This window comes from Squalius cephalus (genome assembly GCF_949319135.1).
Source record: "Squalius cephalus genome assembly, chromosome: 12".
NCBI lineage: Eukaryota > Metazoa > Chordata > Actinopteri > Cypriniformes > Leuciscidae > Squalius > Squalius cephalus.
Genome location: NC_137133.1, coordinates 29,037,289 through 29,181,467, shown reverse-complemented (window position 1 = coordinate 29,181,467; position 144,179 = coordinate 29,037,289). Strand labels below are relative to the sequence as shown.

Here is a 144,179-nt window from a genome sequence, read left to right as displayed (position 1 = left end):
GGGGTCATTACATGTACTAAGTGTAAAAAGCACTGCAGAAACAATACACTACTTGTCGTACTTCCTTGCAGCAAAGATTTTCAGCCTCGCTTGGCATTTTGTTCCCACATGTGCACCTAAATAAATTAGGTAATTAATTTGTCTGTGACGCGTTACACTGAACTAACAAATGGCGACAGACAGCAAGATTAATCAGATTACAGCACGTCACTTATCAGACATTCTTACTCCGATTCTGCATGTTCCATCGGCCTGAAGTGCCATTGACACTTGAGAAAGGTCCTGCTTCAGTCGTGTTTGCGATTGACTTTCTGGTTCATCAGCAACTCTTTTCCTCATCGGACTCTGGCTCGAATTGGTAAGGCAAAATTGATGCCATGTCTGTTCATACACTGTATAAAATTTTCAACACTCGACAAGCCGTAATCCAGTAATGGTGATGGGCATTCCGTTTTTGACAATCTCTGCACGCAGTTTTCCAATCACAACTGACTGGGTCATCTGACCAATCACCGCAGATTAGCATCACGCAAAGGAGGGGTTTGGAAAAATGAATCGTTGAGTGAATCCTTTGGGAGTCGTTGAGCAAATAAGCTAAACAATAAATGCATATTATAAGACAATGAAAGTGTTTTTTTGTCCTTGCATGCATGTAAACCTGTTGTTGGGGACTCCCAAAACAAAAATAGGAACCTTTCAAATGCCATAATAGGGGCACTTTAAGGGCATCATCCGGGTATATAAAGTGTACTTTTTCTATTTGGAATTTTCAATGTGAACACACTACTTACACTACAAAACAGCATAGAATAGTGTGATGAATTGGTATGCATAATTTGACTAATCTCTAATATGTTGGTGGGAGGCAAATAGCTCACTGCAATTTGGAAACTAAAACAGCAAATTCCTCATGTAACCTTCAGTACCTTGTTCTATTCAGTGGATGCCTCCAATGTGCTTTTAAGAAGCAATCTTCAGCATGCACTTGCTGCCACAATGAGCTGCATTATTAGGAATAACAAGGAGCTTAAATTAGCATTTTTTTCCTACAAAATTTCAGTTCAGATAACACTTCAGAGACTACATGGAATATGTGTCCTTTAAAAATGAATTTGTCAGACTGCAGGACGTTTTCACATGAATTAGTGAAGGCAAAAATAGTGACAGTTACATGACCCAAGATGTACACTTTCCCTTCTTCATACCAGAATTTAATTTCCATTAAAATTAGGTATGTGTTGTATACCTTCTACCTGTATCTTCCAGTATATAATGCTGTACATTTATACTCTTACTCCTTTAACATCATAGCTACAACAAGGTCACTTTCCTGTAGCTCAAACAGTAGAGCATTGGTGCTTGCAACGCCAAGGTCATGTTCAATTCCCAGGGAAAGCAAGAACTGATAAGAATGTAAAATATAAGTTGCTTTGGATAAAAGCGTCTGCTAAATGTAAAGGTCAAGGTTTGATTTCTATGAAGGACTAAAAATGACAGAACGAAAAATAAATAAATAAAATAATAAAACAAAGTAGAAATAAATAAATAAATGCAGAAATAATAGTGAAAATAAATACATTTTGGTAATATAAATGGCTATTTCTGTATTTTTACATGTATTTATTTATTTATTTATGCATTTCTATATGTATTTATTTATGTATTTATACATTTATTTATATATTTATGTATTTATATATTTATTTATTTCAATATTTATATATGTATTTATTTCTACATTTATTTATTCCTACATTTATTTATTTCTGTATTTCCACATTTCTACATTTATTTATTTCTGTATTTCCACATTTCTACATTTATTTATTTCTGTATTTCCACATTTCTACATTTATTTTTCCTTGCGCATGTATGCTAATTGACCTAGGGCTAAGCCAGGCCCCCGAACGCGATGAGCCAATCACAGCTAACCCAATACACTCTGCATTCTCTGCTTCCACGTCCATTGCAATGCATTGCAGTTAGTCAGTTTTCATTCGTTTTTATGTTTTTTCTTGTCATTTTGGCTTTTAAACAGCGTGTGTGTGTGATTTTGGTTGGGTGACAGTTGTAGGTTACAGTTTGACAAGAGTTTACAGTTTGACAAAAGCACAATGTTGTGTTTTAATATAAGTAGGCTAAACACTTTGCAGTTTTAATTATGTCCTGTATGAACAAAATGGAGTATGTTTTTATGTTTCCACTGTTCGATCGCGCCTGCTTTCTGACACACACACATTCCAGCAATTGCAATCTTGACATCGCAGCCTGTTCATTATTCTGCGCTCACACCAAACGCGAATAGAGCGTCAAATTCGCGCGTATCGCGTCTAGTTCGACGCTTGAACATTTTGATTCCAAAGCGAATAGGACGTGTATAAAGCGAGCGTTTGAAGCGAAATAGCATCAAACTATAACGTTTACACTGTGAACTGTAAATCTTTGTCTGGAGCTGAAGCTTATCGACCTTTTCAACAATAAAATTATTAATATAACCCTCCAATGCATATTTAAGGCCCTTTTGGTGACATCGAGATGATATATAATCTTTCTGTCTCCAAAAAATCATCAATTGCCTCCTGTGAAATGTCTCCTACTGTGACAGCTGCCAAAGCGCCTGTTACCGAATGTTGACTGAGTGAGTGGAGGGGGCGTGGTTAGCCATTGGTCAATTAGCATACATGCGCAGGGAAAAATAAATCGTTAGCCTCATAGCATAATTGCCTAAGTCATATTTCAATGTCTTTGGAAAAGCAGAAGAAACAAAAAAATGTAGAAATGTGGAAATACAGAAATAAATAAATGTAGAAATAAATACATATATAAATATATAAATAAATAAATATATAAATACATAAATATATAAATAAATGTATAAATACATAAATAAATACATATAGAAATGCATAAATAAATAAATAAATACATGTAAAAATACAGAAATAGCCATTTATATTACCAAAAATGTATTTATTTTCACTATTATTTCTGCATTTATTTATTTATTTATACTTTTATTTATTTATTTATTTATTTTTCGTTCTGTCATTTTTAGTCCTTCATAGATTTCCAGTGAACACATATACTGATATAAAACTTAATAAAAATGCCTGCCGAATGAATATATGTAAAGGTACTATTGCTATCAAGCATTAAAAAAAAAAAAAAAAAAAAAAAACAGAAAAGAAAAAGATCATGTTTCAAATGTGACCCATTAAATGCGATGCAATTAGTGTCATAGGAGGCCTAGTGCTCTCAAATATAAATTATCATAATCTTTTGAATAATAAAGAGCTATATCTATTTTTATTCATATTATGAATGTATCTCTATGATGAATTTCCTTTTAAAATTTGACATTTTTGACAACTTCACAATTATCATAATTTTCCCATCAGAGGCGCATTTAAAAGAACTTCCTGTAACACTTTATTTTGATGGTCCCTTTTGAACATTCTTTTGACTATAAGTAACTTTGCAACTACATGTCAACTTATTCTAACCTTAACCCTACTAATCCTCTACTAACACTCTGATGAGAGTTAGTAGACATGTAGGTGCAATGTGGCCCTCCAAGAGGACCACTGGTACTGTATGTAAATCAGTTTTTATGATCTAAATTACTGAGTTTGCACCCAATGTAAGCAGGAAACCTATAAACATTTAGAAGAAGCAAAAGGGACAGTAACAGTCACTGTCTGGAAGATCAAACCACCAGACTTATTGAAGTCAAGAAAAGTGCACCAAGATGATGTCAGATTTTAGAGAAAACCCTGGAGACACTACAGACAACAGTGTAGTGGTGCCACTGGTGGGCTCTTTTGAGAAACATGCGTCCTAGTTTCCAAACACATCCTCTGTTCTACTGATCTGACAGCGCACTCTTTCCACTCGCACAGCTGGGGGTCGCATGAGATTTCCCGCAAACCCATGGGAGCGACATCAGATGAGGTGCTCCACACCGAGAATGGCTCTCAAATCTTTTCGGATTCTGTACGTGGCTCACATCCTTTCATGCATTACTTTAAGCGCAAGCTATTAAAAGATCACAGGTGAGTACTGACTTAGAAATTCAGGTCACAAAATCTCAGTGGAGGCGCTTAAAGCTAAAAGAATTCATAATGGAATCACAACATCATCATTAAAATCTGAAGCTGTGAATACCATGTTGAATAAACAAGTAGCAAGTACCAAGTATATATATACACTCACCTAAAGGATTATTAGGAACACCATACTAATACTGTGTTTGACCCCCTTTCGCCTTCAGAACTGCCTTAATTCTACGTGGCATTGATTCAACAAGGTGCTGAAAGCATTCTTTAGAAATGTTGGCCCATATTGATAGGATAGCATCTTGCAGTTGATGGAGATTTGTGGGATGCACATCCAGGGCATGAAACTCCCGTTCCACCACATCCCAAAGATGCTCTATTGGGTTGAGATCTGGTGACTGTGGGGGCCATTTTAGTACAGTGAACTCATTGTCATGTTCAAGAAACCAATTTGAAATGATTCGAGCTTTGTGACATGGTGCATTATCCTGCTGGAAGTAGCCATCAGAGGATGGGTACATGGTGGTCATAAAGGGATGGACATGGTCAGAAACAATGCTCAGGTAGGCTGTGGCATTTAAACGATGCCCAATTGGCACTAAGGGGCCTAAAGTGTGCCAAGAAAACATCCCCCACACCATTACACCACCACCACCAGCCTGCACAGTGGTAACAAGGCATGATGGATCCATGTTCTCATTCTGTTCACACCAAATTCTGACTCTACCATCTGAATGTCTCAACAGAAATCGAGACTCATCAGACCAGGCAACATTTTCCTGTCTTCAACTGTCCAATTTTGGTGAGCTTGTGCAAATTGTAGCCTCTTTTTCCTATTTGTAGTGGAGATGAGTGGTACCCGGTGGGGTCTTCTGCTGTTGTAGCCCATCCGCCTCAAGGTTGTGCGTGTTGTGGCTTCACAAATGCTTTGCTGCATACCTCGGTTGTAACGAGTGGTTATTTCAGTCAAAGTTGCTCTTCTATCAGCTTGAATCAGTCGGCCCACTCTCCTCTGACCTCTAGCATCAACAAGGCATTTTCGCCCACAGGACTGCCGCATACTGGATGTTTTTCCCTTTTCACACCATTCTTTGTAAACCCTAGAAATGGTTGTGCGTGAAAATCCCAGTAACTGAGCAGATTGTGAAATACTCAGACCGGCCCGTCTGGCACCAACAACCATGCCACGCTCAAAATTGCTTAAATCACCTTTCTTTCCCATTCTGACATTCAGTTTGGAGTTCAGGAGATTGTCTTGACCAGGACCACACCCCTAAATGCATTGAAGCAACTGCCATGTGATTGGTTGATTAGATAATTGCATTAATGTGAAATTGAACAGGTGTTCCTAATAATCCTTTAGGTGAGTATATATATATATATATATATATATATATATACTCACATATAGAGAGACCAAATTGCCAGTCAGCCCTCAAAGCAAATCTAAATAATGCAAGAGTGGAGCAGTGGTTGATGTGATGGACCTGACAGACTGGCGTAAATGACAGTACAGTCTTCAGTGTCAAGCAGACAGTGGTTTGGCAGACAGTATTTATTCACCCATTGTGCCTCTGCACATTGAGTGCCGTGAGATGTGACAAACGTTATTAAGATTGCCTAGTTTAATTTGAACCCAACTCAGGTCTTATTGTTAGTGGGATTTTAAAGGAAGAGGCAGTGTATAGATTTCAAATACGAGATTTTAAAACAACCGTACAGGGCATTTGGATGTCATTAAATGGATGAGTTATAATAGCCTAATTAAATCGCAGGGCATTTTTACCAACAATGCAACAGTAGAGGACAGAATCAGCATTCATGAAGAAGGTGAAGACCTGCGGTAAATTATGCTTACCGTTTTAAACAGCTTGCATAACAATAGAAAGACTGATTTAGAAGTATGCATTTATAGATAGAGTTTATCTAATATTCTTCCATTCTTTCCCTGACAGGTCCTGTTCATCAGGTCATGTGAGATGTGCAGCAGCCGCCACACAGAATAGAAGGTGGACGTGTAGTTTGACACATCTGTAGGTGCTTGTACATGTCGCATGTTTGTTCTGAAAACAGAGAAGAAGAAAGAAAGAAGAAAAAAGCTTTCATGTCTGACACGCCGGTGTCTTGTTTTCTGGCAGGCATACTGAGGTTCACACTGTACATGCTCATATTGTCTACCGGTGGTATTAGGAAAGAGCAGTTCCTGTTACAGAACATTCTTGTGCGGATTATTCTGGAGTCTCTTTTGTCGGAATTGTCCATTTTTTCCAGTACTGAAAAAATGGTTCATGTAATCAGTTGGCAAAGGCTTCTGCTAGATCTTTAAAGGGATTGTTCACCCAAAAATTTGAATTATCTCATAATTTACTCACTGACATGTTGTTCCGATGATTTCTTTTCTTTTGCAGAACAAAAAAGAAGATATCTGGTCTGGAAGATTGTTGGTAACCAAAGATTCTCAAAATATGTACAGAAGAAAGAATATATTATTATTATTATTGCCCTGTGTTCCAACTGGACTTCTATTGAGACAGAATTTCATCTGTCCTCATTTAAATTAAATAAAATTAACACCCTTTGTATTTGTGTTATATTAAAAGGCCTCTACTGAGCAATGTGTAGGTGTATGATAAATTAACTTATCATCCAATGCAATTATGAAATGATTTCTTTGTTTGACTTGGTTCCTAAGCAGTTAAACATCGGGCCGCGTGAAAACCGCATTAGTCGGAGGGACCCAGGAGGCATCAAAGCGCAATCAACTCATTTAGTGCCCTTGTGCTTGCTGTGTAATTACTAAACCACAGCAGCCAAATGGAGATCGATGGCTGACCGAGAGGTAGAGCGATGAAAACACAGAGCGAGAGAGAAAAGGCTTACGCTCAGCTGCACATCTGAAATACCATGTCTGCGCAATAAAATGTCACAACACAGCGTGTCTGCCGCAAAACAAGATTACCTGATGTCAAAAGCGCAAGATACATGTATATCCAGCCATGCAAGGGAAAAAGCTTCAAGCATGGAAGATTCACTGCGGCTCAGACATCAAGCAAAGTCAAATTTGGTGGTGAGAGCTACAAAAGAGGCAAACGAGAGAGAGAGAGAGAGGTAATGCAAGGGTGAATCAAGACAGTATTAATTTCACTCTAGAAGGAGCACTGAATGAAGAGGGTTTTTTCCCCCCAGAGTTTGGAGTCTTGCGCAGTTACAGTTACTAATTTAATTTGGGCAGCTACAGAAAAAGAAGCTGGTGCTAATGCACCTTTTTCGTTCTAATTATGTTAACTTGTATAGGACTAAATGCATTGCAGAACATCCTTTATCATCTCTAATTTTGTTAAAACATGAAATAGAACCTCTGCAGAGGTCACTGTGTAACAAGAACACCTGCACAAACAAATTAAAAGGAATGGTTCACCCCAAACTGGAAACTAACTCTCATATACCGTATGTATGTATGTATGAAGAAGTATGTACAGTATATATACAATATATATTTCTGTCAGGACCACTATCATCAAATACGATTGACAATTAGCATGCAGTTTGGATTGGCGGTATGGTTCTGTTCTGGGCGAGAACTCCCTGCGCATCCGTTTATAAGAGCATGGAGAGCTGCAATAACCCCCCTAGGGTTACAGGGTAACATAATGTATAGAAGATATCATTAATGTCAACATTTTAATGTCCAACATAATTAGAGAATTTAGTCTGATTCAAAGTTGAATCAGAATGCCAATCCTGCCTGATGAGAGGAGGAGCTGGGGATGGAGGAGGGTAATTAGCTCCTGAGAAACACGTTAGCTGTTGGTATTAATGAAGGAGCTTATATATGAATACAGTGATAGGCGTCGTATTCCTATAGGTAGACGTGGATCAGCTGAGAGTCAGCTGATGCGAGCTTGACTAACGTGACCTGCCAGAAATGACGCTACGCTTGATACAGTATATAAAATTTCTTTAAAATATCTCATTTTAGTTCTAATGCGTCATATGGGTTTGGGAATGTGGGTGAAACAATAATGGCAGAATGTAATTTTTTTTTGTTGAACTATCTCTTTAAAGAAGGTAATTGTCAACCTCTCCAGAGTGACAGACAGTTTGAGGCAAAGTCAATGAGGGGAAATGGCCGAATATGATTTTTTTTGTTGAACTATCTCTTTAAAGAAGGTAATTGTCAACCTCTCCGGAGTGACAGACAGTTTGAGGCAAAATCAATGAGGGGAAAACGTACGCACTTACAAGTAGAGTGATCAGCAAGAAGGGGCGAAGAACAAAGGCAGAGAAATTACTGCCAAATCCTCAATTCTTCATTTCCTGACAGCAATTCATCCCCGCTCATCTTAGCCTTTTTTGGCAGGATCGCACATTTTCTTGCAGCAGTAATTTCCTTGACCTTTGTCTCTGACAGAGCAATTTCATCATCCTCCCTCCAATATCAGAGAGAAATATCAGCGGGGTTATGCAGTTGACAAAGGAGCCAGAACATAACAAGCACTGCCAAACTCCTAGACATGAACTCAGCAATAACAGAGAAAATCAATAATGGCCCCACTGTTCCTGATCTTTTAAACGATGTGGACTGATGGGAGATGTGGGTGCTGGCAATGCTGAGCAGAGCACAAGCAAAAGTGGAACCGTGGATCTTCCATTGTTGACCTCTTGAGCGACTAGCATTTTGGAGTCAGTGGGGTTATGCTAACACACAAACCCCGTGGAGAATCTGTTGTGTCCTCCCCCTCAAGTGCATGCAGCCCTGCGTTGATGGTATTGGCAGGGGAAACTTCATAATAGAAACTGTTCACTGGCTAAAACAAAGAACTCTATGATCCTGCTGAGGATTCTGGAAAGACAAATCCAGCGTTTAACCCTTTAAAACCTAGCATATTTTATCCGCAAAAAAATAAAAGGCTTTCGGCCCCAAACTTTGCTGAAAAAAGTGTTGTACGCAGTCTTATTTTTAGTTTATCATTTTTATCAAGTAACTATCTAGTAACTCTAAACATGTCCACCTTCAGATCGTGGTACAGACTAGCGCATGTGGCTTTTTGCTGTGAAACCTTTACTGACTTTTATAAAGTAAACATGAGAATAACTTTTATATTGTTAATAATATTTCAAGACGAACAATTACTGGATGGAAGCAACTCAGGTTGACCTGATTATTATCCATTCATCTCTTTTTAGAAATTGTGTTAAAATGAGAGTATCAGGCTTTTGACGAAGGTTTATTTGTACATCTCTCGATCATTGTTGTATTGCATTGCATTATATGTTTTCCCCCCACAATAAAACCTACAGAGCTTTGATCTTAAAACTAGCCAATATCATACTAAGACACATTATTGAGAGACATAAAGTGACAACTGATATTTATATACATTTTATAGAAGTATTTGCTATACAGTTATAAAGATCTCATTAATTTACATTACAAGCTATGATAAGTTCATCTTACATTCTGGCTATATACATATCAACAACTGCACCACATTGTATACTATACAGTTTGAGCCTCTGAATAAAATTGAGGTGTTTTTTCCTCCTTGAGTATGAGCTCCATGTTCTCCTATATCATAAATGAGTGCTTGATTCTGATTGGTTAATCGTGGCATAGTCATCCTAAGCAATGCTGTATATCAGAACCCCTCAAACTGGCTCTACTTTTATAGTATCTTGTATCACGCCGCCAATTCGCTTCCTTGTATTATGACCTCTGAGGACCTTAGTATTAATAATATTACTGTAATCAATGTTTCAGTGTTGCTTTGTCTTGTTGCAATTTTTTTTTTTTTTTTTTTGTGGAGGCACATAATACACAGATAAAATAAGAAAATAATCTTCTCTCAATCATTATTTAATATAGCTGCCCCTTATATGGAGAAGCCATTTCAAATCATGTAAATGGTATTCAAATTGTATTTACTTAAGAAACACAGTTGTGATGATGTTGCAAATAGCCAACAATTACTTTAGTGGAATTTAAATGGCAATGTGGCCACAGGCTGTAGACTTTTCAGTGGAGTGTTTAAGTGCACTATTGCTGGGGATCCTTTCACTCGCTCTTTCTCCCTATGACTGAGGGAGGGCATGCAGACCGTAGGGGTCTCGGCTCGGCTTCCATTTGTGAGCGACAAGCTATTTTTTTCTCTTTACACTCTGCCAAAAGATCATTCCAGTGTTTACTCCTAAATACAGTGACTTTGGAAATTATTTTCCTTTTATCAGCATTGAACTAGTCCCTGAACATCTACATATGGCATACCTCATTTATTTGTGTTATTTTGAAATGCAAGCATGAATCTGAAAATGTCTGAAGTCGGCATGACAGGATTTACAGCCCATTTTACTTCCTTCAATGCAACTAAGTGAAACAGGATATTCATGCATTAAAAAAAGAGAGAAAAAAAAACAACATCTTAATTTTATCCATCACAAACTGATTGGATCATGAGAAGTGGGTGTTATACAGTATAGGTCAAGTATAGGTTAAGATGGCTTGGTGATGTCAGCCAAAAACAAAGGTTGCTTAGGAGCCAGAACAAGTTTCCTATGCTATCATGAAATATTACAAAGATTACAAATGCTATAGACATACTATGTTATGTATATGTATATATTATGTTGACCCAGGAATCATACATTTTAATTAGAAGCACTAACTGTTTTATGTAGCTTATCTGATACGAGAAAATACATTTTTATGGCCTGATTTATGGTTGCCAGAGCTACAAAAAGAAAACCAAAAAGAAACAAACTAAAATGAATTCAAATCACTTCAAAAAGGTGTCATGGCAGCCACTAAAGAGTAAAAAAGAGAAACAAAATAAACTCAAAAGCAGATAAAAGAGTAGGAATTATACTGCAGAGTTTACTGCATGGAGGAAAAAGAAATAGCAAATAATTAAGAAATCACACTGTGAGAAAAGTGTAGCCTACGCATCATTTTCTCTATTCACAAATCCGGAAAAGAATCACGTCCAAAATCGCATACTCTCTTAGTAGTTACTTTTTTAGTGAACATTAAAAAAGTATGTTCTACATACTGTAGTATGTGTATGAATGTATTCTGAACATACTGTAAGGGTGATGTTTTTCCTTTGCGTTTTTCGCGTACAGACGACAGTGTTGTCAAAACGATCCCTGTTCACACGGATCTGCGAAAACGATTAAAAATGCTGTATTCTGCTGCCAGGCCAGTAGTTAGCAAAGTTGTCACTTTGTAAAGAAAAGCTGCACACCTATAGACTGAATACGTAATACGTATACGCATGACGTCACCATTTTCATAAATCCGTGTTTTCTGTTTTGAGACAATAACGATATCATTTTCAAAAACTTGCACTTTGACCGAAAACACAATTTTCATGTAAACGAACGGCCACAATGTGTTAAAAAAAATCAGTTTTTAGTTGAAAATGGCATTGTGTAAACTGCCCCCTAGTTTAATTTTGTTTGTGTTCCCAGTGATTGTGTTTCTATGGTTACCAATGAGTTTATTGATTAGTCTCACCTGTCTCTTGTTCAGTTGCTTGTTACCCCTTAGTATTTCTAGGCCTCAGTTGGTTCAGTTCTTGGTCTTGCATTGTACCTCTGTTACATGTTCTCCAGAGTACTCCTCCTGGATTATCCGCATTGTTTCGTGTTTATTAAAAGAGGCACTGCAATAGATTCCTCTTCTCTTCATTTGTTAACTGTGACACACACTACATTTGTCACGTTTTCATTGGCATGTGACTTACAGCTTCAGTTGCGTTGCTTCACTGCCATTCAAAATAACTCCTCTCCTGTAGCCTCATGGGATAATAAAGTGTCTACTGGATGCGCAATTCAAAATCACGCCGGTAGTAGTTTTTGCCTACTGTTTTATGAATACTTTGAATTTGGACATACAGTACTACTCTTTTTTTCCACATACTATATTGTAGGGAAGAATGCATATTCAAATGCAGCCTGAGCTTTATGCTCTTCCTCTACACCAATACATCTGCTTACAATAATTATTAGATTGATCTGATTGGTGCAGAGCGAGAGGTATGTTTAACCCTGTCAAGCCTGACATTTGAAAAATCTTTTTCTTTTTTTTTTAAATGGAACCATTTATTGAACCTTTAGACAAAATAAAAAAAATACCAAAAGAATGTTTACTTGGTAAAAAGTATAAACAATCATTGTTTTAAACTTATTTAATTCTTCTATTCCTTTCTATTTTGATCATTCACAATGCTCTTTCATTATTCCTCATGGTCGTATGTTCTTTATATTGTGAATTTTGAAGCACTCAGCAGTGTTAGAGCAGTAGGTCTGAGTTATTTGGTCAGTGTCTGTGATAACCCACTGTGGCAGCTTGCTAGTTGCCTCCTGATAACCACTCTGAGAGCTGGATAATGATGACCCCACAACACCATGTGTCTAGACAGGAAAATCTCTCTGAGACAGAGAGACAGAGGGATTCACATGGAGACAAAAGTCTTTCTGTTGATTGCAAGAACTTACAAGAGGAATGAAACACCTGGTGCTGTTATTCAGTGATTACATTTCATTTTCATGCGATGCCAAGGCTGGAGTAATTGTTGTCCACTGAGACACAATAAAGCTGGTTAATATGTTTCTCTATCTGGACTCAAGCCCCTTTCCTTCGATACAGTGGAAGTTAATCCACCTTGGTTGAATGATGTTCAAGGTTGTGGCAGGGGCTGCTCTCTCTATTTAGCATCACTGAATTTGTCTTTATCAGGCTAATGCAGAGTTGCAGTTTCCAGCCCTCCGGTGAGGCAGTGTTTTCTCTCTCTATCATTAAAAGTTTACAATCTTTTAAACTCAACACACTGGATATTTTGAGACATTACAATTATCTTAAAACTTCCGCTAAGAAAAATAGTCCACTATAATGTACAAAATAATTGATTATTGGCAACAAGGTGTACAATGCAACTATATTATTACATTAATATTAAATTGATTAAATGTCTTTTGAGGTTATTTTCACTACAGTCAATAACTGGGATGTAAGGTGGCTTTGTGTTAAAGGAGGGAGAGCGAGTCCGTAGAGTGTTATGAGAGGCATGAAGTAGTCCCAGCAAATTCTAATGTGTGGCCATTTAACTTTGGCAAAATTTTGCGGGTAAAATCCAGTCCTCTCAATTGGAATCTATGTGATCTTTAATTTAGTGTGAGGGCGAAAGAATTCCCCGTGCAAATTTCATAACAATTTGAAGTTGGCCATGCGGAATCAACCATTCCATTTAATAAACAATTTCCTGAACACGTCTTCCATTAGACGAAAAATAGAGAGCCCTGCTCCCCAACTCACACCCTTAGAGTGAAACACACTTTTTCTGCGCTCTTGGTTCTGGAAGTATTTTTACTTCTGGAAACCAGAAATCTTGCTGTACTAGGCTGTTTGTGCCAAGACAAACACTTTGATATCGCCACCATAGAGCCACAGCGATTACACATTGCATATTTCAGAGAAATCAACTTATAAAAGGCTCATATTTGTTTCTGCACATTAAGCTATGATAAAAAGTATTATAAAACTGAGAAAATTACACACTTCTGACGCACACTGCTGACGCAATTTGTAGTTGAAAGAAAGAAACCTCTGATATAACGATTTACATCATAACGAAGCTCTTCTGTTGTGATGCATCATTCTTAACCGCCAGGATTCCAAGATTCTTTAAAAATAGACAATTGACTAGAGTAATCTCTCTGCTCTCACCCCTCTCATCTCGATCTTCCCTTATAATGACTCATTCTTACTGAAATAAAGTAGGCATGTGGAGACTTGTACATACAATTCAGTGCACACTTTCTGCATGTCAGGAATCGCATAATTCTTTAAAGCTTTTAGGTTCAAACTCTGCAAAGCTGGTGGTGAAAAACCTGTGGTGAAACCAGGAGGCATCTTAAGCATCAGGAAGTTGTATGTAAGGAAACAGCAGAACCTAATTGGATGTAATTGCCGGGTTAGACTAGACTACAGCAAGCGATGAGGGCATTTGAGCTGTGCCACGTCTGAGTCTCAGTATTCTCCCGGCTCCTGCAGAGCTCAGCCTTCTAATGAGAAGAGGAGGACAGACTGAGGAAGTGGTAATTGGATCCTCCCCGTCATGTCGCCTGGGCATGTGTGGCGATGGGGCTGTGCTTTATTTAGATCCTCCAGGCAAACAGTCTCAGTTCTCCACTTACTAGCAGCAAACACAGAGCTTGTGAGAACAAACCTCTCCTGACCATCTTGAGCTCATTTGCTTGCAGAACAGAAGTTTGCTCTCTGCAACTGCATGCAGCAGCTATGCCATTACATTATGGACTAATGAGGCTGTGCTGACATGCTAAGTGAAGCAGATGGCCTCTGCAATCCGTTTGGGATTTGTCTATTTTTGATGATCATGTCAGCAACTACCTTAAATACACTTGGATCAGTCTTTACTTATGACCAGGAATAAATGCAAGCAGCAGGCCATTAATAAAAAATAGGGTATTTATTGTATATCGATGTGCTAGAAGATGTATCTCACAAGTGCTTCGTATTGGGGTAAATTCAAGCGAAACAGAAATAAAAAGGTTGTGCGTTGTTCTCCAGTGTGAGCGTGTATCACACTCGGTGAGTGCCCCACAAGTTTGTGTGTCCAGCTGCCAAACTCTGTTCTGGAGAGCATCAGTATGATTGACACTCTGGGGAACCTTGAAAGAAAGACAGAAGAGAAGATCAGCCAAGGTACAGTCCCGAGAGACTGGGTAGGCTAGACTGGTTACTATGTACAGTATGTATGTCAAACTTTAATATGAGGTTCATCTTTTTTTTTTTTCAATTGAGGCTGTCCAAAACATTATACTGTCTGATTAGGTAGTATCCGAAAGTAGAAAAGCATCAAGTTGCATTTTTGAAGGCAACCTTAATGTATCTTGTGCAGCCTTAATTTAAATTCTAAATTAACTTAAAAATTAAATACATTTTAATTCCTAAACTACACATTTTATACATTTTTTTTTTTTTTTTACAACCTAAGATTGTATTTGTACCAAAAACTAATTCGGAATAATCAGGGGTACTACAAACACGTTACATATCAAGATTATGTTTTGGATGTAATGAGTAAAGTTACGTGATACTTCTTGAATGTATAATATAACAACACCAAAACTACTTTTTAACTGTCTCCCCATAATGCAGTCAAGTAGGCTTGCCCATTGCATGAGAAAAAATGTCTACACTGCAAGCGAGTGACACAACGCAAAGCAACAAAACTAGGCCACCCCCATTATAATCAACAAAGCTGTCTACACTGCAAGTTGTCAGGAAGATAAAAACAGCAAAAAACACCACACACACACAAAAAAAAAAACAACACACACACAATAAAAAACCCTGCAAGCCAGAAAAACCCTGCAACGTTGTCGTTTTGGAAGAGGAGGAGTCTCAGCCAACTGATTGTTAGAGCTCAAAGCTAGATAGATAGTAACCAATACATTATTTCCATAAAAAATAAATAAATGTAACAATTACTTTCTAATGGAAGTATATTTTTGGAAGTGTACTTCTAAAAGTATTGTTGCCCCAGCATAGAATACAGTGATTAAAGGTGAGATGTGTAATTTCTTTGCCACTAAACATAATTATGACATTAAAGAAATTCTTGTACTTCAGCTTAAACTTATTTCAGTTGCGTGTTCTTGTCTTGTTTTGCTTTAAACACATGGCTTGTGATTGTGTTTGCTGGCCATGTGCTCGTGTTTTTGTCATGTTTGATGTGAGCACAAGGCTTGTCATGCATGTTTCCTTGTGCCATGTACTCTCCTGTCTATTGTCTAACCCTGCCCATCTTGTTACCTAGGGCACGTTCAAGCTCAAACCGGTGAGCAACGTTTTGCTACGGTTTCCGGGTTGAACAAACATGTTTCCTGAAAACAGTGTGCAACGGGGTTTGAGATACATTTTCTCTTGTTTGGTGGGTGTGTCAAAAATGTCAGCCCAATCAGCAGAAACATGTATATAAACCAAGCGGTATTAAAGAGACAGCTCGCACAATGGGTCCAAGTAAAGTCGTTTACAAATGCGTCCGCTGCAGCTCGATATACGCAACAATTGCAGATATTAGAAGACATGTTTGTCGTAAGAGTTTTATAGTAAAAATATAGCATATCAACAGTGATCAGCAATAATGATAAGCCTAATACTCACAATAAAAATAAGGTCGTATAGATCATAACACAGTCTCGGAGGTAATCCGTGGATTATCCTTCACCTGAAATGCGATGAAAATGTTGGATCACAATAATTAGGAACCACAGTTCCACAAATCCATTCACTCGATTGGGATGTCCTCTTTTATTCTGGACGGCAAGGGCAGTGACTCTAACATTGAGCGTATTTTGCAGTATTAAACACGTATTTATACCGATTTCATCAGGCTCTGAAAATTCTTCAAAAAGAACACAAAGAATGGCCTTCTCAGCTGCCATAGTTGCAACTCTTGCGTCATCAGAACAGGGTGTTCAACGCCCCACCATTTACGTTTAAAAAACGTTTTGCAACTTTTTGTCGGGGCTGAACGCAGCCCTGATTATTGGTTCAGTTGCCCTACCAGTCCTCCCTCATTACCTGCCTTGTTTGTTCCATATTTAGAGTACATTTACACAACAAAGATATGCTTAAAACAGAGAAGTTTTCCATGTCCAGACGACACCATTGTCAAAACGATCCCCATTCACACGGATCTGCGAAAACGACTAAAAAAACTGTATTCTGCTGCCAGGCCACTAAATGGCGATGAATCACTATTGACTCAACACATAATACCCATGTGCATGACCTTTTTGTTGTTTACATGGAGACAATTTTCAAAAATTTGCACTTTGAACCGTTGAACATTCCCTCATGCGTTGTTTCCCTGCGTTGAGTCGGTCCTGTTTTCCTCCTTGGGATAGATTTTGTTTTATTTTTATAACAAATAAATGCCCATTTTTGCATTATTGAGTCTTCGAATCATCCCTTACCACAACCCTGGCAGATCATATAGAACATTAATACCAACAATTTCTAAAGTCCACTTAGGTTAACAATGCTTTTGGGAAACACAGTCCTGGTAGGGATACTCAAACAAACAAGCAACGTTTTGATATTTACGGTGTTTTCAGGGGAATCAACCAACAAGCACCTAACTTATAGTTGACTTTGCATATTAAGCTGGGATAGAAGAAAATATTTTGCCATTAGAAAATGACATACTTCACCATTAAGTATTTGCATGATTATCTCTAAAGCTGACTCAAATTTGTTTTGCTAAAGAGTTAACATTTAAACAATAACATTGTCAGACAAGCCCTTAATGTAGAGTATAGCATTAATATAGCGACAGTAATGAGGTAATTTCATTAAGTCAGGATGTTCTGCAATCCCACCATACCTGGGGTGTGCCGAAGAGACAAAGGGAGTGAACATAGCAGAACAGCAGGACACAGATGTAGCCCCTCCTGGAGGTACACACTCGCTCTCTCTGCCTCTCTATCCATCTTTGACTCCAGCTGAGCTCTGAAAGGTGAGGAGAGGCCAAGGATGAAGGATCACGAGAAAGGCATCTCCCATCTCTGAGTGTGCGCTGACAGTTCGCATGGGCTGATCACCAGCATTTTACTGCTCTCGATGCCATCCAGAGCCATCTCGCTGTCCACGCAGAAACGAGACGCCAGGTGCTCCAGGTGAGTGCCAGATTTCTGCCAACGCTGCAGTAACACAGGAGACATAAACTCATGGATAAGTACACATTTGCTGCAGACAGTATAAAATATCATGCATATAATGTTTAGTGTACATTCATACTTCACACATATCTATACGTACGTCTCCCTGCACAACAAACAAAATGTTTTCTGATGCTACAGTATGCTGCATGTCCCTGACACTGACATGACAAATGTGACGTGTGGAAACGCTGACATCGTCCTGAGAGTAAAGCCTCTCCTGAGGGGCTGTCTAACACAGGGACTGATACTCATAGAGCTGATGTCAGTAGGTTCCTCTGGGAGATTTCTAAGTGCGGCCTGATTTATGGTCTGTCACAGATGTCTCCCGTGCTCTCGTCTGAAATTACTGCAGTGGGGGTACCTGCTTGCCATCGCTGATGTTGCACGGCACGAGCAGGATCTGGGAGGCAGGGAAAGTGGTGGAGACGGACAGACAGTGCTGTTGCTGGCGGATTTGCTGTCCGTGGGTGTAGATCCACTCCTGTGCACGAAAGAACACAGGCTTTTCTGATGCTGAACCAACATATAATGAAATGAAAAAGCAATAGCAATTTTCTTTCCAGAATTACACAGATTTCAATAGATTGCATGCCATTACTGACTAGAACAGAAAACAGACAGACTAACAGAAAAGATCTTCCAGGTGTTTTAAATGTTATGTGACAGATTGGACTGGAAGCTCAATAAACCTCAAGTATCCTAATTTTTGATGAATGTAAAAAATTTAAATGAGTGTAATTTTTACTATTCTTAACAGTAATGCCATGGGTTTACTTCATAATCCATCTTTAATAGGTTTGCATTTACATTTACATTCATGCATTTAGCAGACACTCTTATCCAAAGCGATTTAACAATAGAGGAAAATAAGCAATTCGTCACATAGAGCCAACAATATTCATAGTATACAATGCCAGGTTTATTAGAAAACTAGATTAGGAAACAAGCTAGAGCATTCCCAGACTTGTTCATTTAAAAATGTCTGTTCTAATCTGTCACCTCCACTTAAATGGTAAACAGAGAGAGATATCTTGGAAGAAAGCAGATACTTTTGCTTTCCTCTGAGAAGGTGGTCTCATTTGCTGTTCTGAGACATGTAGAGAGAATGACGCATGAGGGCAGTGTGAAAATGTGCTTTTGTGAGCCATGCTGATGAACCGCTTCCCATCTGGTGAGTCTTACAGACGCTTAACAAGGTCACACGCAGCAGGCAGCAGGGAAACATGCTCTTGTGGTGTTATGAACACACTTAAGAGCGCTGAAATCACTTTTGGTGCCTGAACACCACATCTACTGTCTCTCATCGTCTCTGGGCTTTATAATTTAGAGAATAAACATTTTAGAAAAAAAAAAAAAAACCTTTTTTACAATGCGGAAGAGACTGATGAATGATATTCTAAGGCTTTATGGCTATTAGTTCAAGGCTTTGGTTTAACCAAATTATAAATTTAATAAAATATAAAATGATAAATTATTAAACATTGATTACTATTAAAAAAATGTATTGTTCATTTTAAAATACCCTACATATAGTTTATGATTAATGAATATGGAATTTTATTGCACTTTAATACTATTTCCTTAGATTCAAAATTCAGTTCTCTATCCTGTTTGCTGACTCAATTAAAATTCAGGAGCTGAATAGACTTTAATAGCCATTCATGGATTCAATTCTGAATGACGCACAACGCTGTTTTTTTTCCAGGCTCATGTGCAGGTGAGGGAGCCATGAAGGGTGACAGTAGGGCAGATTAGCTGCTCAGAGACCAGAGGGCACCTCTTTGTTTAATATAATTACACAGCAGTGCATAAATGTGACCTGAATTAAATCCCATTACCCCGCTGTAAAAGCTGCCCTTTCAACATGCCCCTGGTTGCATAGCAGTTAATGTAATCTAGCATCTCAGAGTAGCAGCCTAACTGTGTGAGATGTCACCGATTCCTGGCGTGAGAGTAAAAATACACACTACCTTTGCTCCTTTTCTGATCTTAATAGAATAGAATTCCTCCAGCAATGGCAGTACCAACATTGATTGATAAGGAAAAATAAATCTGCTCATTTAATGCTTCAAGCATGCTTTTTTTAATATTATGCCAGAGTCTTGTACCTGGTTGGCTGCTGGTACGTCTTTGGTGATGGTGCAGGGTGCGAGTGTGAGCACTGGGACATCCTGTCCCTCAACTATTCGAGACTCTAGACAGTTCTGTCTCTGCCGAATTACACCAGACTTGGCATCAGAATCATCAGGAACTCTGGATTTGGAGATAGAAACACAATAGTGTAATGATAATAAATACCCCATATAGAGAAAAAAAAAACTAATAATATTCTTTAAATATATTACATGTTTCTCCTAGAAAGCAATGGGTATCAAATGAAAAAGACAGCATGAAATAAATATTCACCCCATCAATTTTGCATGCATGTGGTAGATCTGCATGTGGTTCATCCATGTATATGTATAACTTTATTTTTTGATCTTGTTATGTTTAGACTAATTAAAATATTATAACTCGATCTTTCAGTGAAAGCAACAGACTTCTCTCTGGTGATGTATCCTGGACTTTTGTCAACTTTTATATGCCAAATTATTAAATATAACATAAATAACAATAGTCTTTTAAGAAAAAAACAACAACCTAAAACTAAGTAAAATCTGCCATAGTGGGTGGAAAATCTTTCCCTCGAGACAGATGAGAGCAGATGGTCAGCAGCTAGTCTACAACAAACCAGCTTTAGACACAGAGAGGCCATACACTGCCATGCTAAATAATAACATGGCACTTCACAATCATCCATCACCACCCGCAGACACTCAAATACACACATCACACTGACTCACTTGAGCTCTGGGTAGACATTGTCCAGATACCACTTGAAGGATTTGCACCTGAGACTCTTGCGGAGCTCCTGCCTGCCGTGAATGCTGATAAGAGAGGAAGAGAATGAGCGGAATAAGAGATTAATCTTTTCCCTAATGCCTCCCCATTATAGATACACGCATAAACACACACATGCTATCAGTCACTCACTCTCCATAGGACTTCCCCCGAGCAGCCGGTCGAGCTGAGTAGTAGAACAGTTTGAACTCATCCATCCAAACCTCAGCTGTCCTTCTGGTGTTCCTGAAACAAAGAGCATTGAATGTGAACACAAAAGTGTGCTAAACACTTTCCTCTAAAATACGCACTTCAACCTCAAGAAGATCATTAGGATGACTTGCCAATTCATCAGTACATTTACTAAAAATATTGTCTGTACAGCCAGGTATTAAACAGACAGATTCTGAAGAAAATCTGAGTGGAAAACTCAGTCACATGCTAGGGTATTGTGGATGTTTGTCAGGTAATTGCTATGCAGTTGCTAAGGTATTCAGACTTCTTTTTTTTTTTGCACATTGCTATGCAGCTGCAAGGGTTTTCTGGGTGGTTCATACTGGCAAAAGTCACAAGATTGTACCTCTCTCAATATTCTGATCCCTAAATATCGCTCATGTCTCTCCACGTATGTGAGATTTTTTGCTTAAAAAACTCGCACAAGTTGCACAAATTGAGCTCTCATTCATGTCTATGGCACAAGCAGAGCAGGATGAATTCCACGGTTAAGTGTAATATTAAGGGCTTTACTGAGAGGAACTTTAAGAAAGCACCTACTGTAATACAGTTACTGTGAAATTAATATCAAGATACTTTAAATTTTATTTACTTTTATGTAGTTGATCGTTTTATTTAATCAATTTATTTATTTACTTTATAATACTTTATTTATTTAATTAAAGTGTGGCATGATTGATGCCAACAGCTGTATAAATGATATTCAAAGGGAATGGAGGTGTTATATAAATATCAATGATTTGTTTCTGTATGAAAACTGACAATATTTTGCACGTCTCAGTTCGTCAAGACATTTTATTGCAGGCTATGAACTAAATCTACATATAAACAAACCATAGCTGATTGTTACATATCTAACAAATAACTTTGCTAACAGATGTAAAAGGACATGGTTTTAAAGAGTATCTAGGAAAGCCAGCTGATGCCTTCAGCAATTATTCATTAGAGCCTCTGAACTATATGAGGAAACAGATTTTGTTGACTGAGCACACTGCATAGTAATTCAGATTCAGAAAGAATGTTGTGCTATGCTCTTAATATTTCATTCGGTTTCATGTTGGGGTTTTTCCCCGGAGGCAAAACGTGATAAAATAAAACAAATTTTACACAGCAGATTTTCTTCCAGGCAGAAGTTGGAGTATTATCTCTATCTTTGGCAAGAAAAATCCAACAAATAACACAGGAAAACATTCAACAGAGATAAAAATAAAAATGATTAACATATTCAAATTTACAGGTTAAAACCCCCCAAGGACAAAACAAAGTCTTCTAATGTAAATAAAAATGTTACATCCTTTATCAGCCGGATTATTTTATTAAAAACTCAGATGGATAGGAATTAATATTCTACAGGGTTTGTACAGATACTGTAAAATGAAATTCCAGGACTTTCAAGGACTTTTCAGGCTCTACTTTTTTGGTTTTCAAGGACTTCAATCATAGATATCACTTATAGATATCAAAACAATATCTTTATTATCTTTCAAATTCTAAACAAGGTAAACAGATAAATAAACATATACCAATAAAACAAAGTGCAGCACATGCAAAGTATGCAATGACTGTGGCAACATTAACCATTTAATGGTTAACCATACTATGACAAAGATATCACTTTCCTTTATTCAAACTGATTTTTTCCCGATTGACCTGATGAATGAAAGCTGTATCATATACTTGGATATTTATGAGCAATATCACATTCGTAGTCATGCAAAATATCTTTATATCTTAATCAGATGGGCTGCAGCATTCATTTTAAACACAAATTAAACACTAATTTCATAAATATTGTCTTTCAATAATTCAAGCACTTTTCAAGTACCTCTTCATAAATAAGTACCTATTCAAAAAGTCAAATTCAAGTACTTCAAGCACTTTAAACCTTGTACGAACCCTGATTATAAATATGTGCACTGCTCAGGACTCTTACTTAATGTATGTGTTGGCGTTGCCCTCTGGGAAGATGTAGGGATGTTTCTTGCGGAATACGTGGCCGACCCTGCTACAGGGAATTATTTCCAAGCTTCCTCCACACATCCATACTCTGAAAGAAATCTCTACAAACACAATACAATAAACACAAATCACAGTGTGTTTTATTTAAAAAAAACAAACACATTATGCATTAGAGCATAAGGCTCACCATTATGCTCACCAAGATTGTATTTATTTAATCAAAAATACAGTAAAACAGTAAAAAACAAATTATAAAAATGTCTTTACTGCCACTTTTGATCAATTTAATGCATCTTTGCTGAATAAAATTATGAATTTCTTTTAAAAAACATTAGTGTGCATTCATAGGTGGCTCTCCTGACACCGTATTTTGCAGAAATGCACAGTATAAAATGTATGTGCATATTATGTCATGTAGAGAAAAATAACTTGCTGACATGTGTATAGGTGATTTACAGTAGCCCTCCAGGAAACTCCCTTGTCTTACTCTCATGGCAAGAATTAGATCATACGGCTGAAATCTCCTGTCTAAATATAACACTGCCCAACACTCATTTGCAATTATGAGCACATACTTGAGTCTGAAAAAAAAAAAAACAGCGCTGCAACAGCTCCAGTATAATTCTGTCATACATGCATGGTTAATGATGGGTTAACTCAGCTCAGAGGACCATCCAATTCCCCACAGTACATTGCTCTTAAGGATATTACAAAGTCAAGAAAAGAAAACCCTTAGCAGTTAAATAAAAGCACCAAAATACTGTAGATACGGTTTGACAAAATTGATCCCAGAGATCAAGAGAAGCTATTTCTACGTTCAAATGTCATTGCGAGCCATTTCCTCTCTGTGATAAGACAACAACACCAAGGACCCTTTCACACATATCTTGTTTGGTCCAGATTTTCGGACTTTTCTAGCCTGACTTCGTCATACTCATATTCTAGTCAGAATGTGAGTCTGAGACTGCTCCATAGAGATTTGATTATGGGGCGTGTCTCAACCGAACCAGGAAAAAAAACAACTCTGCACTCAATTGGATAGACCTACAAGCAATCAGAGCAACGGAGTAAATGACGCATGTTCTTCATTCATATTTTCAACCAACAAACCAACAAAATGTCGCGGCTCTCTGTTCCTCTTTTAAAATGAATGCGCTGTGGATATCTTCTATAACAGACGCGATGGCGGAATCTACACATGATGTTTCATAAACAAAGTTCGGGAGAAGCACGTACAAATAATCAATCCAATATCAACTTGTCATCAAACAATACCATGTCTAACGTTACCCTATATCAGCATGAGGAAGCATATTCACTCTGTCAACTTACCTAACACTCCTTGACAGTTTTTCAGCATCCCTCCACCACCCCGAATCCTCACTCTTGTCTTGTTCTCTCACAACCAGGAACACGGGGGAGTATGGCTACCGAGCCCACAGCCCTCGGACAGCACGTCATATACGCATTTAGTCTATCTGACTTATTTGTGTGAACTCGTGAAATCTTATATGCATTTATTCTATCTGACTTATTTGTAAATGTGAACTCGTGAAATCTCAATTCTCCAGCTGCACTCGTCTTTGTTGTAAACTAATTCAAATCAAGCACTCTTTGGTGACGTAGGTGATTACGTTACCGTTGCTCATCTGTCCATCATCGTATAAAGCCCGCCCTGACAATTTGATTGGTCCGAACAATTTTTGTTCGGGCATAATAGCTCCTCAACGGAGCGAGTCCAGACCGAACTTCCCGACCAAAAAATATTGTGGGCGGGGTTCGGGCTGGCACCCAGGCTAGGACTTTTCAGTTTGATCTGAATAAAAATTACAGGTGTGAAACCTCCCCCGGACCACGGTCCGGACCAAACAGATGAAATTTGGTCTGATGAAAAGAGGTAGTCTCGGTCCGGATCAAACTGAACAAAGGTTTGGTTCGTTTCTAGTGTGAAAGCATTTTCTGTATGGTTCGGACTTTCAGACCATTTACATAATTGCAATGTGAAACCAAACCAAAACTTACCGAATGTAAAAAATGTATCAAAACATGAACTTTGGTTCAGACCTTGGTGCGGACTTTCAGGTGTGAAAACTCCCTAAGTTTCCTCCGTCAGAGCTCGATCACGGAAGGAAAGTGATTGAAGGTTTATGTGCCATCAGACAGGTGCTCTCATGCATTGTAATAACTCACCAAAGTTCTCCCCTCCCCAGATGTCCATGGCTGTGTCATATTTTCCCAAGCGATTAAACCAGGATCTGTCAATCACAAAAAGTCCGCCTGCGATGATGGGTGTTCTGAGGGTTGAAAGAGTGAAAAAAGAGTGAAACATTAAGTCTCTCTTGACATTAAACACTTCAATCCAGGTGACTGCTTAAAATACTGCTGTCACTCAGGATTGATGTCAGAAAGCATTTCTTTTTGAATGTGGTTTGGGTGAAAAGTCTTGGAACGAGAAAAGAGGATAAAAGGTCACTGAAGTGGGGGTGTATGGCCCATTCTCATTCTCCTCATGAAGCTCAGCTTGCCCTTCAAAATCACTGTACCCAGAGAGCTGCTTCAAGTGCTAAGGAAGGACACTAGAGGAAGTGGCTCCGGTATTATCGGAAGCATTTGAATTGCATCAGCCATAATCTCTCATTGTGAAGTGATAGGACACATCGTTTCCTCTGCCTCTCCTCGGGGCTACTCACGTACTTTCATTTCAGATTCATTTACTTTTCACAAAGCTATTCTCATCTTATTTTAGTAGGCAGAAACAAAGCCCAAAAGCTTCAACAATTGGGCTCAGTGTATGAGTGTTAAACCTGTCAAGGGTTGTAAAGATGAGAGAGTGTGAATGAATTTTAAATAATGCAACACAAATTATTTCTAGAATAAAGGTATGCAAATAAATGAAATGCATACGTCACTGCCAGACTTGAAAAGATGTAATAATCCTAAGTCGGATCACTTAGAAAAGTAACAATGCACACCTCCTTAACAAGTGGCATGATTGGAGGTATCCATAGCACAAACATGTGGGGCCATTTATGAGTTTAAACAGACATTGATCCCAAGTATACCTTAGCAAATACCTCTAATAATAACTGTTATGAGAACGTCATAGAAGAACATAACCTTTAAATCTACTTTAAGTGTCACCAAACCCACTCTGGATGCTAACTGCACACCACTGCTGTGTTTGGATTAATTTCCTTTACATACATTAGCATTCAAATGTTTGGAGTCAATACGTTTTTTTTTTTGTTTGTTTTTTTAAGAAATGAATACCGGTACATTAATTCAGCAGGGACACCTTAAATTAATGAAAAGTGACAGTAAAGATATTTATAATGTTACAAAAGTTTTTTAGAACTTTTCTATTCATAAAGGAATCCTGAAAACAATATTTCCACAAAAACATTAAGTCAACTGTCAACATAATAATTAGAAATGTTTCTTGAGCACCAAATCAGCATATAAGAATAATTTCTGAAGGATCATGTGACACTGAAGACTGGGATAATGATGTTGAAAATTCAGCTTTGCCATCACAGAAATAAAAATATTATTATTATTAATAATAATAATAATATTTATATATTAAATAGAAAACAGTAATTTTATACTGTAATATTTCATAATATTACTGTATTTTTTATTAAATAAATGCAGCCCCAGTGAGCATAAGACAATTCTCTCAAAAACATTTTTAAAAAATCGTACCGACCACAAACTTTTAAATGACACTGTATGTAACACATACACAAACTCTTGCTAGTCAAGAAAACAACTGGCTGTCAGTCAGGGTCATGGTTGTGCGTTCCCTCTCACATATCATCCTGATATACACACCACTACTTCCCATCAGTGTCCACACACACACACACACACACACACACACACACACACACACACACACACACACACACACACACACACACACACACACACACACACACACACACACACACACACACAGCTCTCAGTCACTCAGTTATCACCGATCTCTTCTGCATCTGTTGGCGGATGGGCTGTGAGAAACCCAGGTCGGTTCACAACACACGCAGGAGCAGACGGGATCTGAGCCTCTCTCAGCCTGACTGCCTGCTTATCTGAGCTATTAACAGCCTTCATTACAACAGCCTCTGAGAGAGCTAGGAACAATGTGGATTACACCACAACAAGAGGAGAGAGAGACAATTGAGAAGGAAAAACAACCAGGATTTAAAGGTTGATATTGCTTTGTTTAAACAATCAAAAATGATGAATTACATCATTTTATAGCAACTCAATACTTTAATTATGATATAATTCCTCAGTTCTTAATGATCAACCAGACTGAACTTCTCAGTGGAAATCAATGCTTCAAACGCCCTTTTCTCCCTTCAAAGACATGAAATTAAAATACTACATACGTTCCTAATAAATGCCCCTGCTCTAACTAGGGATGATTTTCAGCATGTTATTTTGAAGAATCTTTGATTGTTTGTTCTATTTAAAATGTAGTACATTTTTCCACATCTGAAATAACTTTGTTTTTTTGCTACCAAGGCCACACAAGGGAGGAAAATAATATTAACCAACTTTTTTTTATATTTTCTGAAGAAAATGATGCTTTCCCGTGTAAAACTCGCCCCCACGATGTAAGTGTAAAAGAGGCTCCATTCTTCTTGTGCATTTGAGACCATGCCAATTCTCACCAATCACAAAACAACGAATCGTCAATTATAATCAAAATGAAACTAATCCGTACATCAAACTGAGATTGAAATTATTCACTTCATAAAGTTTTGATATAATACAAAATAATTCTAATCAAACATACAGTAAATCTCAAAATAGATGAGATCCAATCCAATAGATTTTTTTTTTTTGTTGTTGTTGTTTTGTCAGGGCATTGCGATACAGTTTCTAAGGTGTCGTGAGTGATTTAAGCATGTTGCTTAGGGCACTTAAGGTTTAAAGGGCACTTACAGGTGATTGTTTGTTGGCCCAAGTGAAAAAAATCTCTATGACATTCTGGACCCTAGATGTGAGATATGGGTTCCATCCTTCTTTTAACGTTTAAGGTAATTTTTTTGATTAAAGTTAGATTATTTTAATATAAAATGATAATGTATTAATTTAAATACTTTTAAGTCATCCTGTGGCCCTCTTGGAAGCTTGCTGAGGACCCCTAGTGTCCCCTGGCCTCCTAGTTGAGAACCATTGTGCTAGTTTAATACTTAGAAACCGCTAACCCTAAGTCCAAATACAAACAATAGTTACAGTGATGCTAACAAATGCCATTCATGATTCAATCAAACCCTGATGGATATTTCCAACTGAAAATTCTGTTTCACTTACTGTAATTTTACAGAAATTAAATGTGAATGCCATTTCAAGTTGTTTTTAAACCTTTTAAATGCTTTTTCGGAAAGTAATTTGAACTTACAGCAAACAAATAAAAAAACAAGAAGCTAAACATGAAGCCCAATAGATGTTAGACCAAACCTCTGTTCTCATTTAGAGGAAGGTATTTTTTTTTTTTTTAAATCCCCTTTGCTTCTCTTCACCTACTTAATGGGCTCTGTAGGGTCAGCTCTCTTGGCTCGCTTTTCAGCTGATAGTTGCTCCCATTTAAAATGCAAACTCCAGTCGAAGCCTGCGGCAGAGATGGAGGGAGAGACAGGAGAAAGACAGAGATCAATAAAGATCTTTTTGCTCTAATTTCTTGTAACTTACATTTTTATGAGTCATAATTATACAGTACACCGTAGTGGCGGTGATGATTAAAGTGTACTGCTGATGATAGGCCAGGGCTTTCATCATGGATAATTGTTAGATTTGTTTCTGGGTGACACCGCTGATTGGGGAGTAAGACCGACGCCCCTTGAGTCAGGGCTGGGACACTGAATGGAGGATTATAATTGCAGTTTTTACCTCCTCGCAAGTCTGAGGAAGCGGCGACATAGGCAAACGTGTCCATATTAATGATGTCAATCACAGGACTTGCGACACAGGTCGGGTCCTGAAAAATGAAAATATTACAAATTGAGACAAAAGAGCACAAGAGACTTGAAAGGGTATGTGGATGGCTCGACTCTCTGTCTGTTCAGCTTGATTTCACAACAAAGGAGGTGGAAAATCAGCGAGAGCTGGGATTATCTGTGTTACTAAGAGTGAGTGAATGTGCACACACACATCCAACATCATTACACCAGACGCTCTGACCTCATAGCTCAACCCTCTCACGCCTCACAAAATAGTCCAGCTGAAAGAAAAGAATACTTGAGATTTGTCAGCACTAAAGGCTTTCAAACTACTTCAAACTGCTAATGAAATGCATTTTGAAAAATGTGATTTTATTGTTGTAGGTAAGAAAATCTTGTCACTTCTGAGTTAACATATGAGTTCTGAGTTCACACTTGAATTACAGGTTAAAGGGTATTTTTCACACCACACAATAGACGGCAAGCTTTGGCTGTGATCAAACATAACTAAACGACATTTATTTCTCCATAAATTGTGTCATAGTGCTCAGAGAAATTAACAATTATCCTCCGTGTTGTTTTTTTGTGCCAATAAAAGCTAAATGCTGATTGGTTGTGAATAAAATCACCATTTTATTGTCATGAAAAGAATTGTATTGATGTGAGAAAAAAAAAACTCACAAAACTGTGTGCCGTTTAATGTTGTGCACTACTAAGATATTTCAAATAAAAGTTTATATATAGATTTTCTTCAAAATATTTTTAATTTTTGCTGCTGAAATATGCCAAATGACATATGTCAGATGAGAGTGCTGCTAACAGTCAGACAGAACAAAGCGGCAGGATTTCTGTGCATGTGCTTGGCAAGCAGTGCTGCATTCAGTGCCTCCTCCATTCTGCCTGCTGACTCTCTCCCATTGAAAATGAACTGAAAAAGGAGACAATACCACAGAAGCCAGGCAAAAATACTCAAAAGATCACGGCCACAATAAGAATGAGTGTAAAATTGTACCTCTTTGACCCTCTGCAGCAGTGGAGGCAGCCAATCTTTGTTGACCTCACAATGACTGTCCAAAAAGGTCAGGATCCCAGCTCCCGCAGCATCCGCCCCTCGAACCCTGGACCGGATCAGTCCTGTGAAACAAACACACACACACACACAGAGAGAGAGAGAGAGAGAGAGAGAGAGAGAGAGAGGGTGATCAGGGGCAATGGAGAATTCGAGCAACACATTACATCTGTTGAGAAGCCGGTTAAACTGACAAATACTCTCATCTCAACAATCTCATTCACAGAAAAAGATATGAGAAGAGCCATTTAAATCTGATTAGTTGAAGGGACAATTAAAGCCTTATGGTTATTATCGAATCAGAGCAAGAAGCTTTTCCATGAAGGCAAGGCTGTTAAATCGATAGAGCCTGACTGAGGATGCATAATAACTGTAAACGTGCAAGACTCGTGCAAAGTTTCACGCTGCATGGCAACTTCAGCCAATTAAAAATCCCATTTCATCCTCAATAAGGCTGTATTTTCCAGATGGGTGAGCGCACCCTCTACAGAGTTGTTGAGAGCAGGCTGTGTTTGTGTGTGCATGCATATTGGGCCAGTGTGCCCCCTCTGTGTATGCGCTGGGCAGATGGAGAAGGAAAGAAAGAGTGAGAAAGACAGACAATGAAAGAGAGAGAGAAAGTGAGTGAACGGCAGTGATTACATTCACCTACAGCTAATAGAGTTAACATAGCAGAACCGCACACCCTGTTTGTAGCTCCGGGACGACAATGGGGTTTAAATGCCTTAAACCTTTTAACAATTTTCTCTTGTACAGAGTTGGCTGCACAGGGGTTTTATGCATTAATCAATGCTGTCTAAGCGACAATGTGTGACAGTGTGTAATGGAACCTCGGAGCGCTGGAATAAACAGGGAGGGGGCAGCAAGTGGATTATCATTACTAATAAGAACTTTGCAATGTTTCTTTCTTCAAGTTTTAGGTGACAGTGATGGGTGAATGTTACATTATTATTCTTAGTAATATTATCATTACTCTTACTCTTAGCTCTTACTTTGGTTTAGGGAACTTCAAAGCCCTGGTATTAGACTTTTGTGCATAACTAGCTAGGGACGCGACTGATTAGCTTATTTGCATCTTATTTAGAAGAGCTGCACTATTACTTTTCTTAGGGATTGGACTATGCCTGGCAGAAGATGAAATTAGAAAATAATCCGATTTAAAATGAAGGAGGGAATCAAGCCTTATCTATGGAGAAGAATATCATAGCAACTTGGGGGACCTTTGACCGCTTAGCAACCATTCAGAACCAGAGTTGTTATTGTTAACTAAAACTAGCCTTGGCCACTAACTGAAATAAACAAGTTTAAGTTAAAGCATGAAAAATATTAAAGCTAAAACTGAAATAAATTAGAGCTACATAGAAAAAATGACAAAAGCAAATAATAAAACAATTCAAATTTAAAACTGAAATTAAAATGTAAACTGAAAATAAAAATAATGAAAAAACGAATTAAAAATATGAATAAATACAATAATAGTATATAAATAATACTAAAATAACACCTTATCAACCACATATCAGCACCCTGCAATCATCCATAACACCTTTGCATTGTGGCAGCGAGTTTTGCCCAAGGAGGCCCTACTCATATTACTGTCAGAGAGTATGAAAATCCAGTTATTAACGTCTGAATGCATTTTAACCCAGTGACATTAAAAGCATAGTGCTAATAAACTAAATGAGAAATTTAAATCCAAATTGGACATGGACATTTATGTAAAGCTCGACCTGCTTAATTTACCAAAAAGGTAACCAGCCATAAAGATGACTTAACCTTTCAACATCCATAATGTTGTTAAACCATGCTAATAGGATTTCATTAAACATTAAGTTGGCATTTTAACCAAAGTCAATCTCTAAGGGCTTGGACAGCCATTCCGAACAACGGTCGACATAAAATCTGCCACAGGCTGAACAGCAGTGGCAAAATCAATATTTGCTATAACGGTTTAAGACCAATGTTTTCAGTTAGATGCACATCGAAATGCTCTGCTTACAAATGGACTTTTAAATGTTTATTTTTTTTAATCAAGAGTTTAAATCTATGTTTATGCGAGCTGCTTGCCAGCTAATCCATGTTCCATCACCCTCTAGACTCAATATATCTTTTCATCTGAATGGAAAGATACGGATGACAGCACGAGTGCGTGGCGGGGGAACTGTATGCTCTGTTTTCCACCTGTGCAACCGGTACATGTAAGGAAGTGTGAAACACAGACCAGAGCTTCAGTCAATGTGCAGTAATCTTCTTCACAGTCTGTTCACAGTCACCCTCCTAGTAACGCACCACCTGCTGTTAAAACACTCGCCAGCACACAGGCGAAAATCAAACAGCTGCTTTTAGAATCTGGATGGTATTATAAACAGGCATGTTGCCAGCCCAAAATGAAATATTTAATTTGTTGTGTTCGTGCGTAGAATTATATTGGGACTATTTTGAAAAGGAAGTCTAAACTGTTGTGTAATGACGTAAGTTGGGGGAGAACGGAAGTGAATGAGTAAACAAGATTGATGAAGTTCAGTTGAACTCCTGTCTCATGTGCCTCATTACTTATTAACTCCTGAAAGACACCACAAATTGGCGACAAGGTTTAGGCACTTTTTTCACCATCATTGGTCACGTAAATGGCAGTTGCTAACGTGCCTTTCGCAAGTTTTTTCCTGCCTTGCCACAGTGAGCCTGCTAGCCTATGCCATTCAGCACATGGCTGAGGATTTTTGAAAAATATCTGTGGGTTATTGATGCCACAGGGGATGCCTAGCTGGGCAAACAACGGAGAGCTGTACTATGAACAGGATGGATACTTATTAATTCCTGACAGACACAACATAATTCATAGGGAAAGGGAGAGTGACAGAGACGTCATCAGAGGCTTACCTTCTCTGCGTTTATTGCGAAAACACTTTACTTTGGGCAACTTGGTGAGAAGAAGGCAGTCATTTGCTGAAAAGAACAGATAGATTTACAGTCAAACCAAAATGTATTCAGACACCTTCAACATTTCTCACATTATCACAGTTTATTCGCTATAGTTTAGAAAATGATAATAAAATATGACAAGAACTTAGAGTTATCAAATCAGTTGATATTTCACTGGTTTTGGCCATCCTTCTGTTAGACTGTCTCACAAATGAATTAGGTTGAATAGCTGTCAAGTGTTAAATTTAAGTACACAGTTAGATAGCACCAATTTAGGACAACCAATTACCAAGCAATGCTTAATTTTGTTCAGACTGTGGTTTAAAAAGGTCACATTAGCAATTAAAGAAAAAACACTTAAGCAAAACATGGTCAGATCAAAGTGTCTGAATAATTTTTGGTCCCAAATTTTTATAAATGTTACTGGTAGTCCACTGTATGGAGAATTTTGGGGTATACTATGTCACAGTTTACTTTATTTTGCTATCCTCACTTACATCAATTAACTATAGTGTCCTGCAACCACTAGTAAAAAAATATCAAAAATTATATCTGGTGTCTGAATAATTTTTGGTTTGACTGTAAATGTATTTATTTATTTAAAATATTAATCAAATATATGAATGTAACTAAAGAGTGCAGTCATGACATTAGAATATGAATTTTGTACTATTTCTAACATATATAATTAGAAAAATGCTGTAATACACAGTGCTGGTACTCACGATCTTCGCTAAAGTCGTCCACCAGTATGATCTCATGAATCAGATGCACAGGAGTCCGATTCAACACACTGAAGAGAAACAGAATTAAAACAGTCTGAATTGCTGTCCAGCAGAAAACTGTAATACAAATCTCTTTAGGCTGTAGGCTATCAAATGAATCTTTCTTGAGGTCTATATCAGTGCTGTTATTGTTAACTAAAACATTTTTTTTTTAATTCAGCAATTGAAATATAGCTGAAATAAAATAAAATATAAATATTAGATGAACAACTTAAACGACTATAGGAAATGTTGCCATGCCTACTATTGTAACTGAAATCAAGTTTAAAGTAAAGTACTAAAATTGCTAAAAACAGAAATAATAATACATTTAAGCTAAATGGAAATATTTTATTAATAAAAAGTCTAATTAATAAAAATTTAAAAAAGACAAGAAGCATATAACAAAATATAAAATAAAAGCTGATTCAAAATATCAATAAATACTATAATAGTATGTAAATAATACAAAAAAATAGGTCTATATACATATTTATAGATTTGTATTTAAAATACTGTAGTAATACTGTAAGAAACTGTAATAACAATGGCAAGTTTATTCACATACAGAAAGTTCTAAAAAAAATCTCAAATGACTATTTGCAAGGTAAAAAAGAATATATACAGCAGAAGTACTTTCATTTCATTTCAAAACATACACCATAACTTACTGCTGAGTTCTTTATGGCTGACACTTCATATCCAGTTTAACATATGAGATCCATTTCTGAAGAGAAAGCCTTATTAGGTATACCAAAATTGAATTATAAATAAGTAATTTGTTTTACTATTAGATTTACTATATATCTTCAGAAATAATGTTATATAATACTACAAAAAATGTGCATTTGTTTCAGACCAGTTGTAGCCATTTCGCCAGAAATAGATAAACAGTTCTGTTGCCAGGTATGGAGGAGATGCTAGGGTGATGTGTATATGCAGTGCTGTGCAGTTGAAGAGCAAAGACCTCTTCTAAACCTCTTTTCTTTGTCCTCACGCTAGGTGACTGATTGCATTGCTCTCACGCTCACCTCACGGGTATGTTTCCACATGTCTGAGTCAGTGAGACACATTCATCTCAGCACTCCCTGTACTGAACATGCGCACAGATACAAACGCTAACATACACAAGTAAACACATGCACAATTCAAATTCACTTGGAATCTCTACAGAGCTTTAAGATCGTCACATTTTAGTCGCACCCCCCCCCCCCCCCCATTTTGCCAATACATATGGATTTAACTGTTTTTCATTGAGTTATTTTTACTTTCAAGTGGCAGTAACTTTGCTCGCTGATTTGTTTTGATTGAAGTGGAATACTGTCCCTCCTATCATTTTACACCTGCTTAAAGACTAATTAAAAATCAAAGCACTTTCAACACCAATTTCTGCTGCTGTTTCCTATCACTGCTGTACTGACTGTGGGAGTGAATGTCAGTCTATTGATTTTTAGTTTCGTAGGTGGCTTTGTAGGAGCAGGGTATAGCGCATTGGCTATGATGCCCAACCGAGGCTTTGAAGCCAATCCGAACTATAAAAAAGGGTCAGACAACTGGACCAGTCAATGTGGCTCTAAATTGTGCCGCATTTGGTAAAACATTGACAAAAAAGTTACTGCAGCTAATTTTCTACTTTAAAGCAGTTATGAGGATTCACATTTTTCTTGAACTTACTAATATAAAAGACTTTTCTAAATGTATGCAAAAAACATTATTTACTGCCATAAAAATAAAAACATGATATGATATGACCAATGTAATGTATTGCCATATTGAAAGATAGAGTGTATCCTGCTACTGTATGTATAACTGAATGATTTTAAAAGAAGTAACTATATGATACTTTTTTTTTTTTTGAATAATCTGAATAAATAATTATTCCACCAATTTATATATGGTTTTGGTTATCTGGTTAGACTTTGGGTAGACTCCCTTTGGTTAGACTGTCTCACAAATGAATTAGGTTGAATAGCTGTCAGCTGTTAAATTTAAGTACACAATTAGATAACACCAATTTAGACAACCAATTACCAAGCAATGCTTAATTTTGTTCAGACTGTGGTGTAAAAAGGTCGCATTAGCAATTAAAGAAAAAACATGGCAAGGTCAAAGTGTCTGAATAATTTTTGGTCCCAAATTTTTTAAGTTAGCATAAACTCTATGCTGCTTTCAGATGCAAATAATGCAACATAGCTGCTTGTCATCCATCACACTAATAGGAATGTTAAATGTTTTTAAGGACATTCAGGCAAATAAATTCATGTCCCTTCTTATTTATTTCCTGAACTGCTTTTTTTAGTCTACAGTACGAATTGCTCATCTTGAGACAGGAGGAAATAGCGCCTGTGTTCTGTAGATGTCGCCAAGGTTTGTTCTGACCTCACTATACCTGAGGGGTGAAGAAAAACAAACAGCCTCTCCGCATACCTCCTCTCACATCTCTCTCGCTCTCTCTCCTTTGCCTGATAAGTAGCCGCAAGGACAGTCAGAGGAAACCAAGAAATGCTCCAGAAAGTTCTCTTCCACCTCTTAGGACTCCCCTGTAGTAATAACCTCTGTCATCAACAACACCCATCAAAAATTGCCTGGGGTCTAAACTTCAAACCCACTCTGTGTGAATGTTTAGTTTATGAGAGCATTCATGTGAAGGGATGTTTGAGTGTTCATGTGCATGAGAGAGAGAGATTCCACACATAGGGAATAGATCATTAAAAGATAAGGTTTAAAACAGCTTTGACAACAAGGTGTCTAGCAAATTGAGTCAGTCAAAAGCATATTTTGACATTATTGTCAAATATATTGTTGAATGGTTGGTAACTTTAACAAAGGTTGAGGGTTAAAGCAGGGCGAAAGTCATTTCTGTTGTGTACAAGAGCTGCCATGACTAATGTGTGATAAGAGTAGTTCAGATTCCACACACTCGAGGGCAAAACACCTCAAATCACATCGCTTCACCGCAGCCTCAAGAGCCAAACTGCACCTGGATACTGCTAATGCAGTCATATTTCAACCCAAATAAAAAACTATATAAATTGGTAACACTTTACAATAAGGTTTCATTACTTAGCATTAGTTAACTACATTAGTAAACATGAACTAATGATGAACTGCACTTCTACAGCATTTATTAATCTTTGTTAATGTTAATTTCAACATTTACTAATAGGCTACTTTATTAAAATCAAAAGTTGTTTTTGTTAATATTAGTTAATGCACAGTAATGAACTAAATTAACGACCTTATTGTAAAGTCTTACCGATAAATTATATATTCATTTTCATATTATAGTTAGCATACAGAAAATGCATCTATTGCACTGATACTGCAGGTGCTTGAATCAATATTTTTTATTCATGTTAAATCATATCCTAGGTATTTGACAATACTCAACCCTAATTTTTCTAGGACCATTAAGAAAACGAAACCTATCCGTTGACGTGTTTGCATTGTGACATTATTTTCATGAAAATTCATTATTTTCTCATAAGTGAAATTTTTTTTTTTTTTCCTTTTTTATTTAACTCAACATAAATTTAAGACAGTCCAACAAATACTTACAAACCTAAAAGTATAAATTTAAAGTAAAATTTAAGGTATAAATACTACAAAGTAGATATCAGTATTAATACGTCTGCTTTATGGTAATTAGAAGATTTGGAAAATAATGTCTTAATATATTCTTAAGTACATGCACAAAGCTTTACTTCAATAAAATAACTGCTTAGGGAATTGATGATTAAAATGGACTTGTCTCTTGTGGCCTACTCTAAGCTAGACTGAAGCTATATTGACATGTGCCCTGACCTGCAGCTACAGTAAGACTTGCTCAGTGCTCCATCAACCTACAGTAGGTCAAAGGTCAGGATTGGAAGTGAAGTGAAGAAATACTTTTAGTGGTAAATAACATACAAAGATGTCCTTTGAGGGTACTTCCCCAGTGAAAAGCTGTTGTCAGTGTTGCCAAGTCCGCGGTTCTGCAACTGGATACTATTGGAGAAATTGGGCTACTTTTACACTGTTGCCACGGGTTGTTTGTGTACTGCACGGGTTAAAGCGATTTTTTTTTACCCACCGGAAAGTCAGTTTTATCGGGGAACTACCCCGATAAACGCGATTTGGCAAATTTTGGCCGTGATTGGGTTAGTTTTGATTAGTAATTGGGCTGGTTTTGTTGTGCAGACCTGGCAACCCTGGCTGTTGTACCCCTAAAGATACACTTTTTGCATATTTTGTCTGAACAAGGGGAAAGGAAATAATAGTGCCTACTTTTATGTAGCACAACTGGGGATAAAAGGTACATTTTCTTTCACAAGAAAAAAAAGAACAAATACGCATGAGAATGGAACAGATGGATTAATGTCCAAGCCTTACCTCATAACTGTGCGCAGTAGGGTAGATCGTGCCTCATTGTGGAACGTGATCACTATGGTGGTGGATGGCAGATCGGGGTCATAGTGCAGTGTTGTACACCTGGGAGAGACAGGAGGGAGTCAAAATAATGAGACTCTGTGGTACTAATTAAGCATCAGTTTAACGTGTGGCAAAACCTTTGCTAAATTTACACATATTTAATAATCAAACTTAAAGGAGGTCAAGGCAGCCCTAAAGCACATGGCGAACAACAGAAACTGCTGAGATGCGTAAAGCAACTGTTTTTAAGGTGGTTTAGTAACCAGTGAGCATTTAAGGATAGACAATATAAAACAGGGGCCATGGTCAAGAGAGATGTTGCCTGTGTTAACAGGCCAACAGCATCCCATTGTGTGGAGGAAGAGGGAGCATGTGGTTAGAATGGTAAGGACAGCAGGCAGAACCCAGAGGAGCAGGAGCATCAATAATGGAGGATCTGATTAAAAATAAATAGCATTTTCGCTTCACCCCCAACAGCAGGAGGAGTGGGCCAGCAAAAAGCACTTTGTTTTGAGGATGAACGTTCTGACTTGCGGTAAACACCAACCATTACCCTGTAGACTTTATGTTTTGGTTGTAAAAAGTGTCAAGAAAAAAACTAAAGATCAAAATGACCAGCTAAGTATATATAGGCCTAACGCATATGGCCAGATTTACTAACAGCTTACTCCAGCGCAAAAGCTCTTCTGGCATTAAAAAAATACTGTCAGGGACACACAGTGAAAAAAATTGCACTGAAAAGGCGTGGAGAGGGTTATTTTTGCGGCTGAACTTTTTGCATATGCATTTGTAGGAGTTTCCCTTTCAGATGCAACATTTATGGGAGGAGAGTATTTAAATGAATCATGCAAGGTGATTTACTAAGGTTTACGCTAGTCAATTTACTGGTATTTACACCATTATTTAACACCCAAAAAAGCATGTCTTTTGGTTTGATTTATGAAGATTTTGAATGAAGATTTCTTTAATCTCCTTATGAAAAATGTAATGGCAAAATCATTTCCAGAACCTGGAAACCTGGAACCCGGAATCATTTCTGTCTGGAAAGCCTGCTATTGAAAGTGACTGAAATTGACTGTTTAGCAGAGCGTAATTTAGGCTTTTTTATATTCTTTTCACTCTAATTCGATCATTTAAATATTGAGTCAAACTGTGAAATAACGTGATATAGATTTCACCATTCATTAGACAAGCCATAGTGATTAAAATGGTTTAATCAGAGCATCAGTGTTCTGTTGGAGCAACACATACTGTAAAGTGCAGATGTATTTACATTTAATGTCAAAACTTTTGGGGGTTAAACAGTCATGATAAATTTGCTTTGGAATAAGGAATATATCCTGCTTTTGCTTATTCATTCATCAATACAGTAAGATGAGCCTTAAACACACTTTATGAGCTAAGGGCTGCGTTCACAGCTTTATATGCTGTTTGAAGCCAGCCTGGGAGCGGGATCCATCGCTCAATGCAGCTATAGCCCAAGGTCTTTTGAGATAGGGGGATGCTTTAAACAGCAAAAACACAGAACATCATTAGGGTTTCTGTCAGAAAACAACATCTGGGAGAGGGGAAGCATTTTGCTGTGTACTTGATATTTCGTTAAAATGATGGATGTGTCCCTGAGAAAATTGGGAACTGGGAATTTGGTCTTAGCGTTTCTCATTATGATGTATACAGCTCGTTCTCCTTAAGATTGCTACTGCTGGACAAAATCACAACATATGGCCACACCAATGAAAATAGTGCATATGACAAATAGGAAAAGACAGGAAAAGCTAATTAAATAAGCTGCTCTAGTGAGTAATTGCTCTGCATGCTTTGCATATGCTTTATTGTTTGATATACGAAGAACAATGATAGGAACCGACGAGGAAGTTTATCACGAAAATATGTATTCATGTCTCAGATGCTCTGTGGAGATGCAAACGCCCTTCAGGTGCTCCTTTTGTTAAACACACAATAGGATGTCTAAGAGCTCTAGGGAACTGAGTGACACTGCTCCAACCTTGGCGAGTGAGAAAGGCCCAGGAGGCAATATGCTTTTCATTAAGCTTGAGCTTCAATGAGAAATAAACACTACCAAAATATCCAAAAAGAATGCCTTATTGATAAGGCAGTGGAGACCTAACATGAAGCAAGAGGGAAAACTGGAGATACTGTATCATGGTTCTTCAAGTAATGAGCATGAGATCATCAGTTTAAAGAGCCTGTGCTTGATTTGGATGCTAGTGTGAGGACACTGTCCTTGGTGTCTAATTGGCTATTGCTGATGATCTGAGGCACTTCCTCTCAGGCCTGCCACATGCACATGCCCATCATTACTGAGCAGTGGGAGCAGATACAGAGGGGTTGACTCTAATCAGAGGAAAAAATTACACTACTCTAATATGAAGCCTAAAATGTAAGTCATAAAAGCATCAAAGAAATATGGTCAATTATGTTTCTGGAAGGCAGAAAATAAACACTGCGACTGTTTCATTACATATATCAGAATGTCAGTGTCCTGTCATGTGAGTACATTTTCAGTGACAAGCCATATGACATTCACCTGAATAAATTACATCTATTTAATTTTTCATGACAGCGTCCTTGCAATGTTAAAAATGTCTGGGGTGCTCAGTATAATGGCTTCCTATCATTGCAGAGATCTATTGATTGCAGTTGCTAACACTGTATTGATTTAAAAATTCATAGTTTCACCATTGCCATGTAGGCTATTTGAACGTCATTATACAGCAGCCATAACTCACAATACAACTGAATTACAGTAACATTTCACTCATAAATGGCTATAAAAGGGTCCAGTCCAGTCCAGCATTCATCAAGAAACGAAGGTAGATTTACAACATTAAATGTCGAAACTCTGCCAAATGTGGACATCTTTGCTTTGTTAGAATGAAACAATTTTACAAAATGTAGACAGTCACATATTCAAATGTATTAATCTCACTCACTTATAAAGACTAAAATATTATTTCCTGAAAGAATCAAGATTTTGAATGAATCGGTTAAATAAATTATTCAATAACTTACAAAGACATTCGGAATTGAAAGACTCAGTGTTTTGAACAAATCAACTGAATTAATGATTCAATTACTCACTTATAAAGACCAGCATTTAAGTAGCAGAAAGAGTCACTGCCACTAAAGCCTTGTTCACACTGTCAGTCCAAATCCGATTATATGTGTATCAGATGTGTATCAGATCTACATGACTGACTGTCCAGAATGTGTATTGCAACTGTTCAGACCTGATTTGTGTGTTCCGTGACTCTCTTTCGTTTTGCGGAATATTGAAATGAAGTTGGTTTCCACAGCAATGGCTTTAAGTTGGTAGGACTAAACCAAAAACCACATGGAGGGGTTTGCATTGTTGTCTTAGAATATGACAATGTGTAGCTGCAGTGCTGGAAAACTAATAAAGCAGCGACAGAAACGGAGGCTGGCATCAGCGGCTTGTGCAGTGAACGAAGTGAAGACATCTAATCACTGGACCACAGAGATGTCTCCTCCATTATATTATAATTTTCTGTATGACCTGCACATTGACACCAACACAATGCAACCTTGTTTCTGCAACGACGTCTGATGTGTTTACGTTTTACGTGGCGTGAGAAAGTGCACATTTAAGCTACATGAAATCCGATCAGAGTGGTCAGAAATGAGATTGGAATAGGATTTCAAACCACATATGAATGTAGCTTTAAATGGATCTGTAAAAATCAGATTTCATGCGATTTTTTGCCATTCACAATTGCTAAATATGATCGGATTCCAATCGGATATGCACAGAAATCGGATTTGGACAGAAAGTCTGAACAAGGCTTAAGTTCGGGTGCTGTTGGACTGTTATCAGCACTCTATTTGGCCAGTCATTTGAGAATTCAAGGCCTGAAACTAACTGTTGTATAAAATGTAACAATTTAAAATTGGAAATCCTGATAATATCCTGCAAGAAGGTGCAAAGGATTCAGTAAAAACGTAAGTGTCTTTCAAAGAAATTCATCAGTCAGACTGCTGTGTTTTAGTAATCTTAAAAACTACAGGCCATCTTTGCCATGGTTATATTCCACCCCCTCCCTGCTGTTTAAATCACGGTGACTCGGAAGTCTCTTTTTGAATTGAATAAATGGCAGCTTTGATGAACAACATTTGCAAAGCTCCTGGTGCCTGAGCTTATCTGTTATTAGCCCTTGAGAAATGAAAGTCCTTCTGAATTGAGGTTCATGCTAATTTCCTCTGGTGGTGGCTCTTTTCTCTGAAGCAAAATGAGGTTCAGGCACCAGGCTAAGTGAAAGGACCAGGGTCTTGCCACAGATGGCTGTCAAAGTTTCATTCTGCATTTGATTGAATGCTCTTCCAGTTCAGCCTGAGATGTAGCATTTTGCCTTCCACATACTGATAGGACTAAGCTCGTCTGAAGACACCTGAAGGAATGTGTAAACTGATAGAAAATGTTCAGTGCGGATGGTCCATGTTAGGTTGCTTAATGTACTCTAATCTGATCATGCAGTATGAGAAAATGCACCAAGATTCAATAGAAGCTTGTTAAAAGTGAAATCTAAATCCTGCAAGGTTCTATTTATTGACTTAATATAGTCAACAAAAACCTTGCGTCAATACTGGCGTCCAAAGCCACAATCAAACAGTGGCTTCTGCTGGAACGGTAGAATTATCCTTTGTTTGTCCAATTTCAGCTAAAGTTAATTAAGAGGTAAAAGTTGGCACTTTGATTGCATTTCTCTGGAAATTTCAATATTGCGCTACTGGTCAACAACGGAATGAACAATGAGTGTGGTGTTCCTACTGTAATTACAAAGGCATTTGAGTCATGTAAGAGGAAGGAAGAAACGAGGGCTACATAGAAAATACTTGACACCGTGAAAGAGAGAGAGAGTATCGCATTAGAGCACTGGGTCTGCATAATGAGCCGCCTCCTCACCTTTTATCTGAGATTCTCTCTACTGTCTCCCAGCCCCTGCAAGAATTATTTTATAGAGAATTATACTGCACTGCTATAGAGGTCCCAACAGCTCTCTATATGATTTCCTATAAACCTGACATATACCTGCATATTTTTGGAGACTGTGCAACTGAGAATAACCCATGGTTAGGTTTTAGTTGATAAGGCACATTCATCAATAATTTTATCTGTTGAAAAAACAGTGGATCTATGGTCCACGTTATAAAATATGTCTGCAATTTTCAGAAAACTCAGCGTATAATGTTTTCTAAACCCCAATGAAGTTCTTTTAGTTATTTGTTACTGTTACAAGCTGTAACTTAACTGTAATCAATATAAAGCCTAGTCTGCTACTAAAGTAATAGATAAATAAATAATCAATTAATAAAGTTGCAATAATAATTGGAATATGCATATTTTAATTTTAATCTAATAAAAAAGAGATTCAAACTAAGAACTTGCATTTATTTTGCAGAACGGCAAAAAAAATCTACAGATTTAATCTGGGCTTATGCTAGTTACCCCTTAACGCCTGAATTTATATAGCTGTATATAAAAAAAAAATTATGTGTGTTTTTGCCTTTAAGTAGATGGTAAATAATGTTGAGATTATCAATTTCACTTTTGCACAACAAATAAATAGAAATTTTGGTATGTTGCAAATTTGCGACAACAGGCATTTAGGGTAATTTTTTTTACAAAATGGTAAAATTAATAAAACACATTTTCCCCATCTCAGGTATGTAGATTTTATTCATGGCACAAAGTTGTTAGAACTTATAAACTTTAATTGACAAATTAATGAATCTTGACAACAGCAAGAAACAAAACACTCTCCTACTCCCTAACATTGACAGTAGTTTTTATACATTCCATGTTACATTCTGTTTAACTCTTTCCTTGTTTCTCCAGTGCATACATTATATATTCTTATAGTGTTATATCCTAACATGCTATTTTTTGTGAAAAATAAAAAAATAAAAAATAATAATTTTGGCTGAAACCATCTAAATACAGAATTATTATAATATGTAGCCATTAGTCCAATCCAGCCGTTATTGACCAATGTCGCAAATTTGCTACAAACTCTACAAATCTACGAAATCTACAAAGTACGTAAAAAATATTCGTCACATGAAGCCTATATGAATAACATAGCTATAGAAGCAATCAATAAGCTGGTACATATTTTTATCTTAGCACAACTTAACTCATTTTGGGCAATTTCTCCACATTTGCGCCCTTGATATGCGGATTTTGCAAACCAAAATATTAGCTTCGGTGAACCGGATGTAGTTCCCACTCCGACCGCTCCTACGAGAAACCAGTGCGTGCAAAATGTTCCTAGGTATGTATCGAATGTGCACAAACAGGCATTGGGGGAAAACACACGCTATCTCGCCTGCAGTCTGAATGGAAGGGGTTTGTTGCAAATTCGCGACAGTGGGCGTTAAGGGGTTTTAAGAACAAAAACTTAAATGACTCCATATTTCCCTATTTCTGAACCCAAGCAATGATGTTGAGAATGTTATGATGAAAGTTCTTGTTTATTCCAGGAATGCAAATAAAAATTCTTCAGTTGAGACTTTGACCCTGTTTAGACCTGGATTTAACTGATCTCTCATACACGAGGTAAGTCAGAAACGCATGTGACAGTATCATGTCTGTAGTGTAAATATTTGTATGTGACTGTCCTGATGTGTCTGGGACAACAGTGAAAGACTGCTTACTCATCTATTAATCATCCACTGCAATAAAACAAAGAGATTTAATTTAAACTAGTTGGTTAAGTGTAGCTTTAAAAGAAATACAATACATAACATTTTTTGACAGGGATTCACAAGAATACATCATTTTTTTTTACAAAATTCTTGTGAATCCCTGTAAGCATTACATTTCCAGTGAGCTTAAAAAATTCAAGTATATTTGGAAGCAACAGTGTGTTGGATTTTTCTTTTTCAACATGACAAATTCCTCTCAATGAGTATGAACACAAGTGGTAACATGAGAAAGTCTGTCACAGCTGATCACTTACGATCTGATTACCCGAGATGGATGTTTATACCAGGTGTAAACAGGGTAAACATGAAAAGAATCCAGAAATAGCTGAAAAATGAACTATGGCACTCTGTCTGACTGAAGTGACATGCACTAATGAGTGAGCGACCTCCCGCAGTGCTGCAGAGGGTGAAAATGTACTGTGGCCAAGAGCCGTCCCATTTCATGAGCTACAAATACCATGAGGTCATGTTGCCACCAAGAGCTGCCAAATATCACAAACAGCTGTCTCATTAAGAAGCTTAATCACAAAACCAGTCACAAGTAGCACGGGTATATTTGTGGCAATAGCCAACAATAAATTGTATGGGTCAAAATTATCGATTTTTCTTTTATGCCAAATATCATTAGGTATTAAGTAAAGATCATGTTCCATGAAGATATTTTGTAAATTTCCTAACGTAAATATATAAAACATTTATTTTTGTGAGTGAATGCAGCAGCACAATCACGAACATAAATGGACAACTTTAAAGGCGATTTTCTAAATGTTTCGATTTTTTTGCACCCTCAGATTCCAGATTTTCAAATAGTTGTATCTCGGGCAAATATTGTTCTATCCTAACAAACCATACATCAATGGAAAGCTTATGTATTGAGCTTTCAGGTGGTATATAAATCTGATTAAATCATCAAATAATACTGAAAAAAAAAAAGTTATTTTGAACTGTAATAACATTTCACAATATTACCATTTTACTATAATTTTGATCAAATAAATTCAGCCTGTGTGAGCATAACACCGTTATGCTGGTTAGGACAAAAACTCTGATTAACATGGAAAAGATACCTTTTGTCGCGTGGTTAGGACATGGTGTTAGAGACTTCTTTCAAAAACATTACAAATCTACCCACCCCAACTGTAGTGTAAATGCATCTAGTATAGCATACTGACCTTAAAGAACCCGAGAAGCACTACCCAGCCATGAACCACAAATCTTCACTCTTTTTATCTTAGTACACCTTTCATCACTTTCAAGAACTCACAGATGCACCTTCATTAATTTAATATGAACCGTGTGGGTATTATATATAGATCACACACACGCACGCACGCACACACACACACACACACACACACACACACACACACACACACACACACACACACACACACACACACACACACACACACACACACACACACACATACCTGTAATGCCGGGTGTCTCTAAGTGCTCTGTTGCTGGGGATTCTCTCGCTCTCTCTTTGATTGAAGGCATACAGACTGTAGGGGTCCTGGCCTGGCTTCCATTTGTGAGCATTGAGGTAGCTTTTCTCTTCAAACTCTTCCAGCAGGTCATCCCACTCAGCATCTGAAATCTACAACATAATGGAAACACAGCAGTCAGATTCATTGCAATCATTTAGTCTATCCATTTTTCACTGTCTGTTGTCTTCTTGTTCCACAGAAATACTGGAAGTCAAAGACACTTCAGTTCCATAAGTTAAAGGCACACTATGCAGTTTCCGTTTTTCTCAAACAGCGACCCCTAGAGTCGCTGTGGAGTACTTGTATTTAACATTACTGTCGTAAATACCTCTCGCGCAGAGCCGTCTCTGCACTCTTCCGACCGCACTTTCTTCGTCGACTCTACCATGATTCACATCTGAAATGCGTGCTAGTGTCTTCCATAGAGGCTGCTTCATATGTTGTTGATGTATGTGACGTCGTTCCATAAAGCAAGTCGTGATTCTCGCGAGATTTGTCGGGGCGCCACCTCTCAAACTTGCATTGCTGGTTTTGCCAGCAGCGTCAGCAGCAAATCTTGCATAGTGTGCCTTTAACCCTACAGGTCTGACCAAACAAAAAGCCTAGCATCTCAGAGTTTCAAATCTAAACAAAAACAAACAAACGAATGAATGAAGGAATAAACAATACACTGCAAACTCCAACACTTTAAATTGAGCATGTTCAGTTAGTGAAAAGAAACGTTCAATAAACTATTTAAAAGAGTGGGGAAAGTAAATAAAGTGGCTGTAGGCAATATTCCCAATTATCATAAGAAAGTCATTAATATTTCAGTGTTCTGCAGCACCATCACACCAAAACCCTTGAAATATAAAGCACATGGCAAGCAGTAGTCTCATATTTTGAGGGTTGAACACACTATGTCTTGGAATCCATGAGGCCATATCAATCATAATTTAATAAACCTCCACATTCTGCACCGACAGCAGTATAAGAGTTTCCATGTTTTCTCACTTATTATTTCCTTGAGCTTTTTTGCTGATGTTAGACCATTAAGGGGGCTGGAGGCTGTTGGTTATGTTTGGGGCAAGTGATTACCCATGCCAGCAGGTTGCTAGTTTCTCCCCAGATGCCTGTATCAATGCTGACTGATGATGATGCTTCCTTCTCTCCTGCGTTTTCAAATACAGCTACTACCCTCCATGAAAATAATTTCAACTAGCATTCGTATTTGTGTAGAGATTCTGCTTAAAATAATAGAGAGGGTTGTTACTATGAAAACACACATCATAAATCAATAACCCATGATCATGACCGGTGCAGTTTCAGAGGTATTGCTAATTAGGACTTAGTACAGAGAGTTCTTTTTTTTAAAGCATGGATTTTCTCAAAATATAGGCTAAGCCTTAGTGAAACTTGTGTACAGACATGTATAAAGACATATATATACATACATATATATATATATATATATATATATATATATATATATATATATATATATATATTATATATATATATATATAGAAAAAGTCATCTGTAAAATAAAAAAATATCTGAAAGCACAAACCAGTTCTCACTTGGAATAATATCAAGAAACTTTATAGTCCCTTTTTTACAAGTTACAAGAGTTAAGAATTCAACAGTGAGCTCACATGCCTTTTCACAGTATTGCGTGTGTGGTGGGAATGTCATGGCCCGCTGCTTTACAACAGCCACAACAGCATCTTTACAGCCAGTAATGGAGGTAGGTAATTGCACATGTCTGTTTCTTTAGACTGCTTAGCATGATAATGGCTGGGCTTTTAATTCAGCTCGCCATTTCAGTTTCCCATTCGTATTGGAATCTGATATATTGGCGATTTTTTTCTCTCAAAACTGTTGGTTTCTGTCTGTCTTAAAGTCAGGCTGATATTAAAATGCAGAGATGCATTTTAATAATACAAATAATATGTAAATGCTCTAATTAGGAACATGCAAAATGGCATATTTTTCAAATCAATTCGGAATAATTAGCTTGCCTGAATAAACACCTGTCCTGGAGCACCCCCAGCACTGCACATTTTGTCTACGTTCACACTGTCAGTCCAAATAGTATTATTTGTGTATCCAATTGGAATCTGATTGAAAATTATTGATGTCCACACTGTGTATCGCAACTGTAAAGGTTCGATTTGTGTTTCCATGCAGCTCTTTCGTTTCGGAATACCTGAATTGGTTTCTATGGCAATGATGTTGCGTTGGTAGGAATACGCCAAAAACATCAACAACCGCAACATGGAGGGGTTTGCAATAGAGATGTTGTCTTATCTAAATTTTACAACATGACAATGTCTAGCTGCCGCGCTGGTCTCTCTACTGCGTCTTCTGAGGAAAATGTATATTGACATTTTCTGCTCGTCCGGCACTTTGCAACAACACAGCTTGTTTCGGCAGCGACTTTCAGAATTTTTCCTATAACAACGTCTGACGTTACGTTTTACGTGGGGTGAGAAAGTCACATAAACCACGCGAAATCCAATCAGATATGGATGTAGCTTGAAACATTTCATGTGATCAGCTCATCAGCTCATTAGTAGAGACTGCAAGACCTGAAGTGGGTGTGTCCGATAAGCCCTGGGACACTTTGACGATTTTTCAAATCTTAATCAATTTTAAAACAGAAGGGCAGTTTCAACCGATTTTTAGCATTATAATCCTCTAAATGCACACACTAGAGAAGATTCGTCCGGAAAGCGAGACCACACACCTGTCGATTGTAGTAACATTTTCACAGTGAGAAGAAATCTCACAGAGACTCGCAAGATCAAACGTGACTTGTGAAGAAAAACAGATGGACGACGTTCAAAGTCGTCAGCTGGTTCTCCTGGCGTGTATGGCAAGCCGTTTTAGCTTAAATTGTACCCAGCGTTACTCGTCATAATTGCATTTTTACTAGTAAGAATTCAATTAGAGAGCTCTACAATTCAATTCTTACTGGTAGCAATTACAATTAGAGAGCTCTCTAATTCAGTTATTACTAGTAAAAATTACAATTAGAGAGCTCTCTAATTCAGTTCTTACTAGTAACAATTCCAATTAGAGAGCTCTACAGATGAATTTTTACTAGTCATATGTCTCCATTGACTTCCATTCATTTTTAATTACAGAGCTCTCTAATTGAATTTTTACTAGTAAAAAAATGAATTAAAGATATGTATAATTGCAGAGCTCTGTAATTGAATTAAAGAGCTCTACAATTGCATTCTTACTAGTAACAACTGAATTAGAGAGCTCTCCAATTGGAATTGTTGCTAGTAATAATTGGATTAGAGAGATCTCTATTTAAATTCTTACTAACAATTCAATTGTAGAGCTCTCTAATTGTAATTCTTAGAAGATTCGTCCGGAAAGCGAGACCACACACCTGTCGATTGTAGTAACATTTTCACAGTGAGAAGAAATCTCACAGAGACTCGCAAGATCAAACGTGACTTGTGAAGAAAAACAGATGGACGACGATCAAAGTCATCAGCTGGTTGTCCTGGCGTGAGTTTTGGGAAGAAAAATGTAGTCAGAGGCAGCCCGATCATCAGTCGTTATTATGAAACATGTTTGATATGTACGATTTGGGATTGTGCGGGCTCCGAAGCGATCCGGAGCAGTAAAATAATCGTAATGACAACAATTGATCTTTTGGACATAAAGTCGTTTGCAACAAGCATCGAATCGGGCCACGCCCCCCGATTGCTTGGGGGGTACAAATTGGGCTCAAAATCGGGCTTAGTGCTGGGAATGATCCAGGACAGGTTTGAAAACACCTAGGCTGTGTCCAAAATCTCATAATCTCATCAAATCTCATCAGATTTTAATCTCAAAATCTCTCTTGAGTAGGTACCTATTTTTAATACGTAATTACTTCACAACCACTAAAAAAAAGTATGTTCTGTAGCCTATAGTAGGAACATGTTTGAATGTAATCCAGACGTACCACATTCACCACGCTGTCATTATCACGTGACCTTATCAGTGTCAGTTGCGTCTTGTCAGTCACCACCATTCACAAAATCCTCTCTTGTGGCCTCATGGGATAGTAAAGTGTCCATCGTATGCATACTTAAGAATCTTACCCGGAAGAAGTGGGCCATCCGAGTACTTTTTGCCTACTCTTTTATGAATACTGTGAATTGTACTTCTTTTTGTCACATACTGTTTTTCGTCTACTATATAGTAGGGAAGTACGTGATTTCAGATGCAGCCTTGGTGTAGGAAATCAGCACTGTGATTGATATAGTGATATAGGCCTATAGGCTAAATATCTTTAACCTTTATCGCACAAAACAAATCTTTTAAAGTAGGCGATTTAAAGTTTCACACTCTACTTTTTAAAAAAGGGATGAATTTAAAAGTACTACCACAAAAAAAACAAAAAAAACAAACACGGTAAACCCTTTTTGGGGGGCAAACTAGGCAACCTCAGCAGTGGACGAATCAACTATACAATCCTTAGTTCTTTATTAAAGATTCCAGATTCAATTGCTATTTATTTTCAGATATCATAATTAACACTAAAATAAAAAAGTATGTGTATGCAAACATTTAAACTACACAAGAGATAAACAATTCACATGCACTCCGACCCTGCCGCTTGCTACAGCGATCTGTCACGCCACATTTCATGAGAAAATCAACAAAATTTGAAAGCTTACTGTTAATGTTTAAAGCTAGTTATTGTTATGTTCGAGCTAAAGTTTAAATGACAAAAGGTGAAGGCGCAAGTAAAAATGTAACGTTGTTATTCTAGACACTTTAGGATTAGGGCACAATGACACGCAGCAAAATTAACTCTTATAATGATTGAGCATACACAGTGATAGAAACAGAATCTAATTAGCGCATGAAAAAAAAGATGACAGGTTCTGAATCAATGTGTCAAATTTCCTATCTGCTTAACAATTTTATTCGCCTTCAAAAGGCAGCGTTCGCGCACCCACCCCCACGCTCCCTGCTGAAATTATTAGCTCCTTGATGCTCCACAGTCACTGATCAGGGCATTTCAGCTGTGCCACGTTTGGGGCTCAGTGTTCCCCCAGCTCCCACAGAGCTCAGCCTTCTAATGAGAGGAGGAGGACAGACTGAGGAAGTGGTAATTGGATACTCCCTGTCCTGTCGTCTGTACTCTGTATGTGTGGTTGTGTGGGTCCTTTTTATAGAGCATTCTACACCACCAAAGCCTCTGCCCTCTTGCAATGCACAAAACCACACATCAGAACTCTCCAAAGGCTTCTTTTGAATTCCTGCTCCTTTTTTAAGGGCCTCAGCACACTCTCAGCAGGTACAGAAGTCATGCATGACTGTAAAACTGGTCTGCGGTATACACTGCATTAAAATGATTCATTCTGATGTTCTGTCAGAATTCATGTGCAAGCAAATGATGAGTCCATCAAACTCCATCTGTCCGGTCTAACACCTCAACACCAGTGACACGAAGCCACTGTGAATATACCACACAACAGCACTGTCTACTTGTGTAATCTGTATTGTGGGACATATCTGCCATGAATCACGGTAATAGCAGATGTCATGGGTGATATCTCGGTCCTCCCTTACCATTATAAAGATAATGCATCACTCTGCTGATGGGGGAGTATCTGCCCATCGAATCTGAGTGAGATGTCACCACCATTTGATGAATGGTTTGAACACACCGGCCACCGTGACACACACCGCATTCACCTCAACAGCCGCTGTACCAACCCTGTATTTCATATTCCTCCTCGCCAATAACAGCTATTTCAGGTTCGGCCTTCCCTGTCAGGGTTATTACAGAAAATAGATATTGAAGCAAACCGCAAATGGAAACATGTTGTTCAACACAGAATACTAAAGTAGACATTTCTCTCCCAGCGCACAGTTGTATTTAAAGACGGAGTGTCTGAAAAATCTATCACACTGCGGTTTTCAAGGCCACATTAACTGTTTACTTGTTTTTAGTTTTACATACTCGTCTCACACAAGGGCGTACAATCACATAAAAACTTGAGAATAAAAAAGTCAAATCCATCACTACTCAAGCATTCACCAGCTAAGAATTGTTCTGTTTCTTCTGAAATGAATCCAGTCATTATACCATAAAAAGTCAATCATCGTCTCCATACAGATGTAAGGAACATGTGCTAACTGTTTTCATATTTCCGTTCCTACAGTGTTGTTCAGTGTTGTGATATATCACACCATATATCATGTTTCATACCCCATTACCCTCAGTGATACTTTATTGTCATATACCAGCCGCTGTTTCAGTGAAAAACTGACTTGCAAGATGTACCAGAATTTGCTGCAGATTTATGCATCCTACTGCAACAAGCAACTAGACCTTTTTATTAATGCAACAGATATGAGCATAATCTCACTTTATACTGTTTGTGAATATCATTGACCTTCTGTTCCCATTACTTTCTATCTTAGTCGGGACAGATATATTGAACAAAATAGTGGAATTATTGATTGCCTACTGGTAAAATCCACTACGTATTCAGAACAAGAGAACTATCAATTGCTTATGCACGATCTCACACACATACAAAAATGACTGTTTTTTTTTACAGTATACAGAGTTCATCTTAATAAGAAACATAATCTTGAATAAGTCTTATTGGGAATTAAACATGAAGTATGAGCCGAAATGTTGCTCTTTGATCTTTGAAGTATAAGTTTTGTCTCAGATGTTTCTCCTTCAATACCTTAGGATAAAATGGATTTAAATCAGACAGCTGTTTACAATAATAATAAAAAAAGGATATAGATAAAATGAATGTGGATGGCATATAGCTCACATAATTTGATTTTGTAAGGAATTTGAGATCAAGGAATTTGAGATCAAGTATCAGACTGGTATCTTTTTTTGCAAACCGTTTGAGACTCCTTTAAAACTCCAGAATAGAAGAACCACATGTGAGATCACTATTTGTCAAAATAAAATAGTACACTTATGAAACAAAGCCTAATAAAACTCATTGCTGCATGTCTATGAGAAACAAAAGACAGCAGAGATCTGTTTTGTGGTAGCCTAGGCTATGTCTTTCCTGTGGGGAGTCTGAGAAAGTGGCTGAACACAGTTTCTAGAGCAAATGTCATGGGTACAAATGGTATTGGTTCATTTATAGCCTTAATTACGAACTATTTAAATATTTACTTTCCACTCAGTAATCTAGATTGAATATCTGCTTCCTCATGTACGCACTTATATGAAAGCTGTTCCCATGCGTCCATCCTTCTGACTGATAGGAATTCATGTTTGAATAGGAAAGGAGAAAAAAAATGCTATTATAGAATTAATGTGTCAACAAACAAAATGTGAAAAGGTTATCGCAAAGCATATTATTTCGTCTCCCAAGGGAAAAATAGGTAATAACAATAGGCTAAATTTCTCCTATTTCAGAATAATTTCAAAAAAGGATTATAACGTTAACTTACCTACTCACCAATACAATACATAACGTTACTCACCAAAACAATAAAAAAGATTCTACACATTGGACAGTTTTGTTCTTTAGCCTATTATCGGCTCAGAGATGTAAAAAAAAAAAAAGTGACGCACCTAGGCTATACAAATATTTTCTCTCAGACAAACAAGGGATTAAAGAGTTACTGACAGATCTTAAAAACCAATAAACCAACCAATTCAAGCCATTTCGTCTTTGAGGTTATGATGTATCACTCACCTCTTTTACTTTCGGTTGCTCGTTTCTTTGGTCAGGTAATATTTTCCGGCTATTCAGCAATATGAAATAGAGTAAAGCGGCTATCCAAAACAGCGCTGCGAGAGCTAAAGTCAGCTTTCGAGAAAGCCTCTTCATTTTCAAACGGCCGTTAACGATTCATTTCAGTTTGAAAACCATTCGCGCGCTCCTCTCTCAGCGAACGAAAGGCGAATTGTGTCCGCGCGCTGCGCTCGCGCACTTGCCCGTAGTGCCTAATATCCAGGAATGAGGTTGTTGCTCTCGTGCGCAGCGCGCTGACTTGCTGAGACTGTGAGTGACGCTGGACGCTGTCCAGGGCGATTAAAATCATCCTGTGTAGCCACCGAGGTACTGACAAAATGTATATGAGTTTAGCACCACCTACCGCGGAACGGAGCTTTCACGGACCTGCCTGTTCCTGATGCGCTTCTTATATTGACTCGGTCTGAATTTGTCTCCGTTTGCGAAATGGGCTTACAATAAGCAGCTAGGGGTCCCACTGCCATGGAAAGCCTGAACATATCAGAAGATTTTATCATTAGCGATTTCTAGTGCTGGAAAAGCCATGCAAATGCATAAAAACTTAAATGGAAATCATGAAAACCTATAGGCCTAGTCTTGTAAACATGAATGGCAGGAATATGTAAATTCAACCCAACTTTAGACAGGAAAGGTCTGTTTGATTACAGGCTACATGAAAAGCTACTAACAGTTTGTTTGGGTTACTAAGAGTCTTTAGGAATCACCTAATCTGAATTAAAGGAATATTAAATATTGTGTTATATAAGAATAACCACAAAAATAAACCAGCATTGAAATCCTAGAAGTATCAGTCCACAACAAACAGAGCAGAACAGATCATTTTGCTAGTGAGTAGCCTACATAGTTTACTTGCTACAAAGTGCCTCAAAGAAAATGTATTTAATGCCCCTAAACTGTATAGCTTGTAAACATTTAATTTACACGTGTACATTTTCCCTTGACTCCCGGATGTTGCATAGTGACAGTCAATCAGATTGAAACAAACGATTTCATCTGGCTCTTGACATTTTTTTAGCACAACATGCATCAGACAGCCAGTATAGCGCACAGACTGTGGGCGGTCAGTGGACGTGCCGTCTGAGGCTGAGATTAAGTTGATCCATCACCATTTTATCCTTGAAACAGGGCTCTTAACCTCAGGAGGACTATCCCTGGAATAAGTGCACTGTAAGACAGTGAGGACAAAAGTGCAGCTAAATGACAAATTATTAATTAAGCTGTGCAGTGCAATCAAGGAAATCAATTAAATCATCAGCTATATTGAAATATTAAGCTTGGACACAAGTATTTCCCAAATATATGATGTGGAGAAGTTAAAAGTAAATAATTCACTGAAAGTCACAAATTAAACTGATAAGACCACCTGTAAATAATAAGTTTGAACGATACAGCCCTATTATGCAGGGTCTGTAGTGTCTCAGATTCATCCTTGTTAGTGTCTGCTGAAGCATGACAGATATATCAAAGCACATAGTTGGTTTCCTCTTCAGTCGCTGGGCCTGAGGGAGCACATTAGCATAGTTCTAATTAGCTCTTATGCCATATGCCAAAGGTTGAATATGCAGCTCAGGGAATATTTTCACAGAAACCTGAAAAACTCTTCTAGTTATGCTACCCACTCTCAAATTTTAGCATATTCACTTGTATTGTGGATGTTCGTGACACACTTGTACTGTATGTGCCAAGTCAGTGTTGCTAATGCTATAGCGCAGTTAAAAACCATTAGCTTATTCTTTGTTTGTTTTATTCTGCAATCATCTCTTTTACCTGTTAAAGTCAATGGGAATTGCTTTTCGAAACCCATTTCCCCACCCCCCACAATTTGATGTATTTGAGAGTGCACTGCATTTCAGTTGTGGTATTAGGAATAGGAATGCAATGCAAATACAACAAATTTGCAATACAACACTGTACTTTCAGTGGTTATAACTCTGAAAGGAAAGCTGAATTTACAGATCTGCTCATGAAACTCAATTTGACGTATTTGAGAGTGCAACTGGATATTCAATGAGAAGAATGTAGATTGATTTATCCAATGGAAATTATTTGGAAAGTGGGAGTTACATGAATGGAACCAGAATGAATGCAAGTTTGTTACAACAATGGCCATAATGTGTGATTCTTGATGAAATCGGATTTATGATATGTTGATTATTTCATTTCTGATTCTCTCTGTGGCGTCCTCAGCATCTCTGGAAAAGCACTATGGATAAGATGAGAACAAAAGTGTGTGCTGTGTACAAGCAGTGGTTTCTTCACAACTCAGAAAGTTGTGAAGTTGAATAACTTGCTAGCAAAATTTCTAAATATTAAAATTTGAATCCAGATACCTGGAAAACTTTGGCAAATCAAGTGATTAGCTCTTTGTTACAAGTGTTCATATCAATCATGTACCTTTTTTGTTTCTGAGAAGACAAACCCAAAAGGTTGTCGGACAATCTGATTGGAGCTTGCGGTTTTCACAAGTGCTTTCCCTTTTGTTTATAAAGTATATGTATTAGACGGTCATAAACTACTGTTCAACAATATTGACTCCCACTTTTTAATTTACAGATAATAATAATAATCTTAAATAATAATCAGATAATAAAAATAATCTTTTTTATTAAAAAAGCTCCACTCACTATACAAAAAAGAGCCAAACAGAACATGGCATTTTTGAAGGATGTGGATATGTCAGAGACCCTGGTTATCCTGGCATTTACTAGACAGATAAATTAGAGGTAAAGAGCATAGACCAAGGATAATGTTACATGGACAGGTCTGTTCTACAAGGCAATCAGCCAGCAGTGAAAAGGGAGCGAAACAACGGCCCCTGAAAAACGAATTACCTTAGCGTGACTGAAAGGGAAACAATAGACTAAGAGGGTGCAGATAGCTAGAAATTCCATTTTGCTTTGTCTAATGGGTCGATAACAGTGGATGGCCAAAAAGAAGCCAACAGGACCGTGAAGAGAGAAACAACATCTGAGAGCATAATTTAGGACGGCTAGTCTTTTAAGTATCTGAACTAGCGCACTGTAAAGTAAAAAAAATAAATAACCCAAATACAAGCATACTCTTCTGTATTCCATTTGAAGCAAGCAAATTAAGAGAGAAAAATATCTATCATAGAATTGGATTTAAATAAATAAATATGCATATACACTCACCTAAAGGATTATTAGGAACACCATACTAATACTGTGTTTGACCCCCTTTCGCCTTCAGAACTGCCTTAATTCTACATGGCATTGATTCAACAAGGTGCTGAAAGCATTCTTTAGAAATGTTGGCCCATATTGATAGGATAGCATCTTGCAGTTGATGGAGATTTGTGGGATGCACATCCAGGGCACGAAGCTCCCGTTCCACCACATCCCAAAGATGCTCTATTGGGTTGAGATCTGGTGACTGTGGGGGCCATTTTAGTACAGTGAACTCATTGTCATGTTCAAGAAACCAATTTGAAATGATTCGAGCTTTGTGACGGTGCATTATCCTGCTGGAAGTAGCCATCAGAGGATGGGTACATGGTGGTCATAAAGGGATGGACATGGTCAGAAACAATGCTCAGGTAGGCCGTGGCATTTAAACGATGCCCAATTGGCACTAAGGGGCCTAAAGTGTGCCAAGAAAACATCCCCCACACCATTACACCACCACCACCAGCCTGCACAGTGGTAACAAGGCATGATGGATCCATGTTCTCATTCTGTTTACGCCAAATTCTGACTCTACCATCTGAATGTCTCAACAGAAATCGAGACTCATCAGACCAGGCAACATTTTTCCAGTCTTCAACTGTCCAATTTTGGTGAGCTTGTGCAAATTGTAGCCTCTTTTTCCTATTTGTAGTGGAGATGAGTGGTACCCGGTGGGGTCTTCTGCTGTTGTAGCCCATCCGCCTCAAGGTTGTGCATGTTGTGGCTTCACAAATGCTTTGCTGCATACCTCGGTTGTAACGAGTGGTTATTTCAGTCAAAGTTGCTCTTCTATCAGCTTGAATCAGTCGGCCCATTCTCCTCTGACCTCTAGCATCAACAAGGCATTTTCGCCCACAGGACTGCCGCATACTGGATGTTTTTCCCTTTTCACACCATTCTTTGTAAACCCTAGAAATGGTTGTGGTGAAAATCCCAGTAACTGAGCAGATTGTGAAATACTCAGACCGGCCCGTCTGGCACCAACAACCATGCCACGCTCAAAATTGCTTAAATCACATTTCTTTCCCACTCTGACATTCAGTTTGAAGTTCAGTGCCCGGTTGCATAAAGCACCTTAAGTGTAATTTTCCCTTAAGTTCGCCCTTATGTTTCCCTTAAACCTAAGGGTGTTGCAGAAAAAAAACCTTAAGTGTTACTTAAGGGTTTCTTTAAGTGAAACGTCATAAACACTTAGAATTTCCCTTAAATGCTGTTTTTTCACTTAAATAATCCCTTAAAAAGCGTTAAGTGTTGCATAAAACCCCTTAACGGTCATTTCCCTAAGTATAACTTAAGGTTTGGAAATTGTAACCTTAAGAGTAACGTGGACAAAAATAAGACGACATGGCTGAATTTATGGAACCAGCTGAAGATCATTATGTGCCAAGAAGAATTTTTAGGGATAGGGAGAACCCTTTGGACCATTTTAGCGATGAAAAATTGTTGCAAGAATACCGATTTGATCGACGCGCAATATTTGCGCAATACATCGCTAACAAACTAGAGAGCGACCTTGACCATGTCACACATCGCAACACTCTTTACCTGCGGTGTTACAACTGCTTATAGCACTGCGTTTTTTTGCAACTGGGAGTTTTCAGTAGTGGGATATGTTTTACATGTGCATCGGCTACCATTCAATAAATGTAGGCTACAATTAGTGTGTATCGGATTTTCAGGTGATATTCTCAATTCATTCAGTTAACGGACGCTCTGAGGTAAAGTGTTCAGACTGCAGACTTATAGCAATGATTATATTTAATTGTACAGTACAGTCATAAGATAATATAACGTACAGACATTATCTTAATTCCATAATGTCCTTAAACATAACAATAAACTGAGAAAGTGCGCGTCCAGTTGTCCTAGACGCGACGCGGCGTGTTAGTGTTTTGCGTATCTATGGCAACAACAGACTTTTATAACGTGAATCCAGGATCGCTGTCGTGAAACACTTAAATGTTTCCCTTACCTAAGAGAACCGTTTAAGAGATTATATGCAACACCCTTAAGTTATTCTCTTAGGTAAGGGGAAATCGCCCCTTAAGTATCACACTTAAGGGAAAAACTTAAGGTGCTTTATGCAACCGGGCACAGGAGATTGTCTTGACCAGGACCACACCCCTAAATGCATTGAAGCAACTGCCATGTGATTGGTTGATTAGATAATTGCATTAATGAGAAATTGAACAGGTGTTCCTAATAATCCTTTAGGTGAGTGTAGGTATGTATATCTAGAGTGCTTTACTTAGAGTGGATTACTTACAAATCAGTTACATTTCAGGTAATATAATCTGACTAGTTTTTGATTACTTTTGACCTAACTCATTTATCACATTGATTTGAATATGATAATCCTGAACCATATTGATATAAAAATACAAAGAGAAAGAAAGCTTATTCAATTCTCTATATTGTCAAAGACATAATATAATAATATAATATGAAACTTTTAGTAGAAAACGTGTGAGAACGCCATCCTGCAAAGTTTATTGAAAATGTGGGGAGACTGATTCTGTTGCAGTATTCACAATGCTTTATCTGAGTGGGCACAAAAGAAAAAAATGAGTAAAAGTGCTGCTGTTTTTGGCAGTGAATGTGCCAAATTACCAGCATAGCTAGAAAGTAAACGCAGAATAACAGGTGATGAGGCAGTTCTGCGTGTTTGGATGTTGGAAAGGGAAAGCGGAGGCAGGACTGTGGGAGCAGAGACTTAGTCAGATTCCACAAGTGCAAGATGAATCTTGTCTAGCGAACTGTGAAGATCGGAAAAAAAGCTGACTTTAACAGAATAAATGGTTGAGGGTGAGAAGTCCAAGCATGTTTGTTCAGGCACAGTGAATGTGGAGAGCTTAATAAGGACATACTTTCACACCATCACAATCGCCTGTTAAGCTACCCAGAGTTCCAACAATTAACGCTGATCCCGTGAGGCACAAAACTGCTGACAAACATTCTCTACTTTTCTCTCATAAAGGAGAACATTTATGCTTATCCTCTATATTCTACACACAAAGTATAGTATATCATGCAGGTAATGTATGACATATCACAGTTTGATCATTTCTATTCAGTGCTGTCAGCTATTTTCTGATCCTCAAAGTATTTATTATTACATAATGCTCTTTTGACTATTTAATGTGTTCATATATGCACCGAGGGGCAGTAAGTTGTACCTTAGCGTCAGCTCAGCTATTATTCAAGTCAACCTAATGGATTTGCCTCAAATGCCAGACAAATAAGTTCTTATAATTTTCACTATTATAGTGTCAAATATCACGGCACAATGGTAATACCTCCACACAGGGTGATTGTGCTGGATTATATTGCATGGTGAAATGTATGGTAATAAATTGAGCTGGAATGGCAGAGTCATTAATCAGAAGTAGCACAGTACACCCCAGCCTCAGCGGAGAGAGATGAAGCACTTTGTAGGTAATGGAGGAGCTGCCAGTGGGGAAGATGGGAGGCTTTCAAGCCAGCCTTCCTCACAAAGTCAGCAAAGATCAACAGCAAAGGCAAGGTGCAAATGTAAGAGAAACAATTTCACTGACTTTACACCAGAGAAAAGCATTCATTCACAAATATACTTGGACGTAAAAAAAAATGAACTGATGTTCTATGAAATTCAACAAGATGATGATGCTTTGAGTCAAAGCTTAAAATACATTTTAGATTTCATCCGCTAAATATGATAACATAACCCAAGAGCCATCCGTTCTGAATATATGGCAAATGTAGTTTGTTGGAAGAGTGTTGGTCAGGTTAAAAAAAATTATAAAAAATATCCCACATTAGCATGGGACTTTAAGGTCTTTGGGTTATCACGATTAAGACTGCTGTTCTCTCTGACATGCTTATCAGCAAATATCCTCTTTGAGACACCGTCTCACACACACACCAAATAATCGTGGTTGGTAAAACAACAAAGAAGAGACATTCATCTCTCTGAATGTAATATCGTGAGATGTGTTTCTCAGATGTGTACTCGCTCACACAATCTTGCTCTCTTTGGATGGGTGTTGTCCAAATACCACTTGATGGATGTGAACAGGAGACACTTGCAGAGCTCTTGCCTTCCGCAAATTCAGATAAGAGTGGTGAAGAATGGAGAATCAAAATAACAGAGGTATATTTTTCATTTCTTATCAGTAATGTACACTCTCACACACAAGCATCCAACTGCCCACCAATAAACAAATATGCTTAAAATTCACTGTTGACAACACAGAGAACCACATAAACTGAATAACATCTAGGCCTAGAGTGAATCCCTGTTCCATAATGGAAGTGCAATATAAATAATGAAACAAATATAAACAGTATATTCAGATAATACATAGTTTTTTATAATGGAATATATTAATATATAATTCAAAAATGATCATTCAGAAATCGTTCTAATTTCCTGATTTTGGTCACACTTTAGATTAGAATCCAATTTTTACTATTAAAGGAGAACTCCGGTCAATTTTAACATTGAGCTCATTTTTTTGTAAATTTGGAGTGTCCACAGTAGTCGATTGTCGAGATCACACGCGTGATCATAGGTAACTAAGCAACAGTGGATAACTCCACAATCGACTACTGTGGACTTCGACCGAAAACAGGATGTAAATACAGGTATGTGCGCTGGCTGAATTAACATCACTTTTATTAATATCTTTCACATCTACTGCAGTCAGATTCACCCGTGTTCACTCTGAAGGAATCACTCACATTGGCTGGGCACTTGTAATGACACATCAAGGATGTTAAGAGGCTAAAAGCAGGTTTAAAACTTGCCCCATTGAAGTCAACAGGGTGCAAATTTTAAAAAGAGGATAACACGGTGTAGGCAACACCGATTTTTGTCGTTGTTCTCTGTACTGACAGCACTCCAAATATACAAAAAAATGAGCTCAATGTTAAAATTGACCGGAGTTCTCCTTTAACTGTGACATTTGCCTCAAACTCCTAATTACTGCTTATTAGTTAGGTGGTTGTTAAATGTATCTATTGGGTGGATTAAGGGATATAGAATATGGTCATGCAGAATAAGGCATTAATATGTGCTTTATAAGAACTACAGTAATAAACAGCCAATATCATTCATGCTAATAAGCAAGTTAATAGTGAGATTTAATTGGTCCAACTGAGACTTAAGTAATGAGTTGCCATCAAGGAAAAGTCTGCCCGGTGGTTGTCATTAAGATACAATGCCGAATTGTGATTTTTTTTTTCCCTCTTCCCCAGTGCGTTGCTTTTTTTAAGCATCGCTTTCTGTCAGGCTGAGTAAGTGAACTCGTAAGAATCTGCCTCGAGAGATAAAATCATCCATGGACAAAGCTGTAAAACCAGAGATTAAATGTGTCACCAATTCCCTCCTGATTACTGTTTGTCATTAAACACTACATTTGTCTACCAGAGCTATTATGAATTTGAAGGTAACAGTGAGGTTAGGCAATGGAGATTTGTGATCTGAGCCAATGAAGATGAGTTACAGTCCCTGAGTTGCTTTGGTAAAGTTTTAGTAAATTGTATTCAGGTGGAGGAGGAGAGTAGAGCAGGATGAGAGGTGTAAAGATGAGACAGGAGTGACAGATAAAGGGAGTTAGATGCAGAAAGATGAATGGCTGTCCACAAAGCACTTTTGGAGAGGGATAATATGGTTGAGATGGACTCAGTCTCATTTTTCATGCTTAGGGAAAACAGCAGCAACACTTCTCTCTCTTTCTCTGTCCCTCTGCCTTTTCACACCCATCTGACTTTGCGGTACATGAGTCCCCAGTCACTGCATCAATTAAAGGTGTCATCACTGAAAATAGAGCACAACTTGGTATGAATCCACTGAATGTGTGTCACGCTTTTTGTCAGAGCATCTCTTTATCACATGCTCACGTTGAGTCATCCACCAGCTCATCAAACTGACAAAAATCCACATTAGCTATCGCTGAAACATCACAATCCTGGGTTTGTAAGATAGCATTCAGAATTAAATGAGACTACACAGTATAGTTGCATGGCATTTCATTTCACTTACCAGAAGCTGTCTAGTTTAACCAGGCAGTATCAGTGGTAAAATCTGATGAAGTCACTGTCATTCTTTACAGCACAAATACGCCTCTTTCTATGTAAATTAGGCTTATTATTTATAGATTGCGCCTTATTTACAAAACGCAGTGCTCTTACCACCCACAGAGAGCAGGAGGTAAATAGATTTTTTATTAAAAAGATATGTTTGTTTACATTTTCTGTTGTTCATGGCAGCATTAATTCATCAAATAAAGATAAAATGATGGAGAAGAGTGGAATAACCAGGCATATTTTAAAAAAAACAAGCCTTTAAAAGAGGTCGCAGTGGTGGAACGATGCTACAGTTCCAAAAAAGTATGCCAGATTTTGATAGACTGCTGCATTCTTCACTGGCAATTATTTTTAAAAAATCACATTTTTGGGACCATGTTTGCTGTATTGCCTAGATTTGCATAATTCCTTTAGTGAATTGGGCACTAAAACAATGCAGACAGCATGCAAATAAACAATCAGTGGGCACACTGCATTTTCATTCTCAGTAAATTCGCTCTGTATTTTAAAGCAGATTAATCTGTAAATTTAGACAGGATTCAAAATAGATAAATGAAAGCAGGTTTAGATTTTTCAAGGTTGAATTGAACCTGGATGGACTTAATTGGTTTTGATGTTATCCTGTGCTACTTTCTCATTACTTTTCCAAGACTTCCTGTAGTAATCATCACTTCCTGCAGCTGCTTTCTCTACATTGAGTTTCAACCTTATAATGTACTTAGATCACAGCACAGATAAAGGCCACAAGGGCTTGGGGGTTTTATTGCTTGATGAAATGAAAAACTGAGGCCTTTTCCCACTTGACTGACCAACACCTTTCCATTTTCACCCACCACACCAATCACACACACACACACACACACACACGCTATCTCCTCATGCCAACCAGATTCCACTTTCCTGCTTTTTCTTCCTTTTAGAAACTTTAGCCGTTAAAGGGGTCACTTCTCCCAGCTCATTTCTTGGCAACCATGCGCTTCCAATCGAGTTAAACCTGCAAGAAAGAGAGAAAGAGCGATAGAAGCGGTGTTCCAACTCACAGGGTCCCTACATGCTGTTCAGATATCAGAGATTTCCGGAGACGTTTTATAGATCATAAGTATATAACTGTACCAATAGTTCTGCTCAAACTTTTTCTGTTTGTTCTTGCAGCACCACTTTCTGAGTATGAATTGATGCAAGTTTCCTTGACTTGTTCCCGGTGAACTACTTACGGAACATCATGAAATAACAACGCATTCTCATCCTAGGGCGTCATATACTGACGCTTTTGACATTTCGTCTACATCGAACGCACATGGCACCCTTTAGCGTCAATATGACACGCACAGAGCTTTGTTCGGTTATGGGTAGGTTTAGGTCTGGGGTAGGGTTAGAGTTAGACCGCTAGGAGGTGCCTTCTGGCCCATATCTATCTGCGTCTCATATTGACGCTAAAGGGTGCCATGTGCGTTCGATGTAGACGAAATGTCAAAAGCGTCAGTATATGACGCCTTGGGATGAGAATGGGCTGGAAATAACAGTCATTTGGAGTTTTGGATATGATAAATGGATATGAATATGAACTGTGTATAATATTCAAGTGATGCACTTAAATTTCACTCTCCACTGCAGAAGTATATTATTAGGGGCCAAGCACCGAAGGTGCGGAGGCACCTATTGTATTTGTTCCCGTTCTTATTATTCTTCCGTTTCTTCTTCTTCTTCTTCCGCTCTTGGAGTCTATGGCAGCCCATAGAACCGCTTGCGGGAAAGTTATGAAATTTGGCACACTGATAGAGGACAGTCCAATATGTCACCATAGCAAATTTGGTGTCTTAAAACCAATCCCTCTAGCGCCACCAACTGTCCAAAGTTGCACTCATGTTTATGCTAATAACTTTTGAACCATAAGGGCTAGAAACAAATTCTTTTTTCCTCTGATTCCCTGGCTCGATACGATTCGATTGCATCCGTCATGGAAATTTTTCCGCCATTTTGAAGTTTTCGAAAAACCTACTTTTTCGAACTCCTCCTAGGCCGTTGCTCCGATTTTCACGAAAATTTAACCAGATCATCTCCAGACCATGCTGACAAAAATGTATGGAATTCAAGTTGATTTGTCAAACCGTTTTCGATAAACCCATGAACAAATTTGACGTAGCGCTTGCGAAAACAGACATAAGGCTGTATCTCCGCAACGCTTTATCGGATTCAGACCAAACTTGGTACCGTTCATCACAAGCATGACATGCTGCGTTTCCTGGTCCGGAGATATGAAAAATGGCTATTTTTGCTGATAACTTCTGAACAGTTTGTCCAAAAATCATAAAATTGGTCTCGTTAGATTCAGGGCAACATACGGAGTCGACTGATATTCAATTTTACCATATCGGCCGTTTCGGCTGTCGGCCATTTTGAATTTTGTGCTAAAATGCTGTATTTAAAGAACGCATGAACGGATTGTTACGAAACTTGGTATGGGTCATCAGCATGATGTCCTGAAGGAGCGTGAGAAGTTTCGAACCAGCGCCACCTAGTGGTCAAAAGTTATAACAAAATTTCCAAAAAGGCCTAATAACTTTTGAATAAATCTGGCTATTGAAATTAGAGACCTGCGCGGGACACAATGTTCAGTCCCGCTCCCGCCCGCTCCCGCAGTGTTCAGTCCCGCTCCCGCCCGCTCCCGCAAAGATTTGTCATTTTTAGTCCCGCTCCCGCCCGCATCTGTAATATTATGTCCCGCTCCCGCCCGCAAATGCCCGCAAGACGGCAGGCAGCAGGATGGATGTTCACATTCTGTCTCACGAAAGGTCTTGGAAAAAAAATGCGTGCGCACATAATTCCTTACAGTAACTAACGCCAACAAAGATAAACATTAATCGGCCCAAATTTCAATAGGCTTAATTATCATGTAACATAAAAACAGCCTTAGGCATGGCCTACACACATAGGAACATTTGTTAAACGGATCATTTTTATCCTAGACTACAGGCCATTTAAACATTTAAAATGTGATCACCCAAAACACGAAACGGTCCCATATTAGGCCTACGAACAGCATAATATTCACTAGTAGGCTAACGGTAACCCAAAAAAAAAAAAAAAAAAAAAAAAACATTTATTCGATTAGGTAATATTATTATCTATCTAATATATATATATAATTATATATTAGATAATGTTAGAATGTTATTGCTGTCTATTTTGAGCTTTCGAGTTCGAACACGGAGCAGCGGGAAGGAATTGTCTCTAAACAAGTGTGCGTGAGATTAGGCCCCGCCCGTACTCCAAAGGACAACATCCACAAGTTTAGGCTGCTTAAAACGTTTTTATTGCTGCCAAACAGAATCTCCCTCAAAACTACAAATTATGTACGCTACTTTAATCATTTATATATTTTACTTTACACTCATATTTAATTTGCGGGAGTGCAGCGTATCATCCCTCCCGCCCGCACCCGCAAGTGCACCTCCATCATCCCGCCCGCGCCCGCAATGACCTTTCAAAATTTGTCCCGCGACGCACTGTTTTGCGTCGCAACCCGCGGGTCCCGCGGGACTCCCGCGGGAGTGCAGACCTCTAATTGAAATGCCACTGGTAATAGATTCCTTGGGTCAAGCCGAGAACATAGATACCAAGTTTTCCTTATTTGGCCGAACTTCCTGTCCGCCATCTTGATTTTCATTCAAAACCTACTTTTTCAAACTCCTCCTAGACCGTTTGTCCGATTTTCACCAAAATCGAATCGTATCATCTCCAGACTGTGCCGACTAAAAGTTAAGGATTTCGTGTCGATAGACGAAACCGTTTTCGTATAGCGCAGCAGCAAAGTTGAGGCATGATGCAAAAATTACTATTCAGGCTTTATCTCTGCAATGCCTTGACATATTGACACCAAACTTTGTATGTGTCATTGTCACTTCACTCTGACCACATCACATCAGTTTTGTAACTGCACCACCTATTGGTCAAAAGTGATAATCAATTAAATCATATTTTTAATTACTGTTTATATGATTTTTCAGCCATTTCGCCTAAAATCCTCTTTAAATGTCTTTAATTGCTCCTTGTTGCAGTTGGTCTGACACTTTCAGCCATGTCTTGTCATCTTATTCTGCTTGGCCCCGATAATTGCTGCTTGCAGCTATATTTTTAAATATGTAACTGTGTTTATAAACACTCATGAATGTACTAATAATATGAATGTATTGTGTGCTATTTAGTGTATAATTATATGTATATTGTATTTGTATATTTATATTATCCACAAAAATCATATTCTATATATCAGTCATGTGTATTATATACAGTATGCTTTTATATTATGTATGATCATGATGTCATATATAAAAAAATACACGCACGCACGCACGCACGCACGCACGCACACACACACACACACGCACACACAAATCAAGATTCACATCTGCAAGTTCAGCTGTTATTTCATGACATTGCAGGGCGTTCCAAATGAATATCTCAGTCTGGGAAGTAGAATATCACTTGGTCGCTATGCCATCTGAAGTGGCCTTTGGACTGAACAAATACACTCCCTACGATTTGGAATCTCAATTAATATGCACGGATATAATCAGAATTGCATCTGGAGAGCATTTAGTGTGTTAAGGACCGGCTAACAGGAATCTCTCTCTGCCTTAATTAATTTTTAGTGTAAAAGCTGTCAATAACAGAAGCAATAATTTCTGCTGGCAATGGCTTTAATCAGTATAATGGTTCATTAATGGCTAGATCCCATCTGCCCACTGCTTATGTTGGCAATATCCTTCACATAAACCTTTAAGCATAGCTGCTTTGTACAAGACATCCTTGAATCACACCAAATGTCTAACTTCTCAAATGTATGGTTCTAAAAGTTTGAGTTCAGAAATGACAACTTCTGTTTTCAACAGATTCAATCCCTTTGGTAAAAGAACAGCTTAATAAATTGCCGTGATGCAGTATGAATAGTATGCTTTTCTTTTGCGTCTGCTCTTACACTGGTCGATAAGCAATACATTTAGAAATAAATACACATGCTGAATAAGAAGCTAGCGATGCATGAAGCGCTGGGAGAAATCCACCTTGCACCTTTCAGATATTGATTTCCCAAAAACAACAGGCTTTGGAGCATGATAGGTGAGCCCTGGAGTCCTGCATTAATCATAAATTCAGATGCAAAGTTAATGCAATGCAATGCAAAGCAGAAAAAAAGTATGACAGAACATAATGTACTCCAGAACATCTCGTCTCCAGTGTTTAATAAAAACAAATGAGATATTGATGTGCTAGTAATCTAAACCAGTCTAACATGCAAATACAGTATCGTGAGGGTATAATTTATGAAAGGCCTGAATTCTGCTCCACGAAACACTGTCCCATAATGCCATCATTCCATGTAATGTGAAGAGACACACATTTGTGCTTGGGACAGCCAAATGCCACAGCATTGTATTGTAGGACAGTGTCATTGTGACAAGACCGGACCTGTCGGAGCCCTTCCATGGCACTGTAACCCTAGCCAATTAAAAATCCCATTTCATACTCAATAACGCTTTATTCTGGATGGGTGAACTCAGCCTCCTCTGGTTTACACTGTCTATGGAGTAGGTGCATACTGAAAGTGCAAATTAGGCTTGAGTTCTTCTATCTGAGCTGGCCAGCTGGGTAAAGAGAAAGCAGAAGCGATTATCTTCAGCTAAAGTTAATGGAACCAACATAGCAGAACAGGGAATACTCTGTGAGGGAATTAGGATGACAGTTGAGTTTAAACATAGTTAACCTTTAACAGTTTTGTTAGCCGAGATGTCTCATTCAGTTAGTTACAAAAAAACATTCATCAGTGTAGAACCTAAAATAGTGTTGCCGTAAACAGAAAGTAGCCTTGCAGACAAAAATCAACAAAGTTGACAATCTAAAGTGATTTAGGCCCCCTAAAACTGCTTTATGTTTGCATGTTGTGTCATTGACTAAATAAGAAGACTATATATATATTACATTTAAATAAACGTAAATTTAAATTTACATAACATAAAAATTCACTTCAAATAAATGCTGTTTTTTAAAACTTGCTTTTCATCAAATAATTCTAAAAAAATGGAGCAAGTTATTTTAAGCAGCACAACTGTTTTCAACATTGATGACAAGAAATGTTTCTTGAGCAGCAAATCAGCTTATTAGAATGATTTCTGAAGAATCATAAAGAATAAATACATTTTAAAAAGTATGAAAAAAGAAAAGTTATTTTAAATTGTAAAAATATTTGTGTTTCTTATTTGTATTTTTGATCAAATAAATGCAGCTTGACCATAAGAGACTTCTTTCAAAAATATTTAAAACAAATTCCGACCCAAAACTTTTGAATGGCAGTATGTAGTATTTATAATTGCAATCATTTTTTTTTTTTAGAAGTTACACAAGTTACACAAATTTTGATTTCATAGGTTTTTAAAATAATAAGAAAAAAGTATATGCCATTTTTCTAAATACATTAGGAAATCTAATTCAGTCATACCTGTATTAGTAATTACCTGTATCTCAGAATAGCGGTAAAAGCATAGGTGAACCAAAGAACACAAACCAGGGACATTTCTGACCGCACTTTAACCCTTAGGAGGGGCTTTCAGTCGTGAAAAGAGCGAACCTGCTGAGCAATCACAGCATGGGAAGCATCGCACACGGTTTTCATTAAACGGCACACGCTCGTATATTAAGAGACCTCTGGACCGTCGGCTCTGAAGGCAAAAACCTGCTGAGCACAAAAAACATCTCAATCAATACTCTCCTCACAAATGCCTCTGCTAGATTTTCAGCTGAACGTTTGTTGAAGTGTTTTACCTAACTAATGGATTTTTCCGGTTCCAGCAGTCGCAATCACTGCGCGGATTGGTAACAACATTATTTATATCTCATTATACTGTGTTTCAGATGCTACTCATTAATCACAAACCTATTCAAGTGAGAAGCAAGGATGAACACTACGTGCATCCAAGATTTTGAGCTTAGATTTGTTAAATGGAGCAGAATCACTTTTTTATCTCTTTATTTCACTCTTTCCTTTCACACTATCACCAAGAAGAGAAATTGTATCACTCACAACCGTGCACTCTCAAGTCCACCCTCTCTGGGATCCGCTGCTTGAGATCCGTTAATACCTGAGTCAGGAAAACCCCTACACAGGAACAAAGCATCCCTCTCCGGCCTTCTGTTTCAACACGACATAATCCAAGTGGGTGGATGAATCTTGCTTTGAACGCTTGTCTGTTTTGAGACAGCTCAGTTATATATACAGTATATATATATATATATATATTTTTTTTTTTTGTTCTGTTCGAATCAGAGCCAGAAACATGAAATGATGTGAGGGAAAAGCAGAAATACAGCATTGATTGTACTAGTACAAAGGATGCAGACTACGGCTCCAACAAAAGATTCAGTGCTTTATTAGAGAAATTATGCAAAACGGCAGTGCGCTGAGTTCACACTCTGAAGTGGGAGTTCAAAATCACGAGATCCTTGCAGAGTTTGGCACAGAAAACAGAGAAACACATTCTAGTAAAACAGTTCCTCGAGAGAAAATTACCACAATATAAATAGAAATAATATAATAGATGTATTGTTCCAACCACAGAAAGTGTAAAATGCAATGATCACATTTACAACGGACATTTTGCAGTTTAATAGCTTATACGTGAACAGGTCCAGATAGAATCATCTACTGTTTTCCTGTTCTATTTTGTCCATTTTTACAAATCCTGCTGTGGAGAATAACAAGGGTTTTTGGGAAAGCTAGAAATGCATGGCAGGATGCTGACAGAATGCCATTTGATCCTGGCATATAACGGTATTCCTTAAAGAGAGGAATACAGATGACAGTGTAGTGGAGCCAGAGACAGATGTGTTTTTGAGGGGTCTTGCCTCCAAGTTTCGCATCGGGTAGGGTGAGTTTTGTGAGCACACACACACACACAAACACATACACACACACACACACACACACACACACACACACACACACACACACACACACACACACACACACACACACACACACACACACACACACACACACACACACACACACACACACACGGCTGTCTGTTATTGATCTAATATGATGTTCTTCCCACTCACAACGGGAAGTGGAATTGTACATGTTGGATCACAAATAATAAATAAGCCAAAAAAATGTGTTGGTGTTTGTGCTAATATATTACAGCAATAATAATTTGCATCAAATGAGGCTGGATGACTGTCTGTAATGTGTGATGAAACATTATTATGAATGCACGAGGAGCAGAAGCACAGTCTTAATAATTCACTGTAGTGTGCGTATTAGTAACTAGAAAAACATCTCATTCTTCACAGACACGCTGATTGTATCATCAATCTTTATCTTGGGCTCTGCTTGAAGATCTTAATTAAAATTCACTGCTTTACTGTTGCGTTTTTGGAACAGATTTTGGAACAAGGATTTTAGGATTAAATCAAAATCTAAAATTGAAACATGCGGTTCTCTGCGAGGTGAGTGTGATAATGCTTATCTACAGTCGCTGTCACTTTGGAGCGCAAATTAAACCTCTTTTTCTCTGCTGAGCAAGGGAAAACCTCACCTTTTCCTTGAAACTTGTGCTAGAAAATGCTGATGGTTTTGCACAAAACAGGACGTTCTTTGCCGGTTGTTGTATTTTTTTTTTTTTTTTTTTTTAGAGAGAATCCATAACCTAATGCCTCTCTACCTACAGCTGCTAACAGCATCCTAACTGAAATGGAAGCAATAAGTGACTGATTTGAATCGCTCTGCATAGCATGCATCATTCAAATAGTGCACAATGTGAGCTAAAGATAATCAGTAAAACCAACCTGATCTCACGGGAAAACGTACAAATTCTACGAGGTGGCTAAATCGTACATATTTTACGAATTGCCCAATTCGTATGAATTCATACGAATGACCTACCCCTGACCCCGCCCCTAAACCTACCCATCACGTGGGTTTAGACAAATCGTACAAATTCGTACGAGTGAGGTCGTACGAATTCGTACGAATTAGCCACCTTTTTATCATTCGTACGAATTCGTACGAATTGGTCGTGAGATAGTGTTGGTAAAACCAGTTAATTACTGACAAACATAGGCCTACAATGCACAACTGTAAAGGCCTGTTCACACCAAGAATGATAAATATAACTATAAATACTGTTCTAAGAGAATAGCAGAGTCCTCACACACCGGACGTGAGCGGCACGACACGATGCGATAAAAGGCAATAGAAACCATTATAATCGATGCTTTTTTGCAGAAGTGCCATGGAACCATTTTTGGGTTCCACAAATAACCTTTCAGTGAACAGTTAACTCTTTTCTCTTAGTATCAAACTTATTTTAATAATCTAAAGAACCTTTTTCCACTATAAATAACTTTTTGTACAGTAGAAAGATTCCATGGATGCTAAAGGTTCTTTATGGGACAATCAATGCCAATAAAGAACTATTATTTTTAAGACTGACACTGGATGCGGTGCGACGCAACACAACAACTTTTTTTATATTAAAGGGGTCATATAATGGTACATGCACTTTTACAAGTTGATTGTACTGAAATGTGTGTTGGCAGTGCCTGTACACAACCAGATACAAATCCATCCAGTGTTTTTTTTTAAAATCATCTTATACGTTTCCCCCTCTCCTAAATCAAGCCGTTCGACCGTGTGACGTCACACGGTCGGACGCCCCTCCCACAATGGTGATTGACAGACCCGTTTCAACAGAGACCTCGCCCTTGTGAGCGAGCTGTCAATCATAGCCTGCGCCAATCTGCACGTTCATTGCTGATAGCTGGAGCACTGTCTATGAGCAGAATGGCGTCTAAGCAATTGTGGTGTTCTTGGGTGTAATAACGAACACAGCAGTCATTTTGATGTTCCTAAATCCGAACCGCTGAAGACCCAGCGGCTGAGTTTGTTTTCGAAGGGAATATTCCCCACAACGTCAATGCTTTCATGTTTGCGCGAATCATTTCACCAGACTGCTTCACAAACGAGGGTCAGTATAAAGCTGGTTTTGCTAAGAAGCTGCTCCTGAAAAAAGGACCAGTACCAACTATTCGTGTTCCTGCTGCACCTCCAGAAGAAGTGAGTGAGTGTAACGTTTTATTAACTTTTATATTAATCTTTATATTAATCTTTGCAAATCGCTAGCACGCTTCACGATGAATGCGGCTGTTTACACTCAGGGTACATTACGACATGTTTTCTATGTATGACGACGTTCTCAATATAATTCATAATCCCATGTTTATAATAAACAACGCGTTATGGTTATTGTGTTACAAACGGTGTCCGCACAGAGCAGAGGGGCGGGGTGAGCAAAGCTCATTATCATTTAAAGACACATGCACTCAAACGGCGTGCTGAAAACAGAGCTGTTTTTGACCAGGTAAAATGAGTGTTTTCTTACAATACTAATGAGAATTTTTAATTAAAGTATATTACAAACTTTTAATTTAGACCCTAAAGAATCATATTAGCTTGTACAAAAATGACATTATATGAATTATTGCATTGCATTTATGCTACCTCTAAAAAGACATGAAAAGTCTTCAATCCCAGGATTTGGCATTGGAATATCCATCATTATTAATGGGATCGTTAAGGAACAAGAATCACTAAAAGCAATCAGAATTTTCCTTAACAATAGGCTACCCAAATTTAATAATTTTCTTCAAGGGATAGTCGTTCCAAACCAATACGATTTTCATTCAATTCATCTTCGTCATTTTAAACCATCAAGAGGTTTGAGTGAATAGACTTTCAATAGAGGGACAGAAATCTCACAGATTTTATTAAAAAATATCTTCATTTGTGTTTTAAAGATGAATGAAAGTCTTATGGAACAACACAAGAGTGAATAATCAATGACAAAATCTTCATGTTTGGGTCAACTACCCCTTTAAATTATTCATGATTCCCACACCAAGGTGAGTAAATGAACTATTAAAGACTGAATTAGATGACTTTCCCTTTAAAAGTTCTATGTGAACATGAACTAGTACACTTAAGAGTGCAGTCAATGGGCACCATGCGGCACAGAAAACAAACAAACTGAAATTGTTGGTGTATCAACATGATCACTGCACTCTAAACTGTTCACATCTGCTGGTACACAGAATTTCCATAATGCTTTACACCACTACTTCTATTATCAGTATGCTCCCAGAGAAACTTCTGAAATAGAGAATGAAGTTTCAAAGCTAATGGTTTCGAAATGCCGAGATCCTAGTGCAAATTTAATGAGCATGTGCTCTCTCTGTTCCATAATTGGCTGCTGTTGCAATTTTAAAACCCCACTCGCTCAACATCTCTGGAAGATCGCCATCAGTCACATTCTCTCATAAACCAAATCAGAGGCGCATGAGAGGGAGGAAAACACTCAGTAAAGCATCATCTCTGATTGAGCATAATTGTCCCTCGCCTGAGAAACAGCTTTTGACAGCAAGCTATCTGCACTACACAGCTGCGGTGCTCAAACGCTGGATTTGGCATCGAAGAAGACCCAGGGTAGAGCCAGGCGCTTTTGAGTGGTTGAAAGATATGATGGTGCACAGTCCAAAAAGTCATGATCAGTCTTACGGTCCAATTAGTGACAGACAATCACTTGTTGGTGCATTCAGAATGAAAAGCAATTAAAATCAAATGGACTTTTTGGGTTTGTGGGATATTCAAACGTTTGTTTTAATACATTTACTTTCAGTGGGAGATGGGTTTTGAAAATGCATCATCGCAAAGAAAATAAAACTAGCAATGGTCAGCCTAGTGAACACATTTGACAGTAGTATTGTGTCTATTCATCTTTAAAGGGATAGTTCACCCAAAACTGAAGATTCACTAATTATTACGTCATTCCAAATCCGTATGAGTTTATTTCTTCCATGCGAAAGCAATTTTAACACACTTTTTTATGAGAGAAGTAGCAATGTCTGATTCATGAGTGAATCATTCTTTTGAGTGGGATGTTCTCGGCCGTTCCGGTTCGCAAAACCAGTACAATCAATTCATCCACAAATTAGACTGATCCTGTTCTCAAGTTCAAAATTGACTCAATGATCTTGTTCACTGTGAATAATGGTTTAAAAATGTCTGTTCATGACACAAAGCTATTGTATGACTTCAGAAGACTTGAAATATAGTCATATGAAGCACTATTATGATTTTTTTTTTTTAATGGTGTGTTTGAATCTTTCTTGGAAGATTAAGAACCACTTCCAATTGCATTAAAACATATGACCAAATTTCTCTGTTCATGTTCTATGGAAGAAGGCATCCAACAGGTTTAGAGCAACATGAGGGTGAGTAAATGATGGCAGAACTTTCATTTGTTTGAGTGAACTGTTCCTTGAACACATTTTCAGGTTGCTCAGACACCGGGAAAACATTCTGAAGCAGAAATGAGAATTCATCTATTCTTATGCTGACTTAGCATCTGACAAATGTCGCACATCAAATGGTATTTATACTCAATCACAGCTATTCAACCCTTTCCTTCAACCACAATTCTCTAAATTCTTGTGCTGAATGCATCTTAAAAATAACATTCTATTTTCCAATACCTTTTGCACTGCAGAGGTCATGACAGGTTTCATCATTCTGGTGCACAGGTCGTAATGCAAACTAAAGCTGTTATTTCTCTGCCACTGTACCGCCTTTATTGCAGATACCTAGGTGATCATATTAAAGAGCATCAAATGCATTTAGACTCTGAAAAACAATATGGGAAGAGAAAATAAAAGGAGACTTCTTACCCTTCTGTACTCTGTCTAGGCACACCTGAGTAGAGAGAAATAAGAGGTTATACATTTGAGATTGCAAGCAGGAGACACAAAATAACCAAGAGCCTCATGGGGACAGCAGGGCTTTGATATTCTGATGAGGCTGTGGAGACGAGTCAAGAAATCAGATGTTTGTATCGACTTTGTTTGCATGAGTGAATTGGAAGCGGGAATCAATGATTACCTGTGTGGTGTCTTAATCCCTTTCATTATTAAAAGCGAAATATGAGAGTGAAGGTGGGCTATAGAAATTCAGCATTGTAATATCTGTGGCTACAAAACCACTGATCACATCTTTTTGGTCTTTAATTTTTCAGTCATATCAACTGACTATGCTGTCACATGACTGCAAAAGACTATGATAGAGCATATTAAAAGCTACCAGTGCTCAATGGCATACACTGTTAAAAAAAAATCATATAACCAGTAAGTCATGGCAGCTTATGTTTTTACATTATCATTTACAAATAATTAAAGCAATTTCAACTTTTTTTAATAAAATATTTATATGAGATTCATGAGTTACATGAGACTCAACTTTTTAAGCCAGTTTAATATAATTTAAGTTGAAATGACTTGTACAACCAAGTTGATTCTACTTAAACGTACAATATGTAATTTTTTTCGCCGCTAGGGGTTGCTAACCTCTTACAATAACAAAGGCGTATGATGACGCAACATTTGCTAAGAATTATGGATCTTGTCGTCAACGTCAAGCCGACCGATCTAATAATGTTATGGATGAGTAAATACATCGATGTTTTTATCATGACTGTGATATGAAGCAGGTCGGCATTGCTAAGAGACAGCTATCAGCTCCACACGCGACGCGAGTCCCGCGGATATAAAAGGAATATGGACATTTCATTCTACCGAACTACACGCAAGTGCAGAATTACTACTCACAGGTCGGTTTATTAGACAAATTAAACTTGTGAGGTAACGCAGCGCTGTTTCACTTGGTCTAACATTACACTATCACACTAAACTATATTTGAATGTGTTGAAATTTATGTTATTCTATGTGTTAGTTTGTCTGTATGAGACTAGCAGTAAGCTAGATCAACATTAGACTAACATACAGATCATATTCTAACATTTTATCATTGTTGAACTATATAATATTGATTCGTTTTATGTAAATGTGCTCACCTGTTTAATAAAGTACTGTAGGAGCGGTCGAAGTCTCGGACGTGGAGCTCTCGGCATCTCGAAAACGCTGCGCTAATATTGATTCTCGTTTTAGTTCTCCTTTTTTATCCAAAGTCTGGTTGCCATGGTCCATAATGTTTGAACGAAACAACAACAGCGTGCAGATAGACATTACGAACTACACAGTTGTCCACGTCTGTCGCCTTGGTTACTATCAGAGGGCTCTGGTTACTATGGCAGTACGAGCGGACACCAGGGAGAACGCGGATATGACACCATTGACAGCGACAAAACGGAAATAAAGAAACGGTCCGTGTCTTCGAATTAAATTACAAATTTCTCCTGGTTTGAAAGTTGTTGGAAACAGTCGGGATAATGTAAGCACAACAAAAAAATATATAACATAGATATAGTGATTTTTGCTCTTTTTAAAGCAAAAAAAAACTACATATTGTACCTTTAATATAAAGCAGCAACTGAACTTATGTTTATAAGTTGAAATGGGTGGACATTTTTACAGTGTGCAGTATACTTTGAAGGTAATGAATAAAACAAACACATTTAAAAAAAAAAAAAAAAAAAAAAAAAAAAAAAAAACATAATAGGTTAAAAAAAATAGCTACGGGTGAATAAAATTCCTTTACAGATATGCAGGAAATGGCCTGGACTGTTATTGTGCTCTCAAGGTCATTCAAACCAATCAGACACTGCTCTGGTCTAATGTGGGCCTGAAGCCATAATGCTGATGTTTATTGCTTTATAGACATCAGAAGAAGAAGATGAACCCAAGGCAGGGAACACATTTCTTCAATATTCTGGAGAGTACAATATATTAAATAAACTGGTTTTGTGGAGGACAATATTCCCACCTATTTGTACTGTAATAGGTAGCTGTTTGAGGGAGACATTTTTGCAGAACATTTTTAGTCTTTTCTCTGAAGACATTTTACTTAAAGATGCAGCCTTAAAAGAATGGTTAACCTAAACATGAACATGTTGACATTATTTACTCATCTTCATGTTAAACCTGCATGTTGTATTTATTACACAAAAGGAGAAAAAAAAAAGACATTCCTTTTCCATACACTCAGAAAATACCTTCTTTTTTTACCCCTAAAATGTGCATACTAGTACCTTAGAGTATGTACCTTAAGGTACTACTATGAAGCTTTTAGGGTAAATAAGGTACAAAGAAAGATTTTAAGGGTAATGCCCAAATGACAAGCTGTTGTACTCTTTTTCTGAGAGTGTAACAATAATAAACACATGTAATGTATAACCACAGAAGAAAAAGGTGAACTATTCCTTTAAGATTTTCCAAATCAAGCACCATTTTCATCTAAAACTATTCTGACAATTTCACTCTGCTGGAAGCATTAATTAGCAAAAACACATGGAAAAGAATAACAAAATAAGTCATTATTTCTTACTTCCCCTTTGTGCTTGTTTTTGTCTCTGTGCCTTTTGTTTTCACCCAGAAATCCAGCTTGCATCTGAATACCTCAGGCAGTAATCAACCTTTTTTTCTTACAAAAGCTTAGAAAGTCTGCTGTAGCTGAAATTAAAACTTGTACAAACCGCCAGTAAAGAATAAAGTCATGATTCCCTGGGATCTCTGACTGATTTAAGGAAGGGGAGACAGAGAAATGAGCCGACGTGCACTGATGAGATTTCATTTTTCCTTGATTTAACTTTGATTAAAATGCCTGGTGGTAGGTGGGCAGACTTCTAAATCTGCGACCACTGGAGCGAGTACCCATTGGGCCTTTTTTAATGAAACTTCAATTTAGAGTAGGATAATAAGATATTGCAGGGAACATTACCTGTGCTTCACACACTTGACAAGCTGATAAAGCACACCGCTTGGACTGTGTATGTCTGCAGTTTTCTACAGACAGTCCAATCACAATCCATTTATACTCAGAGAAATATATGCGAGTGATTCTTTAATTAGGACACCTTTTATATTACGTAGGATGAAGAAGAAATATAGTAGCTTCAAATATTTTATTGTGTTTGAAATGTTACAAGTACACACACACTTTATATATATACATATAAACACACACTCATAAAAGCTCAGCTCATCAGTTGATGGATGTTCAAATATTCCCATTCAAGCGGGGCCTCACTTATACAAGACAGCATAAGACAAGAATATATATCAGTATATGCTGATAAAAACAAGGCATTGTAGTGCCACAGAAAAGAAATTGCATTCAAATATGTTTTACAACAAGAGATCACAGTCATATTGGATATGGCAGCGTATTGAATCACTTGAGCGTGTCCAACAGGAGGATGAATGACTACACCACACGTGTCAACAGGAAGAGCAAGGCAGTCTGGGTAAAAGCTATAGTGTTCTGGCAGGATAAGACGCTAATCATCTCTCTCTTTCTGTCTCTGTCTCTTGCATGGAATTGTAGCGTAATTCCTGCCGAGGTGGGATAATATTGAAGGTTTCAGATGAATGGTTAAGGAGGCTGATTAAGCCATTTCATCAGCCTATTGTGTTACTGCGCTGACAGCCCCAAGAGCTTATTCCTGTGAAGCCTTGTTATTAAGTTTCTCCAGATAAGCTTAAGTGTCTGTGACTGGCATTTTGCATTATTTGCAGGGTTCACTGTTCTGATGAGTGGCTGTAACGCTTTGGGTCGCTGTGTCATTACAGTTACCGTCGGTGTATAAATGAGTGAGTGAATGGGTGAATGTGAGGCTATATGTAAAGCGCTTTGGTGGCCATAGGTCTGTGAAAGCGCTATATAAATGCAGTCCATTTACTCGATGTCTGTCCGTCTAAAATTACTTTTATATTTTTAATGCCTCCTCTGATGAAACATTAAAATTAAACTGGTTACTTACAGGTCGATTGCTGGTGGATTCAATATGGTTGCACCTCTCCATCGTGTAATAGCGGTTTCTGCATCATATTATGACCGGCTCATAAAGCAATGCTGAAATAAAACAAACAGTTATATGTATATCACTTTTGTCAGTAGTATTTTAAAATAAATAAATAAATCTAATATATAGTTAATGCCAAACGCAATCCCAACTAGAGGAAACTTTTTTTATAATTTAAATGATCCCATCATTTGTAAACGAAATCGCTTTTTTTCTAAATAATCATATATATATATATATATAGGCTATATATATGATTATTTAGAAAAAAGCTATATTCATTTCAAACAATAATAAGGATGCATTAAATTGATCAAAAGTGACAGTAAAGACATTAATAATGTTACAAGTAAGATGTTCTGTCAAACATATAACAATAGTCCTGAATAATGTATTGGTTATTTTAAGTAGCACATCTGTTTTCAACATTGATAATAATAAGAAAGTTTCTTAGAATGATTTTTGAAGGATCATGTGACACTAAAAACTGGAGTAATGGCTCATTTATTACATTTAAAATGTATTCAAATAGAATTTTATCTATCAAATAAATGCAGCCTTGGTGAGGATAAAAGACTTTCAAAAACATAAAAAAAAAAAATCTTACCATCTCCAAACTTGTGAACAGGAGTGTAAATGATGTTTATTATGATTGATTGACTAACCTTTTCAAATATTAAACAGCCCCACGAATTTGCTGAATACCAAATACTAGGAGCTGATATGTAAACGTAGGCGGTCATATGTAAATCTGCTCATGGGTGTGACATCAATCCCCATTTTTGCTGCATAAATCTCCATAAATAGTTTCTGTGGACTAAGAGAAAGCTTTGCTTTATGAATGTCAGAGCATGTCTACATGGTACATCAAACTTTTTATTTCAAAAGAGCCAGAAAAATCCTGTTTTCCAAGATATGTCTGCTCTATTGGATTGAATCTGCTTATATAAAAGAAATATCTGAACCTGACATTAAAGATGATGATGAAAAAAATGAAGCACCAGGGATCGCTGCTGGTGTCACTTCTTTCGTGAGCAGTGATGCACGTACACACACACACACACACCAATGCCAAAATGTGGCACAGCTTCAAATTGAGGATATGAGACTTTTTTGAGGACAAGCTGGCTTTGATAGGAAACATCCCACAGATGAAATCACAGGGAGAAAGATTGCAGCCTCTGCCAGCATATCTGTGCTTTAGAAGTGAAAATAGAGCAGCACGGATTGATTATTTTAAAAAGAAGGAGAGATAAAGATGTAAATTAACTTTGAACATGTTCGTACACACTAACAGAGAGGAACACAGATCTTTTTGGCTTGCCTCCCCAGTCTCTGGCAAAATATAGGACAAGCACAGAGCATGCTCAGTACTTTACTTAAAAATTTGTTTAGAATTTTGTTATATTTAATGCATTGCCTCAGTTTTGGTTAAGTCCCTAATGCAAGCTGAAAATTAATGCTGCCATTCAAATGTTTTTCTATTCAGGTCAAATTGAAGAACGATTCACTCACAGCCCAAATTCAACCACGAAATATAGATCATTTTTGCTCCTTGCCTTTGTCGCTGTCCAACTCCCATTCGGATCGGACATCAGAATGAATAGTGACAGTCTCATACAGAAAGACACAACCAACACACATAGCAGCTCACATAGACAGAGTGAAGCTTTAAATTCCCAAATCAATACAACATTCAGTGCGCTGAGAAGGAACATATATATTTAATGATAGGAACCCATTATGCTGAAGACTAGAGGCTGTTTTAACTGTGTAAGCACACTGTAATTTGTCAGTTGTTAAATGTAACCCTGGGGGCGGGGGGGTTGCTTACTTACTTACAATGAAGTATCCAGTATCCAAGACAATTTATTTATTTTAGAATCTTACCTGTACAGTATATTATCTTAAAAAATTGGTAAAGATTGTCAAAATAATCCAGTACAATGTACAAAACAATCTGCCTAGCAACAAGACGAACACTGCATTCTATTGATACTAATAATGATGATAATGACATGAAGATTAGAAAATATTGGGGAATACTGGATGATGATTCCAGAGACTTGTTTTATAATAATTAATAAAGAATGATCATGCTAAATGAAATGAAAGCAATTGTGACAATTCATTGGCGTCTAATGAACATGTCCCCTCTTTGATGCACCCCTTGCCTTTAGTGAAAGAGTGTTAATTGATTACAGCACTCAGGTGGGTTTTTGTGTGAATTGTGTTGACTTTCTCTTGTCCAGGGTTCACGAGGCAGAAACTCAATCTAACATCCTGGCCCATAGACATCTGTCTGAGGATACAAGCTGGCAGGAAGCCAAATATAATGCTGATTAGAGCCTGTGGATGTGCAGAAGTGATTTCTAATAGCTGTCAGCATCCATTTTTCAACAGAAGGCAACATGCTGTCAGTCATAGACAGCAGGATAGTTGGCAATGAGCTTGAACAGCTTGATTCTTATGGAAGTAAAATAATGACAAATGTTTTTGAAACAAAAAAGCTTGCTGAATTGCACTACTTGAAAAAATATGCATTGCATTAAAGGGTAACTCTCGCCAAAATGCAACCTAGGGTCTTTTTGTTAATCTACCCGAGGCAAACTTTCGTTTAAAAGCATAATTAGAATGGAAACGCCACTTTTAAGTTTGACCGTATTTTCGTTTTCGGTCAAATTGCCTTTTGAATGGGAGTGCTTGGGGCACTTCTATGATAGCATCAGAAATCGCTATTTTTAAAACACTAAGAAGGCTCGACACAACATGAAACTTTGCTCGAAGTATCACCAGGGGTTCTACACATGAACTCGAGCATTGAGAACATTGTTTGTGTACAAAGAGTTTACTAAAAAAGAAAGATTTTGAACAACTCACTGTAGCATCCGCCGGCACTTTGACAGTCAAAAATAGTCAATCTCCGAATGTGAATGAACTGACTCTGAATTTTAGTATTGCTTCTTATATGAGCATCCTTTTTCAAATACAAGGTCAATATTGATTTTCACTAACGACAAAACAACAAATTATCCGTGAATTTATATGAAACTAAGCTTTGGGGCTTTCTATCTTTACTCTCCTCCCTGTTATGTTCCATTCGGAGATCGACTATTTTTGACTGTCAAAACGGCCAATATCTCCCGTGACCGAGATTATGTTATTCCCCGATGCTGATGTACAGATCAAACGTTAAACCTGAGGTTGTAGATATTTCTCTCGGTTGTTTAGTTTTCTTAACTTTATATTGCGAAGCTGCTGCAGAACTGGGGATTCCCTCAATACTCACTCTCCAGGATTCCCCTGCGGTCAGGACACTTAAAGTAACTCAATGGACAAAATACAGTGATGATATAAAAGCCCAAACTCCCACCTTATTGGGGATGTAGGCTATATTAATACAGGCAAGCAGATGGACCAGAATATGAACGTAACGCGCAAAGTTACTGGCATAAATTGGATCGTGTTGGATATTCGCACATTTAGGGACCGTCTCTAAAGTTACATACGACATTGGTACACACGTTTCTAACTTCAATAGCATTTGAAGAGAATGGCTTGCAGTCATAAAACCAACTATTGAACCATGTTGAATTTCAGCCCATAAAAATGCAAGCCCTAAAAATACAATGCATTAAAATGCAAGCAGGGTTGATGCAATGCATATTTTTTTCAAATAGTGCAATTCAACAAGCTTTTTTTGTTTCAAAAACATTTGTCATTATTACCTCCATAGATTCTTGGCTATTTGTTCAATCTAAAGTAATCAGGGTCATAAATTAACTTTGTGCCACACCTGTTTGTGAACTGAGAAAATGTTCCTGTAAAATGTCTCCAAAAATATGTCAATGTCAATGAGATTTTGTAGTCGCAGTCGCAGCGTCATAGTACAACTTGATGCAGTTTACAGTCTGTGAAACTATATCTCTCACAAAAAATGAAGATGAAGTGATTTCATTCCTCAAATTTTCATTTTGGTTGCTTAATACGAGGAATATTCCTATTGTGTCATCAATTGGACTTCTGGACAGAACAAAGGCTTTGTTGTTAGATGACGCGGGTCACAACATTTAGCAGGCAAATTGTACATCTTTGATTTAAAATGCTCATGTTGAGTCAACAGTTCCAGACAAGTTCTTACTGTTCAATTCTAATTTGATCATGTATTATGCTGCAATTCCTTAAGTTACTGACCAAATGGTTTTATTTAGTTGCTTAAACCAATTTAGCATTTTAACTTAGGGATTGACCTTGAATGTAATTCTGCAAATTGCCATGTCTATGTAAATTCATCTGGCAGTTCTATTCGATTTTTATTTCAGGTTAAAGGTGCACTATTGTTCAAAAGTTTGGGGTTAGAAAGATTTTTTTTTTCCTTGAAAGAAAGGAATATACTTTTATTCAGCAAGGATGCATTAAATTGATCAATAGTGACAGTAAAGACATTTATAATGTAACAAAATATTTCTTCATTATAAGAAATGCTGTTCTTTTGAACTTTCTATTCAAAGAATAAAAAACAAATTAAAAAAAGAATCCACAGAAGTATTAAGCAGCACAAGTGTTTTCAACAATGATAATAATAATAATATTAATAATAATAATAAAAACTTCTTGAGCACCAAGAATGATTTCTGAAGGATCTGATTTCTGAGACACTGAAGACTGGAAATTCAGTTTTGCCATCACATGAATAAATTTCAAAATATATTCAAAGACAAAAAAATTCCATCTGAGATTAAATGCTGAAGAGAAGAAAATGGAAACACTCAACAACAAGAAAATACTACAAAGATACAGTATAAATGTAAGGTGCTGCTATATTGAGAATGCAAGTGCCCTGCAAAACAACTTCCTAGTGCATGTGCAGCTCCCTCAGCATGTTTCTCACCGGGAAGCGGAACAGAGCTGACAGGACCTGCAAGGTACATCTGAGGCGATCAGTGTTTCTCTGGTGAAACAAATGCCGAGACAGCTGTTCCAGCTGGCTGAGTAAAGCTGACCTCAGACACAGCACTCCGGAGGTGAATCTGTGGAAAGGTATCAGAGATTCAATGTGTTTGAAGCTAGAGCCAGCAGCAGAGCGTTTGTGATCCAGCCCTGTCTGTAGACAATTGTGTGATGTGGTAAAGTGGTCCTGACTCAGAGAATAAGCCGACAGCGGATAAACAAAGCAATGTGAGTTAGTCAATGTAACATTCAGATACAAATCCCCACAACAATGTAGCTGCACTTTAAAAGACACACAAAATGAGGCAACAGACTACAGTTGTCCTTGGAAAACCTTTTTTTTTTAAATCACACATTCCTTAAAGGGATAGTTCACCTAATAATGAAAATCCTGTCATCATTTACTCACCCTCATGTTGTTACAAACATGTATGACTTTCTTTCTTCTGTGAGACACAATTTTTTTGTGAGACACAATTTTTTTATTCTTATCAATTTGAAGAATAGGGTCCAAAAAAAAAAAAAAACATGTCTAAGACCATTTCTAAGGGCCATGATGGAGAATTCAATCCTGACAGCTCTAATTTCACACACACATTACAAAGAAAATAAATAAAATAAAATATGTGACAAAGTATTGGATCAGAGCATTAGGTCTTGCAGTGTAAATGCAGCCAATGATCTGTGAGAATAGGGAGAGCTTTATTTAGACATTCTAGACAGTGCAGAAGGCTAAGCGACCATGTAAAAAAATCCAGGTAAACATTTGTTAATGAATTCCTCCTACACTTTTAGGATTGTGCAAGAAGAAATAGAAACAGGTTCGAATGTCAGGAACTGCTTCTATTCGGTTTATATACTCCAGTCTTCAGTCACATGATTCTTCAGAAATCATTCTAATGCTGATTTGCTGCTCAAGAAACATTTCTTATTATTATAAATGTTGAAAACAGTTGTTCTGCTTCATATTTTTGTGGAAGCCATGATATATTTTATTTTTCAGGATTCTTTGATGAATAGAAAGTTCAAATGAACAGCATTTATTTGCATTTATTAAATAGAAATCTTTTGTAACATTATAAATGTCTTCAATGTCAGTTGATCAATTTAATGCATCCTTGATTATTAAAAGTACATTTCTCTCTCTTTTAAATCTTACCACAAATGTTTGAATGGTATAATTTTTCCCACAATACTGTTAAAGGAGAACTCCGGTCAATTTTTTTGTAAATTTGGAGTGCTGTCAGTACAGAGAACAACGACAAAAATCGGTATTGCCTACACCGTGTTATCCTCTTTTTAAAATTTGCACCCTGTTGACTTCAATGACTTTTAGCCTCTTAACATCCTTGATGTGTCATTACAAGTGCCCAGCCATGTGAGTGATTCCTTCAGAGTGAACGCGGTGAATCTGACTGCAGTAGATGTGAAAGATATGAATAAAAATGAAGTTAATTCGGCCAGCGCACATACCTGTATTTATTTCCTGTTTTCGGTAAGTCCATAGAAGTCGATTGTCGAGTTCACGCGCGTGATCATAGGTAGCTAAGCAACAGTGGAGAACTCGACAATCGACTACTGTGGACTTCGACCGAAAACAGGAAATAAATACAGGTATGAGTGCTGGCCGAATTAACTTCATTTTTATTCATATCTTTCACATCTACTGCAGTCAGATTCACCCGTGTTCACTCTGAAGGAAAATATATATTTGCACTACCGTTCAAATGATTAGGGTTGGTAATATTTTAAAAATATTTTAGACAAATTATTATACATTTAAAATAACTGTTTTATATTCTAATATTTTAAGATGTAATTAAATCCTGTGATAGAAAAGCAGAATTTTCAGCAGCCATCATTTCAATATGTTAATTTGGTGTTTAAGAAGCATCTTATTATCAATGTTGAAAACAGTTGTGCTGATTAATATTCATATTTATTTGGAAACCATGATACATCTTATATAGGATTCTTTGATGAATAGAAAGTTTAAAAGATTTTTTTGGAAACATGTAAAATATAAAAGTATTTTGACCAAATGAATGCTTCCTTGCTAAATAAAAAATATTAATTTATTTAAAACAATCTTATGACCCCAAACTTTTAAACAGTATCATATCTTGATTGTTGAGAAACTCACATTAAAAAAAGAATAAAAGTCTTGTTGAGAGCGACAGGACAGACTGTCCTGTTGAGCAAAGAAGAAACTGCCAAATAATTTCCAGTAAGCAGACAAGAGCAGTAATATTTTTGGGGTTAACATCTGTCTGGTACAGCGAGACAACCTATAAAACGTCCTTGTTCTAGTCCTGGGACTATAAGCATTAATGACGACTCCATCTAATGTCAATGAAATAACAAGATGGTTCTATTGGAGTGTGTTTAAAAGAAAACTCTCTCTCAAAAATCTGTGCTTTGGGTCAGGAGCTGACAACATGCCTGGTTGTAATGCCATTGTGGCTCTTAGGAGCAGCTGTTCAATGGTGAGTAATTTGGCAGCAGGTTGGATTTTGTTTCTTGGAGATAACAACAGGCTGTGAAGATGATTACGGGGCACCGACTGAAACCGCCGCTACACGCTGACAGTCCTGTGGGTTTTTACTTGAGGTGCAAACTCTCAGAGCAGAATGGAGTGCTCAGAAAAGCTTCAATACCACTGACGGGAAAATAAAAGCGAGGTAGATTCCTAGAAAATTTTGAGCTGCAGGGAGGTTAGAAATGTTTTACAGTGTGCATTAAAGCAGGAAACAGAGCTTGAGACCAGAATACAGCTATTTTTTTTACTTGAAGAAAGCAAACCCATAGCAATCAGAACGCCCTAGCAACGTCCTAGCAATGTGCTTAAATGACTCGGAAAATCATTGTAACCACATAGCAGCACCGTTGTATACCCACAACAACCTAGACTTGTGGCGATGAGCTTTGAAGGGTAAAATAATGTCACTGAAAGGACAGGAAAGGAATGTGTAACAGTTCATTATTTCAAGTCATTTTAACTTACAAACGATTCAAAACTGTAACAAAAATTGGCAGTGATTAAGACCTCTGCCTGGTGAGGAAGGAAATCAATTTCTTGGAAAAGGATTTCATAGTGCCTTTCCATGAAAATGGCAACAAATAAAATCATGCTCAAACAGAGTTTATTTATTTGTTTTTAATTTATAATAGGTTTCAGAAGTTCAGAATGACTATATATTGGTTTAATATATTTATATGATTATAATGATAATAAAATGGACTTTGGAATATTACTGCAGTGCATTCACATTTCTATGGTTTCATATTTCACTTTTTAATTTAATGAACTTATAATAAGAAAAAAAAATGTATAGGACACATAGTGGATTCAAAAGCTTTAAAGTGTTAGTTCACCCAAAAATGTAAATTCTGTCAGTACTCACCCTCATGTTGTTCCAACCCCGTAAGACCTTCGTTCATCTTCGGAACACAAATTAAGATATTTTTGATGAAATCTGAGAGCTGGCTCACTCCTCCATAGGCTTCTAAGGGATTGAAACTTGCTGGCCCAGAAAAGTTATTAAAGAGATCTGGGCCTCGAGTTAGTTCACGTAGTGTTTTAGCGCAGCGCGTCTGTGTTGTACGTCACAAGCATCACACACATGACCAGCGTCGGCCAATAGTGAGCCTACGTGGTGATGTGCAACACAGACGCGCTGCGCTAAAACAGATCTAACTCGAGGCCCAGAGAGAAGGAAATGAAAAGTGGAATAAAGTCGTTATTTTTGTATTTTTTTGCGCACAAAAAGTATTCTCGTCGCTTGATAAACTTAAGATTGAGCTAGGGATGTTAACCGATGACCGTTTGACCGATGGTTGACCGTATCAACGTTAACCGGTCAAAGTTGTCGGTAGTCGGTTAAAAAAAAAAAAAAAGTGATCTCTAAATTGGGCTATTATAGACAGTGGACTTTACTACAGTTAGCCATCTCATTCCAAGATCTTTTTGTGTGAAGTGAACAAATCCCTCACACTGAATTTTTTCATAACTCACCTGTTTCTATTTAATAAACCAATAAAAACATTTGGCGCGAGGTCACAGCGTTTGGGTTCGCGCGCTCACAAGGTTTGCGAAAAGTAAAGGCTACAGGCTAACACTCGAGGTTAGAGCCAGGGCAGATGACAGGATGAAGCGTGCAAAGAAGTGTGTGGGACCATTTCACCAAAAAGAATGACAGATGTAAGTTGCAACTTGTGTGATACAGTGCTTAAATACAGTAGTAACACATCATCTATGATGTAGGCTATCACCTTAAAACGCGACACCCGCAAGCCTCTTTGGGTGAGAAAAGGTAGCCAAAGCGGGAGGCAGAGCGGCAGAGAGATGCGACAGAGTTGCGAAATTGCAGGCACGATATTGTACAATATTGGGAAAATATTAGATATTGGGAAAAAATTAGCCTACATTTCGATATTTTTTTCCCAACGATATAGCCTATATTGCGAGCCATGATCAATCCACGCTAAAGTCAATAATTACCATTCCATGATATTAATAATTCCACTAATAAGCAAGCTTCATTACAAGTGACAAAAAGGTCACTTAATATTTTATTCCAAAATTAGAACATATTTCTGTCAGAATTCGGTGAACGTTCTACGCAATCCAACGTGGCGGCGCTCTTAACAGATGTTTGTTTGTTCATTCCTCAAAATAAGTAAAAAAAAAAATATGATTCTCTCTCTCTCTCTCTGTTTTCGGTGCTGGTGCAGTGACGCGTTCATAAACGGCACCTAAAAGCTGTCACAAAGAACCAGCAAAAGTAATGATTATGAATATGTAAAATATTGCGATGAGGCATTTTAATTATCTATTAATAGTGTTTTCTGTGTCGGCTGCAAAGATGAAATCTGACTCGATCTTCGCAGTAGTGAACGCGCCGGAGAGAAATACACATTTCACGGATTAAATCGTTTTATTTTGTTTTGAATGGTTCTGTTTAAAAGTAGAGATGACTGTTAGCTCCAGTTCAGGCGCTGACGCCTCCGTGTCGTCGTGATATCTATCTGCTATATTTACTTTTATTTATTAAATCGAGAAAATTGGATAATGAAACGCTGATTAAAATTAAGAAACAATTAATACAAAACGAAATTCGTTTTAAAGAAAGGCTTTGTGCTTTCTGTTTGAGGTCTCTGTGAAAGTTTTAAAGCAGTCTTTTAGAGCCGCTTTGAGCGGTCGCGTCCGTAATGAACTGTCACGTAACAGTGTTTTTTCCTCATAAATGCGAACACGAAAAATAAAAGACAAAAAACTTTTTAAAAAAGACAACCATCCACAACTTTATAACACTCCAGTCAACATCCTCCTTTTTGTAGACGAAATAGTCCCAAATAGCTGATTTTGACTTTCTTTTTAGTACGAAATATCATTCTCTTAATACACCATGGGTGCTACTACCCTTCACATTCCGGCGATGTGACTATTGCTCATGCGCACAGCCCTATATTTTAAACTAATCGGTTAACCAGTTTCAACCGGCTAATGAGGCTTGGTGGTCGGTCAAGAAAATGTTTAGTTTTCGCCATCCCTAGATTGAGCCACTGTAGTCACTTGGACTATATTAACGATGTCTTTAATAACTTTTCTGGGCCAGCAAGTTTCAATCCCTTAGAAGCCTATGGAGGAGTGAGACAGCTCTCAGATTTCATCAAAAATATCTTAATTTGTGTTCCGAAGATGAACGAAGGTCTTACGGGGTTGGAACAACATGAGGGTGAGTAAATACTGACAGAATTTTCATTTTTGGGTGAACTAACCCTTTAAACAAAGCCACACACATTATGTGCTTTTCTACATGATCAACTCTATTATATGTGCTGAAGCCATAGAGACACACAGCACTAATAAAAACCCACTGTCACACATTTAACAACACTGATTTAAACATCTTTACACTTCCTCACATCCTGGCCTCTAATACGTGTCCCGATACACTGAACTCTCTTGAACAAGTGATCAATACCCGAAAGGAAAGAGATTGATTTCTTCCCTGCTCTCATCCATCAGTGTCTCTAAAATGAATACATCCATCTGTAAGCATATTGCTTATCGACCCTGGGTAAACAGAGATACAAAGCAAATGCACAATTATCAAGATGCATTGCGATGCTGTATGAGACCATTTGTCATTTGACAGTTGATCTGTCTGAAGAATTTGGGCTACTTGGCTTGATCAGAATATGAAGGACGTCCCCATGTCCAGCTGATTTAAAAAGATCTTGGTCTAACTAGTGTATGTGTTTCTGTGCAATTCACTAATAATAACTCAATAACACTACAGTTGTTAAAGAAGTCTCTTATGCTCACTAAGGCAGCATTTATCCGAAAAATACAGCAAATATCATATTTGAAAATATATTACAATTCAAAACTGTTTTCTATTTTAATATTTTATCAGCAGCCATTTCTCCAGTCTTCAGTGCCACATTATCCTTCAGAAATAATTTTAATATCCTGATTTGGTGCTCCAAAAAAACTTTTTGTGGAAACAGTGAGTGATATATACAGTGCTGATCAGAATTATTTGCCCCCTTGGTAAATACGATCAAAGATGGCTGTAAAAATCTGCATTGTTAATCCTTTTGATATTTTATTAAAAAAAATATTTTCTCCAAAACACATTGGGAACAATTATTTGCCCTCTTTTATTAAATACTTTTTGCAACCTCCTTTTTTCCAAGATACCAGCTCTGAGTCTTCTCCTATAATGCCTGATGAGTTTGGAAAACACCTCCAATGGAGGGACTGAAAGCTCTTCATCAAAAAGATCTGCATTTGTGCCCCGAAGAAGAACCAAGGCTTAGGGGTTTGGAACGACATAAGGGTGAGTTATTAATGACATAATTGTTATTTTTGGGTGAACTAACCCTTTAAATGTAATGTTTGTAGCATATTTTACCAAAGTCACCTATAAACTAACTGCCTCTTAATTCATCATTATACAGACTACATGCAATTTTTGTCCATCCTCAATGAGCAACAAAGCTGCTTTTTATACCAATTCAGTATTTTTGTCTTTGATGTGAATAAATCTATCAATCAAGTAATCATAGCCTTATTTAGATTTATTTATCTGTTGATCAATATACCATTACATTTATTCATTTAACAGACAGTTTTATCCAATGCAACAAGACAGTTAAAAATCTTATTAAAAGTAATGGCTTCCAAAGCAAGCCTCTTCTTAATTAAATATATTAATATTTAATTTATGCATTATTTCTACAGTCTCTTGTAGGATGTATGACAAATGTTATGCAGGATAAGGTCTTGCAAATGCACTCGGCTCTATTTTAAGTTCCCAGAGCTGTAAATTATGCAGAGACTGGATTGTAGCGGATGTGTTGATATCCTCCTCTCACATCTCTGACACACGGTACAGTCAGGGCTAGCATAACAACGGGATGATAAATGTGAGAAGCTTAGTCACCAAATGAACTTCATACTCTGCTCAAGTTTGGAGGACGATCACAACTTTATTGTGCTTTCAATCGAACATCCCACTCCCACATCTCACAAATTTAGACATTTCAGACTTTTGCTGGACAACATTAATTCATTCATTCATTCATTTTGTGTAGTCACAAAAAGGCTTTTCACACTGCGCTTTACCCCAGGCTGGACAAGGTTATCATGATTCTAAACGCCATTCCGTTTTTATCCCAGGGGTAAAGGAACATTTCACACTTGTAATTTAGAAGCGGGGTTAGCAACACTTTTTCTGGTTATGAAACCTACTCGGAAGCATGCAGGGATAGGACCACTTTCGTATTATTAACCCCATATTGCAGTGCCAAACTTGAACAGTGTGCCGAACACGTCCTGAAAAGTAATACCAAAACATTTCAAATCACTCCCTTGTTGCTGGCTGCAGCATGGGTCATAAACTCCGCCCTCTCCATGTAATCGGATGGAACATGTGCCCAAACTAAAAAAATCCAATTACTAATCCAATCAAAATCATTTTTCCCAAAGATGGTTTCTGTCATATTAGTTAGTTCTTATCATACTGACATATGTTCAAGTGTTTGTTTTTCCAATAAGTTTGGTTTTAGTTAGTTATTTGAGGCTATATAAATTGGGTGTATAACGTTATTGCGATTGAAACTGTGGGAGTGTGGGAGGGATGATACACCTCAGAATCACTACTGCGCACTCAGGCTCCAAATTACGAAATCGGCACGTCAACGACGGCCATTTCTTCTACTACAGTGGCTTCATTTTTCTACAGTGGAATGCACGAGATATATATTTTTTTTTTACGGTCTATGGAACAGTGTGAAATCAAACGATGCAGTGTAAGAATGTTACGACTGGATTCTTAGCAACTGATAACCAATATCGTGCCTCACAGTCACAGCACGTTGTATAAAAAGTAGTTTCAGCATTTGAGGGGAACATTTTTAAAATGGTGACAGAAAACGCAACAATTGAAGTGAAGAAGAGACTGTTTCATAAATTTATAGTGTGAAAAGTCCATTCAGGATAAACTTAGATAGGATATGGGTAGGATAGGATAGGATATAAAATAAATAGGATATGATGATGCCCTATGCTAGAGTCATTATGGAAGCATACATGTGCCATTTGTCCAATCAGTGACACTGGCACTGCAAATAAGAACGTTAAAGTCGACATGAAATCAAAATTGACCCTATTTACTTTGTTAGCGCATATTACTAGTCTTGTGGTGAACAATTAATCCGTGCAAGTTAATACACCGAAAAAAATTGTTTGCCGTGGTAATCTTTAATCAAAATCTGAAAAGTTACTTCCGGTCTGGAATGGCGTTCCTTTTCTGATGACGTCAGTTGGACGGCTTGGGTTGAAATCGCTTAACCAAAAAGTAAAACCTTGCCTTCTGTTCAATATTCCATTTCACTTGGAAATACGTCACAACAATGGTTAAAAGTCGTTTGCAACTTCCGGTTCACAGGGACTTTAACCCAGGTTGACAGTGTGAAACAGCAGCTTATGAATACCCTGGATTAATTGTTAACCTCGGGTAAATTATGAGAAATGTAAAACATGAGGCAAGGTAGCAGGATTCTATTTACCTGGCGTTTAGAATGACCCAGGGTTCACTATTTCAAGTGTTACCTATCACATACCTTCTGGTCTTGCAGAATGACTACAAAAACACTTCCAAGTAGCACCAAGGCAGATTGCCTGTTAAGATTCATGCCTGTTGGAATTGAGGATGTGATAAAAAATGGAAAAGGAAATGAAAACATCCTAAATGCACCCCACATTATTGCTTGTTCCATCGGAAATGCATCTGTCATGAAGTGCATTTTATCAGAAGTATTCATGGAGTTCAAAATGAATATTTCAGAGAACAAGATGCCTGTTTGACACAGCACAAGAAACCTGAGCAGAAATAAACTTGCTGAGAATATGCATTGATGCACTGATGTTTGGTTATGGATCGCTCAGGTCTTTCAAACGCCAGTAAAACACCTTCATAAAAGCCTCGTACCACGGTACAGCTGTCAGATCATGCAAACCCATTTACCTAGCCGCTTGTTCCCGCAAGGAATACTAGCTTTTTTTACACATTTGAATGCCTCAGTAGAAGTGCATGAAATTACACTTCAAATTGGCACGCGTTTTCTCTCCCTACAGGGAAGGATGCATTCCCACTTCTTGGAACATTAATCAACTGGAAATTGAGACAGCGGTTGAACACATTACGGCTGTCAGAGAGCTGAAGACAATGTAGAACTTCCACTGCCTCAAACGAAACCAGAGGGTCTCCGGTATCACGCAGTTCATTAACATTTCATACAGAGAACACAACACAACAGCCCTCTGGAGTGAGACTTTCTTTATTTACACAGACTCTGGCTGCAAGCAGAAGCGGTCAGGAAGGATAATCACACTTTTCTGAACCCGTAACACAGAGGGTTCTATTTCCTAGTGCGTTAACAGAGCCGAAGCAAAACTGCAACAGATGACCTCAAATCTAGTTTGTCTCATAGCATCCTTCAAAGAAACATCTCTTCAAAACAAACCGCCATCATTATCATCAAGAAAGAGCTGTAACAAAACTGTTTGGTTACCAACATTCTTTCAAACATCTTTCTTTATTCCACACAATAAAAAGTCATACAGGTTTGGAACAACATTGCAGGTGACAATGATTTTTGAGTGAACTATTCCTTGGATTATTCCTAACCGGTGCATATTCTTGAAAAGAGATGATGGTTACGTAATCATACATTTAAATCAGAAGCGCCTCAACATAACTAGATAATATGGTCCCCAGGGATTTTTTGTATTCTTGTTTGCATTTTCCCACAATATTCAGACATTTTTATATCAAGGGAAGTAAAATTGAAGGTAAAATTACAAATTGAAGTGGCCTGTTTGCCTGGGAATTAGTTCACAGCTTCACACAAGCATCTAATTCCCATTTATATTCATGTTTCACAGCATTTTCTAAATTAAATATCACACTTTTGTATGGAATACATTTAACTGCACTTACAACTCAACAAAAATCAACAGTAATGAATTCTGATATGTCTCACATACTGTTATTTTAGAGTTCTCTCTAAATTGTGCTTAAGATATGCCACAGAGGGCCACAGAAACAGATTGATTACATGGACAGGGTCACTGAAGTCTGAATCCAAGTTTGCTGGTGCTGTAAATCAACACGATTAGTGCTTTCTTTAACTACTGAAACAACACTTACTTTGAACAGAAACAAGCACAAAGGCATACGCGTTTGATAACAGGCATTCTGCTTCTCTACATACACTGAACAAAATTATAAACGCAACACTTTTGTTTTTGCCCCCATTTTTCATGAGCTGAACTTAAAGATCTAAGACTTTTTCTGTGTACACAAAAGGCCTATTTCTCTCAAATATTGTTCACAAATCTGTCTAAATCTGTGTTAGTGAGCACTTCTCCTTTGCCGAGATAATCTATCCACCTCATAGGTGTATTTAATGTATTGTAATCAGGGTTCGTACAGATACTGTAAAAAGAAATTCCATGACTTTCAAGGACTTTTCAAGCACTACTTTTTTTGGTTTTCAAGGACTACAATACTTCTACATCAAAGGACTACATCTCACTTATCACTTATGGATTTTTAAAACTCAAATTACCGATATAAGGTATCCAAAATACAACGTATTTAATAATATATATTAAATACAAAGTTTATAATGGCTATTATTTTTCAATAAATAATATTTCATATTATAATGTTACCGTACTTTGTATTATCAGACAGGCTGCAGTGTTAATTTTGCGTTTTTTCGAAAAAACATATTGTATTTTAAGTAAGTAAAGCACTTTTTAAGTACCTCTTCATAAATATTGCTGTTTTCAAGGGTTTTCCAGGACTTAAATGTCAAAAAGTCAAATTCAAGTACTTCAAGCACCTTGTGCGAACCCTGTTTAATTCAATTTAATGAATCCTGGCTGAATAGAAGTATTATTTTCTTAAAAAAAAAAAAAAAATCTTACTCACCCAAAACTTTTGAATGGTAGTATGTATTTATATTAGGTGTAATTTTCCTAATTAAAAAATGTCTTGTCTAGAACCCTGTAGCATAACATGAGCCAAAAATCCATTTTCTATTCCTATAATAATATTTACATCTGGGAAAATGCGAACATGATTGAGGATCGGTCCTTTTGGAAAGAAGGAATAAAACAACAGATTAAACAGCGGCTCGATTTCCAACCAGCTGAACATGAAGTCACACTCGATTACTATTAAATCAATACATCTGAGCCGCTGGTGGCTTGTCTTTGCTGTAAGGTAATTATACTTTAATTCAAGTCACATTTTACACTCCAGCTTGATCCTATTAAAGAGTGAGATGGCAATGGCCTTTGCTCGCTAAACTACTAATCTGCATCTACGCCTGCCACCTGATGTTTCGCGTAAAGTCTAAATCGCAATAAACCTCCGGGCCTTCAAGTCCACACAACGACAGAAAGGCAGGTTCAAACGGTGTTCTGTTACGTTACACACATGATAGGCTGAAATTAATTTCATCATAACTGTAATGAGAGCACTGAACATTGAAGCGGAGAATGAGGAGTAATCGCTATTAAATACAGTAGCTGTGTTAATCAAAATATGTGTCTTTATTGGTGGAAAAATTAGCCGACTAGTTTAATGAGTTTTTAAAATATTGCAAAATATTGGATGTGTCATTCCTGTGGCATCCTATACAGTTTTGCAGTGCACTGTTGGTGCTCTAAAAAAAAGAGCATATCTTTATTGAGAATCATTGCTCAGTGACCTTTTCCACATACTGTCCTTGGGGAAGGAAAGAATTGAAAATGCATTCCACACATCATACTAAATTTATGCAAGATCTCCGTCTACTTTGACCCATTTACCGTGGCACTTCTTGAGCCTTCTGCCTCACGGTTATCTGCAGATGTTAATATTTGATGTATGTGTGTGGTCAGAAGGACCAAGGTGAACCTCAAAACTGCTGAGGCTGACAAGTGTTATAAAAGAAGCTGTTAATTTTTCATCCCTGGGTTTTTGCATGGTAATAATGATTGGAGGGGTTTGCATGAAAATGTTAAAGCAGAACTAAAAATAATCAATCCTTTCTGAGACATCGCAATAAGAAAAAAAGAAAAAAAATCAGCTCATTTTAACAAAATGTTGCAGTTTGTCTGTCTCTATAGTCTTTCTCCCAGTATTACCTCCAATTACAGCACAACACCTCCTCTTCTAACGTCTCTTGCTGTGTCAACACGTTTTTTACGCCAAATTACACCTACCACCCAACCAATTTATATTTAGTCAGTGAAGACATTTCAGTGTACTTATTTGTTTATTTACTTGTCGGTTTGACAGCCTCTCCAAATGATTTTAAAGAAATGTTCTCATAAAACTGGTATTTATGCAGCAAATGCACAGAGCAATATGAGCTAATGGAGTGTGTCGGTGGGTAAGGTCATGAATGCCAGATGGCTGGAGAGTGTTGATCAGCAGCCTTATTAAAGGTAACAAAAAGGTCTGGATTTGTGGGACCGTGACTGCATTGTTTTTGGAAAATTCTGATGCTCACATTAACCAGCAATATCGGAAATATGAAACACAAGTTAAACCGTAGGTATACGGGTTTGATTCATCTTTGTGTTCAGCTCTGTTTTTTAGTCATCTGCCTCATCCAGGAGGGTGACGAGTCTGCATACAGACAAGAGATCGAATAACTTGCTGTCTGGGGCAGTCATAATAACAAGCTCAACACACAACAGTGGAGATAGTGGACTTCAAGAGGAAGAGGAACACCCCAGCACTCCCTCCACTCACCATCATGAACAGCACTGTGGAAGCAGTGGAGTCATTCAGGTTTCTGGGCACTGCCATCTCACTGAAGTGGGACAATCATAGTGGGACTCCACAATGAAAATGGCCCAGGCCCAGTTATACTTCCTTCACCAGCTGAGGAAATTCAACCTGCCAAAGGAGCTGCTGATACAGTTCTACTCAGCCATCATTGAGTCTGTCCTGTGTTTATCTAACATCTATAGCTGTCTGATTTGGTTCACGCACCAAATCAGACATCAGGAGACTACAACGGACTGTCTGGAGTGCGGAGAGGACTATTGGTGCCCTCCTTCCCAGCCTCCAGGACCTGTACTCTTCCAGAGTGAGGAAAGGGGCAGGTAAAACCATCACACCCCAGCCACAACCTTGAACTGTTGAAGGCACTAGAACATCTAGACACAGGAACAGTTTCTTCTTAACGGCTATTTCTCTCTTGAACAGTTCAATGCAACTTTGTTGTGCAATATCCTATTTATTCATATTATTATTCACAATACTGTAAATATGTTCATTATCAAATTTTTATTCTGGCTAAACCTATTTATGTGTTTATACTTTTTAAAATTTTCTATTCTTATATGTTATGTGTTATGGGCAAGGTAAATTCCTTGTGTGTACAAGCACACTTAGCAATAAAGCTCTTTCTGATTCTGATAACCCTGGGTTTTAAAGACCTGCTCCAGAGACCTTCTATACGTCTAAAATCCTACAAAGAGTGGTTCTGAATCAGACAACCAATCATAAACCGCCCAAGTTGTTTAACTTATTAAATAATCATATGCATTGTACAGTTGCAAAAACTCTCATGCTTATTCTAAAGGTGATGGATACACATTACACAGGGCAACTTTTTGAGCAATATTGCTGGGCAATGTTGCCGTCAACGGGCAACCAGATGAGACACAGGGCCCACGACCGATCTAAATTATCCAGATAGAAATGTATTGCCCATTTTCAATGGGAAAGTGCCCAAGCAACAATCGCTCGGCAAGATTGCCCAGCAACATTGCACAAAAAGTTGCCCTGTGTGTCATCACCTTTAGACTTACTTAGACTTAGAAAACTTTAATGTCCCCAAGAGGCAATTTGTTGTACAGTACAGGCATATTGATACATAATCCACAACACAAATCTTTTCCACATCCACAATGTCATAAATAAATAAATAAACACATTTCATCACATTTATTCTCCAGTCAACCCCTCCCCACACCTTATTTGATTGGGTTATTGCCATGGGAATGAATGAGTTTTTTGCTCGGTTGGTTGGTTCTAACCTAAGGGTATCTATATCTACGACCAGAAGGGAGCGGCTTGAACTCCACTGAAAGTGGATGGGTTGTATCCATGCAAACCTTGTCTGCCTTCTGTGCCAATCTGGTCAGATATAGTTGGTACAGGTCTACCTGTTATTTACCAATGATTTTTCCACAGGTTTTAACAATTTTCCCCAATTTGTTCCTATGGGTGATTTTTGAATGTCCATACCAGCATACAATTCAGTAGGAGAGAATACTCTCAATAAAGGACTTTAATACTCTCAAGATCCATTAAATTAGTGTTGAGATTAGCTGGAAGTTGTCTCTAAGTCTGTTTGCTCAAATTTGTGGGTGGATTGTACTGAATGCTGATGAAAAATCTGCAAATAAAACGCAAGCACGTGTTTTACAACCCTCAAAAGGTGTGTATAGATCATTTAAAATCACTACAATGGCATTGTTCGTCCCCCTCCCAAATCTGTAGGCAAATTGTAGAGGGTCAAGATCACGAGGGCACATTCATTTAAAAAAGAAAAAAAAAGATGTGCATGGATAAATCATTTATAATAAATAATTCAATATTCCACAAATTATGATTTCATGATGACTTTAATTTAGAATTGGAGTAATAAATACATACTATTATGTTTGCTGTATGTTTCAGGAAACTTACACTAGGGCAGATATACATGGCAACATTTACACATTAATTAAGTTATTAAACAGGATGCGTGTCTTTGGCTAATAACCCCAGGGTTAACCTGACAGCAAATGTACGAAAAGTGTGAAATATGAAACATGATAACCGAGGATTCTGTTTACCCTGGCTTAAGAATAACCAAAGTTAACCATTTCAATTCTGAAAAGGCTATTTGTTTATTGAGTAGCCTAGTAGAGTGAATGGAGTTTAACCCGGGATCTATAAGACAAGAGTGACGTCTAGTGGTTACAACATTTGTTCACACAATACATTTATATAAACCTATTGAACCCAGATGAATTCTTTTGGACCCCCTAATAATAGTTAGGCCTAGCTTACAAATATTTTGTCTTGATAGGAACATATATTATAATTTAACATATACTCTATGAATTGCAAATTACTAGCATAAATAAATAAATATTTAAAAAAGACCAAACGTTCGAGATGTTTTGTAACAACAGCACGAAACCATGCGTTCAGAGAAGACAGACAGGGAGACAAGAGAAGACAGACAGGGAGACGAGAGACGACAAGCTGAGCATTCCACTGGGACACCGACAACAATCATTTAATATCTGGATGGATCGAGAGTTCCGCGGTGTGTTTATCGACACTGCTGCATAGTTTTATCTGTAAAATGCACCGGTAAGTGAAACGCTATTTCCACTGCTACAGTGGACGTTTACTTATATATGCGGCGCAAATCTGAATGAATAGGCCTATTCTAACGATCAAGCCTTGATTTAACGGCAGTTCCATGCCCTGGGTTGTTGTCACACTGCTCAAAAACAATCAGATGTCTACATTTACTGTAACTAACAAATTTGCTTGTGGAGGACCGACCGTTCTTGTGTTTTGTCACATAATGCTTTCCGTCATGACTAGTTCGAGTCTGAATCCTTTCCGCGAATCGATTCTTTCGATCTTTTTTTTTTTTTTTAGCATTCCAAAACATCAACGCATAAAGGCAATACAGATAGACATGGAAACAAACTAAAAATAAAGACAAAAAGATACACAGATACAGAAAAAAAGAGGTTTGGTAAAGAGCCAGAAAAGTTTTGTTTATGGACTTAAAATATATGGCTAGTAGGAAACACAAATTAATATTTCCATATTCTCTTTTTTGAGTAGTCAAACAATCCAAAGAAAACCTCTTTAAAAAAATAAATAAATAAAACTGTTTAAGTTTTACTTAAAACAGTAACTTATCCACTTACAAAATAAGATTGTATACACATTAACAAATCTGACCAAAATTACTGTCTGTCTGTGTGTGTGTCTGTCTGTGTGTGTGTGTGTGTGTGCGCGCGCGCGCGAAGGACTGGGTATTTAGTTTATCTAGCCTACATCTTGTTTGTTGGTCTTTGTTAATTGCAATTTCTAAGTATGTAAGTGGTGTCATCATCAGCCAGCTGGCTAATAATAGTTTGTCTATTGTCAATTGTAATACATTAAACTACTACTGGAAATAAGCAGAGCTAAAAAATGAGAGGAAGCATGTCTAACTCCACGTGACAAAGTTAATATTGGTAAATATAATTTAATAGCACTATTATTTCTATGTCCTGATGGCTCTACAAACTGCTTTATTTACTTACTTTTCGCGCCGTCACTCAAATCATCGGTGCACTCCATTCAAGCGTCGGTCAATTCACTTGTCGGTTCTGGTTCTCGACTGATGGTAATTCATAGAAAAGATCCGACTCAAATGAACGATTCATTCACGAGATTCGGACATGGCTGGTGACGTCATATTCAAACGCCATCATCTGTGTTTTGTTGTGTTAGCATGTTACAACAGCTAGACGTCTTTTCATAATAGTTTTCGGGTTTCAATCATGTTGCTAAAAAGAGTCGTTTTACGATAAGAGGACGTTACATGCCTCGACACACTCATTCTAATTATGTCAGACCAGGAATACCTCCAAAGTAAGTTAATATATGGATTGTGAGTTTTGACTATGTCGATGACTATCAAAAGCAAAACGGCATGATACTATTATCTATTTTAATATATCAACATAATTATGGAGGCCTTTAACAGACTAAATAAAAATAAGTATGTAATGAAATTATTAAATATATCATGGGAAGTTTCGATAGATAAATATATGTATGAAATGTATATCATGTCGTAAATTAGGTCATTTTTATTTATTTGTACATAAAGTTCATTATGCTCATATATTGATTGCAATTGCATAGTTTAACTGTGAATTTTTTTTTACTATTGTAACCACAGGTAAAAGCATGAGTGACTCTTGATTTTCATGCTTAGTTTCTAACTATGATATTAGAAAAAATAGTAGCATAAACACATTTACAATACAAACCATAACTTAGTAAAGTCTTATTTATAATGATTCTACAATATTTCAGGCAAGGTAACTTAAGTTAGTGTAATTGTTTCATAGTAAAACCATGGTAAATATTTCTAAAAGTTTGCTCTGTGGTATAATAAATGAGGTTTTCTTTCCTCTTGCAGTCATCCCATGTTTGCCCGGTACCTGAGCACAGTGGGCTTTCCACCAGCTCAGACCGTTTACAACCACTGGAGACACTGGTATCAGCCTAGTCATTTATGGTGGACACAACCACCTCACTGGCAGCATCCCTCTTCCTCCTTCAGCACTGTCAGACACCTCTCCAACAGGCCCCCGAGACCTCCGGATCCGTACAACTGGAGTTCCTGGAGGCGATCTGAAATATTGCCACAAACTCAACCCAGACGAGGCCTTCACCTTTCTGCATTTCTGATGGACCGCTCTGATCGGGAGCCATCTCCTAAAAGGAGAAAGAGTGCGGATGGAAGGCCGGCAGGGGAAAGATCTCAACGCTCACCTGAACGTATACCTCCAAATGGCAGCAGGAGTCCAAAAGGAAGTCCTGAATGGCTACGCAATGTAACCGGCATTCCAGTGCCTCCTGGAAAATTTCCTTTAAACCCAGAGAGGACTGAAGCCACACCAGGTGAATGATTTGGATGCACATTTTAATTCATATTGATGTATTGGTATGTTGTTGTGCATAAAAAGCCAAATCCATAATCTTTTTTCTTCACAGAGTTGAAGAGACACTGGGAGGATCTTTCTCAACTTTGTAATGCTACATCTGCGGAAGGGGGGAAACAAAAACGGCCATTTGATTTTTCTGTGATGTCCTACAATATCCTCTCGCAAGACCTGCTCTGTGATAACACGTATCTTTACAGGCACTGTAATCCTCCCGTTCTGGATTGGCGCCATAGGTTTTCAAACATCATCAAAGAGCTGGAACAACACAGTGCTGATGTAAGTGAAGGGGCCTTTCTTGAAAGAATCATTTGTTCGAATATTTTCATTATTTCTCATTTCCGCGTAAAACTTATTTAGGTAAAATTGATGGATTCAATTGTTTAATACCGTACGTTGTTACCAGTCACACATCACTACTAAAATGCCATTCAGAACTGTCTGACTAGCTTGACCTCTTTGCCAGCAAATTTCTAACTTTAGAGTGTACAAACATTATACATGTTATTTTTATGTAATGGTAGGGATACACAGATATTAAAATTCCGGCTAATATCAATAAGCCGTTCATGTTATGACTGATAACGGTAAATGTCAGGTGTTAAAATTCTATACTATTTTCTCTAAATAAATTAAAAACACTAAAAACTCAATTATTTTAAATGCAGGAGAAAATTAGGTGCTATAATGTGCAGTATGACACATAGATTTTAAGATTTGTTAAAGATTATATTTAGCAGAGTTATTAAAAAGACTAACTTTAAGTGAGTGTTAGATGCCTAACGATGCTTTGTTTTTATATTCAGTGGACAAGAATGGATGATTTTCTTTAAAATATCTGCAATAACTTTTTTTTCTATAGATAATGTGCCTGCAGGAGGTGCAAGAGGACCACTATAAACAACAAATCAAACCCTCGCTAGAATCTTTAGGTACTTGCTTTACTTCCTTGATATCTCTTTCCTGTGATGGCAAAGCTTAATAGAAAAATCGACTCAAGAAACATTTCTCACTATCAACAAAATGGTAGTGGTGCTTAATATTTTTTGTGGATTTTGATATATTTTTCAGGATTCTTTGATGAACAGAAGGTTCAATAGAACAGCATTTATTTGAAAAAGTTTTTTTTGTAACATTGTAAATGTTTTATGTCACTTATTCAATTTAATGCATCCTTGCTGAATAAAAGCATTAATTTCTTTGATTGATTGGTAGCATGTAAGTAGAGGGTTTCACATTGAAAATCTGGGATTCCAAATCTTGTGTAAAAATGAAAATTTTACACTTTTAACCTTTTTTAACCATACTTTATTCAATAAATAGTGAGAAACAGGGCTTAATTTTTAATGCAGCAATTCTCTTCCCTTAAAACAGGCTACCATTGTGAATACAAACGGAGAACGGGACTTAAGCCTGACGGCTGTGCTGTGGTCTTCAAACGTGAGCGCTTCTCTTTGGTCTCCTGTCATCCTGTGGAGTATTTCCGGCGTGGCATCCCTCTCCTGGACCGTGATAACGTGGGCCTGATTGTTTTGCTGCGGCCCATTGACCCCCATAGCTCTCTCACCGACATCTGTGTGGCCAACACACATTTACTGTACAACCCTAGGCGTGGGGACATTAAACTGGCCCAGCTGGCTATGCTGCTGGCAGAGATAAGCCGGGTGGCCCAGTTACCTGACAGCAGCGTTTGTCCTGTGCTGCTCTGTGGGGATTTTAACTCCATTCCCTGGTCTCCCCTGTATCGCTTTATTAAGGACAGCAGACTGCACTATGATGGCATAACCATTGGCAAGGTAGAGAATCTTGGGGCATTTCCTTGCTTTTTATTTTTTCAGATTATGGCTGCGTCCGAAATCGCTTGAGTAGGTACTTAATTTGAATAAGTAATTACTTCACAACCACTAAAAAGTAAAAGTGTGTGTAGTATGAATGTTATCTGGACGTACTACATTCGCCATGATGTCATTATCATGTGACCTACCAGCGTCAGTTACGTCGCTTTATCTCCATTCATAAATCCCCTCCCATGGCATCATGGGATAGTAAAGTGTCCATCGTATACACACCTCAGAATCTCGCCAGAAGAAGTAGGTCATCAGGGTACTTTTTGCCTACTCTTTTATGAGTACTGTCAATTTGGACGTATTTCTTTTGTCACATACTGTTTTTTGCCTACTATATGGTAGGGAAGTATGCGATTTCGGATGCAGCCACAGTTTTGGCATCTCTTAAATTTTCTGACTTGATTTTGCAGGTGTCAGGACAGGAGGAGAACCCAAGGGGGCAGCGTATTCTGACTGTGCCAATTTGGCCCAAAAGTCTAGGCATCTCTCAGCAGTGCCAGTACGAAAGCCAAACAACAGGTCACCTTTCAGCCCTTATTACATATAATATAATGTAAACAGATATTAAGAATTTCCAAGAACATTTGAAAACTGTAACAACAAATATTATGTTCCACAGTGTATTTTAAATGTTATTTCTAATGAACACTGTAAAAACAGTAATATTTTTAAATATTATTACTGTTTTATAAAGCTGTTTTCTATTAAAAAATAACAGCATTTATTTGGAATAGAAATATTTTATAACAATGTAAAAGGCTTAACTTGCACTTTTGATCAATTTAATGCATCCTTGCTGGATAAGAGTAATAATCTATTTCTAAAAAATAAAATAAAACGTAATGACCCCAAACTTTTGAACGGTAGTGTATGATCTGACATTTTTTTTGCTGCTCTGTTATTAACAGTTACAGCAAATACAGTAACCCCCAAACAGTTATGTCATAAATACAAATGTATGATTGTTATAAGATTAGATTAAAAATATCAAACAAAGTGGCATGTGAAAATAAATGATGCTAGACCTTTTCTAAAAAAAAAAAAACATTTCCATTTTAGTCATTTTTGCAGGGAATTTTAACTAGTTGGTGTCCTTGAAAAAAGATTTTTAATGCATGTATTCTGTAATTTAGGGCAACTGATGTTACTTCTAGTGTCCAAATACATCCAAATATTTCTCCAATATATCTATTGTTTTATCATTTAAACTTTAGGCAAATGCCACTTACTTTATATATATATATATATACTTTATTTGGCTTAACCTAAGTGTCCAAATACTTTTTGAGCCCACTGTATGCACTTTGAAAGCAACTTTTACATTTAGTCTTACTATACATGGTAAACAGTAATATTGATTTAAACAGAGGCAGTTCCAGCTATAATGCATTCTGGAATAGCTTTAAATGTGCAGCTGCTAACATTTAGTTTGAATTATTTTCACAGATTCTGATTTGAAGGATTTGGAACAAACAGAACTGGATTGGTAAATATAAATCCCAATATATCTCTACAGTGCCTTGCTTGATTCACTCATATAAACCCCTAGTTTCTGTAACTCTTTTTGTGTTCCTGCAAATTTGACAGCTCCTGCGATGTCTTTTCTCAGCGTGTCGAACTTAAATGTTTTTAACAGTAATCGTTCTTCTCTCATGTGATCTGTTTTGTAGTTTCACCGAGCCCAGCATAGAGCACGGTTTAAAGCTGACCTCAGCGTACTCCCACTATCTTAAAGAGAGCGGTCAATCTGAGATCACCACATGTCACTCACGTACAGCCATCACTGTCGATTACATCTTCTACTCCGCAGCTCTGGGGGATGAGGTGGCTCAAGCAGGTTTGACCATTACATCACTATTATCTTTCCTAGGAAACACTCAATAGTTGTTGTTTAATGCAACATTTAATAATTCAGATGATTTATTACTACAGCTATTGTGTTTGCTGTCGCCACATGAATATGTATATCATCAAAGTAGAAGCTGATGCCACTAGACTATCAATGTAAATGTTACATCACCACTCCTGTGGTCATGTGACCCGTGATGCTGCAGTTTGCTGCAGTGCAGTACATTCAACAGCAAAATTTCTGCTGCTGCTGGCTACCATAGTGTTTTTCCCCCCATCACTTACCCAGAATGCAGTGTGCCACCAGAGAAGGGTCTGCAGCTGCTGGGCAGGTTAGCCCTGGTGGGGAAAGATGAACTCCTTGAGGTTAATGGCCTTCCCAACCAGCATAACTCCTCTGACCACCTGCCGCTTTTGACACGCTTCCGTCTACACCCTTGAGCTGATGGCTGACAGAACGAAAAGTGTTTGCGATGATCCTACAGCCTTTAAATCCTTTTGTGGCCAGAAGATAAATTGTTTTACAAACTCACAGTACAATGTAAATGTTTTTTTTAACACCAGCAAAGAAATGATTCACAGATTCTCTTAAAGGAATAGTTGACTTAAAAATTGTAATTCTGTCATCATTTACTCACCCTCAAGTTGTTTCAAACGTGTATGAATGTCTATCTTCTGTTGAACACAAAATAAGGGCCAAACAGTTGATGGGCCTCATTAACTTCCATGGTATTTTTTTCCCTCATAATATGGAAGTCAATGGGGTCCATCAACTGTCTGGTTACCAACATTTTTTTAACTATCTTCTTTTGTGTTCAGCAAAAGAAATTCATACAAGTTTGAAACAACTTGAGGGTGAGTGAATGATGACAGAATTTTAATTTTTAATTTTATTCCTTTAAGACTGTCTGTAACAATCTTGAAGCAGAAGTGGAACCTGTCTATAAGTTGTAATCATAGATACCTGATTTTTCCAGTTAATTATGGGGACATTCATACTATACCCAATAAATTAGGGATGTTTTATTGTAAATTATGGCAGCTTTGATACTAAGCGAGTCATTTCATGAAGATGTTAATATTTACAAGGTATCTCTGTTTCAGATCTGCATCGTATTAAAGATTATTTAAAAAAAAAGGAAAAATAAAAAATGATTTTATCTTAAAGCTGTTGAAGTATTAATGTAGTGTTGTATTGCTGTTCATTTTTTGTTATTATATTTGATATATTGTTTTATCGCTTTGCTCTACTTTTTGAGCTACAGGAAGAGAAAATAGAAGCAAAGATTCTGCTTTTTATACATTCTTAAAGTTATTTTATTGTGTTTTGCCATATTTTTCTATTAAAATGTCTATATAGTTCTACATTCTTATTTGTATAGTTATTTACATTAGTTATTTTAGTATACATCAAGTTAAACTAAATGAAAATGATGCTTTGGCAACTAGCTGAAATAAAATAAAGTTTTTGTATTATTTCAGTTCATTTATATTTTATGTTTAGCTAACTATTATAACCCTGCTAATTAGACTTGCAAAAACTCTTGCTTTTAGACTGGCCCTTTTCTCTGATTCTCAGATTAAAAACTAAAACCCAGAGCATCATGAACAAACTTGATCCCAGTTCTTGGAATTTGTAATACATCACTAGTAGTATACTAAGCTTATTGTGCTATATGCACGCAACATGCATATAGCGTGTAATATTTATTTACATATATAGGATGCCACATGTTTTATATCTATTAAGACTCTTTAAGACTGACAATATTAGAAACTAGATGCAGTTTCTGTGATATATTATTCCAAAACTGGAAATTTCCGTAATTATAGTGAGCATCAATAGCCTACTGGTACATGAGAGTAATTTGAAAATGTTTGATTTTGAAATGAGTTACAAAATCAAATCAACTCAGTTACATTAAGATAATTCCTTCCCTCCAAATATAAGATAATATTTGTGTGAGGCAGCTAGCAGCACTTTCCTCATCTTTCCAAAGTGATACTGTTGGCTCTCCTATCAGTGAAATATGCAGAAACTTTGTCTATTCCAAAAATAATTCTTGCATGACTGTGCAAATCAAATTTTCATTACAGCTCAAAAATATATTCTGAAAGCGAAGGGAAAACTATTTCTGCATTATTAAAATCCAGATGATAAGACGCTGAGATTCAGCTGAGTGTTCTTTGGGTCGTTTTCTCTAGGAGTGAGACAATGGTGGGTGTTCTAGGAGTCCTTTTATCCTGGGAGAAGAGATGAGAAATGAAGGATTTTTAGTAAATCCGCCGCGGCTCTATTCCTGTGTGTGACGCTGTCTTAGTAAGAAGATTAATGCAGGCGTATTCCCTCTGTGCAGAAAGACTTCACTCAGGCTGGGTTCTGTAAGTGTGTGGCTGCTGTGAGATTTAGGGCAACTCAAGTTACATCACCTGGTTTAATCTCAAATCTTCTCTTTTGCAAGAGCAGCTCCTTGGCTAACAGAGAGAAAGAGCAACCAAAACCGCTGAATATTCAGACGGCAGTGCAGCGAGAGATTTAACCCTCTGGGCATTGTTCATTTGGGGGTCACAATTGTGTTGTTAGCGGTCAAAAGTGACTGAACACCTGAAATTAAACTTTTTATTTTATTTTAAGTCAAATCAATGTAATATATTTTTGTTCAATAAAATTTTGTATTTTGAGAGATTTTTATGGTACTAATAAATATTTATGCAATATGCAAAATTCTCTATTTTCCTATTTTTGCATATTTCCCATTCATTTTCTATGGAGGTCATTTTTGACCGCGAACAAAAAAAGTGCAAATATATATATATATATATATATTTTTTTTTTTTTTCAATTGAGCTTTTTCTAATCAAGTCCACAATTTGTGTGTGTGTGTGTGTCTAATACATAGAGACTGCCACAAAAGTCACAGAGTTTTGTACCATTCCGATGAAGTAGCGATTTAAAAAAAAAAAATTCGGTCCTAATTGACCGAACAACACCTTAGGGTTAAAACCTTACAAAACCAGACTTCTGTGCTAAGGCATAATGCACATTCAGCCGTTCATTATCACAAAATAAACCAGTTTATTATACGGCTACTCAATAAAATACATGGACATGAAATATTAGATTCAAATAATTTTGGAACCTTACCTGTATATTATCTCAAAGCTTCTGCTAAGGACAAAACAATCCATTACAGCCATGCAAGTAATAAAATGAACACTGCTATATTACAGTATTAATACTTATGCCTGATATTATTTTCAATACAATCAAAAACTGAACATTTTTCAAAATATGGTAAGTCTATTCCTCACAGTCTTGCTTTCATACCTGTCATGGCGCTGCTCTGAATAAGGTCTATTCTAGAGAGCCATAAATAAGCACAGAGAACCGTGAATCCGACTTACAGAAAAACATAGTTTTATTAAAACATGCTACAGAGGGTTAATAAAATTACATGTTTCCTTGTGGGGAAATGGAGGTGACTCAGAAACACAAATTTATGCCAGAAAGAGATTGATGGTGCAAGCTGTGGTAAGACTTAGGAAAAATGTGTTTAAAACAATTGAGGGTCAATTGAATTTTATAAAGTCTTTTTTAGGCTGTAGCCTACATTTAAGCTATATTACAGAAACATGAGGACAAGTTTGAGGTGAGGTCTTCAAAATAGAGTCATTAACATTCTTTGAGAAAATCTTTTGATTAAACTATTTATCAGTCATCAAAATTGATTGTATTTTCAGACAAGACTGCATTTAAGACATGGAAACAAAAATTCCACAAAAGCATTGGTAATCTCATGAATATTAATTTCACCTTTCTTTTTTTGGCAATGCTTACCATAAAACGTATCTTAATTGAGATTAATTCAGTTCATAATCATTGTGCTACAGAAAAGTCACTTTAATGTGCTCTTTACTCATAAAAAACCGTCAATGCTAGAATAATTGAATTTTAAAATATGGGTAAAATGTCTTAGCACCTTTAAGGGGAGACCATTGCATTTCCTTAAAACCAGAAACCCATTTTCAAACAACTAATACTTGTTTTATGTCTGCCATAAAAAGGTTTTCACTCACAATTTCACACGCATCTGATCAATTACCAAACAAGTAATAAATGATTGAAATCTGTAACAATGTAATGTTCTTCACGTTCTTCCAAAAAGCAGCAGACCGCTTCTCTCCCATAAAGGGTCTGAGCAGTTCAACATGATACATTTGATATGTCATTGAAACTCGTGACCTTTCATCGTCATGTGACTGAGAAGAAACCCTCAGCCTTAATGGAATAGTTCACCCAATATCCAGGATAAAAAGAAAGTTCAATTTTTTTTGTCATCACTCACCCTTATGTTGTTCCAAACCTGTATGAGTTTCTTTCTTCTGTTGAACACAGATATTTTGTAAAAAGTTTGTTGGTATTCAGACAGTTGAAGGTAGCCATTGACTTCTATAGTATTTGTTTTCCTACCATTGAAGTCAATGGGTGCCGTCAACAGTCTAGTTACCAACATTCTTCAAAATATCTGTGTTCAACAGAAGAAAGAAACTCATACAGGGTTGGAACAACTTGAGGGCGAGTAAATGATGACAAAATTGTCCTATTTGGGCGAACTATCCCTTTAAGGATGAGTTTGACATACTCAGTGGTCTGGCACTTGTGTGGTTCAATAGCTTTTGATAAAAAGCTGGTACCAATTACAAGGCAGAATGAGCTATAATGTGGTAGTTTGGTCAACAGCACCCAATAACAAGATCAGAGAGGAACGGCTCACACAACCCAAAAATGAGTAACAATGTCACTGCTACAACTTTAAAAACAGGTCTGATGTCAAGAAGGACGGATCCGCAGACCTTTTCCACGTGCATAGCTTATTCTCACGAGGTGGGAAAGTTTGAAGTGATATGCTGTTGATAAAGAGATGATATTTTGCGTATACTTGAATGAACATATAAAAGGTGATTTCTAATACGGTTAGAACCTACAGAGCCCCTAAAGGGACGTGGTGATGGAAAAAATTTGAGATGGGAGGAAAAATGTAATTCAATGTTTTTGCATTCCCTCGCAAAACATTTGTGCTCTCTTGCAAGTTTTGCATTCCCTCAAGAAACTTTGCTAACTTCGCTAGCAAAACTTTGCTAATACTTTGTTGGCAAAAGCATCAAAATAGAGTTTTTCTTCAAACTTCTTCTTATAATAATTCTATTTCAATGCTTTTGTATTCGCCCGAAATGTTGCATTTTCCCAAAAAACTGCCAACTGCGTTAATGCAAGTTTTGCATTCCCTCAAGAAACTTTAAAGGGATAGTTCACCCAAAAATGAAAATTCTGTCATCATTTACTCACCCTCAAGTTGTTTCAAACCTGTAAGAATTTCTTTTTTCTGCTGAACACAAAAGAAGATATTTTGAAAAATGTCTGTAACCAAAACAGTTGATGGACCCCATTGACTTCCATAGTAGGAAAAAAAAAAATACTATGGAAGTCAATGGGGTCCATCAACTGTTTGGTTACAGACATTTTTCAAAATATCTTCTTTTGTGTTCAGCAGAAAAAAGAAATTCTTACAGGTTTGAAACAACTTGAGGGTGAGTAAATGATGACAGAATTTTCATTTTTGGGTGAACTATCCCTTTAAACACAAAACTTTTACAGTCTCTTGCAAGTTTTTTGCATTCCCTAATCAACTTTGCACTTCGCTAACAAAAGCTTTTCGCTAGCAAAAGCATCAAAATATAGTTTTTCTTCCCACTTCATATAATAATAATTCTATTTCAATGCTTTTGCATTTGCCCGAGAAACTTTCCCCTCTCAAAACTTTTGCGTTTGTGGCAAAAGTATTGTGTTCCCCAAGAAACTTTGTGTTCGCTAACAAAAGCATTGAAATGTAGTTGTTTCCTCCCACTTCATTTTATTTCCATCACCAGTTTTGCGTTCGCTCACAGCAAAGTTTCTCAGGGCGATGGCAAAAACCTTCTTATATTTAAAATATATATTTTTTCCCCATCACCATGTTCCTTTAGGGGCTCTGTAATAACCCACTTATCTGCTTAACTTATATTCATTAGCCAAGCTGATAAGGCTTATAACTATGCCGCTGCAAAAAAAGAAATATATTTATTTTTCTAACAAATGTGTGGGAATTTAAGGATTATTTGCAACGGATGGTTGCAACCTTCACACCTCTGAGAGATTTTGTTTAAAAAAAATAAAAATAAAATGAAACATCATACTCCAAAACACTGTACTGGTTAAACAACCAGTAAAAAGTTTTAAATAATACAAAACATTTAAAAACTATTTCTATCATCATGTCCGTTCCATACATATTACCGGAGTGTTTGTGACTGTGTAACAACAACAACAAAAAAAGAAGTAAATTGGATTCTTGTGAGCAGAATGGGAAGCTCTCTGATGCTCTGGTCCCTTGCGTACTTGCGCCTCTGGCAAAAAAAAGCTTCTGTCTTCTCCTACAAAAGGGACAGTCAGTCTCCAAAACTACCACCACTACAGCACGAGGCACCGAGGTTTTCATCTCTCTGCCAAACACAATCCATTCACACTCCAGCTCTCACTGCTAGTGAAGATTCAGTCCGAAAATACAGCTCCCCCTCACATTTTCCATGTATGCTTGAATATTTTTTTTGTCTTCTAAAATGCTTGACGATAATTTGGGTAAAACGTTCTTTAGCAAAGCTGATTTTGGTTCCTACTTAAAATTTCCACTAATAAAAATATGCAAGAAGATTTTTTTTTTTTTAATCTCTTTTAAATTTGAGAAGGGCACCTACCCAGTTTTCCTCTAACACGGAAGTACAACTATAAATATGTTTAATATACTGTACAGTTGACAATGTGCATTAAATAGTGTTTAAAAACATCATGGGTGGAGGGAGGACGTGTGGAGGATAAAGCTGTGGTGTCTCAGATGCGGATCTGGTAGCCATCACTGAGAGTGCTGAGCTCTGCTGGCTTTCTGTCCAGTGCTGCTGGCCTGCAAATAAACATGTTTATGTTAGTTTCATTTTAGAGATTATTGTTGCATAATGACACATATGGCAAATCTTTTGGTTCATGGATTAGTTGTTTTAGAGCAGAATCAACCACCTCTGTAAAAAGAGAGTGTAAAAAGGCTAAAAAAAAAAAAATAATATATATAAAAATAAAAATGTGATACTAATATACACTCACCTAAAGGATTATTAGGAACACCTGTTCAATTTCTCATTAATGCAATTATCTAATCAACCAATCACATGGCAGTTGCTTCAATGCATTTAGGGGTGTGGTCCTGGTCAAGACAATCTCCTGAACTCCAAACTGAATGTCAGAATGGGAAAGAAAGGTGATTTAAGCAATTTTGAGCGTGGCATGGTTGTTGGTGCCAGACGGGCCGGTCTGAGTATTTCACAGTCTGCTCAGTTACTGGGATTTTCACGCACAACCATTTCTAGGGTTTACAAAGAATGGTGTGAAAAGGGAAAAACATCCAGTGTGCGGCAGTCCTGTGGGTGAAAATGCCTTGTTGATGCTAGAGGTCAGAGGAGAATGGGCCGACTGATTCAAGCTGATAGAAGAGCAACTTTGACTGAAATAACCACTCGTTACAACCGAGGTATGCAGCAAAGCATTTGTGAAGCCACAACACGCACAACCTTGAGGCGGATGGGCTACAACAGCAGAAGACCCCACCGGGTACCACTCATCTCCACTACAAATAGGAAAGAGAGGCTACAATTTGCACGAGCTCACCAAAATTGGACAGTTGAAGACTGGAAAAATGTTGCCTGGTCTGATGAGTCTCGATTTCTGTTGAGACATTCAGATGGTAGAGTCAGAATTTGGCGTAAACAGAATGAGAACATGGATCCATCATGCCTTATTACCACTGTGCAGGCTGGTGGTGGTGGTGTAATGGTGTGGGGGATGTTTTCTTGGCACACTTTAGGCCCCTTAGTGCCAATCGGGCATCGTTTAAATGCCACGGCCTACCTGAGCATTGTTTCTGACCATGTCCATCCCTTTGTGACCACCATGTACCCATCCTCTGATGGCTACTTCCAGCAGGATAATGCACCATGTCACAAAGCTCGAATCATTTCAAATTGGTTTCTTGAACATGACAATGAGTTCACTGTCCCACAGTCACCAGATCTCAACCCAATAGAGCATCTTTGGGATGTGGTGGAACGGGAGCTTCGTGCCCTGGATGTGCATCCCACAAATCTCCATCAACTGCAAGATGCTATCCTATCAATATGGGCCAACATTTCTAAAGAATGCTTTCAGCACCTTGTTGAATCAGTGCCACGTAGAATTAAGGCAGTTCTGAAGGCGAAAGGGGGTCAAACACAGTATTAGTATGGTGTTCCTAATAATCCTTCAGGTGAGTGTACTTCTGTTTACACAGTTCTGTCATAACTGATGTGTGCGTTGATGAATGAATAAAATGAATGATGTGAATAAAAGCCTAAATTCAATCTGTTCATCATATAAAGTGATTGTGTCTCTTCAGAAAATATGGACTAAACCGCTCAATTGATATGGATTAGTTTTACAATCTCTTTATGAACCTTTTGAAATGTCAAAGTGGTAGATGCGTAGCTGTCAATGGAGGGAAAGAGAGTCTCAGATTTCATCAAAAAGATCTTCATTTGTGTTCAGAAGATGAATGGAAGTCTTAAGGGTTTGGAACAACATGAGGGTAAGAATTTTCATTTTTGGGTGAACTAACCATTTAATATATTTTAAAATGAAATGTATTCCTGTGATGGCAAATGAAATGTTTCTAATATGCTGATTTGGTGCATTTATTTGAAATAGAAATATTTTTACTTTCATTATAAATGTCTTTACTGTCACTTTTGATCAATTTAACACATCCTTGCTAAATAAATGTATTAATTAAAAGAAAAATCTTACTGACCCCAAACGTTTGAACAGTAGTCTGAAAACACTAAGTAATAAAAAAAAATTAAGGCCACAATCTTACATTAAAATGTTTTTATCATAGTAAATTCATCCTTCCATTTGAAGATATAGTGCCTGACAAATAAACCTACATAGTTTACTTTTACTATTGAGTAACTGACATTAGACATATAATATGACCAGCTAATTACTTTTTTTTCACCAACAACTGTCTTTCTAACACCAAAAAGTGAATTAATACAAGTCGCCACCTTGGAATTATAAAGTTCTATCTGCATTCTGAGCGATTTTGAAATATTGAGCTTTCATTTTTTTTTTGCATTCCATTCGATGCAAAAATGGATTCTATGCATTCCATAGATAGAACCTTTTTCTTTTCAAAATAAAAAGTTACAAAACATACACAACATTAAAATGTTAAGCACGCAGAATAGGAATATGTGAATAGCTCAATTTTGGCAAAGATTTCAGATAGAACCTTATAATTTCAAGATGATGAAATATTGAAAATTTTAAATGCTTTTACATGAATGCAAGCTGTGGACCAGAACTAACTGTTGCATTGGTCTAGTTTCAATCTCACTTGATCTTTCCCACGAGTTTGTTTCCTATAAATCACAATAATGTTCAACCTCCACCTTCAGTCCTGCTGAGAACACAGTGTTGCTGAAGAACCAAGCGCTTCATCACAGACCTCCAGCACAGCAGTAACTGTTGTTGCCTTTAAAGGTCCATCACATTCTCTCTTCCACCATTCACTTTTATGCTACTACTCTTGTGAAATAATCAATAAGCCTCCATGTTCTTTTGACTGATGCTGGTTATTTGAAGCAGGTGCTCCAGCGTCAGGCGATCAATCGCACAGCAGTGACAAGGCAGATCCTCTACGCTCCAGCTCTACCTTTTACAATTCCTTCCTTCATAACAGACTAAGAATGAATGTTTCTTAGGCAACAACAAAAAAAAACATCAGTGTTACCAAACAAATGTAAATTGGTTAGTCACTGTAGTCACCACGACAACAATAGCTGTGACTAGTCAAAAACAAACAAACTTTTATAACTCAACCCTACGGCACAAAGCTATCATTATTTTTTAATCATCAGTCTAGTTATGCCAATGTTCGAAATATATAATTATATAGCTTATTTTTTCACAACGCACTACTTTTTTGACATGAAAACCGAAGAACAACCTTCAGGAAGATAATCACATTCTGAACAGTCCAAACTCTGTGGGTACAAGATGTACAAAGTCGGTATTGAAAGTGTTTGTCCGCATTTTATGTGGACATCTGAGGACGACTGAAAGGGGGAGACGGAGGAGGCGGGGGTGAGCCTGTAGACAAGCAAACATCCTGTGTGTTAGAAATAGCCCTGAGTGGAGATAATGCACTTTGACAGTGAGGGGACTCAGGAAAAGGGCAGGAGCAGATCTGTTGTACCAGAGCTAAATTTCATTTTCCCTGTGGAATTTCCCGTTTACTCAACAGACTTGATGTGGAAAGTCTGGAGAGGATCAGATGCATATTTTCATCTTATCTTCTGGGCATTTCATATCTTTATTAATTAGAGATAGACAGGAATAGTATATTATAGTATAGTATATTATACTGATAATATATTCACTTTATCTATTTTGTAAATGCAAGTTACAGATCTTATTGTGAATGGTTCATCCATGTACTGTATGTTTCTTTTTAATCAATGGCCGAATCGGATTTTCCAGTGAAAACGACTGACTTTTTTCTTATGGCGTATTCCGCCCCTTTCTGATAATCGACTACAAGCTCACATTTAGATCTGCGTCCATCCAATAAACTACTGTTGCAGAGAACCAAGACTTCGCCCTACATATTTTTTTTATCTGTCTCACTTAGATGTACGTCGCAAAATGGAAGAAATCCAATATGGAAGAAATCCTGTCGCTACTTCCATTTAATTGCAACATTAAAGAAATATTAAAATAATACCTAAAATTAAAATTCTCTTATTTACTCACCTTCATGTTGTTGCAAAGCCATACACTGTTATTTCCTCCATAGAACACAAAAATACACAAAAAGTCTCTTGCCAATACAGTACAATAAAAGTTTTACACAAGTTGTTCCACAAACAAACTTATCATATGGTTTCAGTATACTTGTATACATACATACACACACACACACACACACACATACATATATATATACATATATATATATATATATATACATATATATATATATATATATATATATATATATATATATACACACACACACACACACACATATATATATATATATACACACACACACATATATATATATATATATATATATATATATATATATATATATATATATATATATATATATATACATACACACATATACATATTAGGGGTGTAAATCGGAGCCTACATGACGATTCGATACGATACCGATTTCTTAAGCCAACGATTCGATTCTTTTCGATACTTCAGAATTCCCCGCGATACGATTCGATTCGATTCGATACGATTCAATACTAGATTTTTACATGATATCTATTAAGTTTCATATAAATCAACAAAAATAATAAATAATTTGCCTTTTATTGAGAATGCAGAATACAATTGCAATGCATGTCACAAAGAAATTGTTTTTCCACCTCCACGAATGAGACAAGTGTTGTTCATTATGTTTGTTGAGGTAAATTGTAGTTTTCCTTGCTTTACCCCGGTCTTAAAGTAAAAAATATGACTGTGAAAAATAGTACAATTAAATTAAATACATTTATGGTGAGATTACTACAATTTATTTAATTAAACGCATTTATGGTGAAATTGCTACATTTTCATGTCAATCTGTGTTCATTTTGACCACGAACCATGCGCTGTCACTTTACAGCGCGTGCAGCACAGCACAAATAGACTCGGTGCGGAAACGATCTCTGCACTGCTGTATAGCCTATGCACCGCAGCTGGAACGGATAAACGGACCGCAACCGCGTGCAGTGTGAAAGCTCTGACCTGTTAACATGGGTACGGAAAAAAATACGCACTGCAAACGTATGTGTGAAACGGGCGCAATCAGACAAACGGCAACTCTTACCACTGCTCCATCTGTTTTCCTGAAGCCAAAATACTTCCACACCCATGACTTGACGCCGACTGGAGTGTGTAACATTTCACTGTCATTGCCAGCTCGCTCTGACGGTTCCATCGCTCTTGAAAGTCAGACTCAACAATGTGTCTGAACACAGATTGACTATGAAACGTAACGCGTGTGAAGTAGAAGACAATAATGAGGTTAGCGCCACCCGCAGCTTAGTAGGTTGTACGCATATGTCGGAGTGGATGCTGAAAATAGACAGGCGGCAAAATAAACACATTAATCGATTCTCTTGCGGACGCATCGATACATCGAATCGTCGGCTGTATAATCGATGCATCGATACGAATCGATTAATATTTACACCCCTAATACATATATACATATACATATATACATATATACATATATATACACACATATATACACACATATACACACACACACACACACACACACACACACACACACACACACACACACACATACATACATACATACATACATACATACATATATATATATATATATAGTCCCTTTGGAGTTCCGACAGCAGTGGTCACTATAGTTACTTGAAAAGAGTTACATGACGTTACATCTAAATGAGTTACAGAGAAAAGTTAGTAAAGTTAGAGAAAAAGAGTAAATAGAGTAGAGTAAATAAGTAAATAATAAATCTGAGTAGAAAAAAAACATAATAATGTGACTTATTTTCCAAATAATATATAATTTTACAATATAAGTTGGGTCTTAGTACAATAAACTATATATGACTTTTAAATTTTAGGATGGGGTTCCCTTGCATGAGGATGATCATATTTGGAAGTCTGTGTCCTATGGAACAAAATACACAGAATACAGGTTTGGAACAACATGAGGGTGAGTAAATAATGACAGAATATTCAACTATCACTTTAAGAGGTGTATTTGTATAAGAGGTGTTGTATTTGTATAAGATGTTTCCTTTTGAGAGCTTCAGGGACTGTCACATGCCGCAGGTTTTATCACAGTGGCAAAACTTCATAATCATCAACTGCAGAACTGAGGGGGTTCATTGGAGAGCAATTAATTTCTTACCTTCATAATTCTTTCCAATGTAAGTGAATTAACAAACTCATCTGCCAAGAGATATGTGTGCTGTGCAGTTCTTCTGTGTAATTGAGGGTGATGCTGACGTTAAATGGGTGGTGTGTTTCCGCAGCTGAAATGTGTGGGGCTCAGTAATTAACATCTCAGAGCATGTGACAGGAAGGTGCTGGAAGGAAACAGCAAAAATAGCTTCGATCGGGAAGCAGGAGGACCACAGATCTGCAGTCTAACCTTTGGTATCATTTCATGGCATGTCATCTTAGAGGTGCATTAGATTGGCTGAATAATTACAGCATTGTAATACACAACAATCAAGAGTTCTTTTTTAGACATCAATGCATGCGATTAAACAAAACTCATGGGCTCAAGCTAGAACACAGAGGGGACGTTGCTGTGGTATTTTTAAATTGCTTAACACAAACATATGCTAGATGAGCATCTTTGACGATCATTGTCTTGCATCCTTTTAAGACATATCACTTATTTGAGCACTTAAGTAAAAAAGTTTTGATTTAATTCATTTCATTTAGGGTGTCATTTATACCAAATACAACAAAAACACCCAAATCTACATAACTGAAAATAGTACAAAGACTTGAATCAGAAAATCATTTTTCTGAATCTGTTCATTTACATGAACCATCTTAATGAACCGATTCACTTGAATCAACTGGACTTTCCATCACTAAATATGATCATTAGACCATATACAGTGAGGAAAATAAGTATTTGAACACCCTGCTATTTTGCAAGTTCTCCCACTTGGAAATCATGGAGGGGTCTGAAATTGTCATCGTAGGTGCATGTCCACTGTGAGAGACATAATCGAAAAAAAAAAAATCCAGAAATCAATATATATGATTTTTTAACTATTTATTTGTATGATACAGCTGCAAATAAGTATTTGAACACCTGTCTATAAGCTAGAATTCTGACCCTCAAAGACCTGTTAGTCTGCCTTTAAAATGTCCACCTCCACTCCATTTATTATCCTAAATTAGATGCACCTGTTTGAGGTCGTTAGCTGCATAAAGACACCTGTCCACCCCATACAATCAGTAAGAATCCAACTACTAACATGGCCAAGACCAAAGAGCTGTCCAAAGACACTAGAGACAAAATTGTACACCTCCACAAGGCTGGAAAGGGCTACGGGGAAATTGCCAAGCAGCTTGGTGAAAAAAGATCCACTGTTGGAGCAATCATTAGAAAATGGAAGAAGCTAAACATGACTGTCAATCTTCCTCGGACTGGGGCTCCATGCAAGATCTCACCTCGTGGGGTCTCAATGATCCTAAGAAAGGTGAGAAATCAGCCCAGAACTACACGGGAGGAGCTGGTCAATGACCTGAAAAGAGCTGGGACCACCGTTTCCAAGGTTACTGTTGGTAATACACTAAGACGTCATGGTTTGAAATCATGCATGGCACGGAAGGTTCCCCTGCTTAAACCAGCACATGTCAAGGCCCGTCTTAAGTTTGCCAATGACCATTTGGATGATCCAGAGGAGTCATGGGAAAAAGTCATGTGGTCAGATGAGACCAAAATAGAACTTTTTGGTCATAATTCCACTAAACGTGTTTGGAGGAAGAAGAATGATGAGTACCATCCCAAGAACACCATCCCTTCTGTGAAGCATGTAAAATAGCAGGGTGTTCAAATACTTTTCCTCACTGTATATCAAAACGAACTGATTAACTAAAATGGAAAGTCAGATTTTTTCAATATTTTGCGTGGATTCCTATTGAAATTACTGGAATTTGCCTGCGAAAATTCGCTGAAAAATTGTAAATGTGACCACGCCATTAGTTACTCCCCAACACACACAAACTAAAGCACACCGGCTTTAACATAATCCATTGCATCAGAGGATAAAGTTACATCATCAGACGCTGAGCTCTGAAATGCTAAAACACAACAGGACCTGCTGATTATCACTGTATGCTCATATGGAAGGATTATTCATGGATTCATTTGAGCGTGACATGTCAGTGAGGCCCGCATCCACCACAGCTGTTGCATTGGACTCACATCCTATTAGAGTGAGTGCCAACCCAGTGTAATGCCTGAGGGCAGTTGTACTGACAGGAGAGGGCGTTTAAAATGCCACTTTGCTTAAATAACTAGTCCTAACTCCCTGCGCTACATCTTTTTTCCACAGCTTAGGGATCCCTTTGTGTTTATGTCTTGCTAAAACAGCCATTTCTTTTTAGAGAGGAAGCTTTGCTATCTATCACTGTCACTTTTTATGACTCTGCTCCTAGTAGATACAGAGCACTGCCAATATTTCCCAGGGGCTTATTTCCTCAACACCACAAACAAAAGCAGCTCGAGTTCTCCCTTGTAAGGTGATCAGCAGTGCTAAAAGGGGTTTTCTGGTCCACTCAGCTTGATAAAAGAGTTTCTCCGCTAGTACTTGTGCCGTGCTGCTATAGAGACATTAAAGTCAACTGCCTGGACGAGAGGAACAGGGTCGTGCTTTGGTAACTTGAGACCTTGCCAAACCTTATGCCGCTAGAGGAGATTAGTCAACGAATTACCACCAGCTGTTTCGCAGTGTCACCATCACAACTCTAATGAGAATGCACCGGGTTAAGGCCACTGCATGAACATGAAACATGAGCAGACAATGTGTCGTCTTCAGTAACCTTAGTGACTGCTACAAAAGCTTACGAAGTGTCTACAAATGTCAAGGATTTGAAGTGGAAAAGTGTCAAAATTACTTATTTTCAAAGAAGAGTTGGAATTTTGTTGTAAAATATACACTGGGAGGTAGCATGAAGAATCATTTCCACACATGAATAAAGATCTTGACCAAAAAACGATGCACCTCTTGATGGAAATAAATGTTGCGATGTTATTTCCATCAAGAGGTGCATACATTTTTGGTCAAGATCTTGTATTGAGTCAAGCACTCTGTAAAGTCTCCTCCAGCACATCCCAAAGACTTTCAATGAATTTAAGGTCTGGACTCAGTCAGAGGTGCCAATTCATGTGTGAAAATGATTCTTCATGCATGCTAACTCGCAACTATTCTTTCACAATCTGATCCTGATGAATCTTGACACTGCCATCGTAGAATATGGCCATGGTGTGTCTTCCTACATGGTTGTTTAAGAAATGAAAAGCTACACACTCCATCAATTAGGGTTAGAAGAACTGTTGCCAACCATACAATAAGCTAGAAACATAATAATCAATGCAATAATGATCCAATCATAGACTCTTAAGCATTTGCCTATTTAAATCCAAACTGCAAAGTTTTTTTCTTTTCTTTTTTGCCGAGCAGTGTATATTTCTGTCATGACAACTCTTGGAGTGTTTGGCATGGTAATGGATATGACAGTGTTGATATGCTTGGTCTTGGCGGAATAGATATTCTAGGCTGCTGCGTTCAAGGATCACAAACATGTCTGAGATTGGACACAGCGCAAAAACAAATGTTCATACTTCACCGCAACATCTGCTAGCGTGCTTTGCTGTTGATAATATTCGCTAACATTACAATCTGAATTTGCTATAGGCTACATGCTGCTGTTGAACAAACGTACTAAGAATTGCTGTAAGCTTTTGAAATATGCGAATACAAAAACCGAACCGAGAGTTAACATGCCAGCAATGTTTTGTCACTGTATCCTCATTGAAACTAGATTTTTTGCTTGCTGCTGCTGCTGCTGCATACATAAGCATCCAAAAAATGAAGATGACTAAAAATGTGTCAACATTTAATAAATGAACCCCAAAGTAATTACTTCTAAAGCTTCCGTGGCCAGATGCAAGTCATGACGAGTCACTGCCGATGATCCACTAACAGCTTACGACTGCATTTATACTTATTTTCTTGACAGAGACTTTTCTACCAAGCGACTTTCACACAAGTGGATGTATTTCACAACATCAAAGTGTCCATTACTTACGATTTGTCTCTTCTGTGGACATGTTGGCGTCTTTGGGGACTGCTGGCTGATCGGCGGCGCGGTGATAAAGACTTGCCTCGGCTTCGTTCTTTGATTGGAGACTGAGCGCTGGACGACTTGAGGATCTGTAATAAAACCCAGTTGTTTTAAAACTTTCATAGATTTCATACATTTTATATTCATTATTTTTATATTTGCGAATATATTATGCAAGTGAAATTAAAAGGTAAAATTATATATAGCGGCATGAGGTAATACAGATCAATTTATCTTCATGAAATAAAAGATTTCAAGGCAATTAGAATGAAAAAAGGGCTCAAAATCTTCAAGGTGGTAAAAGGCAAGCTGAGAAACTAAGAGATGAGGAATACTGCCTATCATCAGCCCAACAGGGATCCGGTGCAAGAAAATGACAAATCTACAATCTTTTTCACACCACAGGGAGCAAACGCTGAATCGCTCTCACTGTGTTTTCTCATTAGTGAGTGCATCACAAATAAACCTAGCGTTATGAAATACTCCACATTACGTTCATTAACTTGATGACGTTCATTAACTTCATTATGCTACTAGACAACAGTTGTCCCAATCTCTCAGTCACTCGATATATTGTGCTTTCCCCACATGAGCAGCACAAGCGATGAGGGGTAACTTGACATTGCAATGTTCTCAATTGTTGTAGTTGATTTTTAGAATGAGATTCATTATGAGTGACTCTATCGGCTCCATGCTGATGATGCCAGATGCTGGGTTTTCAGTACATCAAGAAACTCTTTCAAGATGGATTGCCAAAGTCAATTTTGATTTCATGTTGTCTTAAATGCACAATCAATTTCTGCAAACAGACATATATTTATGTCCTTGACTCAAAGATGACTAGTTTAATAATTAGTTAGTCAAAAAGACTTTAAAAAAAGAAACAAGAAAGCATTCTGAAAATGCACATTCTATCTTGAAGGGAAAGGTATGTATACACATTCCTATCACATGCTCTAAGATGGTCATATAGCTTAAACATTAAAGACTAATTGCAAAAACATTTAGGTTTTAAAAAAGGTCCCACATTTTTTTTTAAACATCCATAAAAACATACATTCCTTTCAAACATCCAGAGCGCAATTTCCACTCTCTGCTCACGCCATTCATGGAAACTATGTCACAGCTGACTGCGGTCAAGTCAAGGCCGCATCTGAGAAACTGGGAGCACATGACCTACTTTTTACTGTCTACATGATAAACATGTCCCATAGTACACTCATACAGATGATCTCAGGCTAGTCTGCAACTCTTCAAGAGACATCCAAGGACAAATATGAACTCTGCTGATCCAGTCATAACTGAACCAGGGTTAAAAAAACACAGAGTACAGGCAAGCGTGATTTTTTTTTATGTGGCTCCACCTCACACAGGACGTCTGACCTTATTTAGTTCCCACTGAATTAGCTTAGTTTTTGAGATGGACAGCGATGCGACCGAAATCGCGTACTGTCTGAGTAGGTACTACATTTGAATTTGAATTTACTTTGCGACTGTTTAGTATGCTCTATATATAGCATGAATATGGGTAGTATGAATGAAATTCGGACGTATTACATCCGCCATGTTGTTACTGTTACGTGACCTACCAGAGTCAGTTGCGTCGCTTCACTTTCATTCATAAATCCCATCCAATGGCCTGACGGGATAGTAAAGTGTCCATCGAATGCACACTTCTGAATCTTGGTGCAAGTAGTAGGTCATCCAGGGACTTTTCGCCCAATGTTTTTCGAATACTATGTATTCCGACATACTACTCTTTTGGCGTAATATTTTTCGCATACTATATAGTAGGGAAGTATTCAATTTTGGATGCAGTGTAGGTCTCGGTTCCAAAACCTAAGATATATCATTTTGGCAAAATTTAAGGCAGCATAAATATTAATATCAATAATATATTCATAAAATATCTATATCATATAATATCTATAATATGCTTATAGAAAATATCAATAATATATTATAGTTACGATATTTTGATAAAAAAAAATATATATTTTTTTTAAATGAAACATGGGTAAATCTTAGCCATGTTATTAACTATTAACAGAGTAATTTTAGTAACTAAAACTACTGTCAAGCTAAAACCTTAAAAACATTTTCATTACTTCAAATAAAATAAACATTACACATTAAATAAAATATAACTAAACAAATTTTATTTCAGCTAGTTGAAAGGCAACTTTTCTCATTTTCTTTTAGTTCAAGCTGAAGTACTAAAATAACAAACTAAATAAACTATGACAAAAAAAATATTAAAACTATTCATACATATTTAACTATAAACAAACACTATACATACATGTAAAAAAAGGACAAAAACCCAACAAAATGACAAAATTTTAACTAAAATTAAAATGAACACAGATAAGATACAAATTTAAACTAATTTAAAATATTAACAAAAAAATACAATTGTACATCAGTGATACAAAAATAAAAATTGTATTGACTCACCTTCATCCTCATGTCACGGCCGTGCTTCTCCAGCTCTTTGCGCGTGTCTTCATGGCCCTGCTTGCAGGCGTTGATCACCAGATAGTTCCACTCAATAGGCTGGAAAACGTGTGGATTATGGGGCACGTACAGGCCGATCTTGATCTTCTTCATGGTGTGCTGGTAGCGGCGGTAGGAGTCTTCAAAGTCGAACACCAACTCGCTGAGCGTACGAAAGCTCAGAGATCTGTCCATAAGGTCAGCACGGCGACTCATACCCAGGGTGCCGTAGCGGCCGTTACAGTAAACGCCCAGCACCACGTGATGGAAGTGGTGTCCGGAGAACTGGGTCTTAAAGCTGATGGGGAACCGCTCCACAGAGGTCAGACCGTTGGTTAGGTAGCTAACGGCAATAGGGTCAAGGATTTTATTAACAGTACGGTTTCGTTAACGTTCATTTGTGATGGGTTTACTCAAGACAGGTTGGAAACCTTCAGAATCATTTTCAAGCTCAGAAAAAGCAGCTGCTTGAGAATGAGGTGATAATTAAATGCCAAACTGATTTTTATCTCTGTTAAAATTCAGGAGGATACCGAAGTGTTTCATGAAAAATACCAAATCCTCTCAGCTTAATGTGAACTATTGATTTTTCAAATCTGATTTGTCTTTGTGCTTTCAGTAAATTTGGTTACAGTCACACTTCCTGAAAATCAATCAGTGTTGTGAATCAGGCAATTAATAAAAAACTCTTTTCATTTAAAACTCACTTAAGATATGTAACAGCTCCAATTTGTGTGTATATTCTCAGAACCGATACCCTGACTGAAAGCTTAATAGCGTTTATTCTTTTCTTAAAATAACGTAAAGTGTTGCTTCCAAACTCAATTTTGGAAATTCAGAGTGTAACCATGTGTGCTACAGTCATAAATGAGAAACACATCCAAGTATGCGTTTTGTTGAGTGTTGTTACTTTTTTGAACAATCAGGTGAAATATGAGAAATAATCCTATAGTTTACAATGAGGTACTCAAATCATATCTAACCACTCAGAACACTCTAGTAAATACGTAACAACTCACTACCACACTGAGCACCCTAGAAACTGCATAACAATGCCATAGCAACCACTCTAGCATTGTGGTGATGACCACTTTTGCAACAAGAACTGTTGCACTGGCCTAGATACCACTCAGAATTCACTAACAACCACATAATAATCTGAAGGCATTAGAAGTTGCATAGCAACACCCTGGCAACCACTCATAACACTCTAGCATGTTGGGAATGACTTCTGCATGTAAAAGCACCAACAAGAACACCCTAGCAACCATCCAGAACCTCCTAGCAACTACATAAACACACTTAAAAAAAAACCTCATTAGAAGCTACATGGCAACACACTAGCAACCACATAACTCTTTCTAGTATTATGGCAACAACATTTGCATAGGCAAGCATCAACAAGAAAGTCAACTTTATTAATATAGTGCAATTTTTAGAAAGCATAAATCAATAAAACAGTGAAGGAAATTCTAGGTCTAATTGTGGTTGGGAAACTATTTGTAAATAATATTAGAATTAAAATATGCACACATGTACTTTTATTTGTATGCCTAATGTGTCGAAAATGTCAAATGTTTCTTGTCTTGTCACACTCAGTTAGGAGTTACACGAGTCAAGTAAATTTTAAATTTAAAACAGCCATATTTGAGAAAAAGTCAAATCACCTTTATTTAAATAATGCCTTATACAAAACAGAATTTTTTTCAAAGCAGCTTTACAGTGATAACAGGAAAATGATTCAATGATCCAAACAGTTAATTTTGGCTGTCCGGCAGCTCTTAAAAGAAAACAGTGTCATTGTTCAGCTGAAGTCAGTTCAGGTGTTGATTTCAGTTCCTTAGTAAAGACCAATTGTTAAATTACTTCATTTTTTCTATAAAGCAGTTCTGCAAAAGAACGTCGAGTAGTTCGCATCACTGGATTTTACTGTCAGTTGTTTAACATTTCACAAACAAACTCTAACAATAATATAAAAAGCCAAACATCTCAAGTCAAACAAAAACCTTCTGATTCCATGAAGTTGCAGGGACGCGATTGAAGTTGGTCAGCAGACACTCGACTAGACTAGCCTTCCCCTCAGGCTTCTCCTTCTCTCTGCCTGATCTCTTCTGTAGTCTTATGTAAGCGATCAGTGCTCACTGCGGCATGGCAGGAGTCACCAGGCTGTGAGTCAATCTGCAGGGTTCACACCAGGATTCTTCTGCAACTAGGGACAAAAAAAGACTACTTTTTGACCTTACTGACATCAATCACATCAGTAAACTGAGTGGTGTTTGTTTTAGGGTATCCATGATGTAATTTAAGAACTAGAGTACAAACAAACTGGAAAGAGATTGGCATGATTGCTGTTCTCCTTTCTGATGCTAATTTTGAATTCATGTGGCCTTGGCGTTGCTAAAATGAGGAAATGATGCTTTACAACCACCCTTTAAATGAATCATTATCGTCACACTTGTCTGTAAACAGTGCGCCTGTGCCGTTTTGCTGTTGGGTCCGGCACAAGCAGCCAAGAGCACATACCACAGATCTGTTGAACCATGTGTGTCTAACAACACAACGCAGCGTCCTGGAACCGCTTCGTTTTTTGCCATCTGCCTTTCAAAGACAATCACCAGCACAATATGCTTGTAACCTATATAACACAAGCATATTCATCTATTAATCAAAGACTCCAGTGGTCCACAAAAAGAAAATCAGCTTCCTCAGGCTAAAACTACACAATTTTCACAATTCTACACTACAAAATGTCCTTTTTAAAAAAAAACTTGATTTCCATTAAAAATCCTTTAAAAACAATATAAATCAAATACAACAAGATATATTAAAATTGTTACATTTTAATATACTTTTGATTTACTTTTGTTCAAATTTATCTTGTTTCAAATTTTGTTTTTTTAGATATTTTGATATGGTTCCAGTTTGATCATTACATAAAGCAAAAAAGAATTTGCCTTAGGAATACTGTGCACTGATGAATCGTATATAAAAAGTCCAGAGACACTGAGAAAGCAAATAAATTAGATTTTGATCTCTTCAAAAGAAGGATTGTTAACTGTAGCCCTTTATTTCTTTTTGTAGTATTTTTGTCACGGCCCGATTGAAAATGAACTCCAGGGCGGTTCGGTTGAGGTGAGAAAGCAATCCGACTCAACGGACCAACAAACTAAGAGGTATCATAATTCATAATGGAAAATGTGTTATATAAAAAGCAGCACTGTCTGATTCGGTGAGTTTTTGTGGTTGAAAACCAAAGAGCGCCTCTTCATATTAAAATGTTTTGTAAATGCTTTTTGCAAGAATTCTGTCCAGACGAAGCCTTGATTCTTGTACTTACTGCATTATATATATATATATATATATATATATATATATATATATATATATATACACTCACCTAAAGGATTATTAGGAACACCTGTTCAATTTCTCATTAATGCAATTATCTAATCAACCAATCACATGGCAGTTGCTTCAATGCATTTAGGGGTGTGGTCCTGGTCAAGACAATCTCCTGAACTCCAAACTGAATGTCAGAATGGGAAAGAAAGGTGATTTAAGCAATTTTGAGCGTGGCATGGTTGTTGGTGCCAGACGGGCCGGTCTGAGTATTTCACAATCTGCTCAGTTAATGGGATTTTCACGCACAACCATTTCTAGGGTTTACAAAGAATGGTGTGAAAAGGGAAAAACATCCAGTATGCAGCAGTCCTGTGGGCGAAAATGCCTTGTTGATGCTAGAGGTCAGAGGAGAATGGGCCGACTGATTCAAGCTGATAGAAGAGCAACTTTGACTGAAATAACCACTCGTTACAACCGAGGTATGCAGCAAAGCATTTGTGAAGCCACAACACGCACAACCTTGAGGCGGATGGGCTACAACAGAAGAAGACCCCACCGGGTACCACTCATCTCCACTACAAATAGGAAAAAGAGGCTACAATTTGCTCAAGCTCACCAAAATTGGACAGTTGAAGACTGGAAAAATGTTGCCTGGTCTGATGAGTCTCGATTTCTGTTGAGACATTCAGATGGTAGAGTCAGAATTTGGCGTAAACAGAATGAGAACATGGATCCATCATGCCTTGTTACCACTGTGCAGGCTGGTGGTGGTGGTGTAATGGTGTGGGGGATGTTTTCTTGGCACACTTTAGGCCCCTTAGTGCCAATTGGGCATCGTTTGAATGCCACGGCCTACCTGAGCATTGTTTCTGACCATGTCCATCCCTTTATGACCACCATGTACCATCGTCTGATGGCTACTTCCAGCAGGATAATGCACCATGTCACAAAGCTCGAATCATTTCAAATTGGTTTCTTGAACTTGACAATGAGTTCACTGTACTAAAATGGCCCCCACAGTCACCAGATCTCAACCCAATAGAGCATCTTTGGGATGTGGTGGAACGGGAGCTTTGTGCTCTGGATGTGCATCCCACAAATCTCCATCAACTGCAAGATGCTATCCTATCAATATGGGCCAACATTTCTAAAGAATGCTTTCAGCACCTTGTTGAATCAATGCCACGTAGAATTAAGGCAGTTCTGAAGGCGAAAGGGGGTCAAACACAGTATTAGTATGGTGTTCTTAATAATCCTTTAGGTGAGTGTATATATATATGAATGAATGAATTAATGAATGAATTTATCAGTCAGAGCGGGAATAAAGGTGACACAGAGGAACGTAAACAGGTGAACTGACAGGACAGTTTTGCTCACATGTGGCTTGCATAAACACATTTTGGTACGCTTTGAAATGTTGCCTTGTGAAAGTGAACCGAACCAAGAAGAAAACGTTGTAACAAAAAATGTCCCTGTTTCGGAACAAAGCAAACGATCTACATGTCTGAAAAGGCCCTTAAAGAAAATACAGGCCCATTCCATATGTTTTGTTCCTCTGCAGCTCTTTTTGAGTTTCGTTCTCTGTGTGCGTGTGTGTTTACACACACTCACAAAACCCCACACCAGTGTTACAATGAGAAGACACCAGAGGATCACATTACCCATCAGCAGGACCATGTGATCCTCTCAGCAGCGGTGCCGTGAATTTCAACATTCTTATCTGCAAGGCACGCATTCTGAAACCTGCGGGGATTACTTCTGCTATAGGTCCCAAGAACACAGTAAGAAGAATGCACTCATTTTGTCTTCATTTGAATATGCAGACATACTTTTGATGACTTTACAAAACAAGACAACGAAACGGTATTCCAGTGCACTAGTGTTTTCATATCATTATAAAGCAATTAATTTGTTGACTAGATGTTGCACTAATGGAGAACAGCAGTATGTTTGCTGTCGAGGCTGAGAAGACGCTAACATTACTAGAACCTCAAGCGGTTAAAACTACGAGACAAAAACACACACAAGCCCGTCCCAAATGTTTAATGTCACGATTGTTAGCAGCATTAGTTTATTTCCAGCTGGTTGCTTTTATGCATTCGTTATGCAGCGAAGTTGCATTTTTAAAGCTAGTGACTTTAGAAAACAAATTGATATGGTCATGCAGCCGACAGAAATATATAAACAAATCAGAAACGCATTCGATTACAGTTCTTTTTTTTATCGTCACTGTTTTTTTCAGCGCTTAGGGCTGTCACAAAAACAAGTGTTATTTTTAAAGACCCCTATTTCAGTGATATTTTATGTGTGGCATTTAAAAAAAAGAAATAGCTTACAGCAACTTTAACTTTACAACAACAATAGCCTCAGTGTTCTCTGATACTCTAACACCGTGGCCTAACTACACGTGACGCGATGCCGCAACACGCGATAAAAGGTATCTTTTCCATGTTAATCAGAGTTTTTGTCCTAACCAGTCGCGACGGCGACACGCGACAATTCTATTTTAGAAAAGGTTTCTATTTCTGCGACATCACGGCTGGAACAACAAACACAAAATGTGGCAGTGATAAACTCAGGTACTGTTTATGTGCTTTATTTAATGTTAAAAGCGTGTAATGTAAATCGTGTAATATCATTTAGTGCTCCCAGCTTTGTAGCTGTAAAAGCAACAATGGATAATTCACCTCAGATCTTGAAATTAAACAAATGGAAACAAGAACATTCAAACTGAGAACAAACTGTGTATTCTTTGACAAAGATTGTTTTAGTAACTCAGTCTATGTATTTTTAATAAAGTTTAAATGGTGTAATATTTGTGAATTTGATTATGTAGCCGCCTTATCCATTTTCTTGCGAGTGCCATCAAGATTACTCTCTGGTTGCAGTTCGATGAAACGATGTAAAACTTGCCGCGAGACTCCGCCCACACGCTGTTCTAATTGGCTGTGGGTTTTGATTGATTTTGATGCATCTCGCAGTCGCGTCACGTCTAGTGTGGACAGACAAATTATTTGTCGCTGGAATCTTATCGCATCGCGTCTGGTTAGGACACGGTGTAACACTCTTTGTCCGTTGTGATGTTTGAGTCCTTTGCGACTTTATGAGAACTGCATCGAGAGCGCTGTAGATTAAAAGACGGGTTTTGTACACAAAGATACAAATCTCAAAGTGACGTAAACTGGAACCCTTCATCTTCCCGCTCAACACTACAAATCTGCACGGAGAGAAAGCATCTATTTGCAACTAATGAGCCATGAAGTGCTTAACTCAAAGTGAAGTCAACACTGAGGCTCCTGTGAAACATCACAATCTGCAAAGCAGATCTCCAGAATGTTTCTCTGCAACACTTGGCATTTGCGCGGACGATGATGACATGCACCTTGTGTTAACCCCTGGCCTGGGTCTGTTGAGATAACTGGCATTAATAGTTCCTGAAAGAACACACCCTCCCAGTGGCACTGAATGGCACAGCTGCATCCACTATATGGACAGGAAGCTGCGCCTGCCTTCAAGGAGAATCTACTACGACTCCTAGTTTCCTAGCAACAGCTGAAAGTAAAAGCTTCGGGCTGAGTTGAGAGGGTGGGGGATCATGAAGAAAGACAGTGATGTGAAGCACATTGCCTTTGATAGAGCGCTGCTTAGTCTTCCATTACAATTTTAGCAATTGAGACATCAAAAACAACAATAAAAGGGAGAAGGGAGAAATGGGGCTTTCCCCAGACTAATTAACAGTGTTGCAAGTGTTCAATGGCAATAATTATTTTTATGAGTACTAAATTATAGTTTAGGGGTAGGCTGCATTGAAATTTCGACCACTGAAAATATATGCCGCCCCGCTCAGGTTTCGCTCTTGCCATTATCACTGTGCGGTGTGATGCTCTGCTCAATATTCCGCTCTATTTTTTTGGCTTGTATTTCAAAACAATTCATTATCATTAAAATGATTGAATTTAATTAAAAAGACCAATAATAATAGCTACAATTATATAAAGAAGCTCATTTAAAAGAGTACATTTTCAGAATTTTTGGTTTCAGCCCAGAATTTTCATTTTGGTGCATCCCTGGTTTAGGGACTAAAAGACGTTCAAGACTAAAACAAAAAAACAAACTTTTTTACATTTTCGGAGGAAAGTGCGAGTGCAAGCCAGTAGCCACAATGCAAGTATTTATTAATATTTCTATTATTATTAATGTTTTCATTTTTCTGTTTAGCTATAATTTCTTGGTTTTAGTAATTTTATTTCTAATTTTCATTTAAGTTTTTTTTTTCAGTTTAAGTTTTTCATATGAAATTTATTTGATTTTATTTCAGCTTTTTGTCATTTCAACTATTGTCAATAAAGATAAAGGATACATTCCAAGGATAACTGCTTCAAGGCATTTGATGGGAAGTGATTCTCGTATCATCTCTCTGGCAGTCTCCATCAACCTGAAAAGGAAATATATATATATGTAATTATATATTAAATATAAATGATTTCTTATTTAAAATAAATCTAAAAATTGCGTTAATGTCTGGATAAAAGCTCAGTATTTTGTAAAAGAACATGCCAGCACTTTCTAAATTAATATCAAGAGAGTAAAATAAGTGTAAAATAAGAAGGAACAGGAAAAGACTAAAAACAGGAAATACAGGGTAGACAGACAGGATGATGAAAATGCCTGAGCGATGGCATCACTTACCCACTCAGAGGTCTGGTTTTCTTAATCTCAAAAAACTGAGTTCCCGTGTGGTTGTATCTGTCAGAAGTTAAGGAGCAACACAAAGTTTGTATGGCTAATTTAGGAACTTTTAGTTTCCTGTTTTTTTCCATTGTGACTCATACATCTCAAAATGAACAGCTGCGACCATCCTGTTGAACCCAACGTCCTCATTACCCCTCACAGATCTCAATCTATTTGTGGAGGAAAATCAGACACAGAGATATTAAATCACAAACAATGATGAACATAAATATGCGCAAGAGCTAAAGTAAACTAGCAATAGCTGCTCAAACCATAAAGTAGTATAGTACATGTCTAAGTATTAGTGTGCCAGAAGTATGCAGGCCCGTGGCTAATATCACTCTACATTAAAGGGACTGACATTCCAAAAAGGCACTTTGAGTGACTCAAGCCAACTGAATAAATTACACGGAGCGAAAAAGCATAACTGACACTCCAAAGGAACGAGTACCAATGAATTCATAATGCATCCAGACCAGAAAAGCAGAGTTTTAGAATACATCCATCAAACTTTCCCAGAATGAATGGTTTGTGCGGGGAAAAGGATACTGCAGGTTTCTCATGTAGTTCTGGACGGCATAGAGCCAATCAGGCACTGACATTGATGGCTTAAAGTTTGGAACCAATGGCACAGGGTGCTATGAAAACAGAGAGGATTAGCGAATTGTATCCATCATAGACAAAGCAATCCCAGAATGCACTTTTTAAAAAAAAAAGAAATTAACACTTTCATTCAGCGCGGATGCATTAAATTGATCAAAAGCGACTGTATTTTTAGCAGCAGACATTTATAATGTTACAAAAGATTTCTGTTTCAAATTAATGCTGTTCATTTGAACTTTCTATTTATCAAAGAACCCTGAAAAAAAATATCATGGTTTCCACAAGAATATTAAGCACCACAACTGTTTTCAACATTGATAATAAGAAGAAATATTTCCTGAATGGAAAACAAATCAACCTTACTGGTTGTTTCTGTTACACAGACACTACACTTGACAGTAAGGGAAGGAGTGTAGAATAAAGAAATGGAGGGTGTCACTTATTTTTATCCAGCTAAAGTTGGCAAACTAGTCACAAGGTGATTGCCCTTTCTACTCTTGTAACCAAAAGGTTCATCAGATTCTGAAGTCTCTCGATGGCATGAAAAGTCCTTATCATCTGTAGAAACAGTGCCTCATTGATCATTTGCACCCTTACAATGACACTTCTAACTGCAAAAGGGCAGTGAAGAGGATTAGCAAAGAACAAAGATCGTCCTCTCGCACACAAGCCTCCATTCATAAGAAAAGAAGCAATTAATGAAAGCTAGAAAAAAGGCTGTCCTCTATCTGAAACAGGCTCTTTACTGCAACATTGACAGCATTAATCCATGGCTTGTCCTAAAAAGGCAGGCAGAATTAAGCGAAGTGTTGAAGTACAGCTGAGGTCAAAGGAGGAAATGAGAAAGGGAATCATCTCCTGTTTCCTCTTTTTCTCTCTCTGCCCCGTTTGAGAGAATGAGAGACTGTAGAAATGTAGGGTAGTCTTGTCTGTTTGTGCCGACTTTTGAAGCTTTCGAACACATGATAAATGTGTGGTCTAAATATTGAAACATACATAGCCTATATCTTCTTGTTTACGTTCATTATTATTGTAATGTTATGTGCTTTGAGACATTAGGTAATTTAATGCCATCTCTCGTCTTGGGACGCTTTGCAGATGCTGCTGTGTGCTTTACGTTCATGTCTTTTGGAGGAGGCGTGGCTTTGGAGACGCTCTGAAGGGAGGGTTGGATCTTATGCTTTCAAAGCTAGCTCGCTATTGCTAGCTAGTCTGAAATTGCCTACCCTACCTTTAAGGAGAGTCTGTTTCGCAAAGTCACATTTCGATTGGCACCTTACTTTTGACACATGTGCAGCTCTAAGTAAGCTAAAGGTATGATGAATTATTTTTTCATGTTAGAAGGCTAGCTAATAAATCATTGTTATTTGACTATTTCATTTTATTGTTATTGCTCGTCACCGATTGCAGTTCAGGTTGTTCTAAAATTATGCTATTACACGCGTCACAATAGGCGCGTTTCCATTACAGATTTGCGCAAAACTTTTGCGATTTTTTCTAAATGTCGACAAAAAACTATTGCGAAATGACGGCGTTTCCATTAACCGATGTTATGCGACTAAAACTTCATTTTTTCCTCTCGCGATAAGTTACATCATTCCAAAAACCATGGCAACGGACGTTGGTGGGTTTATGTACTATATCTCAGCCACTGCACTAGCCATTATTATTAATCGAAGGAGATGTATGTGTGTTATCCAATCATTAATGGTAAGGAACGACCCTTATTATACTTGTGAGCGGCACATATGAGGAGTTTCTGGGTGTTTCTCCCTCATATCTGCTTCGAGGTCTTGATTGTGGCATTTGAGGTTTAGAATCCATTATTCCTGTAATTCTTTTGTCTTATATGAATTTAATATAGAACTCTGTCTCGTATTTTGTCCAAACACACTGCGTCATCTACGTCAGGTGACCTGTAAATGCGCAAAAACTGTTTCCATTGCAAATTTGCGAAATATTTATTTTTCGAATTGCCTGAAAAAACACCTCATGAGAGCGTAAAAACTTTTTTGCGCTAAATGGGAGTTTTTGCGAAAATTACGTGTTTCCATTAAGCGTATTTTCAATTCGCAATTTCAATTTGCGCAATTTGAAGGGTGTTTTATAGTAATGCAGACACAATTAATTACTTTTGGTGATGGTGGTATCATGGTAACTTGTCTGTTTTCATGGTAAAACCACTTAAAGTGGTTAAGTGTTTAAAATCATTTTTTGACTGTTTTCATGTCAGGGGGTACAACCAAATAGTTGTATGTACTGTAGTTGTACCACATGACATGGAAAGTATACCAACCTACACATACTTGAAATTAGCAGTTTTTACCAGTATTTGAGAGAGAGATCTACAAACCTTTGTACTCTGCCACAAGGATCTGGTGGGCTCCTCTGGATTAAGCATTATCATTCTTACTGTTATTACCTTGTCAATTCATAATGAAAGACCCATGTTTGTATGTATGAATGTATGAAAAAACTAAATAGGCTAGATTTATTAGATTAAAGTAATATATGTCATGAATTTATCAATTTATTTTAAAAGGAAATAATGCACTTGGACACAAAAATATGCACATTGACCCATTTATACACTCTCAGAAATAAAGGCAAAAGCTGTCACTGGGGTGGTACCCTTTGTACCAAAAGAGTGCATATTATTAGTACCTCAAAAGTACATAATGGCCCCAAATTGTACATATAAATGGTACATATTAAAACCTTGACAGCTTTTGTACCATTTTTCTAAGAGTGTATGGTGATTTAAAAGGCGTTTATTTCATTGATATCGATGAGTCAAATTTTCAAATATGTTGCCCTAGGTAATTTTCTTTTTTGTTTTAGGTAGTAATATTATTCAATGCTCTGCAATCTCTGCTTGGTAGCTTTTTGTTTCATAGTTGTAGCGACAGATTTGTTCATGGTCTGACAAATATGTGAATGAGCAACATATGTTTTTATAGCTGGGGATAGGCTACTTTGTTTTATCACCCCCTTTTGTTACTTTAGACATCCCCTCTTCGGTACTCTGCTGGCACCGGCTCTGGTACTAAATCTGCGCCGAAGGATTATGATAGCAGAATAACAATGCTGTTGTTCTGAGCAGAATATCTTTTGAAAGACAGTCGTGCTTCCTGCAAACACACACCTTCTTTCTCAGCATTTAAATATAGAGGTGTTCAGAAACGTGAGGTGTGACAAACATCATAAGAACTTACAGCCTCATTAAAATGGTTCAGCTTGAAGACTCAAATGGCAACTCAACATAGTACATTTTTACACTATAAAAGTCAACAAAATTATCTTTAAAATCAATTGATAAACTTCCTTTAGTTATGTTTAATTAATAATTCGTACCCTCTGCCAAATGAGAGCCGAATTTGCATGAAAATACCAAGTTTAATTGGACTTTTATGTCAACAACGAATGTTACATGAAGCATCCTTGCTTGATTTGACATATTCATTTTGCTTTCCTAACTATGCAAGATCATTATTGGTTGCATTTTATTATTTACACTACCATAGTTATTAGTATGGTATTTTTAAAAGAAATTAATACTTTAATTTTTGATCAAATAAACACAGCCTTAGCGAGCATAAGAGACTTAAAAAACAAAACTTTAAAAAGCAAGTGACCTTGTGCAGAATCTGTATTGTCACACAAAACACCAATAAAAAGTGAAGTAAAAACATTATTTTCCAGTGTTCTCCAGACCAGCAACCCAGCAGTTGAGAACCACTGCTCCAAAAGCTCTTATCACAGTGCTGCCATCAGTTTAATTTACATTCAGTCTTTAAATTCAGTATCGATTTCCAAAAAGTGTATCTAAATGACACTGAATATTGATTCTGACCATCTGAATTCTCAGAGAGAGGTTTCATTTACGTCTACACTCTACTCCACAGACTCAACTGGGTCTCTTCTACCCTGAAAGGAGGTCAGCTGGAATAAATAGGGCACAATCCACACTCACAGGGCCGTTAGCTGACCTCTGCCCACCCATGGGACTGTACAGAAACTTGAAACTCACGAATCAAGCCACCCAGAACATTTGTCCATCGTCTCAGAGAACAGATGTGAACTCTTCAGTTGTTACAGAAACAAAGTCATTGCAGACTGCAGAGTACAAATTCAGTTTGACAAACCAATTTTCATTCAAAAACAGTTGTGTAGTTTCTATGATGACTCGAAGATTTTTTTGTTTTGGATTATACCAATTACCAAATCCAAAAGATGTACAAAAGGTACTATTGCATACAGAAATGTAGGTAATCGTTCGAAAGTTTGGGGTCTGTAAAATGTTTTTATGTTTTTGAAAGAACCCTTATCAAGGATACATTTCTTTTATATTATTACAGTTTGCAATTTATTGTGATTTATTCCAGCAGCCATTACTCCAGTGTCACACGATTATTCAGAAATCACTCTAATAACAATTTCTTATTATTATCAATGTTGAAACAGTAGTGCTTGTGCTAGCTGCGTGCTTAATATTTTTGTGCAAACTGTACAACAAAATAACAGGAATTACACAGATTATCCCTAATAGCACTCCAGCAAATGTATTATGTCAAGAAACAAAGCCGCAAGATGCAAGATGTGCTATGAAAAATAATAGGCTCTCTGAATTTAGCTTTCAAACATTGTTTAACTGCATCAACGTTGACACCGCTGTACACCAGTATGTGCTTTGTATACATAACAACTGCAGTGTCCTCGGATCCAAGGTTATCACTGGGAGACTCTGATTCTTTATCAATACAGTCATTTATGGGTTCACAGCTAGGACTTTCCCATGGACTGTCACTCCATTTAATGGATCTAACAGGAATGTCTGGCTCGTGTTGCAGTCGTTCAAGTGACTCCTGATCTGACGGATTCACTCCACGCACCTGTTCAACACTTGCTGGTGGGGAATGTCCCTTAATAAATCACCTTAACATCTGGGGATCTGACTCAACGCTTTTGACCAATCAGGCGCTTATGTTCTGCACGCATCAGCACATATGAGGGTGTAGGAATGCACAATAGTGTTAACTAAAACAAAAGAGCCACTATAGACACACATCTCGACCCTGCGAATACTGTCCGACTGAGCACTGAGGATTAGGCTAGTCTGTGATTAAGACTCACTTTATCCCCTCTGAGGTCCTTCATTTGCATGCTCTATGAAGCCTGATCAGCCCTGATTGGTTTATGTTTGGAGGTTAGAGCAACATTGTGATAAAGGGACATGACAGCATCTTTAATCCTAATGAAATTCATATGAAGTCACATGGCATCATTCCTCATATCATGTGCATTAACAGAGGAATGTTTCTGCATAGTTGTCATTGGATCTTTGACTGGTTTTTAATTCAGCTATGACCAGGGACAATGTAGCACAGTGTTAGAAAACACAAGGATGAGTAAATCCGCTCACATGTCTCATAGCCTACACTTCCTCTGCTTGAAAACTGGGTCACATGCATGACAGTTTGTAAGAGGCTATTTATATATAAACACTATTCCTGTAAATACGGCTTCATATAGACCAGTTCTGAGCTAAAACTTCAACAGTTTTACCAAAAGATTAAGCTACTGTATGCACACACTACTTTCCAAAAGTACAGTAAAATGTTATGTTTTCTGAAAGAAGCCTCCCATAATATGCTCACCAAGGCTGCATTTATTTGATACGGTAAAAACAGTAATATTATTAAATATTATCCCTGTGATGCAGGAGCCATCCAGTCTTCAGTGTTCAGAAATCATTCTAATATGCTGATTTGGTGCTCAAGAAATATTTATTATTAACATCAATGTTGAGAACAGTTGTGCGGCATTATATTTTTGTGGAAGCTTTTCAGGACTTTTTGATGAATAGAAATTTCAAAACAACAGCATTAAGGCTATTTGAAATAGCAATCTTCTGTAACACTGTAAATGCCATTACTGTCACTTATGATCTATTGAATGCTTACTTGCTGAATAAAACTATTCATTTATTTAAAAAATTAAATATAATAAAAACTCAATGACCCCAAACTTAAAATCCCTTTAAAAAAGGCACTGAGGTAATGAATTAAGACAACTTTGACATATAGCCTATATACCAAGGTAAAAATTTGTGTTATATTCATGTACTATGTAAGCCTACATCAAAGATGTCCAAAAACTGGGTAATACCAAGGTATGACCATTGTCCAGTTGAACATTTTTTAACTGACATCTGTACACACACATAATGTTGCTTGCTGTTACTCAAAACCTAGTAACTTGCCAAAATGCCAACCAAGAAATCATGTATGGGCATTGCATTAAATGAGATGCCTCATATCACATACATATCAGCATTTTTGGGGATCATATTTATTAGGTGCATACCAAGATCACAGAGATGAGCTTCCAAACATGACAACATTTTAGGGTGTTATTAAGACAGCATTTTGGGGAATCTATATGCTATACCAAAAATGCTTAGATAGGCAGCTTGCCAGGTTTTGAGACACAGACACTAGTCCACTACTTTCAACTTACTTTTGGGAGGTGTGTTGCATTTCGTATTCTATCCACCATCTCATGTCCATCGGGATGAACTTTGGTGACGTGCGACCACATTCTCTCCCAGGTGACATTGTCTATGGGAAAGCCCGTCCTGTTCACGAAAAACGGGACCCCGCCGTCTTTCTCGTCTTCCTCACCGGACGACCGACTGGTGTTGTTTGCGGCAGTGGACGAGGAGGATTCCGCAGCGGGACCCGTAGTGTGACAGTAGGTACTGGTGCTTTTGGACCGACCGTGCCTGCTGATCTTGGCAGTTGAGCCGCCGCTGGTGGCGTTTGGTCCGGTCATTGTTCAGAAGTCTTCCGAGGGGGAGTTTCCCCTTGTTGTTCCCCAGATCAGTTATGATTATCCAGCATTCATGCACAAAGACATGTTGCGTCTCGAGCTTGCATATTAATGTGCCAAAACCACACAGTCCTGCTCAAGTATGACAATTCGGGTGGTTTGAAAAAGATACAGATACAGAACAAATGGTCAGCGATACCATTTCTGTATCAAACTATGGGTGAATGTCATTGTAGGACAGATTAAAATCATAAATGAATGGTCATATATTCCCAGTAAGCCGCATACTGTAACGTTAGTTGGCGGTCAGCTAAGGGTGCCACAGAAACTAACGTTACTTCATCCTTTCGCTCAAAAACACAGAGTCCGTCGGAAGGGGTCGCTGGCTGAATAATCCACGGTAGAATAAATCATCTAACATCTGATTGTAAAGTATTAATGAATGATTTGTTTTTCTATGTAGGCGTGTAACCGCTTTCACTCACGGTCTCAACAAATGGTCACTCACTCTAGCGTTTTTTGATACTGTTATTGTATCACCATAAACAACAGCCAATCAAGTTCTGGCGGCTTTTTTATTGGATGAAGCAACAAAGCGAGGCGGGTTCAATTCTATATAAGGGAAACAGATCAGCCTGTGATTGGCCACAATGGCGGAAATAGGCGTGAACCTTCGTTGTGTTTCCAGCAGGGGGTTTTTGTGAGCTTTTAAAATGTGCATTTAAAGTGATAGTGTGTGTCAAACCCATCGACTGGAAAAAGGTCAAACCATTAAAAATATAGCCTATTATAACATTTTCAAACATAAAACATTTATATTAAGGGTACTAAGCCTTTAACTGATGCTATTTTTGCGTCAAATGAAATAATTATTGCACTTTTCATTCTGTATGTTAACAAACTGCCCTCAACACGACAATAAAAAGCACTGTTATCGTTTTTAATATATTTTCATTTAGATTTTCATATTTTCCGTTCTCATTTTAGTTTTAGTTAAAGTTTTAGTAATTTTGTTGTGTTTAAAAAAAAAAACTGATATAGTTTTTTATTAGTCCTAATTTTTATTTCAGATTTTTTAGTTATTTTAGTAGGCCATATGAAGTTAAATGAAAATAAGAAATGTTTCCTTGGCTGAAATAAAAAATTTTTTTTAAATTATATTATTTTATTTCAAGTAGACTAATGACAATGTGTTTTTAAGGTTTTGGTTTTAGTTTTAGTTGACTAATAACTCTGACTCATAGTGTGGCAGCTATATCAATAAAGAAGAGATCCCAATAGTGTCCAAAACATTTTTAAGGGAGTTCATTTATAATTAATTACTATTTCATAAGAACATACAATATTTTATTCCGGTTGTCTTCCGATGAGCAGTATAAAGACAGTTTTACATATGTGCTAATTGCATCGGTTTTAATAATTTTATACATTAAAATATACTGATAGAAAAGATATTTGGTTACACTTTATTTTAAGGTGTCATTCTTACAGTGTAATTATATGTTTAAGTACTGAGTAATAATAATTAACAACATGTACTTATTATAGGGTTAAGGTAGGATTAGGATTTGGTTTAGGGTTAGTGTCATGTAATTATGCATAATTTACTAAGTATTACCAGATATTTTGTATATTTCTAAATCCTGTTGTCATTTTTGTCTTCTTTAGGTAAAATTAGAAATTGTGCAGAAGATATCCCTACCATATCATTTTATTTTATTTTAGCTTCTGCTCTCCTCTCAATGTGATGAAGTTAAAAAGAACCATACTATATAGCTGTTGTAGTAAAACGTCTACATACTGGTTCTAAACTTGCCAAATGATTTTGTGTCTCCATGCTGTTAATCAAGGAAAGCACACTTCCATAGTATATATTTTTTTTTTTTCCCCATACTATGGAAGTCAATGTGGCCCATCAACTGTTTGGCTAACAACAATCTTCAAAATACATTCTTTTGAGTTCAGCAGAAAAAAAAAGTAATTCATACAGGTTTGAAACAACTTGAGGGTGAGTAAATGATGACAGAATTTTCATTTTGAAGTGAACTATTCCTTTAAGGTTAAAACGCA

The 144,179-nt window shown here is 37.3% G+C and overlaps 3 protein-coding genes and 1 long non-coding RNA gene across 7 annotated transcripts; 1 reads left to right on the top strand and 3 right to left on the bottom strand.

Annotated features, from left to right (window-relative positions):
- Positions 1 to 14,673: 14,673 nt before the first annotated feature.
- On the bottom strand, positions 14,674 to 54,268 carry galnt14 (UDP-N-acetyl-alpha-D-galactosamine:polypeptide N-acetylgalactosaminyltransferase 14 (GalNAc-T14)). The gene is made up of 16 exons (XM_079888476.1): positions 53,913 to 54,268; positions 46,171 to 46,340; positions 37,958 to 38,056; positions 33,548 to 33,615; positions 32,781 to 32,846; positions 29,844 to 29,965; positions 28,782 to 28,869; positions 28,419 to 28,503; positions 25,068 to 25,171; positions 22,852 to 22,978; positions 20,838 to 20,930; positions 20,648 to 20,731; positions 19,913 to 20,057; positions 18,166 to 18,285; positions 17,468 to 17,783; positions 14,674 to 14,744 (listed from the first exon to the last, which is right to left on the bottom strand). The coding sequence occupies exons 1-15, from the start codon at positions 54,045 to 54,047 to the stop codon at positions 17,625 to 17,627; spliced, it is 1,665 nt and encodes a 554-aa protein (XP_079744602.1). The 5' UTR covers positions 54,048 to 54,268; the 3' UTR covers positions 14,674 to 14,744; positions 17,468 to 17,624.
- A 21,545-nt stretch (positions 54,269 to 75,813) lies between these two features.
- LOC307168351 lies at positions 75,814 to 102,018 on the bottom strand. Of its 2 annotated transcripts, XR_013822923.1 has the most exons (4): positions 101,946 to 102,018; positions 80,045 to 80,136; positions 76,001 to 76,025; positions 75,814 to 75,916 (listed from the first exon to the last, which is right to left on the bottom strand). It is a non-coding gene; the product is annotated as an uncharacterized lncRNA (long non-coding RNA). The 2 variants fall into 2 exon arrangements; XR_013822924.1 differs by lacking the exons at positions 75,814 to 75,916; positions 76,001 to 76,025 and adding an exon at positions 79,308 to 79,616.
- On the top strand, positions 100,661 to 108,533 carry angel2 (angel homolog 2). Of its 3 annotated transcripts, XR_013822922.1 has the most exons (10): positions 102,062 to 102,276; positions 102,833 to 103,317; positions 103,411 to 103,637; positions 104,221 to 104,290; positions 104,733 to 105,154; positions 105,616 to 105,724; positions 106,652 to 106,691; positions 106,876 to 107,042; positions 107,343 to 107,667; positions 107,927 to 108,416. XR_013822922.1 is itself a non-coding variant. In XM_079888196.1 (9 exons), the coding sequence occupies exons 1-9, from the start codon at positions 100,982 to 100,984 to the stop codon at positions 107,492 to 107,494; spliced, it is 1,680 nt and encodes a 559-aa protein (XP_079744322.1). In that variant the 5' UTR covers positions 100,661 to 100,981; the 3' UTR covers positions 107,495 to 108,533. The 3 variants fall into 3 exon arrangements, 2 of the variants coding, with proteins under 2 accessions (XP_079744322.1, XP_079744321.1); XM_079888196.1 differs by lacking the exon at positions 102,062 to 102,276 and adding an exon at positions 100,661 to 100,989 and having other exon boundaries at positions 107,343 to 108,533; XM_079888195.1 differs by having other exon boundaries at positions 102,085 to 102,276; positions 107,343 to 108,533.
- A 4,725-nt stretch (positions 108,534 to 113,258) lies between these two features.
- vash2 (vasohibin 2) lies at positions 113,259 to 142,620 on the bottom strand. Its single transcript, XM_079888202.1, has 7 exons — positions 141,798 to 142,620; positions 135,225 to 135,313; positions 134,634 to 134,690; positions 134,305 to 134,379; positions 126,564 to 126,945; positions 124,071 to 124,195; positions 113,259 to 114,048 (listed from the first exon to the last, which is right to left on the bottom strand). Exons 1-7 carry the CDS (start codon positions 142,110 to 142,112, stop codon positions 113,979 to 113,981), a joined length of 1,113 nt encoding a protein of 370 aa, XP_079744328.1. The 5' UTR covers positions 142,113 to 142,620; the 3' UTR covers positions 113,259 to 113,978.
- Positions 142,621 to 144,179: the final 1,559 nt, after the last annotated feature.

Coding starts and splice junctions, on each gene's coding strand:
- galnt14 (XM_079888476.1), bottom strand. CDS start 54,047: ATGAAGAGGCTTTCTCGAAAGCTGACTTTAGCTCTCGCAGCGCTGTTT. Junction 46,341..53,912: donor AGCAACCGAAAGTAAAAGAG/GTGAGTGATACA, acceptor ATTATGTTGTAG/ATTTCAGATGCTGAGTGGGA. Junction 17,784..18,165: donor ACATCAGCGATGGCAAGCAG/GTACCCCCACTG, acceptor GTGTTACTGCAG/CGTTGGCAGAAATCTGGCAC.
- vash2 (XM_079888202.1), bottom strand. CDS start 142,112: ATGACCGGACCAAACGCCACCAGCGGCGGCTCAACTGCCAAGATCAGC. Junction 135,314..141,797: donor ATGCAACACACCTCCCAAAA/GTAAGTTGAAAG, acceptor CTGTTTTCATAG/CACCCTGTGCCATTGGTTCC. Junction 134,380..134,633: donor AAAACCAGACCTCTGAGTGG/GTAAGTGATGCC, acceptor TTTCCTTTTCAG/GTTGATGGAGACTGCCAGAG.
- angel2 (XM_079888195.1), top strand. CDS start 102,227: ATGCCTCGACACACTCATTCTAATTATGTCAGACCAGGAATACCTCCA. Junction 103,638..104,220: donor TGGAACAACACAGTGCTGAT/GTAAGTGAAGGG, acceptor TTTTTTCTATAG/ATAATGTGCCTGCAGGAGGT. Junction 105,155..105,615: donor ATGGCATAACCATTGGCAAG/GTAGAGAATCTT, acceptor TTGATTTTGCAG/GTGTCAGGACAGGAGGAGAA.